At 42.0% G+C, this 144,179-nt stretch overlaps 1 protein-coding gene across 5 annotated transcripts; it reads right to left on the reverse strand.

The window, feature by feature from the left end:
- Nucleotides 1-15,959: 15,959 nt before the first annotated feature.
- On the reverse strand, nucleotides 15,960-113,870 carry TNC (tenascin C). Of its 5 annotated transcripts, XM_030919900.1 has the most exons (28): nucleotides 113,598-113,870; nucleotides 86,819-87,411; nucleotides 81,999-83,408; nucleotides 80,384-80,647; nucleotides 78,862-78,977; nucleotides 77,934-78,090; nucleotides 73,619-73,888; nucleotides 72,038-72,223; nucleotides 71,679-71,768; nucleotides 69,235-69,498; nucleotides 60,562-60,834; nucleotides 59,708-59,980; nucleotides 58,829-59,101; nucleotides 55,326-55,598; nucleotides 52,749-53,021; nucleotides 44,252-44,524; nucleotides 42,407-42,679; nucleotides 38,300-38,422; nucleotides 37,168-37,311; nucleotides 34,447-34,566; nucleotides 31,996-32,139; nucleotides 31,107-31,237; nucleotides 27,408-27,540; nucleotides 26,116-26,267; nucleotides 25,221-25,317; nucleotides 22,346-22,507; nucleotides 19,791-19,954; nucleotides 15,960-16,698 (listed from the first exon to the last, which is right to left on the reverse strand). In XM_030919900.1, the coding sequence occupies exons 2-28, from the start codon at nucleotides 87,273-87,275 to the stop codon at nucleotides 16,588-16,590; spliced, it is 6,606 nt and encodes a 2,201-aa protein (XP_030775760.1). In that variant the 5' UTR covers nucleotides 87,276-87,411; nucleotides 113,598-113,870; the 3' UTR covers nucleotides 15,960-16,587. The 5 variants fall into 5 exon arrangements, with proteins under 5 accessions (XP_030775760.1, XP_010383064.2, XP_010383065.2 ...); XM_010384762.2 differs by lacking the exon at nucleotides 44,252-44,524; XM_010384763.2 differs by lacking the exons at nucleotides 44,252-44,524; nucleotides 58,829-59,101.
- Nucleotides 113,871-144,179: the final 30,309 nt, after the last annotated feature.

The raw sequence follows: 144,179 nt of genomic DNA on the forward strand, positions 1-144,179 counted from the left end.
AGCCTAGGTGACAGAGTGAGATACGGCCAGTAAGGAGTAAGGTTGAGAACTGAACCCAGACCTGCCCAAATCCAGCACCTACGGCCTCTCCATTCTTACTTGCTACCTCTCAAACCACTGGACATGTGCTGTGGAAACATTCTGATCTTTTGCCTTCATAAACATGACATCAGCTTGAACAATTCTCTCCCCTTCGATACAATTTTTTTCCCCTCAGAGTCTGGGGAAATTACCTTCATTAATTATCTCACAGCTTTGACTAATTAACTCACATCCTTCTCTCTTGTGCTTTGAGTCTGTGTGTTAGAATCCTAAAATGTTAGCAGGATGCTTTGGTATGAGTGAGGTCAACCTCTTCATTTTAGAGATGGAGTGGATGACACATGGATAAGGAGACAAAGTGCATTAGAAGCTGAGTCAGCCCCGGGTCTCCTGGGACTGGGTCTGGTGCCCTGTGATCAGTCTTTTAGATTATCTGATGGAACTGGCTCTCCTTTGACAGGGAGGAGAGCTGGGTAATGCAGGGTTTGCCTTCTTACTGACATTCAGAGTAATAGAGAAGAGACTGAACAAGGATCAGGGTCCAGGAACCAAGGAACATTCTATCAGTGAAATCCAACTTAGAAAGCACTGGATAGAATCTCCAAAGGATGCTAAATTTGCTGGACTAAAGTCAGAGGAGAAAGCAGGCTTGACTGCAGAAGGAATATATTAGTCAGGGTAGGCTAACTGCAAACAGCTCCATAAGCTCAATGGCATAACACTATAAAAATGTATTGTTTGCTCATTGCTTCTGTTGTGTTTGATCTCTGCTCTGTGCAACCGTTCAGGAATGCTCTTTCCATTTTTGGACTCTTCCCTCTCCAACACGCAGTCCATACAGTCAGCACCAGCAAGTATAGGAAGCCCATGGTGAGTCCAGGCGAGTCTGGGGTAGAGCTTAGACTAGAGTAGGCATTCCTGGTTTCATGTCCAGTGACTGGTATTTCTACCACACCATTCTGCCTCTCAACATCTCTGCTCCTCAGGTTGCTCCTCTCTGAAGTGGGAATTATATAGCCTGCTCTGCCCACCCCTAGGGCTGTGAGTTCAGGTGCTAGAATTGTTTTTGTAAATGGGTGCATATTGTGCAAATATAAGGATGGCTGTGGTTTCTTTTTTACATGACATGTAGCCAAGCATCCTGCTCGCCCCTACCTGGTGTCTTTTCCTTTATGGCTTTGAAAGTAGAAGACAAATTTGAGAAACATTCCTTCATAAATGGGAAGATAGCTGCGTTGCGTCCTGTCAGGACTTAGTCTGTGGCAAAGGAAATATCTCCTTTCAGGCGGTGCCAGTGGACCCATGTTATGTGTGCACTTTGACACTGAGGGTCAGTTCCTACCTTTCCCAGGCCTTCCCACCTTCAGCCATCAAGCTTATATCTTGGTGGCCAGTCACTGACCTTGAACCTTGGCTGCAGCACCATCAGACCCTGGCAGGGTAGTTGGTTGTCTTGAGCATGGAATTTGGAATCCAGTAACTCTGGATTAAACCTTCATTCTAGCGTTTAGTGGCCTCAATTTCTTCATCTATAAATGGGGAGAATAACTTATAAGGTAGTTTTGAAGTCTAAGTGAGCTCATTATGAAAACTGCTTAGCAGACTGACTGTAAACAGACAGCATTCAGGAAAGTTGTGGTTATTTTCATGCCATATCCAATGTGCTAGAGATGAGTTCTGGGTTCTTGCATAATGGCTGAGTCAGACCTGCATCTTGTGGCTTCCCTGTTGGCCCTGTTTCTATGAGCAGCCTTCTGGCTCAGTGTCCCTTTCCTGCCAGTCCCAATTCCTGCCCTAAGCTTTAGTCATCTTAGTTGAGACCTAAAGACTATGTAGCCCTGGTGAGGCCAGATCCTATGCCCCCCTCCAGCACTCTCCAACCCTGTCTGCTGGATTCCCATGGTGGGCTCCATTACCTTGACCACCTGGGTACTGAAGACTGAAATGTAAAGCTTTTCCTGAGGCTGTTCACTGTTTGGCCCACATAGACCTCGCTGATTTGGTCTCCTATGGAGCTCCCGGTTCTCACTATGTAACCACAGTGAGCTTCTGCCTCAGCTTATCAGGCCTAAGGCAGAGCCTGAGACAAGGGCTTAGGAGGTGCCCCAGGATATAGGGGTGAGGGACCAGGAGTGAGGGTAAGACAGGGATGGAGGAAAAGCCAATATGTGATATGCTCAATTAGTTCCTGCTCTGTGCAACCATGGATCCCCATGAGGCCCCCTCTGAATTGTCCTGTAGAAGCCTGGGACGTTCGTCCACTGGTCTTCTTCCTCACTAGCTGATGTTCCACTTTGAAAATATTTCTGGCTCAGATCTGAGTGGGCTTCCCATACTCTTGAGAAAGCCCTAAGGCAGAGAAGTGGAGAGCCTTAGAGGCACATGCTTGAAGGAGAACCCGACCACTGCATCGGCTCTGAAACCAGAGATGATATGGACATAAAAGTGTCGGCAGAAGCCATTTTACTTAGCAAGATGCTTCCTCCCCAGGCTTTGTGCATTAACTATGCCACGGACCACATTGAAGGTCTAGGTTCATGTTACCTTTTCAGAGAGGTCTTTCTTGACCTACTATTTGTAGGTGCCAACCTGTGGTTACTCCATCCCATGCAATTTCCTTCCTGCCACCCTTTTCTAGCAGCCTAGCTAGTGATGCTTAAAATCTACCAGCCCACAAGTGTATCTAGGTCTTGGGATAGGTTTAAACAAGACATACACCAGACTTGGACTGGGGTCATTATGTAAAAAGAGGTGCCGAGTACAGTGGCTCAGGTTTGTAATCCTTGCACTTTGGGAGGCCAAGTTGAGTGGATCACCTGAGGTCAGGAGTTCAAGACTAGCCTGGCCAACATGGTGAAACCCTGTCTCTACTAAACACACACACACACACACACACAAAAAAAAATTACCCAGATGTGGTGGCAGGCACCTGTAATCCCAGCTACTCAGGAGGCTGAGGCAGGATAATCCCTTCAACCCAGGAGGCGGAGGTTGCAGTGAGCCGAGATGTCCCCATTGCATTCCAGCCTGGGTGACAGAGTGAAACTCCATCTCAAAAAAAAAAAAAAAAAAAAAGAGAAAAATAAAAATAAAAAAGAGGTGTAAGATGCCAATGCCAGTCCAGTTAGCAGGTGCAAAAGGAGTGCTAAAGCTTGGGTTGATTATCAGATATTAGAGTAGATGTCAAGAGGTGAGGGGAGCAAATCAGGAGGCGACCAGACAGCTTGGTGTTATTTGCAGACAATGTTGGGCTGATAGGGAGCTCTCTTGGGAATGGAAAAGATGCATCTTCTGGTCCTGGTTTAGGCCTATGTAATAGCAATTCTCTGTATGAGGTTTTGCTCCCTCAGTGTGGCCATGGAAGGGTGGGAGAACTGACCACTTCCTTACACAACTCAGTGAAGATATATGTTCATCTGGTTGCAGTTTGTTTCCAAACTCTGAAGGCAGCGAGACTCTCAGACCTGGAAATAGGTTCTTCTGAGTGTTGCTGCAAAGAAAAATGGCTTCAGTAGACACTTCGTATGCAGCTTTCAGTGGCCCCTGGGATTCAGGAGACTCCGAACTGGGAGAACAGAAGAGTACGCCTTCTGTGGACTACAGTTTCCAAGCTGCTGGTGAGAGCCATTTCTCCATCAGGCCAGCTCAGCAAGACCTGCTTGTCTGAATACAGTGTGAGTCACCCTCCAGACTGTGGTCAGGAGCTGAGGCTGCAGATTTCCCTTTACAGTGACCTCATAATCCCTGTCTCAATTCCCGCATACTGCAGAAAAAAAAAAAAAAAAAAAACTCCATTCTTCAGGAGGAGCCTGCAGAATGATGTGCCTGACTTGTAGGCAGAGAAGACATTTGGGTGCTTGTCCTTTCATCCTGTAGGTTTGTTTCTCCTTCAAACAGAATTGCGGCATGAAATGACCTCTCTTCTCAGCTTTTTCCCTTGCTGCGGTCAGGTTCTGCAGTTTCTGGTGGTGGAATTTCCATGGTAGAAGGAAAATGGGATTTACTCCTTATCATTACCATTGGTATCCGAACTGTGTGGGCGGACTCTTTTGCACCATTAACAGTGTGTTGATTATGTTCATAGCCATCTTCACAGCTCCCAGATGATGGGGTTCTAAATGAAAGCGCTCCATTTTAATCCTAATTGTATTAAGTGGTGCATGTCCTCAATGGTGTAGTTTTAAAATCAGCCTCTCTGTGTCACAGTTTCCTTCTTTGTATATTGGAGATTATAATACTACTTGCCTGATAGGATTTTTGTGAGGATTAAGTGAGTTTTTACATGAGAAACACTTACAAAAGTGCCGGCATATGTCAGGAACTGTGATAAGTGTTTGATGTTATTACTTTTAGCATCATCATGCATTTAAAGATGGTAAATCTTAGGAAAAGAAGTCACATATCTTTTTTAAAGTGGTAATCTGTAAGCAATTTCATGTTTTTAATATTCTTCTATAGTATGTTTTTGCAGAAGGATTTGCAATGGTTTATGGATTAAAGAGAAAGCAAGCTTCAATCATTGGGATGAAAAGAGAACAGAGACCAGTGGGAGAAACTAGAAAAAATTATGCCATAGACATAGATGTGATGATTGGAATAAGTGGCCAATGAGTTTGTCCTTACCTTCCCTGCAGCTAAGGAGCTGGTTGACACATATTTCACTTCCTGATTACAGCATCAAATATACACTCATTTGCAGAAATAAATTCTTTGGGGGCTTGGTGGGGCAGATACTGTAGGAATCTACCATGTGGTTCCCTTAAGTATAAATGACTTTGAGTACAGTTTATTGTATCTCCTTGTTTAGTTTTACTATGAATAGCTGTTAAAGATGTGAACCTCTGGAAGATCAAGGACTTTGCCTTATGGAATGCAAATAACCAAAGTAGAAATCATAGTATAAATGAAACACAAATACAAGTGTTGGCTGCAAAGTGCTATCTCATACTTAGCAGAGATGTACTTAAATCTTACATTTGCTTCCTTCCCTCTGTCCTCAAACTCCTCCATAAAGCAACTGCATGACCCAAGGCACTTGACCTAATCTGTCTGCTCTTCCTCCTAAATTAACTGAGAGCATTCATACTAGTTCCACTTATTAAGCAGCCAGTCAAATGGTTATTGATCATTTATGTTGTGTGAAGGATGTTTGTAGAGAGTCAAGGGAGATACCATTTATTGGGTACTGATTATATGCCAGACACAGACTGGGACACTTTATATACACCACTGCATTTGTTGCAATCATATGAAATAGTTATTATTTCTGATTTATATATGAAAAAAATTGTATCTCAGAGACATTGTGTAATGTGACCAAAGTCACATGGCTACTTTCATAGCAGAACCAGGACTTCAAACCACCTATCAATTAATTCATTTGTTGACTTTGCATATTGCTATCATCTTTGCCAGGTACTGCTGATACAAAGAATGTTAAGGAATGATTCCTGCCTCCAACACACCCTCAATCTGGTCAAAGAGGCAATTTCCTGACTCCATGCCCAGAAGTCTTGGGTATAGCCCAATCTCAAGCCTTAGTTTTGAAGACGTGTATTACATGATATACATCCAACCATTTAAATTTCATTTGAATGCCTTTGGGAATTATGTGGGGAAAAAGAAAAGGATTTAGTGGTGACCGAGGCTGGGTGCTGGGTGCTATCATAACATAATATCTCTTTTTACACTAAAGGTCTCCTTTACAGGGATGAAGTCTTTGAGCAAGACTCTTGTAACTCTCTAAGTAAAGTTTAGACAGGCTCATCTAAAAGTGAAGTTTTGCCTGGAGCAATCTCGTGCAGAAATTATCCTGACCGAAGAGGCAGTGAGATTCTCCTGCAGTAGAACATGGCCAAGGCTGCAGATTTCTTTTCCAGTAAGGTACTTGCTTTGGAGAAACTAATTAAACCCTGAATTTTTAGAAGGTTTAGAATTTTGTCAACTTGCAATTATGGATCCTTCCCAGCATGTTCCCCGAGGGAAGGACTCTGCCTGTGCAGAGGAACAGTCGGCACTTCTGTGTTTATTCCCCTTTCTGTCTCCCCCAGGAGTCATCTTCTTAAGAATAACATCTGTGTTTTGTGGTGTCTTGACTCTTCCATGATTGTCCTTCCTTTTGTTGCATTTGAAACTCAGGCTGGAGACTGAAAACCTGGAATAGAAACGTTTTTGACAGCTTGCATGCAACAACCATCTCAACAAGAGGTAAGCACACTTAAGGGCTGGAGGGAACATTACAATACTGCTTTATTCAATGAACTACCCCCAAGACCTAGAGTTCTTCCAATATCTTCCAGTATAACTTCTATAACAGCTTGTTTGTTCTTTGCTTGGCTTTGGTTATTCAGAGTTCTTTTCTTTTTTCATTATTATTATTATTATTATTGAGACAGAGTTTCGCTTTTTCGCCCAGGCTGGAGTGCAGTGGTGCAATCTCAGCTCACTGCAATCTCCACCTTCCAGGTTCATGCCATTCTCCTGCCTCAGCCTCCCAAGTAGCTGGGACTATAGGCACCCGCCAACATGCCCGGCTAATTTTCTGTATTTTTAGTAGAGACGGGGTTTCATCATGTTAGCCAGGATGGTCTCGATCTCCTGTCCTTGTGATCCACCCGCCTCGGCATCCCAAAGTGCTGGGATTACAGGCGTGAGCCACCGCGCCCAGCCCAAAGTTCTTTTCTTATTGGAGTGCAGTTTGTTCCCTTACAGATTTCACCATCAGATCCTAGTTCTTTTCTGTCACACAGTAGAGTATGTCTGGTCTCTCCTTTCCATGACAGATGTTCAGAGATTTTAAGACAGAGACTATGTCCCTACTTATTATTCCATTTTTCTTTCTAAAGAGGTGGAGTTTCTGGTTTCTCACTATCCTGGTGGTCTAAATATGCTCCATTCTAGGATGACGAATATAGTAGTAAGACACATCTATTAATTGAGTGGAAACTTCTTTCCTGGTAGGCCTGGTTGTAACCCCTGAATCCTTTCCAATAACTTCCAGGCAGTTACTATACATTTATTTCTTAATAAAGAGATCTTATTTGTGCAACTACTATGTTCAAGTGCTATGCACTGGGGATGCAGCATTGGAGATGGAGTGCTGAACACCACAGCCTGCTCTGGAGCTAACCAAGACTTACAAAAGAAAGGTGAGCACTGAGTTGAAGCCTCTTTGATACCTTTGAATGTGGCTTTTTGGTGGAGACACGTTTTTCACATCTGACTCTGATGCTCACCTGAAGGGTGTCCAGGTGGAGAGTGGTCCTCAGCTCCTGCTGAGCTGGGTCTACTGTGTCTCTTTCCCAAACCACTTTCATACCCAGAAGATCTGCTCTGCCTTGTTCTTTGCTGGCTGCTCAGAAGGCCCTGGTGGTAGAAAAATACATGAAAAGCTGATGCTTCTGGCGATAATCAAAGCTTCATTTTACACTGGGAAACAGAGGCCTTTATTGGAGAAGCTCTTGAGAACATAATCAAGTGAATCCAGTGTAGCTACGCTCCTACAGTATCTGGGGAATTCCCCCTTGCTCTCTCCCCCCATCATCTGAGTAATCTATTTTAGTTAAAGATGGTAAATCAAAGCCTTGAAAGGTCAATTAATTTTGCCCCGTTTCCCACTGATCCATGAGAAATGGTGATTCTCAGTGTAGCTGGCTGGTAGGGACCTCTGTCCTAAATTGGGAGAATGCTCTCCAAGAGACCACGTATGAAGTCCCTGGAGAAGTTATTCTGGTTGGAAATATAACAGGTTCTGTTTTTGAAAAGACTGATATTTATGGTATTTTTTTCTGTAAATATCCTGCTGGATCTCTCAGTTGTCAAACAATCTCTGCCCATTAACTTGTCCTTCTTTAGCAGAGGCTGCATCTGTCAGTTCTTGGTAGAACAATTCCTTTGCTGTTTCTTTAAATTACATTCTTAGGCTCCTATCTGTTGAGTTCATGGTGTGGGTGAGTGGGAACTGAATTCGAATCTACAATGATTACCTGGTGGCTTCAGGAAAATCACTTCCTTTCTGAGTTTGTTTCAGCTTTAAAATGATGATCTGGGAATATAGTTGGCACTCAACAAATTAAATAGACAATAAGTGAGGCTACAGAAGGCTGCATTCTCCTCTTAGGTCATATATTCAGTCAACATGTAATGATTGAGGAATAATAAAACAGGCTCTGTTCTGGGTGCTGGGGACACGACAGAGGCGAAACACACAAAGTGCCAGCTCTCATGGAGCTTGACTCCTAGAAAGCATGCACATAAATAGGTAAGGCAGTAGTGTGTCAGGTGGAAAATGCACTATGAATACTGGGAATGGGGATGGTTGTGTGTGTGTGCATGTGTGAGTGTGATTTTACACGTATAGGTGTGATGTGTGTGTGTTTATGTAGGATGATGAGGATGGTCTCACTGAGGAGATGACATTGGAGATGCCTGAAAGAAATGAGAGAGTGAGCCATGCATGTGTTAGAGGAAAGAGTATTTCAGGAGAAGGGTTTGCTGTGGGAGTGTGCTTGCTGGCTTTGAAACAGCAGGGAGGCAGCGTGCCTAGAGTATCAGGAGAGAGGGGTTGAGGTCAGGGAATATAGGCCTTGGAGGCTACTGTGATGTCTCAGGCCACTTTCCTCTGAGCCATAAGGCTGGCGTTGGAGGGGGTCAGCAGCGGAGTGGTAGATCACAGCTCAGCGTTCCTACAGGATCACTCTACAGCTCTTTGGGGGCAAAGGCAAAGAGACTGACTCTAGGAGGCAAGTGCTAGGGACGTAAGGCCCTTGACTTTATTCTCAATGTTGCACAAGCTGCTTAGAATAATCCAAAAGGATCACCACCTAAACCAGACTTCAGAGATGAAAAGGAAGACAGAAGCAATAGCAACAGGAACAAGTGTACATTTTTAGATGTGCCTCACCCTGTGCTAGTGAGTTAAGTGGCAGGGAGGGAGGATCAAAGTCTTCTTGCTAAGGGGCCAGAAACAAGCCAAAGGGACAAGCACAGAACAACAAAAAATGTGCATACTGGGCCTTCACAACCAACAATGAGGGGCTGGCAAATCAGGTTAATGAGTGACGGGGCATGGATACGATGGAGGCCTTAAACATGTTAGACAAAGGCTGGTAGTCCTTGAACTTTAGAACAGGCCAACATTAGAACTTTAGAACAGTGCTGGGATTACAGGCGTGAGCCACTGCGCCCAGCCAGAGTTGCTTATTTTGACTGCATGTGTGTGGTTTTATTTTCCTGTAAAATATTGAAATCTACGTTACATCCTGGTGGGACTGAAACTTTAGAAAGGCCAGATACTCCCTGTATCTCATGTTCCTGTCCCCCCACCCCAGTGTACATCTGCAAGAGGTGATCAGTGAGGCGGTGGGGTGGGGGTGCTCATTTTTGTGTAGCAGATGGGGAGTCAAGAACATAAGAGGAGGCCTGCCAAGTTCCTTCCCACTTCTGGGAAGGGTTCTAGCCTCTTATGGAGAAAATAATTAGCATGAAGGCAAAGTTGTTTACCTGAAGGTGTCTATGAGCCTAAGAAGTCCAGTAGTCATCTGCCCCAACCACTTCAACACATCTACCAGGAGTGCCCTCCCGAAGCCGGGTGGAGGCTGCCATCTGCTGGTTGACTTGAGGATTTTTTTTTTTACCCAAATGTTTAGTTTGTCTTTCAATTTTTAGGGAGAGAAATCTGTGTTGACAGCATTTTCTCAAGACAAGATGCTGTCCGTTTTCTCTTTCAAACTATCACAGATTCTTATCAGAGTGGGTGCTCTTCATGATCATTCTGACGGATGTTCAGAAGAATTAAGCAATTAGACCAAGATGATTCCGTAACTGGAAAACATGGGATTTGAACTCAGCTGTCCCTACAAAGATGGTGACTGTAAATAAATTGTTATAATCACATTGGGTTTGCAAACTGCAAAGTGTTATGAAGGAACCAGTAAATGGCAGATGCTCTGAGTGTCCTAAATGGAAGAGTGGATAAAAGAATAAATGTGCAGATGGATGTTGCTCAAGGCATTGTGACCTAAGGAGTCGGAGAACCCAACTTTGACACTTGGAGGCTGAGTGAACTTGGGGGAAGTCATTTCGCTACTCTGAGAAACAATTTCTTAACCTGTAGTTGCAAATGTGCGGGCAAATGTGGGAGCTTTTTTTTTTGACTGAGTCTCGCTCTCTTTCTCAGGTTGGAGTGCAGGGGTGCAATCTCGGCTCACTGCAACCTCTGCCTCTTGGGTTCAAGTGATTCTCCTGCCTCATCCTCCCGAGTAGCTGGGATTACAGGCATGCGCCACCACGCCCGGCTAATTTTTGTATTTTTAGTAGAGATGGGATTTCACCATGTTGGCCAGGCTGGTCTCCAACTCCTGACCTCAAATGATCCGCCCTGGCCTCCCAAAGTGTTGGGATTACAGGCGTGAGCCACCGCACCCAGCCGGAGCTGCTTATTTTGACTGCATGTGTGTGGTTTTATTTTCCTGTAAAATATTGAAATCTATGTTACATCCTGGTGGGATTGAAACAACTCTCAAGAAAACCTTTTTCTACTTGCTTTCCAGAGATTGTAATTCCTTTGGGAGCTCCCTAGGGAGGGAAGAGGATAAGGGGAGTGAGCCCTCTGCTGCCCAAACCTGGGCAGCAGGCACATGCAGGGCACCCCTGGTACCCCACTGAGGCCAGGGGGCACAGGTGGCCGGGGGTAGATGCATTTGTACTGAGGAAGCAGGCTTTCTAAGGAGCAATTTTGATGATGCCATCTGGGGCTGAAAACTCTTGGCAACTCTCAGCTGGGCTCCAGTACCCCAAGCCTTCAAGGCAAGGGTCTACTTCCACCCTCACCTCTGCTCCCCATGCCTTCATCCCTTGTGTCCAGCCACAAGCCTTCCCTTGGCCTTACCACCATTCTTCATTTCTAGCTGCAGTCACCTTGAAGGAGGCTTCCTGATTCCTTCCCCACCCTAACCTACAGCTCCAGGAGTTAATGGGCCCCTAACTCCAGTTTCCCATATCCCTAACTAGCCTGCCTCAATTAAAACTGACACCCACATCCAGGAAAAATTAACTATAGGAGTTGAGGGCTGCTCAGGAACAAGGGTGGGGACATAGAGAGCTCTCTGGGGTTGTAAGTCCCATGAGTTTTACTTTCTAAATATCTCTCAGAACCATAGCTCTGTCTACATGACACCACACTTAGCCGAGTTCCGTCACCTTTCACCTGGATTCCTATAGTAGCCTCCTCACAGGTCTCTTCCCACTTTACACCTCCCAGCCAAAATCCAAATGCAACACAAAAGGTGACTTAAAAAAACAGACGTGATCACAATGCTCTCCTCCTGATAACTTCTCGTTAGCTTTCCATTGTATTGGAGAAAAAGAGCAAAATTTTTATTCTGGACCAGGAAGATCTGCATGGCTGGGTTCCTACTGACTCCTGAAACCTCATCTTCCACGATGCATCTTTTGCACCTATGCCTCTGGCTTTCTCTGTGCACAGCATGACAGCCACAGGACTATAGAGATAACTGCCTTCTGCCTTCTGCCTCTCCTGCTTCCTTCACCTGGTTAACTCCTACTAGCTCTTTGGATCTGGGTTTAAATGCCTGTTCCTCAGAGAGCCTTCCTTATCAGATCCCCTTTAGACGTCTTCATAGCTTTTTATATTTGCTTCTAAAGCACAGCCCTCAGTTTGTAATCACACATTTGCTTGTCTGATCATGTGTTTGTCACTGACCTCTCCGGGGCACAGAGGCTGCACGGAGGCAAGTAATGTGGTTGTTTTACTCACATAGTGCTGAGCATAAGCGGGGAGGTGCTCAACACTGATTTTTAAGTGAAAAGAGAACTGAGAATCTTAGGAGAAGGGGACCGATGAGCACAGCCCACAAGGAGCTCTCGGATTTTCCAGGCTTAGGCAAGGCATGGTGGGAAGACCAGCTGGGGTGGGGCAAGATGAGAATGGGGAAGGAATGGGCTGTGTAGCCAGCTGTTTTGAGAGCATACAGGTCATAGGAGGCTCAGTGAGGAAGAATCTGCAAGATGTGTCTCCTTCTGGAGAACAGACAGTCATGCCACACTGCAGAGGAGTGTGCAACCTGGGTTTTCATCAGAATCTCCTGCCCGGTTGCTGTGGTGCTTGGGGCAATCCCCAACCTCCTCTGGACTGCTGCTTCCTCAGAAGGAAAGAAATGAGCACGAATTCAATGCAACAAATATTCATTGAGCACATCTTCTGTGCCTCCTTAGGGTTTCTCACAGGCCCACCCTGTGTGACCACCCTACTTTCATACTGCAACCCTGTCCCCTTACCCGGGTCCCCTTTGTCCTTTTTTCCCACAGTGCTTGTTACCCTTGAATATACCATTTAATTTGAGCATTTATTACATTCATCGTTAATTGTTTTTTGTTAGAATATAAATGCTGTGACCGCAGGGACCTCTTCGTCTTTTTTTCACTGACAGATCCACAAGGGAGGTGCTCCACAAGCATTTGTGAAATGAATAAAGTACTGTTTTCCATATAGTGTGGCTTGTTTGAAATGAATACGAGATCTTCACTGAAAAGGACCTGGATTTTGGAATCAGGCAGCCTGGCTGTGAATCTTGGTCTGACCCCAGTGGTGTGGCTGCGAGAAGCCATCTGACCCCTCTGAGCCCTAGTTTTCTACGTGACATGGAATAGTTTGATTTGTCTCACAGGTGACTGTGATGCTTAGAAGACTTTGGATATTTATAGTGTCAAACACAGTTCTGGGACTACAAGAGGGTCAGTAAATGTCATGGGCTCATGGTCTAGGGAGGAAAGTGTCAGCCAAGGTATCTGGCTTCAAGCACCTGAAATAATCTAGGACTACCTAAGCAGAAAAGGAATTTTCTGGAAGGATATCAGGACGCTCATAAAACTGACAGAAAGTTTGAAGAAGCAGGCACAGAAAATTATCAGGAACCAAAGGAAGCCAGGTAGCAGGAACCATCAACCAGTCTGCCTTTGTCACTGCTGGAAATAGCTGTCACCATTAGAGAGAGACATGGCTGTACCCTCCATGGTGCTGGGCCACAGATCCCACGGATAGATGGCCCCATTGCTAGATTCTATGGGGGAGCCAGTCTCCTACACTGTTTGTTTTGCATTCCTTGCCAAAGGTTAGAAGTCCCTCTGTGGGCATCCAATTGGCAAAGCCCAAGTTACGTGCCCATGCCCTGGCTATCAAGGGGAGGAGGAAAAGAGTATTTTCCTCTGTGGCTTCCTTGCTGGGAGGTAAGGTTCTCCAATTTCCTAAAACTGGAAAGGTGTTTGGATGCTGGGAAGTCATTAAATGACCAATAATTACTATAGGAAGACAGGAAGGAAGTAGAAATCATAATGGATAAGGCCAGCAGGCAGCTCTAACAGTGGCACTCAGTGCTCCCAGGGGTGGGCAAGCCTGCCGGGGTCCCTGAAGAGAGTTAAAGGAGGCGGGCTTTTCCAAAAGGTGTGGGCAGGGTGGAGTAGAGCCACAGAGGCTAGCACACGTCCGCAAGTCTAGCAGCAGCTAGGGTGCCATGACCACTCCTACGCTAGAGGGAGCAAGTGAGAGAGCAGTTTTCTAAACCTGAAGAGAGAGTTGCATGGAGACAGCCAGTTGACAGTGGCTATGGCTCTCTTATATAGATGCTGACAGCCCACTGTGATGCTGTATAGACGGAGCTGGGCAACAAGTGCCCTGAACCACCCCCACTCCTGGCCTCCTCCCTTCAATGTCCTGCTGGCTCTTCCCATTTTGACATCCACCTGGAAGCTGGGAATCATTGATGCAATCGAAATAGGGTGGTCTTGAAGTGCACAGAGCAGGGAGAAGGGGAGCAGATGAGAGAAGGAACAAAGGGAAGGTCGAACACCCCAGAAATTACTTCCTAATAGAGGTATTTTGACTGTTTCATGGGGGCAGGGGTAGGGCCCAGCTTTGAGGGTGAGGTGGAATTTTAAGAGAACTTTCAAGATGGAGGAGGTTTCCTGAACCAAGCCACAGAGCCAGAGGTTGAAGGACACGTTTGAGAAATGATTAGCTTACACTAGAGACTGTGGTCTTTGAATGCCATGGCCTCAGACCCTGTTGCCTGTCCTGTCCCCATTTGGGTTATTACTGACTCCTGTTTGATGTGGCTTCTTCACCAATCCGAATGTGATTCTTGTGTGGCTTGTGGGGAATACCTTCAAGCTTAGGTACATCCACAGTTCTGTAGAGGGGGTAGGGCTTGGTTTAGAGACTTACAAGTCAGCAGCCAGTGGAGAGGTAAGCCTCCAACTAGAGGCCTGGTTGCTACAGGGAGCCCGTTTGTTTGGATTTATACAGCCAGGAGAGCGTTGCTATGGCTGAACTGCATTCAACAGTTCTTATGATCTGGAACAGCACATTGTGTATATAACATGACAGCATTTATTAAAGCAAGATAAACTCAGCAACAAAGGATATGGCTGAAGCCATAAATTCCTCTGATCCTTGCTCCAGAGCCATCACATTCCATTTGAATGAGGCCTATCAGCCCAAACTTGACTTATTTTATTAAATAAGTCAATTTTCTGAAAATCCCTAAGAGAGTAAACTGGGAATTACTCTCCCCCCATACACCCTTGTTTCAAAAGAGAAATGCTATGCGTTGAGAAGTTCTGACTCACTATATTTGCTGAGGACTAACACACCTGCCATCCGGACAATGGGTTCCCCATCACTAGATGTGTTCAGTCTGAGGTTGGGAGAATATGGGCTTGCTCCCTTTTTGGGGACTGCAATGTAGGGAAGAAGGCAATATTCCTAACAGACATTCTTCCTAGTTCTAAGAGTTCAGGATTGTAGAAGCCTGAAGAAGCACCCAGTTGAACTTCCCCCCATATCCCATTCTGCAACCTTCACTCTCTTGCCACAGCACACATTTCCCCAAAGACGAAGAGATATAAGGACTGGGAGAGAGCAGGAACATTGGAGCCAGAAGAGCTGGGTTTAAATCCAAATTCTATTATTTATTGAGTAGTAACCACTATCAAGTCATTGAGTTTCTATGAACCCCAGTTCATCTCATGTAAAGTGGTAATGGTGATAGCTAACACGTACTAGCACTTAATATACTCCAGGCACCGTTCTAAGGGCCTCAAATGGACAACATAATTGATTCTTCACAAACATGTTCTGAAATAAGAAGTATGAGTATCCCCACTTTACAGAAGAGAAACTGAGGCATAGAGAGGTTAGGGAACTTGGGAATGGTGGAGCCAAGAATTGAACTCAGGTAGTCTGCCTCTGGGGGTCTTAGTCCATGTGTGGTAACAATCCTTACCTCAACTATATCATAGAATTTCTAGGAGGTTGCATTAGAAAATGAGTATAAAAGCATCTTTTAACATAATCTATTAGTGTTAGAAATACTGAGTAAGATGCTGAATCTCAAGTTGTAAGCTTTTTTTTTTTTTTTTTTAGAGACAGGGTTTCCCTCTGTTGCCCAGGCTAGAGTGCAGTGGTGCAATCATAGCTCACTGTAACCTCGAACTCCTGGGCTCCAGCGATTTTCCTACCTCAGCCTCCTGAGTAGCTGGGACTATAGGTGTGCACTACCACACTTGGCTAATTTAATTATTATTATTATTATTTTGTAGAGACAAGGTCTCACTATGTTGCTCAGGCTGGTCTCAAACTCCTGGGGTCAAGCTATCCTCCCATTTCGGCCTCCCAAAGTGTTGGGATTACAGGCATGAGCCACCATGCCTGGCCTGTAAGCTTTTCACAAGCGTGTTCAACTTTGCTTATAAAAGTGCTTTCCTCCCTTCCAGTCTTGAGTCTCCTTTCCAGCCCTTCTGCTTGACCACCACCTCTACTTACCTTTCCTATCCTAACATTCCCCGCTTTGTTCAAATGATTGGCTTTGCTGAAATTCAGACTCAACAAATTAAAAGCAAAATAACAAACTCAAAAGTAATTGTGCTTTTATTAAAAAAAAAAAAAATACAATCAGGTACTGTCCAGAAATGTTTTGGAAAGAAAGATCTCTTGAAAAACCCTTAGTTTTCATCACCATCATTATTATATTAATAATATTAATCATATCCTTAAAATGAAAACAGTATTGCTTTTCTGGTTTCTGTTGTATGAAATGTAAAAAAAGGGACAGCTTCCAATGACACATTTAATCTTTGCTAACAAAAATAATGACAATTAATTATATAGCTTCATGTAAAATATGGCTGGTTCTAAAACAAACTACCCCTGTATATCCTACCCCTCTCCCATTCCCAGAGCCACCCAAGAGAAGTAAAAAACTATTACGATGTTGTCACTGGAAGATTTTTGCTGAATCAAACAACAAAACAGAAATATGTTGGAGACTGATGTCTTTGGTGCAAAGAAAGAAATCACAGAGGAGGTGAGGCCCGTGCTGTCGCCGTTGGCCCCAGGGATCCATGGTCAGCTTTGACTCTCACCAAATGCCCAGGTGTGGACTGATGGTTGGGCTGGTTGTATTGATGCTTTGGTAAAATCCTTTCCTCACTCTGGGCCTTACTCCTCTCTCACCCAGTGGTCCCTGGAATTTATGCCCGTTTGCGCCTGCCTTCAAGATTTCTGAAGTTGCTTGGTCTCAGTTTCATCTCAGCAAACTGGATTGAGTGTTCATGGCCCTTCCAGTGGAACCAGTTAACGCCCTGTAAAAAATAAACAAACAAACAAACAAATAAATAAATAAATAAATAAATAAATAAATAAATAAGAAGGCCTCCATGTTGGTTACTGTTAGGCAAGGTATTCACTGATGATTGCTATTTAGTCAAACTAAATGAGTTCTGCTTCAATTTGACCATTTGGTATATCACAGCTGCCTCTTGCCTATCTCTCTGTTGGTCTGGGTTGTGAAAACTTTCAAAGGAACTGGCTGAATCTGACCCAAGTTTTCACCTGAGTCGAGTTGCCTGAGTTTGCATGGAGCTTTGGTTTTCCCTCTTGAAGCAAAATGGTAGCTGATGCAACCTGCATCCTTCAGAATAGGTTCTGAAGGAATTCAGATCATGATCAGAAGTTCTAGAATTGAATAGCTATATACAGGGTGTATGTGTGTGTCCGTAATTCACAAGATTCCTATGGAATATTTTAATAGGGGTTTGGTATGGAATAGCAGAAAGAACATTAACAAAACACAGTTTTACAACTTGACATACAGGGTTAAATGTTAGTGCTCTTACTTGAGAGATAAATAGTATTAAACAAGTTCTCAATATTTTCTGAGCCTCGGTTTTACTATGTTTTTTTTTTCTCTTTCTTTCCTAAGATCTGACAATGCTAGCCTTGAAAGATGAGACGAAGATTAAATGAGTTTGTAAAGGAGCTATCACAGAGCTGGGCACATCATAGGTGCTTGGTAAGTATTACTTCCCTAGTCTTAAGTAGGGGGAAATATCCTTGAAATTTTGGCCAAGGCTTTCTACAAGAAAAAACTGTATTTGCGTCTTGGCATCCAGGTTCCAAGTTTGACTCTTTAGCGAAGTCTGCAGATGGTAGAGTCCACCCATGAAACCCCACATGGCCCCTTGCCCCACTGTGGAGAATTTAATGGCTAGTGAGATGGGAGAAAAATAGAGACACTTTATTCGCTTCTAATTGTTTGGCATTCACTGACATGGGCAGTTTCTGAGTCTTACAGGGATGTGAGGTTTAAGAATGGCTCATTCAGTGGCTCACGCCTGTAATCCCAGCACTTTGGGAGGCCGAGGTGGTCGGATCACTGAGGTCAGGAGATAGAGACAATCCTGGCTAACACAACGCAACCCCATCTCTACTAAAAATACAAAAAATTAGCCCGGTGTGGTGGCGGGCGCCTGTAGTCCCAGCTACTTGGGAGGCTGACGTAGGAGAATGGTGTGAACCTGGGAGGCAGAGCTTGCAGTGAGCTGAGATCACGCCACTGCACTCCAGCCTGGGCAACAGAGCGAGACTCCATGTCAAAAATAAATAAATAAATAAATAAATAAATAAATAAATATAAATAAAAAATAATAAAAAAAAGAATGACTCATTCATTTCATGGGCAAATCCGCTTGTAATCACTCAGTTACAGTGAGTATGGTAGTCCAACAGCTTGGTGCACACACTGCCTGCCTTTGCCCTGGTTCTTTCCTCTGATAGTTCAGGGATGGAAGCCACACCTTCTTGTACTGTGGCAGGCACTAAAGCCAGAGAGGGAGAGTGACTTCACAGAGGCCACACAGCAGCGGGAGCAGAGTCGAAGCTGGGGCTCTGCTCCTGTGGCTCCTTTCCGTGTCATCTCTTTCTTCTTCCATAATTGAGTGGAAGGATGGAAAGAGAGGCTTGCTTTCTGACATGTAGCTTGCTTTTTTTGTTTTTGTTTTTGTTTTTTTCCTAGAAGAACTTTGCATTATACAAGTATTTTGAGACGAGGCAATAAAGATGATAAAATAGTGCTCAGAATGGAAATATTGATGAAGTAACATAATAAGATGGAAACAACACAGGACTGCTGTCAAGAAATGTCCTGTGACTCTTACCTCCTCTGTAACACAGGCATGAAAAACCACGTCCTAATTCCCATGCAGGGTAAAAGTGATAAGCACTTGAGGTACAGAAGGTAAGAGTGCTTTGAAAAGTGCCAGAAATTATGTAAGGTAAGGGCTACACTTAAGGTCGCAGGTGTCATTTGTTAGCAGTTAACTAGAGCATAAACACATGTATCAACGTTACTAATATTGAAAAGCAACATGTCCCAACATCTGCTGTATGTCAGGAATCACTTGTGGAGTATATCAACCCCCCATCCCCGCCGCAAAAGCACAACAACAAAAATGCAAATATGCAAAAAAAAAAAAGAGGATGCTATGTCTTGCCTGAGATCATTGAATCAGAATCCCCGAGGTTATCATAAAGTGGAATTTGGCCCTTTGCATTTTTACAAAGTCCCTGGGATTCCAGTGAGCAGACCTCATAAGAATCCTTGCAATCCAGGGATCAGTGTGGTGTGGCCTTGAGGGAAGACCCATCCCTCCTCCCTGGGATGGTGACTAAGTTCTGTAGAGGGACCTGGGCAGGAGTTTGGTTATGATTAAGTGGTTAGTCCCAAGCAGCTTTATACTTTTCAGGAATGTGCCAGTGTAGGCAGGGCTCAGAGTAAGGGAGATTACTGAATTTGATCCGTTCGCCTGTTTCTAAAGGGGATCAAAAAAATCTGTTTCTGTGATTGCAGAACAAGTGCTAGAGATGTGTGTGGTGCAGGGAAAATGTGACGGGCTGGAAGTGGGGAGAGCTGGCTCTGCTCTCAACTTCACCCTGTGACCTCAGAAAAATCAGCTTTTTCTGGGCCTTGGTTTCTTCACAAAAGGTGGAGATTTAAAGTCTGTGGACTTCATTTCAAGGTATTCTTGGGATTCCAAAGGTGCCCCAGGCCAGGGGTTCTGTGTCATCAACCCTGCTTCGTCTAAACAGCCTCCACTTTTATCTGCTTTACTTTTGGGGTTCAGACAGAGATTTTGTCTGAGCAAAGCGTTCTGTTTTGGAATCCATTTGACCAGTGTTTGTCGTTGGGATCATCAAGGGTTAGCCTGTGCTGTTTCTATTTTACCTGGCCTGCAGTGTCCTTGAGAGTGCTCATTGTCTTGGGAAAAACATGTTGTCATGTAAGTAGGGTTCCTGCCTACTAGTCTCTCTTAGGATAGGGGGTTAAATTGTACTTCCATCAGCCGCCTCCTGCTTCCCAAGCCTGGCCTGCTCTGGGCCCTCACCGTCCACTCACCTGACTGTGGTTATTGTCCCCATATCTCCCCATCAGGTTGACACGGTGACAGTTCCTGTACCAGAAAGCCCCCTTGTAGGACAGAGCACAGTTGGTGATGGCTGAATCCGTGTCCTTGTCGAAGGTGGAGAAGGACCTGCCGTTATGGTAGGCCATGGAGTCACCTGGGAGAGACAGAAAATAGGTACCTGAGAAATCCCAGCTGAAATTTCCCTCCTGGACTGTAAAGGGCAGAACCAGAGGTGACAATTGAAAGATTCTGGGAGTGGGACTGGCCTTGAACATTGAATGCAGAGTCAGCATTGAATGTGGAACTGAATGGGACATGAGTGTCATCTCCTGTATTCATTTCCGACAGAAGCAGCGTCATGTGGTGGGAAGAGGGCTGTAGCTGGCTTTGGAGAGTCCCATCTTTTCACTTGCACAAGTCAAGCCTTTTGTTGAACCTCAGTTTTCTCATCTATACAATGAAACTAGCACTTTGATTCTATATACTGAGCAGTGCCATTGTGACAATGGATACAAAGGTGTATGCTAAACAGGTGGCATGGCATACAAATACTTACTTTGATTGTTGTTATTTTTATGACTTTTCTGCATTCCCTTTACATAAAAGATCTCAGAGAGTAAGGTGAGAAGTATGTATTTAATAATGGTATGCTTTTCTCCCACAGACAAATATTTATTAGTCATAATTAAGCTCTGCAGACATTAGATGTCCCTAAATAGCCTCTGTATCACATAGCTACTTTTTAAAGTGTTTATCAGACCAATGTTCCATGATTCTTAGACAAGAAGCCCATTTACATGTAGTACTATTTGGAAATCTAATTTGTAATTTAATTTATTGAATTTCTGAAGCATTTCAGTGCCATTGCTTTGTGCGTTTCCTCACTTCCAACCCAGCAATCCAATTGTTTTGTTGTGCACAAACATTTCAAGACTCCGAGGCATTCTACTGTGATAATTTGGAGCAAGTTGTCGAAGGGACCCAGACACCTTTTTAAATGATGATGCTACCCAGAGCATGAGGACAACACATAGATATTAATGAAACAGGATGCTCTCCTGCAGAGGGCATGGGTGCAGCCAAATCATGCAAGAAAATGCAGCCTTACAAACGTTATCTCAGTAAAGGGAAATATTATGGCTCATTCCTCAATGGAACTACAAAGAGGAACAGAGGTCACATTCCTGCCGCTTAATGAATTTGCTTACCCTATAACATTATTCTTCTTGCCTGAAGCCATCTCAACCAAAGAGGTATTTATTTCCAGGTAATAAAATGCCAACATTCTTTGAGGGATTCAAGAACTAAAGCAGTGTTTGCCCCTGGGTGTCTCTCTTTATTACCACTAAATTGCCATCTCAAAAGAGCTTTGTGCCTCCTTAGGCTCAGCCTGGCTTTTGGCAACCTTTTATCTGGCAACCTTTTCACCTTATGGTTGTTTTCTTTCAGGGCTCAGGGAGGTTGGAAAGTTCCAAGCATCTGTCTCTTCTGCTCTCACAAACATAACAGAAAGCCACTGAAAGTGAGCACGGGTTGCATGGGGGTGGTCCACACTCTCAGTCCTGACCCTTCTTTGTCACCAAGAACACCGTCAGGATGCAGTTTTCTGCAGCTGGGCTTGCATCCACGTTCTACAAGCTGTTTTACCTTGGGCAAATCACTGAGCTCTTCTGAACTTCTTTCCTCTTCTGTATAAAAATAACATCTTCATAAAATGGTTTTATGAGGAATAAATGAGAAGAATGCAGGTGGAATATCTACAAAAGAGAATGGTACCTAGTAGGCCTTAATACATGTTGTTTCCTTATTTATTTCTCCTCTTATGTGGAGCCAGGAAACCACACAAAACCACTTCAAGTCCAAGAAATCTTCAAAATTGGAATGAAGGTTATGAGCCAGACAAGGAACGAAGGGGCCACTTGAGAGGCATGACCTTCTATTCATGAGGATGCAGGTTGAGACTAGATGATCACATGGCAGGAATGTCTCGGAAGAGATTCAAGCAGTTAGGTGATGGAGTGGGTGGTCTGCTACTCAAAGTGTGGTCCACAGGCCAGCAACACCAGCTATATCGGCATCATCAGGGAACTTGGAGAAGATGCAGAATCTCAGCCCTATCCCAGACAACCTGTGTCAGCATCTGGACATTCACAAGATCACCTGTGGGTCCATATGCCCAGAGTAAATTGAGAAGTGCTGGATTGGATGAATATTAAGGCCTTTGGGGGATTTCTTTTTTTAAATCAGTTTACAACTGATATCTAAAACTGGGTAAGGAAGACACACTTTTTTTTGAAAGATGGTCATTAGAAATCAATCCTGATTTCCCTGATTCCCAACCTACTCAATGTTTCAGGATCCAAATATCTACCCAACACTTTTGAATTGCAGTGTTTCTGGATTGACACTCAGTAGGTACTCAAATATTTGTTGATTTAATAAATGGCTGGATTAATGAGGAAGGAATGAAAGTTAGAGAAATAAGCTGTAAATGCCAAGAAGGTCTCCATGACTTTGTAGGCTCTAAGTGCAGCCACTACTGTACCTGCTGTCCCGCTGTACCCCTCCACCTTCAGCTTGTAGCGAGTCTTGGCATCTCCCACGCTGAACTTGTCATAGACAGCAAAGGCTGTCTCCCCATGGTCCCGCAGGTCCACCCGGAGCTCGTACTGCCCTTGGGCTGTGATTTTGTTCAGGTTGTCCAGCCCTGCGGATGACAGGCAAGGGTTGCTAAGAAGCACAGGTGACTGAGGCCCTCATTTCTATTTCACTCTGGAAAAGCAGCAGCTGGGTACACTTAAAAGAGGGCCAGCCAGGCCTGGTGGCTTATGCCTGTAATCTCAGCACTCCGTGAGGCAGAGGTGGGGTGGGAGGGGGTGGGAGGGGGTGGGAGGGGGTGGGAGGGGGTGGGGTGGGGGTGGTGGGAATCACTTGAGATCAGGAGTTCATTATCAGCCTGGCCAACATGGCAAAACCCTGTCTTTACTAAAAATACAAAAATTAGCTGGGTGTGGTGGTGGGTGCCTGTAGTCCTAGCTACTTGGGGGGCAGAGGCAGGAGAACCACTTGAACCTGAGAGGCAGAGGTTGCAGTGAGCCGAGATTGTGCCACTGCACTCCAGCCTGGGTGACAGAGCAAGACTTCATCTCAGAAAAAAAAAAAAGGGGGGGGGGGTGCATATTATACAGGCCTGGGCTGGAAGCTCGGTCTTATGCTTGCTGGAGTAATACTAGGCCAAATATGTGACGTTTCTAAGTCTCAGGTAAAATCGGGTTGACATTTTTGCCCCACTTCCAACCTTCCAGTGATGATCCAAGGAGATAAGGTGGTGAAAGTACTTTTTAAACTCTAAAGTGCCTTACAGGCCAGGCGCAGTGGCTCACACCTGTAATCCCCGCACTTTGGGCAGCTGAGGTGGGTGGATCACCTGAGGTCAGGAGTTCGAGACCAGCCTGTCCAACATGGTGAAACCCCGTCTCTACCGAAAATACAAAAATTAGGAGGGCATGGTGGAGGGTGCCTGTAATCTCAGCTACTTGGGAGGCTGAGGCAGGCAAATTGCTTGAACCCGGGAGGCGGAGGTTGCAGTGAGCTGAGATCACACCACTGCACTCCAGCCTCGGTGACAGAGTGAGACTCTGTCTAAAAAAACAAACAAACAAATAAAAAAAAAAAAATACAGTGCCTTACAAATGAAGGGCAATGAATAATATGGATAAATGTTTATTATAGTATGATAAACATTTTCTGACCTAGGCAGTGGTGCATAGAACAATGTTCTCTGCAGTTAGGTGGTTGGAAAGTGTGGGTTGCATGGATGAATGGATGGGAGATAGGATTATAGTGTTGACTTGGGAGATGCCAAATTTCAGCTCAACTGTTCATTGGTTAGACTCCTATGGGCAAACCACTCAGCCTTTTTGAGGCTGTGATATCATCCATGGGAGGTGGTGAGAAGAGCAAAAATCACCTGGTGACCATCAAGTAGGCTTCGGAGACAAAAACTCCTTAACTGAGGAATTTAGAGGTAATTAGGCTTCCCTGTATCTCAAGGAAGCATCTGGTTCCAGGTTTATTTCCTTAAAATGTTTAGGTAACTAGAATTTCTATACATCTCTGGAATACATGCATATCGAAACTCATTTTGCAACCCTTGCTGACATTAAGTCACCAAAATGTCCACAAATGTAATCATTTATCATGTTCTACATGGCTAATAAGGTCCAAATTACACTTAAGCTCCTGCCTTAAGGTCCACAAATACCCCTAAGGAAAAATCCAAGTCCTTTTGCAGCATTCTTTCTTTCTAATAAACTTTCCTTTTTCAAGCCTATACTGTTTGTTGGTAAATTCATCTTTCCAACCTGCTAGTCAACCACTTCTGACACCTGACACCTTGCCCACCAGGTGGCAATTGAGTACTTTGTAGGGGTGCTATGGGGGTTAAAGGTGATGGCTCTAAGAAATCCATCTTAGCACCTGGAGCACAACCTGGGGCATAGGAGGGAAGCGGTCAATGATATCAGTGAGGAGGATTCTATGACTGGTCCAGAGAATGACTTAAGGCTAACACGTAAGTTTTGGCTCTTCCTTAATCAGATTTTTATTTTTATGTGAAAGGAAAATAAAATCTTGGGACCCCAATTTAACTCTGACAAAAGGAAAAAAATAAACTGAAAGCCGAGTCATGCAAGAAACTGCCTCTCCTTTTGTCCCTAAGCAGATGCTACAGATAAAAGGCCAGATATCTCCCCAGGTCTTCACTTTATCTTATGTAAAGTGCTGATTTACTGAGTGTGAGATGAATACATAATTGACCATTCTCTTTTTTGTCATTCTGCTTTTTAAAATCATTCTGCTTTTTTTTTTTTTTTTTATCTTGCAACTTGTGGTTTCAGTAATGTGACCATACCCTCCCTCTTTCCCCTCCAACCCACTTTTCCCCTTTAAATACTAAAGCTCTCATCATCATCTTTCGAAGGAAAAAAACAGGCATGGACCACAGGTTGTGTCTGTGGCTTTTCCCCTTTAAATACTAAAGTTCTCAATACTATCTCTGAAAAAAAAACAAAAACAAAAACAAAAACAAACAAACAAACAAAAAAAAAACAAACAAGGCATGGACCACAGGTTGTTCCTGTGGCTTTGTGTTCTTCTTTTCTGGGCATGCCTTTAACGTTGGCTAAGTAAACTTCTAAACTGATTGAGATCTGTCTCAGATAATTTTTGGTTTATGTTTTAATGATTCAGAGCATTTAAATAATAGTCGTTTTCATTAAGAATTTGATATTCTGTGTCTGCCACCAGAACTAGTGCTTCTTCCTCATCTGTTTCTCTCCCATAGGTCCCTGGGGGTTAGGAAAAATGACAAGGAGGGCAGAAATGGGCATTTTAGATACAAACATGCAGAGCTGCATTACCAAGCCAGAATTCTTCTCTGCGGTCCCCAAATCCAGCAGCATAGGCCTTCCAGTTTTGGTAGAAGTTCTCATGTCCGTTTTTGCGTCTCAGGAACACCTATAAACATATCGATGAATCTGGGTGTACTTAAGCTATTGCAGGAAAGAGGGCATCATTCTAAGAGGAAGGAATGTGGCACTGTGGAGAGAGCATCAGGCTCTGCTCAGTCCATCCCTAATTTGCCATGTGACTTTGGGTGGTCACCTCCCCGTCTCTAACCCTTGGTGTTCTCACCTGAAAAACAGGGATTAAAAATACCACCCAGTTTTGGGTGATAATGATGTATCAAAGTAGGTTCATTGATTGTAAAAAATGTACCACTCTGGTGCAGGATATTAATAATGAGGAGGTTGCATGGGTGGGTGTGGGGTGTATATGAAAACTTTCTGTTCACTTAATTGTGCCATGAACCTAAAACTGTTCTAAAAAAATAAAGTTTATTAATTCAAAAATATACTACCCAGCTCCTATGGTAATGGGATTGGAATAATTCATCTAGAACTCTTAGCACAGTGCCTGGTAGATAATAAATGCTTAGTCAGTGCTAATTAATGTAAGCAATGGGTTCAATGATCAACTGTCATTTATACATCACAGAGTTATTTGATGAGGATCGGATGAGATAAACTACAAGAAACTTATCTCCCCGTTTCAAAAAGTAACCAGCGTGTTCCCCATTCTTTTGTTTAAGAGAGAATTCCTGAGTGCCTCTGTGTGACAGGCACTATCTTGCAAGGCCTCATGCATGTGGGTATCAGAGTGCACCAGGAGGAGATCACTCTCTTCTCCTCCCCTGCTTTGCCCTCTCCCTCCTCCCCTAGGCCTGAGGGCTCTGCAGTCCCTGGTGGTACTCACAATCCATCCACCCCCGTCAGAGGTCATGTCACAGAAGACTTCCAGTGCCTGGGCCTTATCACCATTCAGATAAATGGTGTAGAGGCCAGAGGTCGTGTCTCCATTCAGCATTGCTTGGGAGCAGTCCTTGGGGAAGGGGTACAGGAGTCCAACTGTGGAATAAGGAGAAATGGTGATGCTGTTAGAGCAGGACAACTGAGCTGGAGCTTAATTCTCAGCTTAACTCTATGGATTAGAATGCCTGGGGAATTTCCAAGTGCAATTATGTGATGCAAACAATTAAAAACTCGTAGAAATGGACAATTTTGGAACTATGCCTAGTAGATAAGTCTTAGATGTGATGATCATAGCAGTTCTTTTTTCTGATCCGAGGACATTCATCTGAAGTTGTATCATGAGCTGTTTTCTTATTTATTTCACAGCCCTATAAGAGCATCTTTAGGATACAATCATAGCATCTGGCATAAGATCTGGCAAAGAGGAAGCACCTTCTTTGGCAGATGTGTGCAGAATGACTGTTCCATGAATTGTAAAAGGCAGGGGTCTCCAAAGACCAGCTCCTCTGATCCTTGGGAATGGATGCTACTCTGACTTATGAAAGGAACAACTTGCAGGTTTGCTATCTGCAGAAGATATTTTGTGGCAGGTGCAGGGGGAGGCTCCCTGGGCATGGAATATCTGAGCCAAACTCTGACTGTAACTCACAAGATAGTCTTGAACAGGTCATTTTGTCTCTGAAAGCCTCCGCTTCCCTACTAGGACTTTGAGCGTAGGGCCCACTATACCAGCTTGGTGGGAAGACCATTTGTGACTTCGAATGTGGATGGGCTTTGTAAACACTGGCATGATGAAGGAGAAAGAAAGAGACTTTGAGCTCATGTTGAACTCTGACAATAAAAGGACCACACAATTATATGGGCCACATGCTGGGCTGGGAGTTCAATTCAACACCTCACGAACCCTTGCAAGGTCCTGGTGACAGAGGGATTATTATTAATCGCCCTGTATAAATGAAGAAGGTAAAGATTATAGGATGGAAGTAGTGTTCTTAAGGCACACCTAGCAAGTGATAGAAATGGAGATTGAAACCAGATGGGCTCCCTCCTTTCCTTTCACCAATATGCTCATTACCCTCCCATATTTGCTTTCATCAGGCTTCCAAGTAGTAACAGTGAATCAATTCTTTTCAGAAGTTTGTTTGAAAATTTTAAGGTAGAAGTCAAAGGGGAGGTTGAGGCTTGATTCAGTCAAAGTTAGATCTCAAGGCTGGGTTGCACCCAGGGCCTCCTTACTTGTGGTGAAGATGGTCTGGATCATATTGCTCCTTAGGGGCCCATTGAGTGCCTGGATCTTGGCGGTGTAGTGGGAGGATGGGCTTAGGTCTACCAGGCTGTAGGAGGTGGTGTCTGGACCCACAATGACTTCCTAAGAGCAGAAGAAAGAATATAATGGCTTTTGGTCACAGAAATTCTCAGGGTATAGATAACAAGTCATTCTGTTTATAAGTTCATTTACCCATCCATTCACTTATTTACTCAACAAGAATTCATTGAGTACCCACTCTGTGCCAGGCTCCATGTGCACTGCTGAGATATCAGAGATGGGGAGAGTGTAGCACAAGCAAAGGTCCTTGGGCCAGAAGGTGCAGAGCAAGTTAAAATAATATGAGGAGGGAGGGACTGCATCTGGTAAGCATGAGAGCACTGCTGTAGACTCCAGGGCTGAGGCTACCACCTGCCCAAGGCCCTACCAAACTACATTGGGAGAATGGGATTGTAATGGTTAATTTTACATGTTAAATTGGCTAGCCATGGGGCCCAGATATTTGGTCAAATATTATTCTATGTTTCTGTGAAGGTGTTTTTTTTTTTTTTTCCAGATGAGATTAATATATAAATTAGTAAACTTTGAATAAAGCAGATTTAAAACATAAAATGAAATAATATAAGGAGGCAATAAGTGACCTCAACCATACTTACTTCAGGTGTTAGAACAGTGGAAAATGTTACTAGATTGTGAAGGGCCTTTAAATGACAAGCTTTGAAACTTCAAGTTTATCATTAAAGGGAGTGAGGATCCCTGTAAGGTATAAATGCTAAGCTTTGGAACTTGAAGTTTATCATTATAAGGAATGGGAAGTCTTGAAAGATGTTTGGACATGCCAATGACATAAACCAAGCTGTGCTTTAAGAAGCTTAATCTGGTGGCAAGATGAATCACACAGGGTAAGGGACTGTGAGGTCAGTTAGGTCAGTGGTCCCTAAATATAACTCTTTATCACTGCTGAGAAGCTTTAAAACAATATGATGCCTGGGCCTCATCTCAGACTGACTGAATTGTCAGAGCCAGAAGTTGGGCCTGGCTATATTTAAGAAACTTCCCAAGTGATTCGAATGTGCAGTCAGTTTGGGGATCTCTTGTGTTAGGAGATGATTAGAATAGCCCCATAGGCGTGGTATGATGAAAACTTAAGCTGACCCCACGTGTCTCTCTTCTAGAACAGAGATATCCATGAGAGACAGATGTTGACCAACTCTAACTACACTTATAGTCTGTGGCTGGTCTCTGGGCTGCCGTACAGAGGAGGTGATTGGTTTCAGTTTACAGGAGGTCCTCTTTCCACATCCTCTTGCTAGCTTCCAATTCTTTTCAGCAAATGACCTTAGTGTCTGGGATTGCAATTCAACCTACACTCCTAGTAAACCAAACACAACGCTGTTCTCTACAATCTGCAAACAGTCAGCTGAGTTTGGGCAGTTATGAATCAGTGCAGATGCCCCGGAAGGTTCTCCTGTATCCTGGGAACTGGTAAGGTACCTTATCCTGTTTATTTTCAATGGGAGAATTGAGTTTCAGAGAAGCTAAAAGACTTGCTCTCATTCCATAAATTGTTGGAGGCAGAGGATGCTCTTCCATCCCGGTTTCCTAACACTCTGTCCAGGACTCTTTTCTCCTATACCAGGTTGTTTTTTTTTTTTTTTTTTTTTTTTTTTTTTTTTTCTAAGACATATAAAACTGGTGAATGGACCTGCAGAAAAGTAAACTGGGATGAGTGCTTGTTTAATACCCAGAGGCCTTTGTGCGGCCCCCCAGTTCTACTCCCTGGGGGAAAGATCAACTGTCAGGGATAAAGCTGGACTCATTGCATTACTTAGGAATGCAATTACCTGTCAGCTCTCTAGGCTTCTGTGCAAAGCCATTTTCTAGGCAATTAGGGTACTCTAGATCAAAACGAGATTCATGATTCAGGTAAACACAGAATCCTAGAGTGCCTGACCAGGAGAAGACCTTAAAGATGGGTGAGTTCAAGACATTCATTTTACAGATGGGAACACTGACACCCAGAGAAGATAAAGGACTTGCTTTAGCTCACACAGTGAGATAGTTCATTGTTATATCAACTCCAGAAAGGGGCATGATAGTAATTAGCAATGTGTCCAGTTCTTGTTAAATGTGACAGATTGGATATAGCCACTCATCTCTACTTGCTTCTGAAACCCACTAAAAAGAGAGCAAGAGAATGTGAGGTATAAATACACAAAGATGAGGGGAATGGGAAAGGAGACAGCACCAGGTGTGCCGTGTCAACAGAATCTTGGTAGATAGAAAACGAGTGGTAGAGAGACTGTGGAGGGGAATTAATGAAGAAGGCTGAGGTTAACTAAGGAGCATGGGCAGAGCTAGTCAGAGGCTGCTTGGTGCAAGTCACAGAGTCCAGCAAGTTTAGGAAAGGAATGTGTACAAAAGCAGAGATGTCTTTAAAGGCCAATGTGGAGTGTGGTTGAACAAAAGTTTAGTTTGTTTGCTTTTTTGTAACAAACAGACTCTGAGATCTCCCCATTCCCTCCAACAGTCTAAATGACTGCCCTTTCCCATTCAGATGGTAGGATGAGGTTTACTCCCTGGAGAGGATGAGACAGAGGGGAAGCTCCGGATTCAAATCCACCAGGCTCAGCCTTCAAGGAGGCTGAGGTGCTACACTGGAAACATAGTAAGATGAAAGTTTGTACACAGTGAAAGCCCAGGCTTTATGACACTGTTATGTGGGGGTTCCCCAAGAAAACTGTTGGGTACTTGCCCAATCATTCTGCAGGGAGCCACAAAGTTTACAAGCCCTGCCTGTGCAGGTGGAACTCCCAGTTAGCTCTTTCATTCCTAGTTCAAATACAAAAAGACCATGATCAACAGACGTTGGGTGGATGTCTCCAACATGAAAGAGACCCAAACCAAACCAAACCTAACAACAGCAGCGAAGCAAAGGAACTTGGAACAAACACTGTGCAGGATATAAAATAAAATATTTTATAACCAGCAAAATATTCTTAGAGATAAAGAGATGATGATATATGAAGCACAAACAAAATGCCAGAAAAACATCAACGTGTGGAGAATAAACAAAAGATATTGGAAATATAAAGTAAGATAACCAAAATAAAAAATTCAATAACAAGTTTGGAAGGCAAAGTTTAGGAAATCTCCTTCGCTTGTCTGAAGATCTAAAGTTATTTCAAATTAAAAGGTAAAAGACAGAAAATTCTTGGGTAGAGAATATAAATAATATAAAAACTGGATAAAAACAGTATTAATAGTTGATATAATAAGAACATGGTGAAACATATTACAATACATAATGTAAAGATACCATCTGTGAGATAATACATATGGCAAACATGCAGAAGAACCTTTTGGCCTTTGTTCAACAAAATATTAAAGGATCAAGATTTCAGCTCCTAAAATGTCCTCGAGTCTTGTAAGCAGTGGTTCTTGATCTTGGCTGGCTATCAGAACTGGAGTCTGGTTAAAATGAAAGAGGCTGGAGAGTATGATTCAGAAGGTCTGGCATGCCATCCAGTCTCTACTGATTTTTGTTGTTTTTTTTTTTTCAGCTCCCCAGATGCACTGGGGTAGAAAAACAGTATCAGGTAATTCTTCTGTAAAGATCATGCAAATGCTTCAACTAGCATTGAGAAGTTGTTGTATACTTAAAATACCTTGACTGTGCCATCCACCGATTCATAGACCAGCAGGTAACCGGTGACTGATGCCCGGGGGGGTCGCCAGGTAAGGAGGGCAGTTTCTGACTGAACCTCAGTAGCAGTCAAGTCTCTTGGAGAATCGAGGTCTGGAGAAGATAGGACAATTAATATCAGATAAGGTCAGCAAATGTAGGGCAGAAATTCGGGGTAGGTATCAAGAAGACCGGGTTTAAGTCCTTTCCCTACCACTGAACTATGTGACCTTTGGCAAGAACCTCCTCTTTGTGTAAATAAGGTGGTTGAGCCAGATGACCTCCAAAGACGAATTCTCTATGGTTTATCTCGTCCTAAGGGCTGGATGTTTCTAACTGGCCTTGGCTGGATTTAGAGAGAAATATACAGCTGTGAACATCATTATCAAGCCCCTTGTTTCTAAATAAGAGGACAGATGAATGCTAATATCAATACCCCAACAGACAGGATGGTTCCTCTGTTTCCCTGTTTGCTATAGTTTGTAAAAAGCTCTCAATGTATAGAAACCTAACAAACATCTAGGAAAAACTGCCTAAAAAAGTCTGCCTCTTCAAAAATATTTTCCTGCCTGGAACATGGATCATTAAATACTAGGTTTAGGGCCAGTGGGAACTGTTTTTCCACTTACAAAGCTCTCCTCTTAAAATCTTTTCCTTGCCCATGGGGAGACCAAGGTCATTTCAGTTCAAAAGGAAATGGTGTGTTTCTTCAGGCCTTGACTGAGTGGGCACTGGTGAATTTAAGTGATGCTGATGTAATCACATTGCAAGGCCCTGACTTAAGAAGAACTGGCTAGTAGTTCCCGTTTAAGATGCAGGCTGTGGGTGGGCATCTCAGAAGGGAGAGCTTCCAGCTCTCAGTGTCTTTGTACCTGTTGTGAACTTGGCAGTGACGGTTGAGCTCTTCTGGGGCCCTTTCTCTGCAAAGATTCTCAGTGTGTATTCCGTGGCAGGCTCGAGGTCGGTCAGAGCATACTCCACTGTGTTCCCGGACACCGTGCGTGTAATTTCTGGCACTAAACATGAAATACACATACCGAGGCAGTCACCTCTCACTGTCTGAGCCATGAGTGGGCTTGGCAAGCCACATACACACCTCCTTCGAACATCAAAACTTTCAGTGACCCTGCGGAAAAGCAGGTCTGATTTCTGAAATGACTCACACTCTCTTTCTCTCTCTTGAGCACTCACCTCATGTGTAAAGGATTTATCATATGGAGACTTAATTTTTCCAGGCCCCAAATCAGAAGGAAGGGGAACTGGGGGTCAGGAGATTTTTTTCCCACATGGTACTGGCTGGAATCACTTTGCCACTGAGACCAAGGTAGAGGACGGTCGGAGGGGACATCCCCAAGCCCAAGCTTAATTTGTTCTGGTACATGCTCTCCTCTCTTTGTCACTTTTTCACATGCCCTTTTATAATTTACTAAATGTTATCAAGTCATTAGATTGAGGGGCCACAAAAATTGGACAACAGGCCGGGCACGATGGTTCACGCCTGTAATCCCAGCACTTTGGGAGGCCGAGGCAGGCAGATCATGAGGTCAGGAGATCGAGACCATCCTGGCTAACATGGTGAAACCCTGTCTCTACTAAAAATACAAAAAATTAGCTGGGCGTGTTGGCAGGCACCTGTAGTCCCAGCTACTCGGGAGGCTGAGGCAGGAGAATGGCATGAACCCAGGAGGTGGAGGTTGCAGTGAGCCGAGATCACGCCACTGAGCTACAGCCTGGGTGACAGAGCGCGACTCCATCTTGAAAAAAAAAAAAAAAATTGGACAGCGGTAGCTGCAACAGAGCCTGACCACTATGTCTTAGGCCTGCTGGGTCATGTCCAATGGTGGAAAGCAATACCGATCACTGTGCCCAGGGGCATGTGTTTATTTCCTATTCGCAGGTGACCAACCATCCTGGTTTGCCAGGGACTGAGGGGTTTCCTAGGTGTGGAACTTCCGGTGCTAAAACTGAGACAGTACCAGGCAAGTGGGGACAAGTTGGTCACCTTACCTCATCATTTGTGAGCACCCCCCCTCTTCTGAACCAAGCCCCTTGTTTGCCCTGAATCCGCAATCTCCATGGTTCCCATGAACTATACCTGATTCATTTTAGGTGCAACATCATCTTTCCTGACTCAGAAGAGTTTGCTCACAGGGACTATTTAAGAATTAAAGAATAAAAAGAATAAACCCAGCATCCCTCCTCCCTGTCAGTTACCCACCCCCACCCGTGCTCTGTCCTCAAAAAGACCTCTCTTAGTTGGTTACCAGAACTGAATTAAAATTTTCAGAGCTCCAGGCACAGATGATGGTGGCTGCTCATATTGTCACTGAGAGCAAAACAATACCAAGCCATAAAATATGAAACTTACCTATACCTGGAAATTAAAATTACACAATTCTTTCTAAAGTAGATCATTGCAAAATGATAGAGGGGTTCATTGAAAAGGACTCTCTCTTTCTCCTGTCTCTTGCTTATATTTGATTTTACTTTCTGGCGGCTGTAGTTTGCTGGTGCTCAAAACAAGTGTTTAATCTGCCAACTGGGTAAATTAGCACTGGTGGTTGCCAAACAAGAAAACATTTCTGATTTTTTTTTTTTTTTTTTAGACAGAGCCTCCCTCTGTCGCCCAGGCTGGAGTGCAGTGGTGCAATCTCAGCTCACTGCAGCCTCTGCCTCCCAGGTTCAAGCAGCTTTCTTGCCTCAGCCTGCCGAGTAGCTGGGACTACAGGCATGCACCACCACACCCAGCTAATTTTTTTTTATTTTTAGAAGAGATGAGGTTTCACCATGGTGGCCAGGCTGGTCTCAAACTCCTGGCCTCAAGTGATCCACCTGCCTCGGGCTCCCAAAGTGCTGAATTACAGATGTAAGCCACTGTACCTGGCCTAAAATTTTGGACTTTTAAATCGAATCAGCTAAAACTAGCTTCTTTTGTGATCTCTGAAAAGTTGAGATTCCTCAGTATGGCCTGAAGTGGTCTGGTTAAGATTTTAGATTCTGGTTTTCTTCTTTGTAAAAGATGACAGCTGCTTCCTAAATGGGGTGTCTCACACTGGTGGGCAAAGAGACTAACAGGAGAGGAGGAATGGGCCAGGAAAACATGTAGAGGCTGGAGATGTATTTCTATTTTTATTTTAAATGGCCTACCAGACTCCCTTGAGGTTTCAGTTGGGAGCCACAAGAACATTACTGGACTTTTCAACCTACCCATGCATTTTTATCATCCTGTACCAAATGTGGCAGGGAGAAGAGTGAATGGGAAGAGTTTACAGCAGGAAAGACACTCCTCCTTAGAGTGAGGAGAGACTTGGACAAAACCTTACCTTTCTCCCCTGTGTAGGAGATGACATAACTGTCCACAGTGGCAATGGCCGGCTGCCACCTGGCCAAGGCTTCCGAGTCAGTGATATTGGCTGTCACCAGGCCAGATGGGCCATCCAGAGCTGCAAAGAAAGATGGTGGACAGGAGGGAAGTCATCGGGTGGGACATCAGACCCCAGCTGCTCTGCTGTCCACACTGCTTATGGAGTCCTGATGTTAGGACAGTGTCAGCTGCATGGAATGGTTCAGAGACCTGAGCCTGCAGCCAGGCTGACCTGGCTTTGAGTAATGACTCCCTCCCTTGCTGGCTCAGTTACTTTGGGCATCTATGTCCTCATGTGTAAAATAGGGATAGTAATTCTGGCTGGCTTCATCCTCTGTGTTATTTTGATTTTTCCATTATATTATTGGTGGAAAAAAGCTATGTAAACTGAACAGGGCTGAACACATGACAAGAATTGTTATAGTTTATGTTACTTTCCTCAGGGAAAGAACTTACACAAACAGAGGGGACTTGCATAGTTAAGACTGCCTGTGCCTTTTTCTTCCCTTCCTTTCCCTTCCCTCCTTCCCTTCCCTTCCTTCCTTCTTTCCTTCCTTCCTTCCTTCCTTTTTTTTTTTTTTTTTTAAACACAGTCTTACTCTGTCTCCCAGGCTGGAGTGCAGTGGTATGATCTCCGCTCACTGCAACCTCTGCCTCCCAGGTTCAAGCAGTTCTCCTGCATCAGCCTACCAAGTAGCTGAGATTACAGGTGTGCGCTACCAAGCCGAGCTAACTTTTGTATTTTCAGGAGAGATGGGGTTTCACCATGTTGGCTAGGCTGGTCTTGAACACCTGACCTCAGGTGATCCACCTGCCTTGGACTCCCAGAGTGCTGAGATGGTGTGAGCCACCACGCCTGGCCCCGAGCCTTTTCTGAACTTTGAGTGGTATTTCTCATTAGATGGCTTGCAGAGAACATAAAGCCAGGCTCTGGAGGCCAGTGGTCCCGGGTTCTACCATGGCTTCTCTGCCTGGTGCCTCTGTGCCTTGGGAAAATTCATTTCCATTCTCCAAACTTCACTTTCTTTAGTTGCCAAAGGGTGACTGTTTAGTTAATAAAGACTAGCTAAGCAATGTGTGGTGTGTAAAATGTACCAGGGAAAGCTCTTAATAATTGAGTTGTTATTAAGATCTCTATTAAAGGTATTTGAAGTCTTAAGTATGGTTTTCAAATGACTTGTGCTGAGAAGGGATGGATATTCCAAGGGTATTTATCCCTGGTCTCTTTTAACTGACCTCTCCTACTACCCAACATCACTTTCTCGGAAGCCAACCTGAATCTGACCATTTCCTCTTGCTTTTGCACTTACTACTGAATTATGCCCATGCCAGCAGCCCTGGCGGGGGTGGAGGGAAGCTATCCTCAGCTCATTTCACAGAGAGGCACCTGAGCCTCGAGGGATGAAATGACTGGCCTGAGAGCCAGGATGTGGCAGGGCAATTGGGGAGCCCACATTGTCCATTCTGAGTTCCTTCCTGCTTCACTGTGCATGGATAGAATCTCTTTTAACTGGTGATGACAATGGGGCATTGGGAGGAACTACATCCAGCTTTTGCCATCTGTTGCCGTGGAGAATCCATTGATGAAAGATTTCTTTGGGGAAATAAGGGCCTGTGAGGCAGGGTGGATGGGACTCTGGGTTCAGATGGGATGTTTTAATTGTGTGTTGTCAACTCTTTTAGGCTATGAGGATATTTTTAAAATTTCCTATGAGGCCCATTCTTTGTATCCCTTAATGAGTTGGACTGGATAATTGCTCATATATCAAAGGATAAATTGTTTAGAGACATGGCTGTCTGAAGAGAAATTTTCCACTTCATTCTCCTTCAATGCAATTCATTATTTTCCCCTCTTTACAGTGTACTGTACAAATCAGGTTATCCTAGGAAAGGAACTCTTTATTCTAGAAGGATAGAGAGTTTAGAGTCAGACCGACCTATGTTCAAATTTGGTTCCAGCATTTACTAATTATGTAGGCTTGGCCAAGGTATTTCATTTCCCCAAGTCTCAGTTGTCTCCTCTGTAAAATGGGGATGATAATAGCTGTAGGGATTAAATGTGAAGGGTTTAGTAACAGTGCCTGGAATGCAGGAGCCACCAAATAGACAGGAGCTACTTTGTGGCTGTCACCATCATGTGCTCATGTGAAGCACCTGCTTTGAAGGACCCTCACAAGGGTTCCACGCAATAGGCAGGGAGGGGAAGGAGGTGGTGGGCTAATGTGAACAATTGCATTTACAGATGCTTTACAAATACAGCTTCATGTGATCCTTACCATACCCTGTGAGGGAAGCAGAATTGTGTCTGTTTTATAGAGAAGGAAAGTGGACCCTAGTAAAATGGACTGATAGCTCATGTAGTTGGTAGAATTTGGATTTTAATTCAGGTAAGTATGACACCCAAACTTGGACTTTTTCTTTCACAACAGTCCAGGAAATGGAGGCCCAACAAGGTTAAGGTTACCCAGCTCACCAGAGGCTGGGATGGGCCAGAAGAGAGGTCTCTGGCATTCCAAATCCAGTTCACTTTCCACTAGGATCTCATAAATAAAACCCCCCTTTTTTTCCAGCTGCTGAGTCATGAGTTACAAGGTTGAAGGTGAAAAATGACATAGGATGCACAAGTGACCTCTGAAAAACAGTAACACACACACACAGACACACAACCCCACCAACTCACCTGTGGTGAACGACCCTGAGACAGGTTCACTTTCCTCAAAGCCCTTCATGGCAATGATGTTGACAAGGTACTCCACCCCAGGTATGAGTTTCACCAGCCTGGTCTGAGTCTTGGTTCCATCCACAGTTACCATGGAGGGTGTACCTGGAACACAGTAAAAGCAAGATGAGGAATAATGAACCTCATGCTTTTTCCATTGCTGCAGATGCCAAAAACAAAGCCAGGAGGGGGGAAAAAAACATGAAGTCACAACATACCAAAAATGGCAAGTTTCCATTCACTAGAGAGCTGGCACGTTGTGCAAATTTTGTTTTATTATTTTTCCCCACAAAGAATATGGGAAGCTTACTATGTAACATTTATCGGACCTATTTCACCCATTATCTTGGCTTAGGGTTAAACAGACTCCCTTAGTAGAGGAAATTCTACTTAAGAAAAGAAAGTTGATCATAGTCAAGTTTGTGCTGTAGTTTTTATTAATAAACACAGAAATTGTATTTCTTAGAATTTGGGGGCTAGTGAAGAGCTTGTACATCAGCTGGTCAGACTTCCCATAGAGACGAAACAGCATTCCTGTGAAGAGGTTATTAACCATCCTCTCTTTACATACTTCCAGCTTACTACCTGCCACAGTGTCTTTAGGTAGATTTGACTGGGCCTCCTCCCTGTGGTCTCTATTATAGCCCATGTGCTTTGAATTAGAACTCACAAATTTTCTAAGGCGCAACTTGCCATCATTTACTGAGACAGACAGATTTGGTACCCAAAGGCAAAACTTCACATACATCCAAGACTAGCTTTTCAGATGAGTGTGCTCAGGGAGAGAAATGTCAATATATTTAGAGTCTTTTGTCATTGTGTGCAAACAATACTAGAGATCTATTTCTCATGGAATTTTATAATTTCAAGACTAAAAAAGGTCTTGTTCAAATGACCCTTCACAAGATAGTTTCTTCTAAGAATCTCATAGCACTTTATAAATGAGGTCTCTTCTCTCCAGATGGTCTCACAAATAAAGAATTCATTTTCTTTGATCATGATATTGGGGTGATGAAAATTATCAGGGTCTCTTTCATGGATCCATCCAAACCCACAACAGTCCTCCTCTCTCTCCCCTTTCTGAGTCTCCTACCTCCTGTAATGGGCACATAGGTAATCCGGAAGCTCTCCACCTGGGCAGTGGGTGCCCTCCAGCTGACAGTAGCCGAATTTTCAGTGATGTCAGAGAAAATGACTTCCTTTGGAGAGCCCATGGCTGTGAAGAAGAAAACAAAAGAGAAGCCCAGAAACAGTTAACTATCTTGTTCATCAGTGGTTCTTCTTGAATTCCTTATTTAGGAAAACTCAGTATTTAGAATTCATGTCTGAGCCAAGCCTTTAGGATGGAGAATGTGGTGATCTGTGGTTAAGTTGTGACTTGCTAGGACCAATTGTTGCTTCATTTCAGGTATAGGGCCCAGGGTTGTAGAAGAGTCATTTGGTCTAATTCAAGGGGAGTGATAGCACCATAGCTGACTTCCAAGGAATTGAGGGAGAATGGTTTCCCAGATTGGAATATGTCCCCCTTTCATTTTTGATTTTTAACATTTTCTTAAATCTTTGCTTTCTAGTTCCTTTATTAAATAATACTAAGACTTGACAACTGTATGGTTCTTTGCAATTTATAAGGCTTAATCCTCACATAGAAACCCCCGAGAAGATGTGATTGTAGCCATTTTACAGAGGACCAAACCAAAGTTTCCATGAACATTCTTGTGATGCGATCTTTCTGGGTCCCAGGAGTAGGCAGCAGAGCCAAGCACAGCCTGGAATCCTGGAAATAATGTTCACACAAACACTGACCCGGACAAACCCATTCTAGAACTGGAAGGAGGTCCAAAGCCAGGAGAACAACCTCAGGCCCATGACCAAAGCAAACACCCAGTGGACACTGGGTCTACCTGTGAGGAAAGCCATGCCCAGGGGAAGTTTCTGCCTCCCCAAATACCTCCCCTCAAAACCCAGTTTCCTTTGGCTTTTCTCTGCGTATTTTTTGGCTTCGATTTTTGCCCTCTTCAGCTGACCATGCCTACCCAGAGAATTCAGGAAACAATTTTCAGGCTCTGGGGAGCTCACTTCCTCATCTTTTCCCCTCTCCAACCCACAGGGATTATTACATGCTGAAACCCACAGAAATTCAGAAAGGGTTTTTTTTTTTTTTTCCTTCCCCTTTCTGTATTTTTCTCTCATCCAAGACATCTCCTCCTACAGCTTTCTTCTGTGGCCTAGTAGCCACCCCCAGACTCTGTGGCTGCCTGGGTTTTTGCCCTGTCCATGGAAAGTTTCAGAAACCACATGGGTCTCTGGAGCCTGAAAGATCTTAATTGCCCAAATACCACTGAGAGGCTGCGTGACCTGGGGCAGGTCCCTTCACTTCTGTGAACCTCAGTTGCTCCATCTGTCCAGAGGGAAAAGTGGTACCCACCCACAGGGATGTTTTGAGGATTAGCGGAGATAACAAATGTGAAACCCCCAGCACAGTATCTGGCATGCAGTGAGAATTCAGTAAATATGATTGCCCTCTCTTTATTTTCTTTCCCATGTCCCTCTTTCCTCCATGGGCCATAATAGACTTTAAGCTGTCGGCTAGGAAAGATCGAGATGAGGCTACTGAGAAAAAACAAAAAACCAGTGAGGTGTATAAACTCAGGCACTGAGGACCTCCCTCTGCCAACCTGGCATACTCACACTTTTGCTCCGACTGAAAACCTCCTTGGTGTAGGTATATTTTAGTAAGTGTATCTTATGACCAAACACATTAATAGCTAACATGGTTACTGTGGATAAAGAAATTCTGCTAAATACTTGATATTCATGATCTTATTTAAATCTTGTGGCTGACCTTTGAGTTAAATTCTATTTTCCAGATGAGGGAATTGAGGTAGAGCCATGATTAAACTCCAAGGACACTGCCCCACGGTTGTTGGCTTAACCAACAGGTAGCACTGTCTTTCACTGCCCTTTCTACTGTCCTGGGCACCCAGGGCTGGCAGCTTGTGCTGTGGAGAGGTACCTTGTGAGTGACAGGAAGAGCTACAGCAGGGCCTTCTCAGGAGGAAGAGGGATAGGACATTACAGAGAAGAGTTTACAATGGTATGAGGGAGGAAGAAAGGATAGGAGAAAGGATAAAAAAAAAAGGGGGAAATTTATAAACTTGATGAGGTGAAGATAGAAATTAGGCATCTTCTGTGCTCAAGAGCCCCCTTTCCTGTCTTCTCCTGGTCCTGGAGCACAGGCATGTAGAGAGAGAGAGACACACACACACACACACAATTGCACACACGCGTGGGCGCCTGTCTTTGGCTGTAAACTACAAGGCTCTAGAGAAGAAAATCAAAGAGAGGGCTTTCCAAAAGAGCTGGGTCTGCCTTGCCTTTTTTGTTGTTGTTCTTAAAAAAATTTTAATTCATGATTATTCATTCTCTTTTTTGCTTTAGAACTGGAGGGCTTCTAGAAAAAAAAGATCAGCAAAACAAATCAATGATCAGAACTAAACTTTGAAGAGCACTGTTTACAAACCAAGATCAAAATTAAGGCTCTGTCTCTGATCTGGAGTCATTTTATGGGCAGCCACAGGGAGGAGGATACTGAGACCTGCATCCCAAGATAGAGTGTCCCTGTTAATAAGAAACAGGATTTTTCCCTCTTACTAGGTTGCTGCCTGGATTCTAGCATTTTCTCCAAGTCTATAAATACTGATTATTATTTTTACGTGGGTGGTTTGTTGCCACTTGTTAGGTCCTGAAAACCTGACAATATAGAATATCTATCTTTAGACAAAAAGGAGAGGTTTTGGCAAATGTCATGCCTATACCTGGCAGAGATGGCAAGCAGCTATATGCATTGGTTTTCTCTCATCCAGACTGCTCATTTTTAGTAGTATTAGAATAAACTGGTCATTGGGTTTTACTCCAAATCTAGCTCTATGACCATAGAAAAATAATCTCATCATTCTGGTCCTCAGAGTCTTCATGCACAAACAGAAGAGGTTGAGCTACATCATCTCTCAGGTCCCTTTTATCTCTCCTGGTGATTTTGTGGTTCTGTTCCCTGGTTCCCTTTGAAGCAGCTGTCTCCAGCAAATGCTATGTCTCTGCATCTCCCTCAATTTCATGAAAGAATTTACTCTACTTGTTGGAGGTCTTTCCTTTTCTCTTTAAAAAGTCATGTTCATCTTCATATTATTATTATAAAGAGTCATATTATTACTACTGTTATTATTACTATTATTTGAGACAGGGTCTTGCTCTGTCATCCAGGTGGGAGTGCAGTGGCATGAACACAGCTCACTACAGCCTTGATCTCCTGGGCTCAAGAGATCTTCTTGCCTCAGTCTCCAAAGTAGCTGGTATGAGGAACCACACCTGGCTAATTTTTTGATTTTTTTTTTTTTTTTTGTTTGGGCAGGATCTTACTATGTTGCCTAGGCTGGTCTCAAATTTCTGCACTCAAGTGATCCTCCTCCTGTTTCAGCCTCCTAAAATGCTGGGATTATAAGTGTGAGCCATCACACTGGGCCTAAGAGTCATATTATTAACCATCTTTTTTTTTTTTCTGGAAAAAGGTGATTAAACTCCAAGGACACTCTAGGTGCCTTTCAGAGTTGTTATGAGTATCAAAGTTAGCGAGCTTCATAAACAGTAGCATGTTAATCTTGCCAGCTCTCTCCTTTATCCTTGCTGATCACCGTACTGATTATTCACATGTAGCATTTTATAAATGTTAATCTTTTTAAGTAGAGGTGCCGCTTCTCCATTATCTCCCTGCTTGGTGTAGCTCAAACGTTTGGCCAAAGAACAAGGAGGTGTATCTCTGGATAAAATATGATGAGATAATAGATAGAAGGAAGAATCTTTGAAACATAAAAAAAAGACGGTAATTGTAACGATGATGATGCATTAATGACAATGTGAATAGCTCTCATTTGCTGAGCCCTTACTATGTGCCAGGCCCTCCACTATGGGCTTTACATAAATTATCTCATTTAATCCTCACAACCCTATTAAGTAAATGGTATCATACTTTTTTTTGCATAAGGACTTAGCCAAATTGTCCAAGGTAACACAGTTTATAATTGAAAGAGCCAGGATCGGAGTGCCAGCCTGCCTGCATCCAAAGCTCCTGTGATTACTGAGCCCTGTGAGAAGAAGACCCCTGAGTCATGACTTTTCTCTGTTCTCTCTTGTTTATTTACAGTACCTGTTGTTGCTATAGCACTGACTGGCTGGGATCGCCTTCCTTTGCTTATTCCATACAGTTCAATTTCGTATTCAGTAGCCTCTCTGAGACCTGTTATGTCCCTGGTACGTTCGGGGGCAAGTAGGGTTATTTCCAGTGGCTCAGACTGCTTTTTGGTATCTCTGATTTTGAGAACAAAATTGTCGAAGACCCCTTCATCAGCTGTCCAGGACAGACGGAAACCGTCTGGGGTGGCATCTGAAACCAGAAGGTTGTCAACTTCTGGTTCGGCTTCTAGAGGGAGAGAAAATGGTGGGAGAAGGAGGAAAGACAACATCATTTACCAGTCTGTACAATCTTCTCTCCAGTGGGGGTATCAATATGTAGTGATGCCCCGGCTTTCAGAGATAGAAGTGTCCTGAGATACCAAAAATAAAATCATTCAACATTAACAAGTCCAGTAGAGTCAGGAGAGGGGAAAGATGGAGTAGATACATTCAATACAAATCAAGTATGTTTGCACATGTGAGTTTTGTCTAAAAGCAATTCTGTAAATCCACATCTGGACTCAGTATCAGCCCCTCCCACATATTATTAAATAAGTTCAAAGCCAGTAACTTGTTTACATTTGCTCTCTGTCTTCCAGTGGCTGAGTGCCCATCCCCTGCAAGACCTTTTCCTTTTCTTTTTGAAAAGACAAATAAACCAGCATTAATGATCTGTAGAGCTGCTCATGATGATACTGCTGATTACATTACCCTTGAGGCTGCCCAAAATGGCTTTTAAAATGTTATGGTCTTTTTGCTTTGTTCTTAGTGCTGTTTCATTAAAGAAGGCACCTACCCTTGACTTTTTTTTTTTTTTTTTTTGGAATTCTTTCTTGCTGTTTTATTAACTATTAGATAAATGTTCAGATGGTAGAACTGAGGTTGGAAACTTTTGTGCTACATACTGTGGACCCAGTGTTTCATCTTGTATTGCCTTAACTAGACAAAACTCAATGTCAATGTAGAGCTGAGTTTCCCAAAGTGTGCTCAGAGTGAACTATTCTTGTTTGATCCTCTTCCTTAAAAAGTATCCCTTGTCAAATAGTTTGGAAAATACTGCCTGGATAAGTACTTCTTGGAGATAATGCATGTTAGGGTGTTCTGAAAAGCCTTGCAGCTAAAGATCCTCTTTAACTTGGTTTAACTCAATCTTTCCAAACTTACTTGAACGTGGAATTTCCTCACCGAGTAGGACCTTTGAACATTCTATGGAGCTAGTAATCTCTAGAAAGACTTCGGGAAACACAGATGTTTGACTGTTATAGTTGTTAATTTCTGTAGGAATCATTAGTCTTGAGAAAATTATGGATTTAGTCTGTGTTGCAGAGTCTGTCTGATATTAGTGATTACCAATAAAATAAGTTCACATTTGGCTTTCCAATGGCGAGCCCACTGGGTAAGTTTGTTAAGATCATGGTTGAGACTTTGAGATGGCAAAGGTTTTAAATACATTTTGGAAATATACTCATTGGTATATTTCTTTTGAGAAGGCTGAAATGTAGCTGGGGACCAGCCAGGTTGATCACAAGGGAAGATGATATGAGGTAAGCACACAAGAGCTATGGACAAGACAAGGTCTAAAGGATTTTGAATACAAAGCAGAAATATTTTGACCTTCTCATTTCTAGGGTGGGAGTGGGGCGTGTTCATTAGGTACATATGACAAGAGGGAGAATGGGGAGAAGGTGAAACAGTAGACCACATTTATGGATTAAGTAGGCAATGTAAACAAAGATGTTAAAGTCATGGTGATCTGGCAGACAGATTACACAGAAGGGGACCAGGAAGAGGAACGAATGGCTCACTTGATTTGAAATACCTGTAACAATCTCAGCCCTCAAGGGCTTGGTTTGGTGCCCTTGGGTGAAGCCAGAGACCATAACCTCATAGCCAATGCCAGTTATGAGGCCTCTAAGCTCCAGTTTCCTCTGGGTTCCTGAAAGTGTAAATTCCTGGGGGTCCAGCAGCTTCCCAGAATCCACCACCGTTACTAGAAAGCTGTCAAAGGCATTCTCCGATGCCATCCAGGAAACTGTGAACCCGTAGGGATTAATGTCGGAAATGGTTAGGTTTTCCAGAAGGGGCAGGGCCTCTGAAAGAAGGGAGGAGTGAAAATAACTCAGGTTAGCGGCACTGACTCTGTCAGGATAGCACACGTTTCCAAGAACATCAATAGATACCCAAGTCCATCATTCAATTTGTGTTATATGCTCAGCAAATTAAAATTCAGCAAGAACTTTTTGGGTGCCAGATAGGGTTATCTTGTGCAATTCTCTTAATAGCCTATGAAGTAGGTATTATTCTCATTTTACATGTGAGCAAACTGAGTTTCAAAGAAGTTGATTGACTTGGCTAAAGTTATAAGCTTGTAAGAAGAGATAGAGCAAAGTTTTTAGTCAGGTCTGACTCCAAAAGACATGTAGTTCTCTATGCAAATAGGATGCATTGTGTTGAGTTTGGATCCCTTTGTCTACTTCCCACTGCTTTCAGTTTTTTTTTTTTTCCAAGTATAATTTATTTCTGGTATACTTCTTGTGTTTCTATCCCACTTCTAGTGCACATTTTGAATCAAATTAATGAAGTCAATTAGTGACATATCCTCACAAGCTGAAATAAAGGGAGGAGGTAAATTCTTTTTATGTGTCAAAATTAATAGCTCATGGTTATAACCCACTAAGAAATTGTAAAATTTGCTAAATCTTTTGCTGTTTATTTTCCTGGATAAAGTTAGAAAACAAGAATACATCTGGGTCTTAGTCAGTTCTGCCATCATCTTTCCTTCCTTCATTCATTCACCAAACATGTATGTCCCAGGCATTCTGATTTCTCAGGTGCTAAATGGCCTATTCACACATTGGGATATCCAAAAGGAGTGAGTTTATGTTGGCTGAGTTTCCATTGGTACTTTCCAACTGGCAAACCTTCACATCATTATCCTAGTTAATCTTCAAAATGATACAGTAGGGTAGATATTGTTACCTGCCTTCCAACCTCTATCACATCTTAAAAAACCAGAGAGGTTAATGACTTAACCTAGGTCATACATCTACTAGGTGCCTAAGCTGAGATCCAACCAGGTCTTCTGACTCCAAGTTGTGTTCTTTCCATATCCAAAGTCAACCCCAATCAGTGATGGCAATCCTAAGGGAAAAGGAGGATTAGTGGAGAAGGTCCAGCGTCTCTTTTCTAGGTGTTTTTTTTTTTTTCCAACAGTACTGGTAAATGCATTTTTTTTTTTTTTTAATCAGAAGGAAAAAAGGAGACAGGAATTTCAAATTAGCTGCATCTAGTTTAGAGACTTCTTTTCCATTGCAGCTAAATGGAAACTTCCAAAGCTCTTGCATTAATTCACTAATGCCTAGGGTCTAATCCACGAGACATAAAGAAAAATGTTTTAAAAAGAAGTGTTTGGTGACTGAATGAATAAGGGAATTAATACCTTCATCTCGTAAATAGAGATTTAAATTTTGTCATGGCTTGAACTTCCTGTACTTATTTTGAAACACTTGGTGTTTATTCTGAGGCATTTTTTCCATGTAAAGATTTCCCAAGAATCATAATTCTATCAAAAGTGAAGATGAAATATCTTATACTGAGAAAACAATCTTGGTCTGAGAAACAAGGGTCTCAAATTCTGTTCCCAGATTTTGTTTAGATAAGTGGCGTCTTCCTTTGATAGCTGGCCTCTTTGCACCTCCACACCAACAAAGCAGTGAATTCCAGTGAAAGTGAGGGCATTCAGGATAATTAGTCAATCGAGGGCTTGTTATTTGAGAGTCCCTTCTGTTTTGTTTTTTTCTTTTTTAATATGCTTCTTTTAAAACGCAATCTTTTCACATCATGGATTAGCTGAAGCAATGCTGTAACGGGATCTAGGATTCCCAAGACTGGCTCTCTCAGCTTCTCTTTCTTCTGTTATGTGGGAGGTCCTGCAAGCAGCTACAAGCAATGGCCTGATGGGATCTGTGGCCATTTCTCCTCTCCTGAGCAGTGAGAATCTCATCTCATACCTCCTTGTCTCAGTCCCTTAAGAAATTACCATTTTCTGCATTTGAAGACTTGTCTGAATGATTTAATTCATATTAGGTAACTGGATAGGAAAAAATAATCACTTTTTAATCTTACATTAAGATGCATCCAATGTTCTCTTAAAAAGGAGAGGGAGTTCATGATTGCATAGGTCTATTGTTCTATCTAGGCTTATTGGTTATTTTTAAGAAAGTCGCTTTCCTAATTATGTTGGGAGCATCTATAAAATTCCTACTGGATGCTAGGCAGTTAAATTTCATCAACTCTATTTAACCTCTGAGACAAGGCTCCCAGAAATACCTGTGGTATCCTCTCTCCATGGATAAGGAAATTAGGGTTCAAACAAGTTAAGAACTTGCTAAAGTTATGTAGCTAAAAAACTGTGGGAGAGGTTTAGAAACCATGCAAGCTTGACCTCAAAATCCTCACTCTTCCAGGACACCATGCTGCCTATAATTATATATTTAATTGTAGTAATTAACATGTCTTAGTTATGACAATGTAGACCCTGGGAGAGACCTGGTTTAATGTGAAAATCAGATGGCAAAGTCCATCTTCTGAAAATTATCACTAATGAAAAGGAAGAGACTTCTAAATATTTTCTGAGGCTTTTTGGGCTAGAGATTTAGTAAACTGACACCATGTGCAGCCTTTGCCATTGAAGTTTGTGCTGCCACCATTTGGCAGCATTTGCCAAATTGAACAATGGCAAATGTTCAAGAAGTCAAGTTGAATGAATGGGTAGGGCTTAATTAAACTTGAAATTTATCTGTCATCTGAAGTTGAACCTTCATCAATCTATTGTATTGTCAATTTTAAGAATAATTGTTATCTAAAGAAAAAGATGATTGTACTTTTGGGGCACATATATGAACTGCCTTACCTAGCATGATTTATGAACAGAATTTCAATCTTAGGCCTTTACTAACTTAGGAGTCAGCTTTTAGGCAGAAGCTCTAAACTGTGTATAAAACAGCCAATAAAACTGGGCACAAGAAACCCTAAAAGCTTTATACAACTCTTGAGAACGTTGTCTCCACTTCCTAAGAGCAGCTGTGAAAGTCCTTTCCTTTATAATAGTGTCTGCTTTCTCTTTACTTAGAAGTTTACATATATTATCTTGGCTTTCATGAGTAATGTAACCTGTGTCTGTCAATGGATGAAAGGATAAAGAAAATGTGGCATATAGATAGACAGATCACATTTATATATAAATATATACATTCCGTGTGTGTGTGTGTATATATGTGTGTGTGTGTGTATAATGGAATACTTTATAGCCTTAAGAAAAGAGGAAAATTCTGTCATTTTCAACAACATGGATGAACCCGGAGGGCACTACACAGAGTGAAATAATCCAGGCACAGAAAGACAAATACTGCATTATCTCATATGTGTAATGTAAGAAAACTGAACATATAGAAGCACAGAGAAGAATGGTGGTTACCAGTGACTGGGGTTGGGGAGAAGAAGAAAGGGGAGATGTTGGTCAAGTAGTGCAAAGTTCAGTTAGACAGAAGGAATAAGTTTTAGTGATCTGCTGCACAGCATGGTGACTGGCCATAGTTAATAATAACACATTGAACACTTCAAAATTCCTAAGAGAGTAGATTTTAAATGTTCTCACAGCACAATAAATAAATAAATAAGTAGGTGAGGTGATTGATATGTTAATTAGGTTGATTTAATCAATCCACAATGTATATGTATATCAAAACAACACACTATTCTTCATAAATATATACAATTACTATTTGTCAATTAAAAATAGAAGAGTATACATTTGGAGTGAAGATTGTATTTTTGTTGAATTTTCCTTTAAGATGACTTATCTCCTTTTCTCTCTGTGTTAGACAAGTGAGAACCTCTGATTGAGTACCTGTAATGACAAAGGCAGTGAGGGGTCTGGTAGGATCCCCAGCCCAGGTGGTCCCTGCCACACTGACGTCATAGCCAGTGTTCTCCACCAAGCCTGTGACGTGAGCTTGCTTTGCATCTCCTGAGACTGTGAATTGCTGGGACTCATGCAGTGAGTGAACGTCACTCACATTGATAACAATCTTTGCAAAAAGCCCAGCTTCAGTGGTCCATGACATGTTGAAGCTGTTTGGAGTAATATTGCTAAGGATTAGCGTGCCCAACTGTGGCTCTGGTTCTAAAGAAGGAACACGGGCAGAGAGAAAGAGAGAGACATTATTAGAGGAAGCAGTGGATTTTTCCAGAATGTAGCCATAGAATATGAAAGCATCAATATCTCCAAATACATGCAGAAGAGACAGTATGTTAGGCTGTGTCTACACCTACATTGAATATGATGATAGAAAATACATTGCTTTCTCTGCAGTCATAGATTTGTGTTCTTTTCTTATTTTTGTTTTTATTTTATTTTTTGGATCTGTGTTCTTCTAAAGCATAGACACCACCATTTGCTAGTCATGTATGAAGAACAGTAGACAAGCCATTAGGGTGGTAGATTGGAATAATGTGAAGGGTATTAAGGCTACATTTTCTAAAGTTTGTAATGGGGACACAAGCCCTGTAAGATGTTCCAAGAAAAGACAGCTTTATGATTAAGTATGCATGGTAAACACTGAATATTATGTCTTACCATAGAGATTCACAAGGTGAGTTTGTATTTTGAAGGCTCTGATAGGCTGTTTCTGTCAATAAACTTGTTTAATTTTGTTTAGCCCATAATTTCATAAACTTATTGATCAATGCATACCCTAACTGAGGAACATTCTTTGAACATCTCAAGGAGCTGGTGTTCCATTGAACATGTTTTAGAAAATGCTTCTTTGGAGTTTCCTTATTTAGTATTCTTTTTTAGTATCTATTGGTTGCACAAATTAAAGGCTAATACACATACAAGATAAATTTTTACAGTACTTAATATGCACTGTAGGAAAATCTATATTTCACCATTTAATACTGTAAAGGTGGAGATGGCTTCCATTAAAAATTTCTGGTGAATGCAAAGATGAAAGAAAAACTTGAAGTTAGGCATTGAATTTTCTGTTTAGGGAACTCACTTATTGGATAATTTGGACAGATAGATGGTTTCCCTGAGGTTAAATATCTCTTTTCTGTTAAAGTCTAGACATTCATTTTTGAGAGCAACTCATTTAATATTAAGGGGCCTATATGGCTAGATTTCATGGGGCTGGCTTCCTAAATGTTCATTTATCAAATAAAACTAATTTTAAAGTAAGTGTGGCCCAGATTGTATTTTAGAGAGAGGCAATAATACAGGAGGATTCAGATATTAAGATCAGGATTTAGGGTTGGGAAAAGGCACAATATTTCTTCCAAGGACTTGGGACTTATTTTGCTTCAACTCCAAAATTTGGAGGAAAGAAGGGGCTCATTTGGATAAACTTTAACTGCTCAATTTTACAGCATAACTTGATGTCATAAAATCTCTAAGAACAAAAAGGATTTGGTTCAGAAACAGAATACAGCCATTAGCATTGACATGGGATTTCCTCCTTATCAATTAGTTTCAGAAGGTAACAATGCAATCATTTTCAGCTATAGCCTTGACAAATTCCCTCAACCACACAAAAGATTAACATCTTCCAAGTGGAACTCTGTTATTTCCCTACATTTTGCTATAGAATAAATCTCCCAAATTAAGGATGCATGCTGGAATTCTTCTCATGCTACCAGACAGACTGTCAATGCCAACAGATTCACCATGCAGAATAAGACTATGGTTCTTGAGGTCAGCTTTACCTCAGCTGTCTCTCAACGGGTGCAACCAAGCTGAGAAATGAGATGCAAGAAAAAACAGAGAAAGATAGTGGTAATTAGGGTATGGTCAGTGTTCCATGCAAAACAAGGGGCATTTTTCTCCCACCACTTTTAACTTTCTGAAATGATTCATTGACATGCTAGCTGCTTCCAGGAAAAAGAAACATTTTCAAAATTTAATGCTCTGAATATTCACCACATGCACCAATATTTGGACAAGATGATGGCTTGAAAGAAGAGCCTGAGACTTTGTGACAGCTATCAGTGGGTGACAAAACATGCTTGACAAAGTACATGTCAAAAAAGAGTAGTCTTCAGACAAAAATCTTGAGAACAAGATAAGACCACTGGGTCCTCTCATGCAGTTCTTGGGTTGTGATTCAGAGTCTATTCTCAGCATGCTCAAGGCACCCTTATTTTTTAAAATCCTGCTAGAGAGAAAGAGAGTGTAGATCTCTCTGACCAAGGCACCAGAAATGGCATGCACATACCTCTTTGAACATGACATAGGCAAACTTTGATTAGAAAGACCACAAGCAGATGATAATGGGTGGGATTGTCAAGATCAGATGAAAGGATGGTTTAGAAATTCAACCAAAGCAAGTCAGGTTAACTTTATACAAACAAACAGAACAACTCCAGATGTGAATGGATATTTAGGAAAAAGAGGTTTGACACTGAAATTCTTTAATTTGGGATGAGAGTTATTTTAAAGCCTTAAACCTTTGATTTGGATGGCTCTATCAAATTTGAGAAGGATTGGGAGCAACTAGGAGGATGAAAAGTGGGTAGCGGATGATTTTTGGAATGCTATTCAGAGGAAATTCAATGAAGAGTGAAGAAGCCATAATAGGAAATACCTGTGGTTGCTTGGACCATCAGGGTCTGAGCACGCTGCCCGCCAATCAGCCCATGAAGGTGGGCAGTGTAATTAGAAGAAGCTTTCAGGTTGGTGATGACAGAGCTGCGAGACACCCCAGGCACAGAGAGCACGATGGTCTCCCGGGGGTGATCGGAATTACTAACTTCTATAAGAAAGCTATCAAAGGCAGATTCCTGAGCTTCCCACGAGATGGACACACTGCCCCAGGTCATGTTTGAGACAGTGAGGTGGCTAAGAAGTGGTTCGGCTACTAAAGCAAGGAAAAAAAAAAAAGAAAGTGTGTCAATTTAAAACACCACTATAAAGTCAAAATCAAAACACATAAGACTAAATCCATAAAGTTTTAGACTTTACCTTTGTTAATGGTAAAATAATTTGTCCCTTGTTGAAAATCAATCAGTTTGAGCCATGAGAAACAAACATGTATGTTTGTCTAATTTTCTCCTCTCAGATTTTTTATACTTGAACCTGGCTGAGATAGGAACTGGATAATGTTGACTCTCTGCCTTATCTGTGGACCACCCTGATGACAATTTGTAGCATCATGTAGAATGAGGACAGACCCTCTCTCAACCATGGGTGAGACCTAAATGACAGGCAGTATTGATGCTGCAATGTCAATCCTTTTCTTGGATTTCCCAGACTATGAGTCTCCTTTTTGTAAACTATAAGGAAAAATTATCCTGTGTTTGTTCTGTAGATATCGTTTCTTCTTTTTTTTCTAGTTTGTGATTTCTTCATTTCTCCTGTGTTTGTTCTGTAGATATTGTTTCTTTTTTTCTAGTTTGTGATTTCTTCATTTACCTCCCAAGAAAGGGCACTGTCTAAATTGTGCTAAGAATGCTATTTTGAATGTATGGGGTTCCCCTTTCTAAATTCACATAGGGTTCTCTTTTACTGCATGGCAAAGAGCATCTGACTTAGTGCACATCTCACAGACACCACAAATTTAAAGTGAGAGCAGTTCATTCTTTTGTTTTTTAAACTAAGTCCCTTGTTTGAACATAACTATTCTACTTTTATTTTTGCCATTTATCATTCACTATTCTGAGGGCAAGACATCATGGTCTGGTCTTCTAGAGGTGGTATTGGAACTGGGGTGATCTGAATGGCATGGCTGCCTCCTGCACTCATCTGATAAGCAATCTTTGCTGTTTCTCTTTACTTTCCCAATTGAAAAAAAAATACTGAGCACCACCAACATGATTATTAAATCACTGGGATATTTGGGTATTGCAAGGTCCAAGAGACTAGGAAGACAAAGACACTAAGATAATACGAAAGAAAATTTATAAGACCTCTTTGACTGAGGTAGACATCTTTCAAAGTCAAGAACAGCTCTTATTATATAGCTTTTTAGTTATCAGAGGTTAGAATTCTTTTCCCTAGATTCCATATGGCAAACTAGACTGAACTACATTTTATGCTGTAAACGTCCTGGTCAGCAATAAATCAGGCACATGGCTTTATGGCAATCCATTATTTGGGCTGCTGTTGGAAAAGAGTTATGTTAAACAGCACTTCAGCCTAGCACCATGGAAGAGTTAGTGCTCCGTGGCTTGTACATCAATGGGCGAGGAGAAGGAGGGACATCACCCTGCAAAGAAGACTGTGGAAAGACTGTGTTAGAAATGGGAGAATGCACATATACCTGTTGTGGCTGTGGCACTGATGGTTTTGGTCCGGATGCTGGGAGCAAGTCCAGAGAGGTAGACAATAAAATCAGTACTAGGGGGTAGCCCTGAGATATGGGCAGTTCGTTCAGCACCAGAGATATTATATTCCACAATCTCCAGCAACCTATTGGAATCAATAATTTCAATGGTAAAGGTCTCGAAGATCCCATCGGTAGCTGTCCAGGAGAGATTGAAGCTCTCGGGAGTTATGTCAGAAACATTTAAGTTTCCAATTTCAGGTTCTTTGGCTGAAAAAGGAAAGGGTGGGGGAGAAGAAACAAATAAATTTGAGTTAATTATGTGGCTGTGTTTTAAGATTGAGGTTGTTAATGGAACCATTGCTGGGTAGAGAGATCTGATAGTTCACGGCTATGATGGAAGGAAGCAATGTTACCAATTAGTGCCAAAGAGAGAGAAAAAGCAGTTTTGTTAAAAGAAAAATTAGAGAAAGGAAGGTATGGCAATTAGATTTCTCTACATGCAGTTGTCACATATAATCAAGCCCTGGCCAAGAAGATGTGCTGAATGATCTTATCAGGAACTGTTGCATCTTAGCCACATATGCCTCTGGGGGCCCTACCTCAGGGTTATTGGCCACTGGTCAAAAGATATGAGTCCTGACAGCTTCCAGTCTCTTGAATTGCATTAAGGAAACCAAGATTACTTGGATGCCTCCCACAGACATTCTTTGCTTTGAAGGAGCTCCCATCTATTCAAATGAGGGCTAAATAATTCTGATGCCATTACCCTCCCAAGGTGGTAACTTTAGGCTTCTGATTTTGTGACTTAATGGGAATTACCAATTTCTCAGTGTAATTCTTGGTATTTTTTTCATACTTTAGACAAGGACCAGTCAGCCATTCTCATATTCTGTTAAAATAGCTTGTCCTCTCTTAACTGCTGCTATGCAGGCCAAAAAGGCTAGTATTGCATTGCGAACCAAGAGGGCTAAGCCAAGGCAAGGCAGTTTAGGCCATCCCTTTCAGCAAAGAAATAACATTTTGTTTGAAGATGGTCCTGCCAATGCTTTCCCCAACCATAAGAATAAAACATGCAGAGGGCAGGTAGGAGCAGGGTTTGAAAAGCTAGTACTGTCTCTTTAGCTAGAAAGAAGGCTCCTGGTCTCTGAGATCCTTCTAATAGATTTGTTGAGATACAGATCAGATGGGATGATGGACCTTCCTGCCCGTAGGCCAATTCATCAGTGGCAAGAATGTTGCTATTGTTAAGAAGAAAAACACACACACATAAAAATGCCGAGGACACCCAAGCCACAAGATCTGCAGAAAAGATCAGAAGTGGTGGGTGATTACTTTGCCTTCTGGGAAGGGATGGTTTATGGGTCTCAGAAAAAGGAGGTCCGGGTGCCTTCAGAGTAGCCTCAGCTGCAAATTCTAGGCATTTCAGGGTCACTGTCCTGGCAGTGGTTGCCTGTGCTTTATATTTCTTTATCTCAGTGAAAATTAGTGAAATGACTGAGGTTAAAATGCAGAGCTATGCTCTTGCTAGATTCAACTGGGATGTACAGGTATGCATTAAAGTTTAGTTGCAATAATTATTTTAAAAGGGGGGCAGTCATATGCAAAATGAAGCAATAGTCTCTACTGCGCTTCAGACCCATGGAGGCACATAATAAAGATGAGCAATGGAAAACTGTATTGGGGGAAGACTGCTGACTTTAGCAGGCTCCCGGGAAACACTGAAGCCTTGTAACAGGGGTAGAGTGACGAGTAAACTATAATGCACCCTCCTGGGTCTGGGGCTGGGAGTTTGCCATCCAAAGGCCAACACTCCAGAGAGAAACTCTTCATTAAAACAGCAAAAAGGGTATCAGTTCTTTGACATTCATAGCCCAGGACATTCCTTGTTCCAAAAGCTGCTGTGTGTACTTGTGCTAATGAATGGCTTTCTCTTTGGTACAGTCTCCAGTCATAAAAGTAATTTCTTTTTTTTTTCCTTCTGGTCTAGCTATTTGCTAATTTGATGTTCTAACAATGACTCAGTATCTGAGAGAATTGCCCGGAGGAGGGTAATTCAGTTCTCTTATTATACTGGCTACGTTTTAAAGAAACATTTCTTAAATGCAAGAACCACAGTACCCATAACCTTGAGGGATTTAGAGATAGAAAAGCACCATTTTCAACTAGTAAAAGACTCTCTAAAGTAAATAATCTGTGTTCCACCAGAACTCATATATAGGGAGGGAGGCTTTTAGTTATATCCAAGCACTGGATAAGTGAATTAAAACCATGAGGCTGATTCCTGAAACAAAAATTCATCATTCAAAAAAGATGTAGAATCAGTCAGGTAAAGTATGAAAGGCTGAGGGGCTGGAGATCAGAAAGGGCAACACCTGTATCATTCGCCATCCACATGGCAAAGGCATGAGGAGAAAGGCATAGCCCACAGGGAGGTCTCTGAGCATGCACAGCCAGCCACTGAAAGGCACATGGAAAGGATTCAGTTATGGCGAGATGCTAACTCTGCGCATGATCTCTTGGAGAGGAAGCAAAGAACCTTGGGGAGAAAGCATTGACAGGGAGAGGAAGTACCTGTGGAAGCCTCAGCAGAGAGCACTGGTGTTCTATAGCCCCGGATCACCCCATAGATGGAGACTGTGTAAGGCGTGGCGGCCTTGAGGCCTGGGATGTCCACAGCCCGGAGGCTGCCGGGCACCGTGAGGTTCTGGGCTGCCTCCACTTTGTTGACCTCCTGCACCTGAATGACAAAGTGCTCATAGGCCTGGTCAGCTGCTGTCCAGTTGAGTCTGAGGCCATCCCAGCCAACCTCAGACACGGCTACATCTCCCAGCTGTGGGAGCTCCTCTGAAGAAGGATAGAAAGGTATTTGTCAGTTCTGTAAGCCAAAAATTAGGAAACCAAACATCCCACAGCCTGACTCTAGGAAAGAGAGAAAGGGGAAAGATAATTTTTTTTTTTTAAATTCTTGGTCTCTGAGCATTCGCAATTTGAACTGTGGTTCTCTGGCCAGTTGTTTTCAGGTGTTGAAAATGGCCAGAAAGGGGAATATCTGCATGGTTTATCCTTGAGATGGCAAAGACATCTGCACCAATGCACAACCTACAGGGAGCATGCATTACCAGCAGCTTAAGTTCACATGGAAAAGTAGGATTGTGGGTTAGGGTAAGAGATATGGGAATGGCTATAAGTGCAGACTTTGGAGGCAGGTGGTCTTTGATTGGAATCCCAACACTAGCATTTGCTAGCTGCGTAATCTTGGGCATATCACTCAGCTTCTCTCTGAACCACCCTCTCTTTACCTTTAAATGGAGCTGATGGTACTGTTTCATGGGATTGTGTGATGATTAAATGGTAATATTTATCAACTTCTTAGTATCATACCTGATACATGGTGAGTGCCTGATAAGTATCAGCTTAATAAATAAATCATTGTTTGAGTGTTTTCCCTTGGCATTTCTTACTCATGTCAGGGAGGGAGAAATGTCTGTTTTATTTCATTATTTGTAATTAGAAAGATAATCTCATCACTAGCCACTGACTACCTGCCTGGGTTGATAAAGTGTATGCTATCTCAGGTATGAACAAGTATGATGTTTTTTCTTTGGTCTTTTATCAGCTTTCAGGGATCAAAAGTTGTATACTGGATTCCCAGCTTGTTTCTTCTTCCACCTTTTTCTGCTTGTACTTTATGTCTAAATGAAGAATGGCTGTATCACAGAGCAAAGCTGTTTGTGTGAAATGAGTGTGCCTACTTTTAATTAAAAGAGAGGATGTTTTTCTCAGTAAATGGTACAGAACAGAACCCACTATCAGTACTTCTACAATGTAGAAAGGAAATTTAACATAGTTATTATCGGTGATTTAGAAAGTTTGGATTTAAGATATGGAAAATTCCATTGCTTTGTGGGATGCTTCTGAGGGTTAAATGCAGTCTCTCAGCCACTGTTTTGAAGGCTGAAGTGGCCATGGGTTAGAAGTTAGGGAGGAGAATATCTGCAGGGATTTCAATCAAAAAAAGATGAAAGATATAAGTACTTGTTCTTGGGTGTCCAAGGATTCAAGGCACTGTGAGAGTCTGAGCAACCTCTTCCTTTTAAGAAGGTTTATTTTCAAACTGTGTTCCTCATAGATCTGGGGCTTTTCTAGAAGAACTGTGTTGAGAACATGGGTGGAGGTATCCTCCTCTTACTTCCAGGCTCACCAAGAACAGCTGTTCACTTATCTGTCCAATAGTAGGGTTCCTTGGAAGATTTCATTTGCAAGAGGAGTTGTACTGCTAAAAACAAAAGTTTGCGGACTACAGAGGAAGATCATGCGCATCTTGCACACAGGCCACACCTGACTCAAAGGCCCTTTTTGCTCTTCTTTGATCTGAAGATATTCCAGGAAACACAGGAATACAACCTGGCCCCCTTATTTTTGGAATTTTGTGTGGTTTCTAGCAACCACCAAGTTTATTTGTTATATAAGAGCAAGGAAAACAAGTTTTTTGAATTGGGTGATTTGGGTTGCATTATCAAAAGGCAGGATATGTAGAGTGAGGCATGGGCTTAGGGCTCAGCACAGAAACCCTATTACCAAAACGTTGGCCCTTTTTCCCATAGCCCTTTTTGAAGCTATTTCTAGATACCTCATGTACAGCACAGTTTTCTGTAACAGATGGAGCAGCACATTTTTTTTTTCCTTTTTTTTTTTTTGAGATGGAGTCTTGCTCTGTCACCCAGGCTACAGTGTGGTGGCGCAATCTCGGCTCACTGCAACCTCCGCCTCCAGGGTTCATGCCATTCTCCTGCCTCAGCCTCCCAAGTAGCTGGGACTACAGGCGCCTGCCACCATGCTCGGCTAATTTTTTATATTTTTAGTAGAGACGGGGTTTCACCATGTTAGCCAGGATGGTCTCGATCTCCTGACTTTGTGATCCGCCCACCTCGGCCTCCCAAAGTGCTGGGATTACAGGCATGAGCTACCGCACCCAGCAAGCAGCACATTTTTGGTGGAAAATTGAGAGGAATTGTTTTTCCTTCCCAAATGGAATGAAAAGCATTGAAGTCAAAGGTGGCTGTCCTTTCTTGGAAATGTCCCTGCTTTTTTATCTGTTGAGGAGAGAGTCTTAGATAGTTTTAGCTGAAGCTAACTGCATAATTTCTAAAGGTTATTATGTAGAGATCTGCCTATCAGTTGGGTGTTAGTTGGTGGCTCTGAGGCTAGTAATAAGGTTTTTCTAGAAAGTTCTGATCTTATTTTTGTGCCACAGCCCTGATGTTTGTGCTATTTTAAAAATCATGACTCTGTTGCTATATGATAAATTTAGCTATTTGATATTCAATATTTACTACATGATGGGCACTTTGCTAAGCACTGACATTCATTAGCTTATTTATTGCTCATGACAGTTTCCTGAAGTAGTGGTCATTGCTGATTTAAAGATACAAAAAGGAGGCTCAGGGGTGTAAAGAAATATACCCAAGAATAGAGGCAGGGTACGCTGGCTCATGCCTGTAATCCCAGCACTTTGGGAGGCCAAGGTGAGAAGACTGCTTGAGTCCAGGAGTTCGAGACCAGCCTGGGCAACAAGGTGAAACTCCATTTCTACAAAAAATACAAAAAACTCAGCTGAGTATGGGGACTCACACCTGTGGTCCCAGCTACTGTGGAGGCTGAGGCGGGAGAATCACTTGAGTCTAGGAGTTCGAGGCTGCAGTGAGCCATGGTCACACCACTGCATTCTAGCCTGGGCAAAAGAATGAGACCCTGACTTAAAAAAAAAATTATATATATACTAGATATATAAGTGTGTATATATATACTCACACTGTATATAAGTATATATATACACACTATATATATAAGTATATATTTGTGTGTGTGTATGTGTATCTATATAGATACATACATATATTCCCAAGAATATTTAGCCAGTGTGGTAGAATTCCAACACAGACCTTCCTGAGTTAGAGATTCATTCTGTCTGTCAACAACACTGAGGTAGGATTCTGCCTCACGGGGGAATTTCCTCTATTTCAATGACATGCTGGCTCCTATCACATCTCCAGTCTGGGAGGAGGGTCATATACCTGTGATGACCTCTAAAGCAAGGGGTCGAGTGCTGTGGCCCCTGACCTCGCCGTGCAGGGTGATTGTGTAAGAAGTGCCAGCCCTGAGGCCTGGGATTTCCACGGAGCGCAGGCTGCCAGGAACGGTGAGATTGTGAGCCTCTTCCACCTGGTCAGCCTCCTGGACCCAAATGGTAAACTGGTCATAGGTTCCATCTGGCATGGTCCAGTTCAGTCTGAGAGCATCCCAGCTAACCTCGGTCACTGTGAGGTTTCCCATATCTGGAACCTCCTCTGCATAAGGACACAGAGTTGCTGAGTTACTTAAAAAGGCAATTGCACTCTGAGATTCAGGTGAGATGGCATTTTGGCTAAGTTTGGGATGAGTTGTCTGGTTAGTGTTGATTATAGACGCATGATTTACAGCAGGTGTTGAGCACACTCAAATTGTTGGCACTAAAGCCAGGGTTTTTCTATTCAGCTTTTGGGAATGAAAAGTAGTTTTAGGAATTGTTCACAATTTCTATTCTTGACATACAAATAGGGCTATGGGGAGTCCTTTGGTGTTTTTAAAATGAGCTCATGAGCTCAGAGCTATTTTTTCTTCATTTACAGGTTGGGCTTTCCAACTCTTTAGATATTGTGACTGAAACTTACTTTGAAAGAAAAGTCACCTCTCACTTTTTTAAAAGAAGAGTAGGTGGAATTTTCCATGGAACTGGGCTACAACTAGGACTTAGCCAAATAAGGGATGTGACATTTAGGAAGAAGCAGAGATGATTCACTGGTATTTCCCCAAGGTGGTAGGAGCTGATCCCAGTTTAAAGCAAGAAAGTGCTTTGATTCCTCCTGAGTGGAGACAAAGGGGAGGAAGTAAATTAGTAAATTCATCTAGAATACCTGTCAAGACTTCAACAGAGAGGGGGGTTGTGCTGAAGTCCTGAGTGACCCCGCGGATGGTGATGGTATAATGAGTGGCTGCTTTGAGCCCAGGCAGGTCCGTGGACCTCAGTCCTCCTGGGACTGTGTGGTTCTGGGCTGCCTCTACTGTGTCAGCCTCCTGCACCTGAATGAAAAAGTACTCATAGGCCCCTTCCGGAACAGTCCAGTTGAGTTTGAGGGCATCCCAGCCCACCTCGGCCACCATGACCTCTCCCAAATTGGGAGTTTCCCCTGGAGAAGGACAAAGAACTAGTTTAGTGATCAAATCACACAACAAGATCCAGGGAATCTTTAATGCAAGAATAAGCTGAATAATAATATTACTGAAAAAATGTGACTTTCTTTAGATAAACATGCATCATGCAACTCTTTAAATTTTAGAAATGGAGCAAAGAGAGGGAAGTGTGGGAAAATATTTTGTTTGTTTGTTTGTTTTTTAAATCTTAAAGAATTGCCTTAACCCTCAGTAGATAAGAGAATTTTGTGATTTTCTTTCCCTTTCATATACAGAGCCTTAACGTCCTTTAACAGGAGGGGGGCTGTTTATGGAGCTAAAGACCCTCTCCATGGGAGCCGTGTGTTTAGTCCCACAGGCTGAGCTCTGTACAACTCCCAAGAGTGTCATTCATGTGGAGAGAAGCATTAAAAGTTGCCTTGGGGTTCTGTAGCGTGATGGCCTGGTGTCACAGTTAGACCCCATAGACATAACTAGTGGCAGAACAAGTTCATTCCAAAGCTAGTCGTGTCTGATTATTCATGAGCAGTTTCCTGCTGGGAAAAACAGAAGCTATAAATAGAAAGGAAAGAGATACCTGTGGAGGCCTCAGCAGAGAGCACTGGTGTTCTATAGCCCTGGATCACCCCATAGATGGAGACTGTATAAGGAGTGGCAGCCTTGAGGCCCGGGATGTCCACAGCCCGGAGGCTGCCAGGCACGGTGAGGTTCTGAGCTGCCTCCACCTTGTTGGCCTCCTGCACCTGAATGACAAAGTGCTCATAGGCCTGGTCAGCTGCGATCCAGTTGAGTCTGAGGCCATCCCAGCCAACCTCAGTCACGGTGAGGTTTTCCAGTTCAGGGGCTTGTTCTGAATAATGACAGAGATGGGGTCAGTTAAAGTATTCCTCAGAAAGTTTTGCTTCTGAGAACCTGGGAATGGCAAGCCCAGTGCCACATCTACAGGCCATTGCAGTCTGAGTGCCATGCTTTGTTCACTGCATCCCCTACTGGTGCTGTCACTATTAAAACACAGCAGGACAACAATGTAATATTTCTATTGTGGCCAGGCAGAGTGGCTTACGCCTGTAATCCCAGCACTTTGGGAGGCCAAGGTGGGCGGATCATGGGAGGTCAGGAGTTCGAGAGCAGCCTGGCCAACATTGTGAAACACTGTCTCTACTAAAAATACAAAAATTAGCCAGGCGTGGTGGTGGGAGCCTGTAATCCCAGCTACTCAGGAGATTGAGGCAGCAGAATCGCTTGAACCCATAAGGTGGAGTTTGCAGTGAGCCAAGATGGCACCATTGCACTCCAGTCTGGGGGATACAGTGAGACTGTCTCAAAAAAAAAAAAAAAAAAAAAAAAAAAAAAAAAAAAAAATTTATTTTGTCTTCTCGCGTATTTGGGTTTTTCTCTTGGAAATGGTACTTTCCTATTGATCAGTGTCCTGCAGATTTAGAAAACTATGTCTTTGTTAGTAATGCTCTGAGCTTCAGTTTTCATTTTGGAATATGTCTTGCATCATAAGGGGGTGGCCCTCAGTTATTCTGGGGGTCTTGATTTGAGCTATCCAACCTTCTGTATTTTCAGACAATTGGCTCCTCTTAGATTCCCTTCTTTTTTGAGAGGCCAAGGTGGGCAGATCACCTGAGGTCAGGAGTTCAAGACCAGCCTGGACAACATGGCGAAACCCCGTCTCTACTAAAAATACAAAAATTAGCCAGGTGTGGTGGCATGAGCCTGTAATCCCGGCTACTTGGGAGGCTGAGTTAGGAGAATCACTTGAGACCGGGAGGTTGAGATTGCAGTGAGCCAAGATTGAGTCACTGTACTCGAGCCTGGGTGACAGAGTGAGACTCCATCTCAAAAAAAAAAAAAAAAAAAAAAAATCCTCTTCTTTTTTGTGCTGCCTCAGTACCCTATGGGAGGTCTGCTTTATAGTTTGTATTGGGATTTCATCAGTTTCTAGGGTTCAAATCATTTACATAGATCATATTAGTAAAGATCAGAGACACACTGACATAGTATTACTAAGGCTGAGCTAAGGAAAGTGATGACGCTTTGAAAAACTGTTCCTTATTAGAAAAAAGAAAGAGGTCCTGGCAGAAGCAGATCTTATGAAGCTCAAGTAAAACTGAACACACCCTCTTCATTCATCTCCTTAATGCACAAAATTCCATAAAAACTCACTGGTCTCAACCTGACTTAAGGGAGATAATTTGCCCAAGGCTGAGCTTAAGTGGACTTTGCATAGTTTAGAAAGGAAAGTATTTCTCTGGGAATGGATCCTGTAAACTAGAGAGTAGAAATTGCCTTTAAATCATTTAAAAGAACAAATTGTTTTTTTCTATTTATACTTCACATTGCTGCTAATTTCAAATGAGTCTTATGTGTCCATTAGAGCAGGCTACTAACTTGAAAATCTTAGCTTGGAATTTGATTGAGGATATCCTTTCAGAGTAGAAAACATTTCTTTTCTAGAATTGATTTAACTCAGACGTTTCCAAGTTCTGGGGAACATTCTTTCTACTTGTTTCATATTGTCGGAGCATACACTTCTTCAAATTTTGTTTGATCGAGAACAGAGGTCCACAAACTGTTACCCAAGGCCCACATCTGGCCTGCTATTTTGGTAGTCAGCAAGCTAACAACAGTTTTTTAACTTTTTTACATGGTCGGAAAATAAATCCAAAGAATATTATTTGACAGTGCATGCAAGTCATATAAAATTCCAGTTCTGGTGCCACAGATAAAGTTTTATTGGAGCATAGCCATGATTGTTCACTTACATATTGTTGATGGCTGCTTTTGTGTTACAAAATGTGCAGTTGAATAATTGTGATGTAAACTGCCTGGCCTGTAAAGTCTAAAATATTTACCATCTGGCCCTTTACAGAAAATGTTTGTAATGGTTGATCTTGAATGACAGTTTACAGACTCCTCTTTAGCCCCGACTCATGTCCTGAAGCTTACCCCCGAGGTTCCAGAGCAGTTCTTAACCACCTAAATAAACATGGTCTTTATGAGAAAGGAAGGACCCCAAACTGCAAACGATGTATCTAGATTTAGGAAAAGAAAGGAGGTGTCAACTACCTTTAATCCTGCTGGGCCTTGTGAGGCCAGAAACAGTACCTGATATAGTGATTGTACCCTTGACCTTGGGATTTAAACATAACTACACTCAAGAGCATGTCCTTCTCAAATGCTCCGGCAGTCCTGATGCAGAAAGAGGTATAGGACAAAACACAGCTAAGTGAAAATTAAATCAGTCCTATGTCTTCTTAGCTCTCCTTCTTATCCCACTTTCCTGTTTTTGTTCCTCTGCTGTTGACTTGTCAGGAACCAATCTGTCATTGACAACGTACTCCTTTGTGTGAATTAAGTTACTTTCTTTCTTCTGCGGATGTCTGTCTTTTAATCCTTATCTCTAATTGTTACATAAAACATATTTTTTTCTACAAAAGAAATTTTAAATGCCCCCTTGCAAGAAATATTGGGAAAGTTACCTTATAGGGGGTGGGGGAATGTGATTGTGGATTGCCCATTAAGCTGTGGCAAGAGATGGATGGAGAGAAAAGATGCACGTTGGAAAATGTCTCTTCCTGATGAGAATCATCTTATCTCTTTGAATCAGATTTTTAATATGCCACTGATACTTTCATCTAATGGTCTCCACATCCTGTTTCATCTGTTCATATAGTCAATAGAGTGATTTTTTTTTTATATAACGTCATGTTGTTCAGTAAATAGTAATAGTGATGGTGTTGGTACTTCTGCTAATACTTTTGGCTATTTCTCTACCTTTCTTTTTTTTTTTTTTTGGTAGGCAAATCAAGAAAGAGCATTGGTTTATAACTCAGAGAGGCAGTATGTGGCCAAACTTCCACAAATAAAATCAGTACCTAAATTAAAGAGAGAGGGGTCAGAATTATGAAAGAAGGGGGAATATTATGAATAAAAAATACAATGGAGAATAGTTAAGGTGAGGACCAAGAAGCTTCACATAAATGCTGGCTCCACAATTCAACTACAAATGACATACTGTGGATTTACTGCCCTAGAAGACAAGTGTTTCCATTATAGATTCCACACTGAATTTCTTGGCATTTCTTTATGAAAAGGCTGTTGTCTTTTTCTTACAGCTGTGCACTGGAATGTACCCTCTAGACAATGTAAGTGGGCTTGGGAAATCAGAATTTTGAAACCCAGTGCTGTACTCCTGGTGGGTTGAGCAGCTGGTCTGGAGGAATTTCTGACAGTGCCAACTTAAAATCTGTAGATTGTTACCATCTTCTAGATAGTGATTACCAAGTGCTGGCTTGATGAGGAACCCATTTCAGCGACCACTTATGGGAGAAAGACTGATTCTCCCACAGCAGAGGCATGGTCACGTCCAAGCCTGACAAACCCAAAGGATATATTCAGTGGTTATACTCTCATCTCGCAGAGATAAGACAATTGAAATGAGGAGCCTTGGCTGCCTTAAAACATTCAGTGATTTCTTTGTAACTGCCCCTTTGCAGATGCCCCTGATGATGCCTCTAGCCTCCTACCCTACTCTTTTTCCACTCTATCATGTAGTAGGACTGTATAGCTTGCAATTCACTATGGTAAAGTTTCTCATGCCTTTCAGCTTTTCGGATGCTATTCCCCCTGCTGGAAATGTCATTCCTCTTTCTCCACTTGCCCAACCCCTTTTCTTTTTCAGAACTCAACCAAACATCACTTCTTCCAAAAAGCCTTCTCCAATGCTCTTCATTCACTTTGCTTAGGTCTGTGGTGGGTACCTGTCTCTGTGCTCCTGCAGCCTCCCACAAATCCCTCTAAAACAGATAAGCTACAGCATTATAATTTTGGTTTTGGTTCTCTCTCTTATAGCAATGTGCACCATTTCTTGAGAGGAGCTGTTTCTTTCTGTTCTATACACTGGCATCGCCTGACCCACAGTAGGTATGAAATAAATATTTGTTGGATGAATAAATATTTGAATAAATTTCAGTTTGGTCTGTGAGAAAACCAAAATAGCAAATCAGAGCAGAATGTTCTCTATTACTGGTAGCTGTGGCTAAAAACAAAATTCCACCTCTCTTCTTCCAAAATTCCTGAGAGCTACTGAGGTGTCACTGTCAAGGCTTATGTTGGTATGAAAAGATGCTTTGCTGGCTTTCTACCTATCAACCCTGCCTCCTATATCTTACAGCACGCAGCAAATTCATGGCTTTGACCTTAAGTAGGGTTTAGTTGGGTTTATGAAAGTACAAAAGCAGAGAGAAAAGGGAGAGAGAGGAGAAGAGAGAGAAGAGAGGAGAAGGGAGGAAGGAGAGGGGAGGAGAACAGAGTGGAGGAGAGGGAAAGAGAAGGGAAGGAATGGGAGAGGTGGAGAGGGAAGGATGCCTGGTACACACTAATTTTTTTTTTAAATACCAACAGACCCAGTACCTTTCTTTATTCCCTCCCTTCTTTCCTTGTTTTGACTTCCTTCCTTCCTTCCTTCCTTCCTTCCTTCCTTCCTTCCTTCCTTCCTTCCTTCCTTCCTTCCTTCCTTCCTTCCTTCCTTCCTTCCCTCCTATCCAGATTAAGCTGAATTGAAGACTTTCCAAGGGAATGATTTCCCTTTCTTTCCCCTACTCCTTAAGGAAAGAATTGGGGTGTTAATGCAGAAGTGGAAAGGAAGAATCAGAAGATTCCATGGAAATGCTGACTCCAAGGTAGCCAGGGTCCCCAAACACTCATGAAGCTCATACCACAAACTTGTTTGCCTTCAGGGCACTGGGATGGGATGCAGCAGGGGATAATGGAGTTGGTCCTTACATTCTGCTCACTGATAGGGAGGCAGGCCATAGGTATTATAGTAAACCACTACTTGTATAACATCAAGGCAGATAAGTGTCACAAGGAACTCTAGAGCAGCTTGAAGGGGCAGATCAGGATGGGAGTGTCTTTTTAGGCTGGTGGTCAGAGAAGCCCTCTGTTCTGGGTCACACCTGAGCTGCTCTGTGAAACACTGGGAGAAGAGTGATATCTAAGCAGTGGGAGCAGCACACGCTAAGGCCCGAGGAGGGGAGTAGGCTCAGCAAGCTTAAGAAACAGTGCAAAGGCCGAAGAGGCCACGGTGAAGTGAGCAAGGGCATGAGTAGCAGGACTGAGGTCAGAGGATGGGCTGGCCGTGCCAGATTCTGTAGGGCCCTGTAACCCATGGCTGGGTCTTTGGGTGAGAGGTGCAATAGGTGGCCAGGTTATGCAGACTTTTAGTATAGTGCCACATCAAGAAAAAGGCTTACATTATGGCCCAATCCATCAGTAAAACCCTGGAATTCCCTGGGAAAAATTATTCAGGGCCACTGATTCTCCATTTTTTTTTTTCCGTAAGCCCCACAGACATTGAGTGGCGCCTTGCAGGCTTCTGTTGATAAGAATCCAGTGATACAGAGCTGGAAGGTTCTTGCTTCTGAGGGTTGAACCTAAAACTCTGCAACATTTCAGGACTTACAGCCATGTGGTTCCTTCACCCAAGAGCTCTCACTTTTCCTGTTTTCTTTCTTCCTATATGCTTACCAAGGCCAAGTGCCTGGGCTTCTACTTCTTTACCTATTCAGTTTAACACATCGATGTTTGCCCTTTATGTCTCTGTCCAAAAGCATCTTCCCACTGTAAGCCTTTCCTGATTCTCTGAAGTTAGATCCAGTGTCTCCTGCGCACTGGCTGCACCCTCTGTACCCTCAATCGTAGTGAGCAGAATGTTGTCTCATTGTCTGTTTGCTACACAGTGAGTTCCTTGGAATTAGATACCCATTTTCTTTGCCCTAGTAACCCCATAACTTAGCACAGAGCATGGTGATAGTATTTTATTGACTTTAAAAGTTATAATTCAAGAGAGGGAAAGAAATGTTTGCTTCACCTTAAATGAAACATATATTTTTTTCCTGTGGAAAAAGGGATGGGGGAAATATTCTGTGGACAGCGGAGAAGAACCAATAAAAAGAACTTTGCACATTTTTCCCACACTGAAGAATGTCTTTAAATATGAAACATGATATCTTTGAAATGGCATTAAGGAGGCACGGTGGGGAAATGCAACTGCTGAGGCTTTGGAATGCCAATATTGGGCTCTCATTCAGACACAGAATAATTCTAGCTAGTAAATCTCCTGGTTATAGCCTACATTACCTCCTTTCTCTAGTGGAGAAGCCCCATACCCCAGGATCTCGCAGAGATAAACCTCTTCAGTGACTGCGGAGGTGTGGGGCTTTCTCACTGGAGGAAGGAGGCAATGTGGCCATCACCAGAAGGTGGAATGACTGAGGGGCAATAGGAATCTCTCTTAGATACAGCATTTATCAAACTCAAGGGAAAGCTCAGACAGATGGGCAGAGGAAGGAGGAGGAGGAAGAAGAGGAGGAGGGAGGGAAGAGGGAAGAAAGAGAGAGAAAGAGAGAAAGAAAAGAGAGGGATTTCGTCTTTTGTGTATTTCTGATTCATTTGTTGCCCCTTGACACTTTATAACAAGCTCATGTTTATAAAGCTGAAATTAAATCTCTACTATAGATTTATTGTTTCTTGATTCTATCCCCCCCCCCTTAGTTTTGATTAAATTACTCTTTCAGAGCATCCTTGATAATCACCTTATAGTTGGGTGGGAAGCAGTCAATGCAGAGTCAACAGAATTGACCACGTAAACTCATTTCAGACTCTGGCAGGGACTGCTCATGGTCTGCCAAATTTCTCTCTTACAAATAACCTCAATTTTATATGGAAGCAACATGTTCAGACAGAAGACTACCTTTCCCTGTCTCCCTTACAGCTAAGAGTGTCAATGAACTATGAGGAGAAGTGATTGGTGGAATTTCCAGAAAGACTCACCTAGAAGGTGCTCCTCTTTGGGAGTTTTGGTTCTCCCTCCCTTATGCTGTCTAGAACACAGATGTAATGGCTGTACTACGGCAGCCATGTTGTGACACTGAGATGACTCTGAGAATGGAAGCCAAGGACTAAAAATGGTGGAAAAGAAAGACAGAAGCAGCCTTGGTGCCTGACAATTTGAAACTACTGTTATCCCTGTACCTCCCAGCTCCAGATTCATTTTATAAGAAAGAAAACCAACTTCTATCTTGTGTAAGTGACTGTGATTTGAGACTGAAGATACTGTGAGAAAGACTCTTCAAGCCATTTCCAAATATGTCCATGCTTCTAACCCTTTTCTTGCATATTAAGCTTCAACTGGAATAACATCTCTTGCCGTAACACCTTTGTCAGCTCTCCTGATTTCCTTGGGTCACTCTTTTTCTTGAATTTGGTCTAGCATTCTGAGTATCTAGTCTTCCCCAAGCACTGTGAGCAGGCACAAATTAGTCCACATAACAATGCTGACTTTGGGAACTACTTTTCCTCAAATATCAGTACTATACAATGTATGCAGTAGGTACTCAAAACATGCTTACTAATTAAATTGGAAGTAAAGACTTACTTGCCAAACCCTGGAGAAGTAACATTTTCCACCTATACTTTTTGAATATTTGGTGGCCAAAATTGAATAGGCTTATTTTTCATAAAGGAGGAAATATTTTAAAAACCTGGTTGTCTCTTCAGTTTAGCCACCAAGTAAGCATGGCAGCAGGTTCAGCGAACAGGTTGCATGGGCCAGAATGGACACAGGTTGCATGGGCCACAATGTCAGGATTCAGCTGTCATCATAGACAAACTAGGTTAATGTCTTAATGACTAAGAGAAAAGAGGAAATGAGAGGGCACCGTGGAAGTCTCAAATGGCCATGTGCCACTCTTCAGGGGTAACCTTGGCAGAAAGCAAAAGACCTGGAATAAAAACAGTTTGTGTAAATTAACCAAAAAAAATTATTACCAACATCTTGGTCATCTTTAAATGAAGTAAAATGAAAAGTAAGTTAATTGTTAGGCTAAAAGAAGGAAATAAACAAGAAACAACTTAAAAGATTCTGTGATGCACACATAGTTAAAAAAAAGAAAACAAAAATTGTAGGTAAATTGAAACACAAACCCTGAGGTTTTAAGTTCTCCTAGGAAGAAATATTTTAAAACTCCTATTTCCCAGTGGGGGAACTTTGCTGTATCAATTGACAGGAGGCAGGAAAGACGAATAAGCAGCGCTTTCAAAGTGGTGTTCAGGGACTTCAGGGATGGACAAAGTGGCTTGCTTTTGCATTTGGCTTTCTCATGTAAGGACACCCTGACTGAGCAGACCTGCTAACCTCAGAATCAACCTAGAGTTTGGAGGAAGCTCAGGGCAGACTCACCAGTGGATGCCCTCACGCGTGCGGGCTTGCTTTTGTGCCTGCCTTTCTCGGCTGTCAGGAGGACATTGTACTCCTGTCCTGGTTCCAGGCCTCTCAGGACATAGGAAGTGGTGTTTCTTGGAAGCTGCACTCCCACCCACTGGCCTGTGGGGAGGCTGTAATTGAGGCGGTAGCGGTCAAACTTGGCCAACGGGGTCTTCCAGAGCAGGGTCAGGCTGGTCTCTGCAGTTTCAGAAACCCGAAGGTCCTTGGGTGTGTCCAACTCTGGGAGGAGAACAGAGAGATGAATGCTCTTCAGGCTGCAAGGCAGGGCTGCTTCTGGGGTTGAAAGTCAACTGCCTCTGGGCTGGAATCCTAGGTTTGCCACAGAGGAGCTGAGGGACCACAGGAGAGTCACCTCTCTGGGTCTCTCTTTTTACTTTTGTAAAATAGGTCTAATTATACATTATCCACATGACTCCACTGGAGTCTGAGAAGATTAAAAATGTCATGGAATATCCATTCTGTGAAATGCTGGTCAAATTTAAAGCGGTTAAAAGGAACCAACTATTGATAAAAGAAGCAATTTAGATGAATCTCGAGAGAATTATGCTGAAGGAAAAAAAGCCAGTTTCAAAAGGTTACATGCTGTATTGCTATGCACTTAATGTCAGTGCCTCCCTAAAGCTCTTATGTTAAAACCTAATCCCCAGAGTGAAGGTATTTGGATCTAGGAACTTTTGGGAGGCCTCATGAATGGGAGTAGTGCCCTTATAAAGGAGACCTTGCCCCTTCTGTCCTGTGAGGGAACAGTAAAAAGATGGCCTGCTGTCAGCCAGAAAGCAGGCCCTCATCAGACACCAAATCTGCTGGCATCTTGATCTTGGACTTCGCAGCCTTCAGAACTGTGAGAAATAAATTCCTTCTGTTTATAAGTTACTTGGTCTAAGATATTCTTGTTATAGTAACACAAATGGATTAATATGTGTAGGATCCCATTTATGCAGTATTCTTGAAATGGCAAAATCATAGAGATGAAGAACAGATAAATGAATGCCCAGGGTTAGGCAGAGGGGCAAAGGGAGGGAGGTTGCTGTGGCTGCAAAGGGTAGCACATGGGATTCTTGTAGTAAGACTGTATCTTGAATCTAGTTGTGCATTCACAAATCTACATGTGCGATAAAATTGCATAGAACTAAGTATATACACACACATGAATGAGTGTATGCAAAACTGGTGAAATATAAATAGAGTTGACAGATTACATGAATGTCAATTTCTCAGTTGTTATATTCGTCTACATTTATGCAAGATGCTACCCTTGGGGGAACCTGGGTGATGGGCACAGGGAATCTCTCTGTATAATTTCTCAAAATTGCATATGAATCTGCAATTATCTCAAAATCAAAAGATTAAAAGAAAAAGAATTGGCATGTAAATGCCCAGCCTTGCATCCCGCATAATGGAGAAGCTCAATGATGCTCCATCTCCTCTTTACATACCAGCCTCCCTCTTCCTCATAGTGTCTGCAGGGAGGTAAGCTGGGGGCTGGAGGCTGGGGGAGAGGCAGAGGAGGAGTTTTCTTTTCGCAGTGCACACTTCTTAGAAAAATGGAAAAAAAATCTTGAGGAAAGAATCAATGACCTCAAATCAGGTAACCCTTCAGCATCCTCACCTACAGGCTGTGGCTACAGGATACGACAGGTAAGTGCAGAGCCTGGACTTACACTACAATTCCGTTACTTATAATCTGCTTGACAGGGGTACAAAAGTTAGGTGTTTTCTCAGAGAAAACCCCACAGATGTGTTTGGACTAGACAATGTTTTATTTAAAAGATGCAACTGATTACCAACTTAAAAATGTTCGTGAATTTCTTATAAAGCCTGGTTCCAATTTTTCTTTAAAAAAAAATCCCGGCTAGGCATAGTGGCTCACGAGTCCAATCCCAGCACTTTGGGAGGCTGAAGTGGGCGGATCATGTGGTCAAGAGATCGAGACCGTCCTGGCCAACACGGTGAAACCCAGTCTCTACTAAAAATACAAAAATTAGCTGGGCGTGGTGGCACACACCTGTAGTCCCAGCTACTTGGTAGGCTGAGGCAGGAGAATCTCTTGAACCCAGGAGGTGGAGGTTGCAGTGAGCTGAGATCACGCCACTGCACTCCAGCTTGGTGACAGAGTGAGACTTCATCTCAAAAACAACAACAACAACAACAACAACAACAACAACAACAACAACAAAAATCCCCAGTCTCCCTTTCCATACAGGGGATGATGTTGGCATCACACAGATGGACCATACTTATGTTCCTTTTGAATTTTGACATTGCAGCTAGATGATACTACAGGGCCCTTTCTCCTCCGGGCTTCGACTTTTTCTCTTTGAATAGGTTTTGGCCACATGGGCCCTGTCTCATCTGCCCAGCACCTGCTCAGTGGGATGGGAATCCCAGGTGTGCCTCACCTGTGGCTGCGTTGATGGTCGCTGGATTGCTCTCCTTGTCTTCCTTCACAGCAGAAACTCCAATCCCATATTCAGTTCCTGGCCTCAGACCTAAGAAGAGAATGTGCAAGTTGAGGTTCATCCTGAAATCAGAAAGACTTTCAGAGGATGATAAAAATGGCTTTGAGTTGGTCTCTGGAGGCGACGACCAATGTTCAGAATGTTTTACAAAAGAACTCGCTGCAATCCAAGTAAGCAATATTTCTGGAAATTGGACTTATTTCTGAGGATTGCAAATGGGGACACATGGGAGCAGGTGCCCCTCCTTTAAGGGCCCTCTAGGGCTGACTGGCTCAGGCTTGCAGAGATGCAGAGCTCACCTGTGAGTGTGGTTTTGGTTGTGGCTTGTTGGCTCTTTGGAACATCAACCTCGGCGTGGTCCCCTCCAGAGATGGGAGCATACTTAATTCTGTAACTGTCAATAGCTGCCTTGCCATTCCTCCATTCCAGGGTGATGCTGTTATCTGTCTGGGAAACACGTCGAAGATTCCTGGGAGCATCGAGGCCTGTTTGAGAGAAGAAGGAACATTTGCATTGAACATATCAGTCACAAGAGAGCAAGAGTCTTTGATAGCCCAAGCTGACATATGAAATGTGCCTGGGACTGGAAATAAATTACAAAATCTCAGCACACTCATCTGTCCCCATAGTTGATGTGCAAATCTAAACAAGTGCTACAGATTTGGCACCTTTCCCTATTATGGATGATTGCAACACTTTAGTCATTTGTGTTTTTCTCAGACTTTGTGGTTAAAGAACACTGCAAAGACTTAAAAATAAGCGCATGCATGTAAAAGCTGGTCTTTTGCATTTTCTCATCATATTTCTTTCTTTCTTTATTTTTTTGAGACAGAGTCTCTCTCTGTCACCAGGCTGGAGTGTAGTGGCACGACCTCGGCTCACTGCAACCCCTGCTTCCTGGGTTCAAGTGATTCTCCTGCCTCAGCCTCCCGAGTGGCTGAGATTACAGGAGCACACCACCATGCCCAGTTATTTTTAAAAATTTATTTATTTTTATTTTTGTTTTTATTTTTGAGACGGAGTCTCTCTCTGTCACCCAGGTTGGAGTGCAGTGGCGCGATCTCGGCTCACTGCAAGCTCTGCCTCCCGGGTTCATGCCATTCTCCTCTCTCAGCCTGTAGCTGGGACTACAGGCACCCACCACCATGCCTGGCAAATTTTTTTGTATTTTTAGTAGAGATGGGATTTCACTGTGTTAGCCAGTATGGTCTCAATCTCCTGATCTCATGATCCGCCCGCCTTGGCCTCCCAGAGTGCTGGGATTACAGGTGTGAGCCACTGCACCCGACCCCAATTTTTGTATTTTTAGTAGAGACAGGGCTTTGCCATGTTGACCAGGATGGTCTCGATCTCTCCCTCGTGATCTGCCCACATCAGCCTGCCAAAGTGCTGGGATTACAGGCATGAGCTACCGCACCCAGCCTCCTCATCATATTTCTAATAATTCACGAAGTACTTACTGAGCTCTGAAAAAATATTTACTGAATGAAAAATTGACATTTTCAAACTTTTAAAATAATGCCATAGGCTAAGGCGTTAGGAGGCTTTAAAATAATGCCATAGGCTTTCCATATACTGTATTTTACTTTAAAAATACTTATTTGAACTTTGTTTAAATCAGAACTTTTGTCTGAGAATATCTGACCAGCATCTTCTATATATGCCCCCCAGCCCCAAAAGTGCTTTGGAAGGTTATTTGGAATATTTTTTTGAAAAATTAATTAATAAATTACTACTATATTTTAAAATTTACATGAGTAGAAATACTCCTTTCTTTTTTTAACTGTAAAATGAGCCTGGAAGATACTTCAACATGGAGTGGGATGGAAATCTTTCAATCTTTCCTTTACTGTATCTGTTAACAGGGGGAGGCCTTTTACCTGTTGTGAAGGTCTCTTTGGCTGGGTTGCTTGACATGTCACCTCTGCGGGAGATGAGGGACACCTCGTACTCAGTGTCAGGCTTCAGGTTCCCAATGGAGTACTGATTCTCGTCCTCTGTGAGATCGATGGTGGTACGGTCACCTGGCACGTCTTTGATGCCGTAGGTCAGCTCAATGCCGTCGATCTCAGCCAGGGGCTTGAACCAGGTGATCAAAGCAGTGGTGTCTGTGACATCTTTCACCTCCATCTGGCTGGGGGCATCCAAGCCTATGATGGGCATAGGACAGAGAGGTTTCAGAGGTTAGGGCCAGTGCCTGAGGCTGAGCAGAGAGGACTTTGTAACTCTCCAGATCTGTGGGTGAATGCTTAGATAGATACTAACCGCCTGACTTTATTTTACCTTTCTGAACCTCAGTTTTTGGTTTGATAAACTATAAGTAGGGATAATAGCAGCTACCTCTAGTGATTTTTGTTTTTGTTTTTGTTTTTTTTTTCCCAAATCTTAACAGAGATAAAGCTTGCAAAACATCTAGCACAAAGCCTGGCCCATGGAGTCACAGGAAAATGAAAAAAAGGTTGTTCTTTTGTTATTATTATTGCTATTATTACTGTTCTCATAAGTTGAGGAAACATGCTTTGGGGATACTTTATTTGAAAAAACAAACTTGGTCTCTTTAAATTTTTAATTAGGCACAACTTCCTGGATGGTTGAAAACTTTTCCAACAGAATTACAATGCAGAAAAGTGAGGCAGTAGACTGTCTTGACAGTGTATAAAAAGTTATTTTTGATGAAAAGGAATTCACGCAAGAAAGTCATTGCTATTTCAAGCCGTGCCTATCTTTGCATGCTCTTCTTGACCTTTTCTGCCCCACCCGCTATCTTTTGTACTCTGACAGATGCTCAGAGCTCTGGAAGCACATTATGCTGTTGGGCACCACCTGGTCTCTGTACATGCTGTTCTCTCATTTCTTCTTTCTAAGATCACACTTCCCTCTAAAAATCTCTTATGCATCCTTCAAAATCCCACTTAAATGTTGTCTCCTAATGAGAAGCCTTTGTTAAACCCGGCTTCAGTAAGGTAAACACGTATTCCCTCCCTGTGGCTGCTACTGTCCTTAAAGAGCATTCTAATATCACATCTGTCTCATTGTTTCATAACAGATTTCTGTACAGTTTGAGTCAATTTAGGTGGGGTTATTCATTCATTTAGAGAGTGAGTCTTTTTAAATTCCCAGTATAGAGACAGGCACATTCTGGGTATTCAGTGAATCTTCTTCTCCTTCCTCCTCTTTTTCCTCCTCCTCCTCTTCTTCTTCTTCTTCTTCTTCTTCTTCTTCTTCTTCTTCTTCTTCTTCTTCTTCTTCTTCTTCGTCGTCTATCTTCTTCTTCTTCTTCTTCTTCTTCCTCTTCTTCTTCTCCTTCTCCTCCTCCTCCCTCTTCTCCCTCTTCCTCTTCCTCTTCTTCTTCCTCTTCTTCTTCCTCTTCCTATTCCTCCTCCTTCTCCTCCTCTTCTTCCTCTTCTTCTTCCTCTTCTTCTTCTTTTTACCCTTCTTCTTCTGCTTCTTCTCCTCCTCCCCCTCCTCCTTCTCCTCCTCACCCTCCTCCCCCTCCTCTCCTCCTCCTCCTTCTCCTCCTCCTCCTCCTCCCCCTCCTCTCCTCCTCCCCCTCCTCTCCTCCTCCCTCTTCTTCTTCTTCTTCATCGTCATTGTCTTCTTCTTCTTCTTCATGTTTGTGTTTTCAGCATTTGTTCGGTAAACAATAACAAGTGACAGGAAATTGGCTTTATATGGCAAATGAAAAGGAAGAATAATTCACAGCTGATTGTGAAAAAACTGCAGTCTGTTTTTGAAGTCTAGGTGTTGATACATCAGTCTCAGCTCACAGGTGATATAAAATGCACAACGAAAATGATGCCACAAAAATGGACAGAAGCTGCCTGCTCTATGTCGTTATAGGTGCTAGCAAGCACTCAAACCGTACCTACTGCCTTCCTTAGTCCCCTTACATTAAAGAAGTGGGGATTCAGTCAAGGACACTGATATCCCCCTAGATTTGGGGCCCTTGAATAGCAGCAGAAACTAACAATGCTCTGTACTTATCAGGTGCAAACATGGTGCTTTGTTATTTATGTCTTGAGTCTTATGACAACCTCACAAGGAGGACACTGTAAACCCATTTTTCAGCTGTTGGATCTGGAGCTTAAAGAAATAGATTTTTCCAAGGTGATGGTGAATGGTAAAGGTGGAATTCAAACTCAGAACTGATTGAATCCAAAGCCCCTCCTTTTCCCCCTTTACATGACAACACCTTTCAAAAATATCGACCTCAAAAGTAAGTGTAATACCACCTTTATATAGATGCCAGACAGAAGGAGCCAAATGTGTTTTGAACTGGAAATTTAAGGCCCTTTAAATCTGGAAAAAATGTTAAAGGTTCAAAGGTTTCAGGTATATGTGGTAAATTGCGGCCAGCCACAGTGTCTCACGCCTGTAATCCCAGCATCTTAGGAGGCCGAGGTGGGTGGATCACTTGAGGTCAGGAGTTCAAAACCGGCCTGGCCAACATGGTAAAATCCTGTCTGCACTAAAAATACAAAATAAACAGGTAAATATCTGTCCCCCTATGTTGAAATTTATATGATTATACAACTTCAAATGTTGGAATGTTTGTTCTAAAATAAGAAGAAATAAAGCAGACAATTCCCAAATTTAGATTAAAAAAATCTAAAATAAGAATAAAGCAGACAATTCCCAAATTTAGATAAAAAAGAAAAGAGCAGTGAAAAAAAGGTCTTTTGTATTGTGAGTGTAGCAACTAAGCATTTGCTTTGTCTTTTCTTTGTCTTTCTGGTGATCTAATGATTTTTTTTTTTTTCCTGTTGGTACCTGCTTTTCTACCTACCACAGAGAGATGTTGTCAGGATGATGGAAAACACTTGCTTATGGAAGAGAAAATCCTTTGAATTGGCTCTGAGCTAGGCAAAATGTGCAAATATTTAAATACAAGATGTTCTTTCTTGTCATTAGCAACTGATTTAATTTTTCCAACAACCCCTGCCAAGAAGAGTCAATTACTTAAAGAGTTGGCGCATATGTTATCTTGAAGAAAATAAAGAGGTTTTCCTATATGGAAGTGCAAAATTATGTACGTTTTTCTTTTCAAAACATTACGGCCTGGCACAGTGGCTCACATCTGTAATCCTAGCACTTTAAGAGGCTGAGGTGGGTGGATCACTAGAGGTCAGGGGTTGGAAACCAGCCTGGCCAACATGCTGAAACCCCCTCTCTACTAAAATACAAAAAAATTAGCCAGGTGTGGTGGCAGGAACCTGAAATCCCAACTAATTGGGAGACTAAGGCAGGAGAACCACTTGAATCCAGGAGGCAGAGGTTGCAGTGAGCTGAGATTGCACCACTACACCCCAGCCTGGGTGACAGAAAAAAAAGAAAAAAAAAGTTGCTTCTTGTTGGAGCAACTCCAAATTCAGGTATTTTTCTCACCAAATGATCTAGTACTGCTAAATCCTATTCTACTCCCAAGAAGTTCTGACATCATTAGTATTGAATGAAATTTTATTTAGGTTCCCATTGAAGAGATGGAATCAACATTCTGCATAAACCAGAGCCTAGTCAATGTTAGTGGAAATGGGGTTAAAGTTATAAAACTTACCCTGGCTTAAAGCTATGCCCCTGATAGTGTTACCTATGTGATGTTAAAGTCATTGAGCTTCTTTAAGCCTTAACATTAATATTTTCCCTTCCTCTGTCCTAGAACTGGGTGCTAATATTAAACTAGCGATATGGTAGATTGTTAGCAATGGGCTTAATTATCTTCAGGTAGTCACGCTCCTTTGAAAGGCAATTTTGAAATTCCTTCCATCAAGAGATGGATCTGTTTCTCTATTCCTTAAATATAAACTGGCCATGGGATGTGCTTTGATAGAAGTGATATAATGCCAATTTTGAACCTGTTCAATAGCTGTGTGAACAGGACTAGCATCCTGGAGAATGAGAGATCCTATGAAACAAAAAGACACCATCTTGGCTGAGGTCATCCTAGGCCAATCCAACCCTAAAGCACACAGATCTATGAGGAGTGCAGCCAAGAACAGATAAACTGCTCAGCTGAGCCCAAACCCAAATCACCAACAGGCAAAGAATTGTTATTTTAAACCACTGTATCTGGACTTTTAAAAATGTAGCAAAAGTTAAATGATACAGATGCTATATGAGAAGGCACTTTCTCAACCAGGAGGCGCTATGAGGTACAATCAGCCTTATCATTCTCTAAGTATTAAAGGTGATACTCACGTGTGGTGGTCACCCTCTTCAGGCCAGGGCCTCGGGTATTGTTTTTCACTATGTGCAGAGATATCTCATACTCTTGCCCAGGAGCCAGACCAGTTTGCCGGTAAGAGGTCTCTGGCCTCCTCAGGCTTTTGGTGATCTCTCCCTCATCTTCTTTATTCTGAGAGATAGAGGCAGCTTAGTAAGACTTAGGGGAGGTGTCAGTCTCTTAATTTATGTGATTCATTCACTCTGCATTCATTCATTCCTCTTTTATTCTTTCATCTATTCATTAGGCACTTACTATACAGCAGATCAGTATGTGAGCTACTGAGGATACAGAGATGATAAAGACATTTCTCTAGTTTCTTTCTCCCTCTTGTAAACATTTACCCCTTTGTCAGGCAAGTCAAATGACAGAATGTGAGAGCCAAAGGAATTCTGAAGGCACAAGCCCAATCCCTCCTTTGGTAGACTGAGGCCAGCATCAGAGAAGCAGGGTGATTGTTGCAAAGTCACACAGTTAGTTGGTGGCAGAGCCTGGGCTTAAATTCAGAGAACAAGTTCCCTCCCTCACATGTACATTTGGGTCTGGAGAGAAGGGTTGCTCAAATCTGAGATGTACTGTAGTTTGAGGGAGAGACCATTTCTTTTCTTCTTTGCATCTGAGTAGAGATTTCCAAGGTGATGTGATGAGGGACAATTGGAACCTTGAGGTGACAACTTCTATTTGTCTAGGGTATCAGCCCTAAGTGCTAAACTTACTGACTTACTAAAATCAGGGGAAAACCAACATCCCTTAAAATACAGATGCAAACACAAAACATGCTAATTAGAGCCTTGTCCTCCACCAAAAACTAAGGAAAATGAGTTGATACAGAAGTCTTCAGAACCCTTTGGTCATCTTTCAAATTCTTGAGATCAAATGGATCTGCTCTTTTGTACTCCTTACCATATTCCGGAAGATGATCTCCCAGTTTTCAAAAGCGATATCTAGAGGATCCCACTCCACTTCCACAGATGTCTCCTTGATGGACTTGAATTTCAGGCCTTCAGGTGCAGGCAAGTCTGTAAGTAACAGCACAAATAGAACATAAGGATAAGGCAGGTGTGTGGCTGGGCAACACAGCCACGATTCCACTAAACCAGACTGGATGTCTGCAACAGTCAGGGGCTGACAACCAGAGCAGGTGTCCTTTTAAAGCTTCTTCTGGGATGAGGTCTACTATGAGGTTGTATAAAAATTATTATCAGGATAAACGGCATGATTAATTTTGGCAATTTCATATGGTTAAATCTAAAACGAATGCAGGCTTTGGAATCAGACAGACTTGGGGTTAGAATCTAAGCTCTACTATTAATGTGAACTTGAGCAAATTGCACACAATGCTCTAAGCCTGAGTTTCTTAACCTGGAAAAAGAAGGTAAATATGTCTACTTCTTGGGAATGCATTGAGGAGTGAGTGATACACTCCATTCCAGCGTGTAGACTGCTGGGCCTGGTTCGTGGCACACAGAGCAAGTTGAATAAATGGCAGCCAATGTTATTATCAAGCAAGAAAGGGTCAATTTCTAGCCAGAGCTTGCTTTTCAGATATGAAGATAATTATACTGATGCTAAACTCATAAACCAGAATCTTTCCACTTAAAAAAAAATAGTCAGTGAGTTCCACTGAAAAGTAATAGAGTGGTTAAGAATATAAACCTGCCAGGACTGCCAGGGTTAAAGTTTTGCCTCTACTCCTTGTTAACCGCATGATTTGGGATAAGATGCTTAACCTTGCAGTCTCAGTTTCCTCATCTGTAAAATGGAGTTAACAATAGATCCTATTTCATACATATACTAACTCATATAATGAAGACTCTTTTTTTCTTTTTTCTTGAGACAGAGTCTCATTCTGTCGACCAGGCTGGAGTGCTGTGGCATGATCTCAGCTCACCGCAACTTCTGCCTCCTGGTTTCAAGCTATTCTCCGCCTCAGTCTCCCGAGTAGCTGGTATTACAGGCATGCACCAACATGCTTGGCTAATTTTTGTATTTTTAGTAGAGATGGGGTTTCACCATGTTGGCCAGGCTGGTCTTGAACTTGTAACCTCAGGTGATCCACCTGCTTTGGCCTCCCAAAGTGCTAGGATTACAGGCATGAGCCACCACGCCTGCCCGGCCAAATGACCATTCTTATACTAGTATGTAGACTGCTTACAACAAAGTCTGATACATAGTAAACACTTGCTAAATGTTACTTGTAATGATTTTCTCTGGCAGGAAGTATACAGGAGAGCAAGGAGAAAGATTTCATGGAAAACAAGGGATTTCTTTAAGAAAATTAAGTCTATGGACTTAATTCTAGGCTCTTATTTGGTATAACTATAAAGAACAACTATAGGATTGTAGAGGGCTGTGGCAAGGGAGGGTTATATACTGGGTGGGCTGAGGTCAGGTGAGGCTACCCTAAAGAGTTATGCTCACTCACACGTGGCCACCCTGGCACTGACAGGAATGCTCTTCTTGTTCTCCAGGATGGCAAATACACGGATAAAGTACTCCACACCAGGCTCCAGCTCCCGGATGATGGTAGATGTCTGGTCCCCAGGCACACGGAACTGCATTTCCAGGCCGCCCTCGTGGGTGGGCGTGTACACGACAAGGTACTCCGTGACCCGCATCTCATTGTCCCAGGCCAGGTTGACTGTCTCTTCCGTCACTTCTGTCACGATGAGGTCTTTGGGAGGAGACACTGGCAGGAATAAGAAAGGACATCTGGTGTCAACAATATGCCCTATAAAATCTCTCTAGATTTGTTTCTCTTGACCTGTCTCTTCCACTGTCAGCCATAGAGGTGTGAAGATCTTCCACTGCCTGTAAAATGCAGACAGTATCAAGGACCCCCTGCTGTGATCCATCTTAAGACCTGTGGTGGCTGTTCCTTAGTCCATTTCCTTCAGGCTGGAGTCCCTTTGGTGTTTTGGCCTCTCCAACTTTCTCTGCTTCCTGAGTCTTAGTTCAGATGCAGCCTGTTGGCATGAGAAAGTGCAGTCTAAGCCTGCCTCCCTGCTCTGAACTTCGAGTTACATGTCCCTAGCACTGGGAGGGTATTTTGGGTTCATCTGGTCTAATTCCTTATTTTATAGAGGTGAATAAGGCAGAATGACTTGACCAAGCTTGCTCACCTCACCAAGTTTAGAATTTATATCTCCTCCCTGCCAGCCTGGTGTTCTTTCCAACCAGGCTTCCCTGCTTGGGCCGCACTGAACACAAAGCCATTTATTTATGTCTAGATACCAATGACTTTAGTAAAGGCAAAGATTCTCCATTATGACAATTATAATATGGGAGGATGAGAGAAGCCCAAAGAAGACACTCATTAAACATGAACATTATATTTCTCTCCTGTGTTTTCATTTAACCAGGGTTTCCTCAGCACTTACTATGTACCAGGACCCTTACTAACTGCCAGAAATAGTGCCCTTTTAAGGATAGGAGCTTACAGTCTTTAGGATTAAAAAAACAAAACAAAACAAAAAAACAAAACCAGGTACAAAAGACAATTAAAAGACGGGTCAATCTTGCAGATAATAGGCATTTAGTCTTTAGCCGAGTATGCATTTGGAACAGTTGTTTTTATGTAATCTCACTGCATATTCAATGTAGCTGAATTTCTACATCCATCCAAATAGGGAGACTTTTGTACTGTTGGTTTGATGTCAGTGGAGAGTAGGAAATAAAGTTGATATTTAGCAAAAGAGAGGTTATCCCTTTATCTACCTCATCTTGAACACTACATGTTCAACTCTATGTAGATGAGTTAGGTAGACTCGAATAGCAGCTCTGTGATGTGTCAGCTATGTGTCCCTGGGACAATTATATAACCTCTCTGAGCCCTTCGGCCCTTAAATAGGTCACCTTAAAACAACTGAATGACAGGGCCCCCTTAAAGAGTCATTATGGGTGTGTGTCTAAATGGATATATTAATATGTGCAAAGAATCAGTGTGTATGTATGTTTATAAATACAAACATAGTTTTCCAACCCATACGAGGAGTGCACTCCATCACAGCCATCACGCTGGTCTGCACCCTGGGACTTACCCTCTGAGCAGTCTTCTCCGGCGTAGCCCTCGTTGCAGATGCAGCGGCCTGAGACGCATTGTCCTAAGTTGCTGCAGTCACTGGGGCAGGAGCGCTGGCCACAGTCCAGGCCTGTGAAGCCCTCGTGGCAGATGCATTGGCCGTCCATGCAGCGGCCCTGGCCATGACAGTCACTGGGACATCTTTGCTCCTTGCAATCTTTGCCCATGAATCCTTCATGGCACACGCACTGCCCGTTCACACAGCGACCCTGGCCATGGCAGTCATTTGGACAGGAGAGTTCTGCGCAGTCAGGGCCGGTGAAGCCCTCCTCACAGACGCACTCTCCGTCCACACAGCGGCCCCTGTTGCTGCAGTCCCGGGGGCACTGGCGATCCCGGCAGTCTTCACCTGTGTAGCCGTCATCACAAACACACATGCCATTCACACAGCGGCCGTGCTGGTGACAGTCATTGGGGCAGCTCATGTCACTGCAGTCATAGCCCTTGAAGCCTTGCTCACATACACATTTGCCCTGGACACAGCGGCCCCGACTGTGACAGTCATTGGGGCACCGTAGCTGGCTGCAGTCTTCCCCAGTATAGCCCTCATCACACACACACTGCCCATTGACACAGCGTCCATGGTCACTGCAGCCATTGGGACACTTGAGCTCCCCACAGTCAGCTCCTGTGAAACCATCATCACACTCACACTGCCCGTCTACACAGCGGCCACGATTGTGACAGTCAGCAGGACACCTCTTCTCGCTGCAGTCCACACCGGCAAAGCCCTCATCGCATACGCACTGCCCCTCCTCGCACCGGCCCTGGCCATGGCAGGCGTGTGGGCAGGTGAGTTTCCCGCAGTCTTCACCTGTGAAGCCTTCTTCGCAGTAGCAGGTGCCATTGATGCAGCGGCCCCGGTCGAAGCAGTCATTGGGGCAGATGAGCTCACTGCAGTCTTCGCCTGTGAAACCCTCATCACACACGCACTCATTCTCCACGCATCGCCCACGGTTGTAGCAATTGTTGAGACACAGAGGCTTGCTGCAGTCAGCGCCTGCAAAGCCATCGTGGCACACACACAAGCCATCTACACACGTGCCGTGCTCCTCACTGCAGGGCACCGGGCAGATTTCCCGGCTGCAGTCAGCCCCGGCGTAGCCTTCGAAACAGATGCAGACTCCATTCACGCACTTGCCCTGGTCATTGCAGTCGCCGGGGCAAGCAAGCTGGCTGCAGTCCTCGCCCGTGAAGCCCTCGTCACAGATGCACTGCCCATCAATGCACTGGCCTCGAAGGTTACAGTTGCCTGGACATTCGGGCTCAGAGCAGTTGGGGCCTTTCCAGCCAGGTTCGCAGACACAGCCACATCCTTCAGTGCTGAAGTTGCCCCGACCGCTGCAGAAGGGCCTGGTGTCCACCCGGCCTGCAACAAAAGAAGCAGAAGTTCTCAGCCAGGCTTAAGCAGCCATATTTCTAGGCATCTACCCAGGGCACCCAGATTCAAATTCAGCTGAAGGATGGTTGCATCCTCAGGCTTCATCTGGCTTGAGAACCATTTGTTGTAGTGTGTGAAATCAGGTGAGACTCACATCCAGTTATACCAGGTAGGAATTCATAACCTGAACTCCCCAAAATTATAGGCTTGTATGCCAAAACAGTGTGTGATTATGCGTAGGGGTGTGTGTGTGTGAGTGTGTGTGTGTATTTCCACCCCGGGGAGTGGATTCATAGTTTTTGTCACATTTTCAAGAAGTCTTACTATTTCTATGATGATTATGAGTCATGCGTTAGGCTGGGCTGTGTTACTATATATATATATTTTTTTTTTTTTTTCTTTTTTTTTTTTTTTTGAGACAGAGTCTCGCCCTGTCACCCAGGCTGGAGTGCAGTGGCACCATCTCTGCTCACTGCAAGCTCTGCCTCCCCAGTTCATGCCATACGCCTGCCTCAGCCAACTTGGACTACAGGAGCCCATCAGTACGCCGGGCCAATTTTTTTGTGTTTTTAGTAGAGACGGTGTTTCACCATGTTACCCAGGCTGGTCTTGATCTCCTGACTTTGTTATCTGCCCGCCTTGGCCTCCCAAAGTGCTGGGATTACAGGCGTGAGCCACCACGCCTGACCACTATGTTACTATTTCTTTTGTGTGTGGTCAAGGCTGGGCACATAAAAGATTCCCAAGAAATAGTTGTTGAGCTGAATGTAATTCCAACTTTTTGATTCAATATCTATGCCACATTTGACAAGGGATTTAGACTATCTGCAGCTTAGTTTTCTTATAGATGAAGTTGGGCCAATAGCCCACTTCCCTGGGGAATATCCGAGTTAAGTGAACCCCTTAAGAGCTCACTCTTGTGTCCTTGTTACTTTTTTCTGTTTTCTTTTGCAAAGTTTTTGGTGGAAGGTTGGCTCAAGTTGGTATGTGGGTTTATATAACCAATACATTCTAATTTTCCACAACTAAAATGAGGTAGCTAATGGCTTTCTAATTCTATAAGGACAGCTTTCAGTTTGGCTCTGTCACCAGAAAAGTGTCGTGCCTTTATCTTTTATTTATTTCTATCCTGAAGGCTAAGTGGAGGTCAACCTGGAGAATGTGGGATCAAGGTTGACATTACTTGAGCTCCTTGAGGCCTAAATATTGCCTTAGCTCAGTTTGCAGAAGTCACTGGTCTGATCTCCATGGAGCTCAAGGAGAAGAAACAAAACCCACTTCTAAATAATCTTCACTAGAATATATTCACTCTATATTCTCTGTATCGAGAAACAGCTTGTATTAATATATTTTATCTCCTTCTTGACAGCAGGAAGAAAGAATTTTTTTAAAGCTGATTTGTAAAGTGAGAGTCTAAGTCTGTACTGTCTAGTATGGTGGCCCTTGGTTACACGTGGTTATTAGGCATTGAAACGTGGCTAGTCTAAATTGAGATGTTCTGTAAGTATAAAATACACATTAGATCCCAAATAGTATGAAATAATAGACTGAAAAATATCCATTAATAATTTTTATATTGATTTCAGGCTGAAAAACTGATATTTTGGCTACATTGAATTAAATAAGAGATGATTAAAATTATGTTTACCTGTTTCTTTCCCCTTTCACATGACTACTAGAAAATTTAAGATTACATGTATGACTCATATTTTCATTAGAGAACACTGTTCTAAACAATCGTTTTAACTGACTACTTAGCATGACTCCTGCTGTGTATTCTCATCTGCATTTTTCCAGGGAGTTGGCAGAAGTGGAAGATAAGCTAATTTATGCCTAAAGAAAACGTTTTCAAATGGGTTCAAGCGATTCTCCTGCTGCAGCCTCCCGAGTAGCTGGGATTACAGGCGTGCACCACCATGCCTGGCTAATTTTTTGTACTTTTAGTAGAGACAGGGTTTCACCGTGGCCAGGCTGGTCTTGAACTCCTGACCTCAGGTGATCCGCCACCCCCGCCCCCGGCCTCCCAAAGTGCTGGGATTACAGGCGTGAGCCACTGTGGCCAGCCAGGTTTACTCTTGAAATAATTGTTGAAGAACATTTTGTTAAATTTTTTCTGAGTGGCAGACACAGATTTTCAGTTCTGATTTGAAGTTGTTGAAACTCCTGTAGCTTTATCAACTTTAGTTATTGGAGATAAAGACATAATTTCAAAGCAGCAAAATTCCTTGAAATAAGATGCATGTGGAAACAGGTCATCCATGGGAGAGTATGAGCTCTGGAGACACACAGGCACATGCAAAGTCCCTATCTCTCTCTCTGTCTCTCTCCCTCTCTCTCTCTCTCTTTTTTTTTTTTTGGATGGTGTTTCGCTCTTGTCCCCTAGGCTGGAGTGCAATGGCACCATCTCAGCTCACTGCAACTTCTGCCTCTTGATTTTAAATGATTCTTGCCTCAGCCTCCTGAGTAGCTGGAATTACAGGCATGTACCACCATAGCTGACTAATTTTGTATTTTTAGTAGAGATGAGTTTTCACTATGTTGGCCAGGCTGGTCTTGAACTCCTGACCTCGGGTGATCCTCCCACCTCAGCCTCCCAAAGTGCTGGGATTACAGGTGTGAGCCACTGCGGTTGGTCAAAGCCCCTATCTCTTATTGCTCTTTGTGTCATCTTGTGCCAGTGGGTTAATCCCTTTGAGTCCTATTTCTTTGATCTGCAGAAGAGGACTTATCTTCCCCTTATCTAACTTTTACCTTAAAGGGCTGTTGGGAGGATTAAATGAGATAATACAACAGTGCCTGTTACACAGAGGTAGCTTATATGATTGTAATCATTATAATTGCTATTAAATTGGAACTTTTTTTCTAATTCTTATAGACTCAGCACTATCACAGGCAGAACTGTGCATTTGTAAGAATACTGAAATGTGAGGAACTTAACTCCTTATTGGAGGACCTTCAGGAATCCCATCCTCCTTCCAGGCCTCAGTTTCTCTATTTGTACAATGAGATGATGGGGCCACACCAATACCTATCAGAGAGTGCTCTCTGGGGAGAAATTTCATGGTGTACTCATAGGTTTTGGGGTAGAAAGTGGGTAGAGTTCATGGTCAAATACGTTTTAGAAACTTATAATTAAGGTGAAATAGGGTTTTTCAAAGCAGGGTTTATCAGAAGCCTGAAAATTCCTCTGAGAAGCAGTTGTCGCCATGACTCCTCCAAGCAGGAGAGAGATGGTTGCAGTCTCCACATTTATTTGAATATAAAATCTCTTTGTAATGAACACTCTGGGAAGCTAGTTTTCTAGTGAGTCCACTTTGGAAGCAAGTGATGGATTCCGCTATGCTCTTCATTTCTCTGTATTTGCACAGTGTGGGACTGGGCGGGTTGCCAGCTCATACCTATGGCAGACTGGAGACAGCAGCCTGCTCCTGCAGCACATTGCTCCCTCAGGGAAGACACCAGGTTCTCCAGCTCCTCCAGTCTGCTCAGCAGCTCCTTAACATCAGGGGCTGCGGCACAGCCACAGGCCCGGCGGGGGATGTTGATGCGATGTGTGAACACAATCTGGTTTTCCCCATCCACTGTATGCTCCTGGAAGCTTTCGCTGGGCTCTGAAGGTGGGGCCAGGTCTTTCTCCCCACTGGCTGACTCCAGATCCACCGAACACTGGGATCCCACTGGCAGCTTGATGTTGTAGACGTGGTTAAACACCACTGGCTGGTTCTCCTCTGGCAGGGTGATGTTCACCCCACTCTGTCGCTTGTGCCGGATGACTTTCTTGAGGACCCCACCTTCGGTAAGGAGGGCAAGCAAAGCAAGAAGGACACCTGCCGACAACTGAGTCATGGCCCCCATGGTGGAGGTGGGTTTGGCTGGGTGCTGCTGGGGTTCTACGGTTCTGGGGTGTCTCACTCTCAGCAGAATTGGGGATTTAGAAGCACAAAGTAGACTTCAAATCAGTTGTCCCTGATCTTCTCGAAAGAATTATTTTCTACAAGCAAAGATGAAGAAAAAAAAATTATGAGTATCTACTATTGAATATATTGAATATCTATAATTCCAAGTGAATTTTGATTTTATATCCCTGTATTTGAAGCTCTCCTGATAATCTTTCATTACATACCCTTGTAAAAACATAAAATGGTCTCTAAAAGAACTTTGTCACTTGAAGAAATGATTTCACTCACTATTCAACTTCTGGAAATTTAAGGAGACAGAAAAATAGAGAGAAAAAAGGTAAAATATTGAAATAAAATAGACATAGGTTAGTATCTTGGCTGTAGCTCTGGTCCCTTGGGTAAGTTATGTAATTTTTCTCTGCCTTATTTCACTTTCTGTATAGTGAAGATCATAATTGCTAATGACAGGGTTAAAAGAATGATGTAGAAGTTAATTGTGTATTCAGTAATTCCTTCAGTATTTACAAAGTCCTCTGAATGAATTATTACAGTGTTATAAAGGCCCTAGTCCCGGTAGATGTTCAGTAACTCTTGCCTCTTATTATTGATCTTCAAAACTGATTTTCACACCATCTGCTGGTTCTGTTCTGTCATGAGAGGCAGAGGTTAATATAAAGGACGACTCTAGGAGGCAAACTGAGTTTTAATTCCAGTCGAGTTTCTTACTAGTTATGTGACTGTCAGCATAGCATTCAGTCTACTCCTCTGCACCTCAGTTTCCCCGCTCCTTGATTTATTTCCAAAACCTTCAGAAGTCCAGTTTTTAGAAGAGCCTGACAGAATATTCCTGAACCAGTTGTCTAAACTGAAATTCATGGCTCAGAAAGGATGTCCAAGAGCCTCTGATGTCTTCTCCAATCAACAAGTACTTAGAGCATTTTTACAGAGGTCTGAGGGTGGGAGAAACAAATATAAGACCAAGTGTATATATACCATCAAGGCAGTTAATAATAGAATTAAGAAGAAAATGGAATAATCCATTCAGTACTTAAGGAGCAAAGCAAGAAAGAATGTATAGGATTTGCTTTGTGGTATAGTGTATAACTGCCTATGGGGTTTGAAAATAAAAATGGTCAAGAGAAAGGTGGGGCATAGCTTATGGGAAAGGGAGAGTAAAATTGAAACTGAGACTTAAATAGTGAGAAGAATTAGATGGGAACAGAATATGGAGGAGAATATGCTACCATGAAGCAGTTCTCACTTTGCCAAGTTATCTTATTCATCTGTCTTAGAGCTATTAACTGGTAGGGGCAATCAGGCAGCGGAGAAAAGGGGACTTGTCAGAGGCAGTTGAGAAACTAAATAAAGACAGGAAGAAATGGCAGTTATAATATTCACTAAAACAATGCCATGGAGGCCTGTGAAAGTGATCTACACATGATATGAAGTCATTCATGGTTTTCTTTAATTAGGGAATGCACCTGAGTAAAGTTCAAATGATAATTGAAGAGCTATTTATTTATTTATTTAGTTATTTATTTTCTGACAAGGAATCTTGCTCTGTTGTCCAGGCTGGGGTGCAATGACTTGATCTCGGCTCACTGCAACCTCCACCCCCCAGGTTCAAGCGATCCTCCTGCCTTAGCCTCCCAAGTAGCTGGGATTACAGGTGCATGCTGCCATGCCCAGCTAATTTTTTGTATTTTTTTTTTTTAGTAGAGATAGTGTTTCTCCGTGTTCCCCAGGCTCATCCCAAACTCCTGAGTTCAGGCAATCCACCTGCCTCGACCTCCCACATTGCTAGGATTACAGTCATGAGCCACTGTGCCCGGCTGATATTTGTTTTTTAACATGTCATTTACAAATTGACGCTTCCCTATGCCCATGATGTTCTTATATTTGCACATTGTAAGTTAGTTGTTTATGTCAATTAGTGGTGGTGCTTGGATTGCTCAGCCTATAAGTTTTCTAACTTTTTTCTGAAAGATTTTATCCTAATGATAGAATGCATCAACATGATCCCAACTGACCATCCTTCTTCATGACAGAAAGCCTTTGCAAAACTTAGAGAGGAATTGCGGCAAGGAAAATTGAACTGGGAAACATTTCTATATGACTGATCAGGAGCCTAAAGACTGAGAAAGCATAGTGCATTTAACCAAGAAGTTCCTATCCACATACCCACCACATTCTAATTATATTCTTATTGATACTTTACCAACTATTCCTGTAATATATATTTAGGGCATCTTCTCCTAGTTAGACCAAAAACAAACAAACAACCAAAAAAAAAAAAAACAAAAAAAAAACCCCCCAAAAAAACAAACAAAAAAAAACCAAAAAAAAAAAAAAAAAAAAAAAACCAAAAAACAAAGAAACAAAAAACACCTAACCTTCTTTTGAGCATGCTTTCTCATTGAAATTAGCTCCTTAACTAACAATGTGTGGCTCTGTAATGTAGGTAAGGCCACTGAATGAAGATTATTACAAAAAAGGAGACTTGGCAAGTTCTCTCCTTTCAAACCAATTTGGCCATCTTATGTGTTTACTGGACAAATATTTATTGGTTGCACAGTCTACTAGAATAGCTGCTCTAACTCTCTTCACCTTCACAAAGTTCTACTTTCCTACCCCTTTCCCATCAATTCTTAGCTTTTTTTTTTTTTTTTTAGAAAGGGCCATGGGCCAAGCTTGAAATGTTTTTGGACTTCTCACTGACACTTTTGTGTGTGTTGCTAAATGACTTAAATTTCCATTTAAAAAGCCATTATAGTTGCTGATTGAGACTCCAAGGCAATGAGTTTAGAGTAATAATGACCAGAGTGTGAGTAGAGTGAGGATTTCTCACTGTGCGTTTAAGAGATGTGCACCAGTACCACCAAATGTTGCATCTTTGGGGGAAAGAGTATGTTATTCTTGAGCATTGTGTATTTCCTATTGGCTCATGGTGGTCTGAGGGAAGGCAGGTGTTTTTGTACTTTGGGAAAAATCCATTATATTTTCAGTGTTGTAGAAAATGATTAGGCTTTGGAATTAGACATACCTGGGTTCAAATGTCACTCATCAGCCCTGTAACTTTGGCAAGCTACTTATCCTCTCTAAACCATGACCTCATTTATAACACAGGAGTCAAAACCTTTCCAGAGAAAATTAAGGATTAGAGACCTGTACATAAAGTACACAGCATGGTGTCAAGCCCGTAGTAGGCACTCATTAAACAGTAGTTCCAATTTTGTTGCACCCCTGGGAACAAAACCTAACAAGAGTCCATGCCAATAGCCTCCTTTTACTTAAGCCTGAGCTTGACCTCCTAGTTGAATACAGTCCTAAACTCAGCAGCAACTTGGATGTAGATCAAAGAAGAGCTGCAGAAATCACTGGTGGGCGAGAAGATAAATTTACTAGAACTAGAAATATTTATATGAGAGAGGGGAAAAAATAGGGAGCAAATAATGACCTTTAAGAATGTGAAATATTCTCATGCAGACAACTGGCTGTTTTAGGTCTCCTTTGTGGATGAACCCAGGGAAAATTACTTGAGATTGCAGTTGGAGGTATTTAGGTTAGACATGAAGAATCATGTTCTGATAGTAGGACTTTTGTAACTTCAGAATGAGCAACTTATTCTACAGAGACTCTTTAGAAAACACAAACAGATTCTAATCTTTATAGAAAATTGATCAGCAGTAAAAGGTCTGGAAAATATCTTGTAGGAGGAAGGACTACAGACCTGGGCATGTGTATTTTGTGGTTGAGAGAACCAAGGTTGAGTGAGTCAGGGTTACTATGTATAAATCCTGGCAAAGCAGGCACTGGCTTGCCTCTTGTAGCCCCTAAGGACAGAACAAGTGCCTGTGTGTGTATGTGTGTGTTTACGTGCTGGGGATGGGGCAGGGAGGGACGGTTGGTTATGAGAAGACAGATTTCAGCACAACAGGAGAAAGGCTTTTCTAGTTGGAATTGGCACCCAATAGAAAGGGCTTCTTTGGGAATGTAGCAGGTTCCAAAGCACCAGAATGTAAATAGAATGGTGTTGAAGGGCACAAGTTTTATAGGCAAATTGTCTTAGGTTTGAATTACTGTTTGATCACTTCCTGTTCCTTATGCAAGATATCATCTGTGACCATAAGCTAGAGTCTTGTCATCAATAAATGTGTTAAGGGAGTTCTCATAGGATCATTGTGAAAAGTGCATGAGATAATGTGTGTAAAAGAAATGGCCCTGGTGTGTGATGTTCCCCTTCCCGAGTCCAAGTGATCTTATTGTTCAGTTCCCACCTATGAGTGAGAACATGCGGTGTTTGCTTTTCTGTTCTTGTGATAGTTTGCTAAGAATGATGGTTTCCAGCTGCATCCATGTCCCTACAAAGGACACAAACTCATCCTTTTTTATGGCTGCATAGTATTCTATGGTGTATATGTGCCACATTTTCTTAATCCAGTCTGTCACAGATGGACATTTGGGTTGATTCCAAGTCTTTGCTATTGTGAATAGTGCCGCAATAAACATACGTGTGCATGTGTCTTTATAGCAGCATGATTTCCGGGGCCTATCATGGGGAGGGGGGAGGGGGGAGGGGGGAGGGATTGCACTGGGGAGTTATACCTGATATAAATGATGAATTGATGGGTGCTGACGAGTTGATGGGTGCAGCACACCAACATGGCACAAGTATACATATGTAACAAACCTGCATGTTATGCACATGTACCCTAGAACTTAAAGTATAATAAAAAATATCTTTCATGGTGATATTTAAGGATCTGGCAAGTCAATGATTGCAAAGAAGGGCATCAGGAAGAGACATAGCCTTTGTATTGGCACAAAATAGAGATTTTTGGGGTCACATACCCAGGACAAAGCTATTTCCAAGCTAAGCGTGTTGTGCTGCCTTTTGCTCTGCCTCAGCTTATGTATCTAATGCAAAAGAAGACACACGTGTCTTTCTTTCTTTACCAAAACTAATTTTTAGAGTCAAATAAATACCCGTGAATTATGAAATTGTTTTTGTGAGATTTTCTATGTATCTCCATCCCTGTCAATGTCTCAAAAACTAATTAATCTGGTGAAAAAAATCCACAATAAAAACTCCCCCATGAGATAGAAAATTTAAAAAGAGGCAAAACACTTCGAATTCATTGGTCTTGAGCTGCTCTGTCCAATATGCCACCTGTGATTATGAAAATTAATTAAAATTAAATGCAATTAAAAATCTCATTCCTCAGGTGATCACTCACATTTCAAGCACCTAAGAGCCCGTGGGGCTTGTGGTCACTATAGGAGACAGTGCAGATGAAGAACATCTCTGTCATCCAAAGAAGTTTTATTGAGCAGTACTGGTTTAGAGGATTGCTTGTTTTTACTAAGCCCATGGTACAAAATGAGGAGACTAAGACTTAAAGAGGTCAAGAAGAGTCTACAAGAAAGTTTCAATGTTGTTAAGTTTCTTGACTAATGAAAATGGGTGAGTACCTCAGACACAAGTGCCTGGGGATTAGGGAGAAAAAATGGCTTCCTTCTAGCAACTAACTCAATTAACTATAGCAAACATGTATGTGCATTGTAGTTTCCATACCTTACATGTTTGAACATATCCAGGTACAAGTGAGAAACAATCCTCAAGGCTATTGTTCTTTGCAGATCTGAAGAGATAACTACCCTGTGTCAGATCAGCATCCTTTCCCCCAATCTTGTCCTTGGGTTAAGAAATATATTTTTCTGCCTCCCTCTGCACACCTTAGAGTCTCGTAAGAATCTTCTCCCCACGTCAAACTAAAACCAAATTGCTCCAGGAACCACTCTGGCCAAGTCTGATGTCTCTTTCTGTCTGCTTCAGCCTCTCCTTAGAAGCTGGAGGAACTTGTCAAAGACAACTCATGACTCCCGTTCCTCTGCTGTCCCTGCACTGCTGTGCTCCAGAGTTTTGAGAGCACTCAGTCCATATCCTTCAGCCATCTAAACATTTCTGTTAATGAAGCAGCTAGGTATGGGGGAAAGAGTCTGGTCTTTGGAGTAAAATAAACCCGTGTTCAGATACAGTTCTATCACTTTAGCAGCTGCTCCCTATGGCCAATCCCTTTCCTCTCTGAACCTCACTGTCCCTGCCTCCTCTCCCTGGGGATACATATGCCTATCTCATGGTGTTGCGGGAGAGTGGGATGAAATGAGAAGACACATGTTAAGCTACTGGCACAGTGTCTGGCACACATTAAGGTGTGCTTAATATGTGACAGCTAATGATAACAGTAATGACAACACTGATCAAATACAGAATAGATCAGAAAGAAAATCTTATCTCCAGAAGGGATGGGGGAATCAGGGAGATACATTCATGACTACAACAAGTAACAAAAGAGACTGGCCAACTCATATCCATTGAGGGTCCCAAGAAAGATGTCTCAAAAAAGTGGCATTTGAGATGTACTTGAAAGATGGGCAAGACTCTGAAAAATGGTTGGATACAACTCCGGTAGGTGGGTTCAAATGGAAGCCTACAGCATCCTAGAAAAAAGAAACACCATGAGAAAAGGCAAAGAAGTTGGAATGCGTGGGTGGTGAGGAGAATTAAGAAGATGGCTGTAATAATAGTGGCATATCCTTGTGGGTGCCAGACACATGCTAAGGTGGTGTAGTATGCAGGGAATATGGAAAGGTCTCATTCTACCAGGGTATGAAATGATGCATAGGAAAGTGGAAAGGCAGAGACTACATGGTGTTGGTAGAAGCCATATTGGGAAGGATATAAAAGATCATCATGAATAGCTGGTACTTAACTCAGTAAGCAATGTGGCACCTCTGTAAGGCTAGGTGCCTAACTGCTCACAGTTAGTCATCTGTTGAGAAGGCTGGGTAGAATATAGGCTTTAATATTTAGTCCCCCATTCTCCAAATACCTGGCCCAAGCCCCCTATAAAAAATAAGAAGATGAAAACAATGGTCCTGAAAGCTTTTGGGGGGAGTGTGGGGTGTGAGAGGGGTTAAATGTTAAGCTTTAATCTTATTTCAATTGCCTTGGTATTAAATGTTATCAGTGTTTAATCATTTCTTCAGATTTTGGCATTATAGACTTTTATTTAGAGCATTACTGTGAGATAACAATTTATTTATAAGGTTGGGAAACCAAGGCCAGTGTCATGCCAGTCTTAATGGCTTTTTAGCACATAATTTTACACATTAAGATGCCTATTGGCTTGCTGTCAAATCCTTCTTTTTTTCTCTTTTACTAGTAGAGCTGTTTGCTAGCTAACCTTTTGGAAGCAGCAGGGAATAGATTAACAGTTATTTTTGGGCACCTCACTGCAAGACAAAGACCATTGCTAGACGAAGAAATCAACAATTTGAATTTTTCCCTGGTCACAGCTGGAGAATAAACAATTTCATTTTTAGATAAAGATAAAACTTCCAACTGGCTAGAATCATGTTTCAGAAGTAGTTGCTTATGGCTTCATTTTTAGTACCTCATGGAATATATTTATCTTGTTGACTTAAGCACGTACATGAAATATTCTAGGTTTGGGAGGACAAGGAGAATTCCTGTCATTTAGAAATGCAGATGAATTTGTTTCCACATCATTTTGGCAACCCATGAGGCAGGTTATACCAAATTTTTCTTCTCACTTACAGGCAAAAGAGTTTTATTGTGCATGGCCTGTCAAGCGTAGAGTTGCTTACATGGGCGTTTTTAAATGTCCTAGAAATTCCTCACCCTTTGTCCTTCCCAACATCCATAAATTCCTTTTTGGAATGTGTCAGGAAGAGAGAGGAGCCAGGAAACAGCCTTAAGTGTGGATTTTTTTTTTTCCCCAAGGACATCTGATCTCCATAGTTGAGTAAGTCCAGCACAACCTGTGTCATAAGAGAACTGAGAAAACTCTAACTGCCAAAGTAAAGACCCTCCTAACCCTAGGTGTTTGAGGAATTCCAGAACTGAGAAGTGGTTATCCATTTAGGCAGAACAGTGGCTTAACTGGTTAAGATGTTGGGGGAGCCAGCGATTATCCGAGAGGACTGAGAATTATTTTTTAAATGATTTATTATTGCATTCAACAGAGATGTGTTGAACAAATGTAAGAACAGGCTATGGGATAGCCTAGTGGTGGGGGGCTGTTTCAGAAGCCAGTGATGGTCTTGCCCTTAATGAGCTCACAGTTTGGTATAGAAAGCAGACATGTAAACAGATACCTGTTGCGAAGAATGATAAATACTAACATTGACAAATATCAAAGAAACATCTGCACAATGTTTGAGGATATCTGCTCTCGCATCAAACACTGCTAGATCCTTACTCTGCCACTTGCTATTAATTTGAACCACATGGAATCACCACTCTTTTTTTTTTTTTATTATACTTTAAGTTCTAGGGTACATGTGCACAACATGCAGGCTTGTTACATATGTATACATGTGCCATGCTGGTGTGCTGCACCCATCAACTCACCAACTACATTAGGTATATCTCCCAATGCTATCCCTCCCCCTCCCCCCTCCCCACAACACGCCCCGGTATGTGATGTTCCCTCTCCTGTGTCCAAGTGGGAATCACCACTCTTTTAGGTCAGAAATGGTTGGGTAGTAGCAAATCCACAGGGTTCCATCCAGTAGCTGTCTTGGTTGTGTAACATTGCCTGTCTGGGCCTTAATTTTCACATCTGTAAAATGGTAACACTAATGTCAACTGCACAATAAAGTTCTTTCAACTGAAAGTGAGAAAAATGAGATAATACAGGCAAAACACTCAGTAGCTAACACTTAAAAGGAGGGAGACCTTAGCAACTAGTGTGTTTTGGTATTATATGATTATTCTGTCTTTTGCTTGGAGACGGCATTTCTAACAGAAGGCTAGTGTCTGAAGGATAAGATCTATAAGACAAATCTGGGAAGCCCTCTCTTTCCTACTGTTGCTTTTTCCATGGAAATGTATAAATCTTAGTGTTTCAATTTGTCAAGTAGCAGGGACACTCTAAAATTTTTAGGAAAGTGAGGAGGCTGTGGCTACAACCCTGGGTTTCCTCCTATCCTACCTCTTTTAACTCAGTAGCAAGAAAAGCAAACGAATTAGCCTGGGGTGGGGCTCTTTTCTGGGAGGTCAGGACCCTGGCCAAGGTTTCTCAGGGGCAGTGCTGCCGTTGGGATGGCTGTCCATGCTGCTGAGCCAGGGCTTTCTACAGAATAGACTGCCTGTGGTTTAGTCTTTCAAGACTATGTTCCTAACGGGAAATATTTGGCCCAGCTTCTCAGTACTTTCCAAAGACACAGACAGACATCAAATTATAGAATCAAAATCATGCTTGAGCAGGACTTAGAAGCAACTGTAGAAGATCACTGGGTACAGGCATGGCAAGTCTATGGCACAAAACACTTCATTCTAGTGCATGGGGCAGACACAGCTAATCAATAACAACACACTTCTGAGGAAACCTACTTAAGAATCATTCTGAATCATCACTTCAGGCAGCCAGTTAAGTAGTATATAAATAGAGGTAGGTATATCACATGAAACTTATTTGCCATACTACCTAGTTATTTAAGAGAATAACTGAATTGAAACACCCACAGAGTCACTAGGTAATCAGTGGTGACTTTTACTAATTAACTATAAAAGCTGATATTAAAATCCAGAGATTTTGTCTTTGGGTCAAGGAGTTCAATTGAGACTGATCTTTTCCTCTAGACCACCGGGAGGCCTTCAAAAAGGAGTGCACATGTATGGCATGGTGACTACAGTTAATAATAACATATTGTATACTTCAAATTTGCTAAGATAGTAGTAGATCTTAAGTGTCTTTATCATTGACACACAGAGGTAACTATGTGAAGTGATGGATGTGTTAATTAGCTTGAATCTGATAATCATATCACAATGTATACATATATTAAATCACCACGTTGTATACCTTAAATGTATAAAATTTTAATTTGTCAATTATACCTCAATAAAGCTGGGGGAAAAAAACTTAAAAAAAGTGCATATGAAAGTCTTTCAGTAATTCTTAGTCTGAGGTTATTGTAATGATCTCCAGAGAGAAATATAGGTGGTGGGATCCTGGAGAGCATTTGTGTTAAAGTATTTCTAGACTTGACCCTGTTGAGGTTTTTGCTTTTTTGTCTCTCTATCCATCCATTCATCCAACTATCTACTTTTTCAGTACATACGTGCCAAGCCCTGAGTTAAGTATGAACAATACAACACTGAAGAAGATAAATGTGTTCTGTATAATCACAAAGCTCATAATTTCCTCCCAAAGAGTCACAAAATGCTATTTATTTAGTTATTTATTTTTTGAGATGAAGTCTCACTCTGTTGCCCGGGCTGGAGTACAGTGGTACGATCTCGGCTCATTGCAACTTCCACCTCCCAGGTTCAAGTGATTCTCTTGTCTCAGGCTCCTGAGTAGCTGGGATTACAGGTGCCCACCACCACGCCCAGCTAACTTTTTGTATTTTTAGTAGAGACGGAGTTTCGTCATGTTTACCAGAGTGGTCTCGAACTCCTGACCTCAGGTGATCTGCCCGCCTCTGCCTCCCCAAATGCTAGGGTTACAGGCATGAGCCACTGCACCCAGCCACAATTGATTTTAACTCCATGTATAGTTGATTTAGTATTTGTGATATTCTTAAGTGCCACTGCAGGTTGAGAACATGGTGAGCACTCCCAAGCCAATAGCAAGAGTATAAATGTTAACATTCTTTCAAGAGCGAATTGCTATTTACTTACTATGGACCTCCCAATGTGCTGGGTACTTCGGAAAATAGGCCAAGTAAGCAGTTATTTTTTGTTTCTAGAGATCTCAGAAACTAGAAGATCATACACAAGCAAGGTCTGGTATTAATGCCAGCCTGAATGAGATAATTGTGTGTCACTTTGCACTGGGAAGTTCATGGAGGGCTTCCTAGAAAAGCAAAGACTTACAATCACCAAATATTGGTTGAAGAGGCCTTGGAAGATCATTAAGAAGTTGACATAATAATAGTAATAATCAGGAAGTTGACATCGTTATCATCACCATCATAAGTAATACAGATATCATTAACTATAATTTATTAAGTGTTGATTTTGCCAGAGCCTGTGCTTAGTTAGTATTTTAAATTTCCAATTTCAAATTCACATACAATTATGAGATAGTATTTGCACCCTCATTTTGCAGCTGAAAAAACTGAGGCATAGAGTCTTCACATGGCTTGTGCAGGTTCAGACATTATTAAGTTATGTAGTCAGGATTTGAACCAAAGCCCATCTGAGTCCAAAGTCAGGGCTCTGAACCATGATTTTATACAGCCTTTTGTGCTGGAGGGCCAAGCAAAGGAGCTGTGAGTCAAGACCAGCCCCAGCCTCTGACTATATAGCTTCCCAACACCTGGCTCAAAGCAGTATACTATCAATCCCCGAGAAGTAGACCATTAAGATGCTAGACAGCCTGTGACTGCTGTGGAGATGAAGCAAGCTAACAGATACCTTTGGGATGCTGCCATTTCTCAGTGATCATTGAGCGAGGGTCCAGATGCCTTGCAGGCTTCTAGAAGCCTTTTTGCCATCTCTGCAAGAATAAATCTATCAGTCCTTCAAGGTGCTGCTTAAGAAAATCTACTATTGAAAGTTTTATCAGGTAAATTTGGCCTAAATTTATCTTTCTCTCTTCCGAATTGTCTGGGGAATTGATATGATATTATTTCATTTATCATTTAAAAAAAGATTTGGAATGACTTTATTACATGTGCATAATTCCATCTCTTAGGAAATTAGCTAATTCTAGCTTATATTTGTATTAGTCTATAAACAGTTATTCTGCATACAGTTAGATTGTATGTAGACTATAAGCTCTATGAGGGCAGGGGTATATCTGAGACATTCATCTCTGAATGCCCAACACAAAACACTTTATTTAGAACATAGTGAATGCACAATATATTTATTTAAATAAAATGAAGCTGAATGTATTTCTTGGTAAGATGTATCAAGGAATTTATCACAGTCTCAGTTCTGAATTAGTTTATTTTTGTTCATTCAGTTATTCAGTGAGTACTTACTATGTTCCAGACACCACACTAAGTGCAGAGGGTACAAAAGTGACAAAGACAGACCTAGCTCCTTCCCATGAGATTCTAGACATCAACCCAAGGGCTTTTAAGAGCTCAGTGCTTTCTACTTTGAAACAAGATTTCTTTATGACCAAATAAACTTAGTCATAAAGTTTGGCCAGGCCTAAGATGCACTTAGCATGAAAATTTGGTTTTGGTGTGAAGAAAGCATCCTGGGTTATTAGTTAGTAGCACTTTCAATTTCATTGCAGTATTTGTCATTTTGTTGTACTGTTGTTAAATCTAGGTCTCCCTTCCTCATTTAAAATTTTTACCTTCATTGCTTTTTTTTAAGTTCCCAGATACTTGGCCTTTTATGAGGCTATATAACAGGAAGTGCAATAAATTGAAGATCTGGAGGAGAAGCTCTGAGCTCCACTTCTGCCAAGCAGGTCTGACCAACAGGGTCATTGTGTGACCTTGGGCAAGTCACATCCACTCTTGAGGCCTCAGTTTCTCATGTAAAACTGTGTATGTTTCCCAATTCTAAGATCCCTTTGGTTCTAGTGATCTATGGTCCATTGCTAATTTCACAATATTTTTGTTGAACTTTATTTTGAATTTCACTTTAGACCCAAGTCAAATGGCCAACATTAAGTACAAAACCCTCTAAATACTGCTTCTTTCCATAGTTTGGCTTAAGCATTGGTGGTGCCTCACGACTTCCTCCATCCTGCCCCTTGAACAGAAGTTCCATTACCAACCAAATTAAATCCACAAATCTTAATCCATAAAATATTTCCATCCAGACACAATAATGAGATTCATATTTGTGGTTTAGTATACCTAAGAAATGCTCAGATGAAATATGACTAGATCCATTGATACATTCAGACCACAAACTGCCCTGGTGTGGTCTGGTTTCAATTTTTGAAATAAAACTGCAGAGCACTTGCTTTCTCTCTTCTATTTCTTGCCTAGACAGAAAAGAAAATAAAAAGTGATTCTGACCAAGTGGCAACAATATAGATTCCTGTAAAATTCTGGAAAATTGTTTCAAAAATAGATTTGAATTCATTTCCCAATGGAACAATGACCTCTTCTATTTTTGTCTTCATCCAGAATTTTTAAAAATCTGGTTGACTCTTTCACAAGCATTGGAAAGCAGTTCTCAAAGTCTTGAGCCAAGGTTAAGAAATGGAAGAGATTTATCTAGGAAGAACTGATTACAGACAAAGTACAGACAGACTAACACAACCCTAAGTAAGAGAACTTCTGAATAGGGCTCTGTGATATGGTGGCCTTTGTGAAACTGCTATCAGCCACCCAATGTCAGAAATACAGTCCTGAAAGGCCCTGAAAAATTTTAAGAAGGCATTGTAATGGGAGAGACAGGAGCATTGCCTTTAGAGTCAGGAAGACCTGAGATCAAATTCTACTTATCTGCTGGGGAGCCTTGGACAACGTCCTATACCTTCTGAATTGTGGCTTATTCAACTATAAAATCCCTCCAGGGATGTTTGAGACAGTGAATGGGACAACAAAGCTGTAAGTGCCTGACATATTAATAATAAACGTTACCCAAATGTTAGTATATCTTCTCCTTTTCTTTCCTTTTCCTTCGTGTCTCCCTTTATGAAGGAGCTCCATGACATTGGGCATATTAAAAAATAAAAGAGTAATAGCATAGAGGTGGTTCAAGCACTGGTTAAGAAGTGGAATTGGTTTGGGATCAATTACGTTTCAACTCAAAGAGCTGACATAGCTACCTGGAACTGCTTTGAGAAAGATTCTGTGGCTATGACTCGGCTTTCGGGAAAAGGTGCTGTGATGGATTAGCAATATCCACCATGGGGACAGGAGTGGAGAGTGTTGATGCGTACACCAAATATTTGGCATAGCAAAACAGACAGCTTTGGAAATATTTTCTGATCCAATCTGCTAATATTCAAATGAATGGAATCTTGCTTGAGTGGGGTTTGCATCAGAAGGAGCCAGATGGAGCCATTGACAATGACAAAATCCTGTTTAAATCAAGTTCAATAAAGTCTGATACATTTTGATAGAATATGACTCGTGAAACAAAAATACGTCTCTAGGACTGGAAGCAGGAAACCAGACTCTCAGGGAAAACGAAGACTACTCCAGTAATAAATTTGTGTGACCCCAGGCAAAGCAAACATACTTTCATTGTCTATTTTCACTTTCCCAAAATGGGACCATCTAAATGCTACAATAATAACGAACATTGATTGCATATGTCATCTGTGCCAGACACTGCTTTTTTTGTCTTCTGTGTATTATCTCATTGAATCCTCCCCAAGACCTCTGAGGTAGTTGTCTTTATTTTTCAGTTTATAGATGAGAAAACTGAGGCTCACACAGCTCAAGATCACATAGCTCGAAAGGGAGAACAGAAATTTAAATCAGGTGAACTGATTCACTTGTTTTAATTATGTTAAAGGATGGTTTGCATAACTGAGGTCGGGGTCCAGAGAAACTACTGGCAATGAAACATCTTTATGATCTACAGGCAGGACAGGAAAAACTGCAGAAGAATCTGAAAAATAGAGATATGTCTAACCCCCTTAACTTGGCTTTAACTTAGCTGTGAAACTCTAAACAGCATTTTCTAAAGTGTAATCTACATGTTGATAGGTACTAATGTGAGGGAAAAAGATTTCCTAATTAAACATGTTTGGAAAATGTTATTTTAAACCATATATGATTTTAAGCCAAACAATTACACAACTTTCTTTACTTCAGGATTTTCCAGGGTGTTTAATAGGTTCATGCTCGTTGGAAATCTCCAAGAAGGGGACAGTTTATAGAGTGTTTCCCAAATCTACTTGATTACTCTGTCTGAAGTGAGTCACAGGATTAGGATTATGTTTGATGGCACACGATAGGGGAAGAACTGATAGAGAACAAATCCTAGGCCCTTTCTCCTTTCATTTCCTCCTGTATTAGAAGGAAGCAGCGATATACCTAACTATGACCTGTCTGGAATAAAATGTGAAGCCCTGTGTTAGAGGATCTTGAGCAATTTAAACTATGAGGCAAGTAAGTCAATATTTATACTGTGCCTGGCACTTTACAAATGCTGTTTAATCATGTTACCAACTGTGGGAATTAGGGAGCATTGTTTGTATTTTACTGGTAAGAGAACCGACGGCTTAAGGAGGTTATGTAAGTGGCCCAGTCAGCATTTATTTGAATCAGAATAAAGAACAGTCTTATAATTCCAAAGTCTATGCTCTTTCTGCTATATCAAGTTACCTTTGAAGTAAGATTCATTGTTCAAGTTAAAGAATTAATATTTATCTACTAACTATCAGAGAGAAACCCAACATAATGAATATGAATAGAGTTGTTGGATTTGCAAAATGGAACAAGGTAGGATGGTGTTTGGGAATTGGGATTCACATAATTATTTTATTTATATTCGTGAACTTGAGGGGAGGGCATAGGCCAGGTGGACTATAACATCTATGTCTTAGGCAAATCTTTAAAGCCCCTGTAGAAAAGCCTGCTCTCCTTGAGTCTGACCTGGAAAGAAGGTTAATAAGTGAGAGGAAGATACAGTGAGAAGTAGCAGACGGGGCAGCTAAAAATCTATCATTTCTGGAAAATTGGGCTTCACACTATGTACTATCTAAAAAAAGTGTGGTTTCCAAGAAATCAGTCAAGGCAGGAGAGCATTTCAGAGGGGCTGGATTACCACTTTCAGTTTTGAAAGCATGGACTTCTATGAACAAACAACCTATTTGTATAAGTAAGGAAAGGAGGGAAAATTCCTTCTAAATAGGATCATTTAATTCAGCATATGGCAGGAAATTCAAGAAATTTAGTCAAAAAGAAATACAAGTCAGAGGAAGGCAGAGGCAAATGAAGATGAATTATACAAACGAATAACTTTTAATCATTATTCTGAACTTCTTTTAGGTATAGAGTTTAACAATATGTTTTTGGAGGGGAACTTACTAGTTGATTTTTTTTTTCTACTTCAATCTCTTTATATGCATAGGTATGATAATATCCACCTTGTTAGGTTAAGGTGACTGGAAAGTACGTATAAAAACTTAGTAGGTTGACTGGAAGGGGTCAGTAAACTTTTCCTTAAGTGAAAAGATAGAAAATACGTTGAGCTTTGCAGTTAGATGATTTCAGTCACAACTATTCGACTCTGCTATTGTAGAGGCAGCAGCTATAGATAATACACAAACAAATGAGCATAGCAGTGTTCCAATAAAACTTTATTTACAAAAATAGGCTGCCACCCTGTGGTTTGCTAACCTCTGCTGGAATATAGTAGTTATTCAATAAATGACAGCTTCTATTATGAAACTAAATACAGATTGAATTAAACAGTAAGGAAACTAACATTTTTTTGAGTGGCTATTATATACATTTTTATGACAAATCTTACATTAAATGCTTTTTATTCATGCTATCATTTATCTTGACATTTGTCATGACAGCCTGGTGAGTTAGGTGTTATTATGCTTATTTGAAAATTAATTTGAGACTCAGGGAGTTTCCATGACTGGCTTAAAAGGCAGAGCCAGCTTTTGAATCCTGATTTATTTGTGGCTCTAAAATGTGTGCTTTCAACTACATTGAGCTACACTGGGCTGACTCCTAAAGGAATTTTCTTCAGTTCAGATAAGGTAAAAACTTAAATTTTTACTGCTCCATAAAGAAAGAGATCAGCATTCAAATGCATACCTTGACTTTCCATTTCCTAGACCTTCAGCAGCTCTTTGGTGGCTGTACACATGTAAGCACCAAAATATTTGACCTTTGTTTTTCTCCCAGAACCTCTGCTGGATCTCAAGTTTTATGCACTTCCTTTTTGGAGAATACTTAAGCCAAGGTGTACTGTTTGCAAACACTTATTAGCCTTGGGTAGATACTGGTGAGTTTCCTTTGGCATCAAATGGGCTTCCAGAATCTGCTGAGGCCTGGCTGTGCTCATTGATTGTCTTGGCCAGAAAGAGCTGCTAATTGGGATGACATCCTGCTTGTCTTTACCTCTAGAGCTAGGTTTTCCTTCCTGGGCATACCTATTATGTCCCAAGCAGTATGTTTGGATTTTTACTGCTGACCTAGATGAAAAAGAGCAAATTTGCAGTCCCTTTAAAATCTACGAAGCCCTGTACTCCAGTGAAGAATTTCCCAGACTATGTTGCAAGATGTTTTTAGGTACACGTCCTATGGTCAGGTATGTTTGGAGATACTGGGCTAATGAGAGTTGAACAGATTAATTACAGCAAGATTTCTCAGATGATGCACTCTACTTCCCTGAACCATCCATTGGCTTCTAACCACACTCAGAATAAAATTCAAACTCCTAGCATTGCCTACAGAGCCTCCAGAACTGTGAGAAAGTAATTTCTGTTGTTTGTAAGTCACTCAGTTTATGGTATTTTGTTGTAACAACTTGTACAAACTAAGATACCCCACCATAATGTAAACACGATGAATAAAGGGATCTTGACTGTATTGCTTTCTATTTTATCACCAGTCCTAAAATTATGCATTGAATGGACATATGAGCTGTGCATTTCCAAGAACAGAAGAGTATCAAGTGTTCCCCAAACTCATTTGGTCACAAAATCCTTTTTTGGGTGATTTCCATGAGAATGCTTTTCCACATGACACACTTTTGGGAACTGCTTCTCTAGTGGGATCTTATCATCAAGAACTATTTGATCAACAGCTAACAAAACAATGACAACAACAAAACATTTATATTGAATGCCAGTTTCCATGTTAAGCAATGCTCATGAACTACATCATTTAATCATCACAATAAACTTTTAAACTAGGTGCTACTACTTTGCTTTTAATATGGACAAGAAAAAATTAGCTTAAAGAAGCTAAGTAACTTGGCCAAGATCACATAGCAAGCAAATACCTCTTGGACCCAGAGGATTCTGATGCCAAAGTCATACTCTTAACCATTATTCATTTCTTCTCATGGGATGTGAGCTTCTCCATGTCCAAGATAGACAGCTCTTTGTCTCCATCCCTCCCTTGAGCCTTTTCTTTCCTCCTATTAGTTGTTGACTGATCTTTGTTTTAACCTCCAGATTTTCAGCTATCTCTTGTGACTCAGCCTAAAATCCCCAGACAGGACTCCTCTGTCCTTGGTACTGGTTTTTCCAAAATTCAAAGCAATTTGTGTTTTATCCTGAAGGCCACCTCTGAAAGCAAACACATTCCTTGAGGTCTGTGTTCTGAGACAGTTTCCTGTCCTAGGGCTGGGATGGTTTCCTCCTGTCACATGTTGTGTCACCACACTGCACATTTGTAAGCCAGTGGGTGAAGCGTGAAAACAACTTCAAGTTCTGGGCTTTCTGAGCAAACTGCTAAGGAAGAGGATGTCCAAATCTGGGACACAGCAAAGACTCCTGTTAATTGCTAAAGATTAACTTTATTCTGGTTGTGCTAGGTTTCAGATAAACCAGATACAATTTTTTCTTTTAAGAACCATATTGTCAAGAGGAGCAGACAGTCCATTCCAGGATGACAAAGGAGATGACAGATTTAAAAAAAGAAACATAGGTAGAATGAGATGACAGTAAAAGGGCATCTAATTTACCTGGAGGAAGTGGTGCCTGAAGTGAATTTTGAGAGAAAAATATGAATAGGTGAAAAACATAAAAAAGGATATTCTAGGCATGAGGGAATGGCATTTACAAGGACATAAAAGGAATAAAAGGGTTGATGTGAAGAGTATGAATTACAGCTGAAGTACAGGATCTGTTTAGAGACCAGAAGCAAGATCATGGAGAATCTTGAATGTCAGAATATCTGGGGTTTTTTTTGCAGGCAGAGGAGAAGCATTTGGAATGTTGAGGCCTGGGAATGTTAACTCTATGACTCAGGTTGAAGAAAGGGAGGGCTGGGTTGCTGGGGGCCAGTGGGAAAGCTGTTGCAGCGGCCCATCTGTGAGGTACCAAGACCTGAACTACAGGGGTAATGGAGGTGGGGCAGGGGATGATGATGGAGCAAGTGGGGAGGCAGTGAACAGATTTGCTTGTCAAGGCAGTAGAGACTACAATATTTTGTATGTGGGGATAGTAAGGAAAAAAGAATTAATCAAAGATGTTACTATTTATTATTATATCTACTGAGAGGAATAGATTGAGAAGGGGGACAATGGATGAGTTTTGGTTTTGGTCACATTGACTAGTAAATAAAATTATTAGAATAAAATAAACTTGGAATCATTGCCTTGAAAGGCCCCTCCCTGGGGTGAAATTCAGGAGAAATTATGGCTACCCAATGAGTTAAAACAACTAATCAAAACACCTGACTCCACTATATACATGGGAAGATGCTAAATAAAAACTAGTCCACTTTAGTGGCTGCCATAATTTTTTATTACTCATCAGGGAGACTACAGATGGGTTGAGTGAACTTGTCATTGATAAGAAGAAATTGGTGACACTGGAGTGTTGGAGGCTGTGGCAGGCAGACTCTAAGGTGACCCCATTGATACTGCCTCATGGCATTCTCATACTTGTGCAATTACCTCCCCTTGAGTGTGGGATGGCCCAGCGACTTTCCTCTAACACACAGAATATGACTAGGTGATGGAATATCCCTAACATGATTAGATTACACAGGATTGTGATGTGCCTCTTGCTTATAGACTCTTTCTCTCTCTCCTTTTTTTTTTTTTTTTTTTTTTTTTGAGATGGAATCTTGCTCTTGTTATCCAGGCTGGAGTGCAATGGCTCGATCTCGGCTTACTGCAACCTACGACTCCCAAGTTCAAGTGATTCTCCTGCTTCAGCCTCCTGAGTAGCTGGGACTACAGGTGCCCACCACTATGCCAGGCTAATTTTTTTGTATTTTTAATAGAGACAGGGTTTCACCTTATTGGCCAGGCTGGTCTCGAACTCCTGACCTCAAGTGATCCACCTGCCTTGGCCTCCCAAAGTGCTAGGATTAACAACAGGTGTGAGCCACCATGCCCGGCAACTCTTTCTCATTGGCTTTGTTAATGTAAATGGCCTTGTTGGAGAAGCCCATGTGGCAAGGAACTGAGGGTGGTCTTGGACCAACAGCCATCAAGGAACTAAGGCCCTCAGTTCAATATCTCTCAAGAAATAGAGTCCAGCGAACAACCACATCAGCAAGCTTGGAAGCCAGTCATCCCCCAGTTCAGCCTTTAGATGGGACATCAACCCTGTCCAACACAGACAATAACCTCATAAGAGATCATGAGGCAGAAAATCCAGCTAAGCTGTGCTTAGACCTCTAGAAACCATGAGATAATAAATGAGTGTTGATTTAAAGTAATTTGGTATGCATTAATAGATAATGAATACAGAGATACTAGTCATCCTTGGCTCAGTCCATATGAGTTAAGGCTGTTGAGAGAATAAGACTCTCTTCATTTTTCTTTTCTAAAAGAATGTCTTAATTCTGAAACTTTTAGTATTGTCCCTGGCTTCCAAGATCAAGAGTCGGAAGACCTGGGATTCCACACGGACCCTGTTGCCAACTGGCGGAAGATCTTAGAAAGATCTTTCCCTTCTCTATGTCTCAGTTTCACCCTCTTTAAAATGAGGTATGCTAACCTAGGCCAGCAATTTACAAAAACATTCTGTTTTTTCCCCACAGAACCCTTTCATCAAATGAAATTTCATGAGGAGGCTCAGTGTACAAAACAGATAAGTGGAGGGGCTTTCATTGATATAAGTTGAGGAGAATCCCCTGCTTGACTTCCCTGTCTCTCCACAGCAGCCCCCAAATCTCCTCTGAGGTTCTTTTTAAAATCCAGTCTGAAAGATTCTGGCTTAGAGGCTGCCCGTGAGCCCTTACAGTTTGAAAATTCTATGTTCCCTAAGGAGATTTAAGAAAATAGTAACCTACCTAGAAGTTAAAGCACTCCTCTGCAATATCTGTGCATCGACCTTCACAAGACCATTCCACAATCCTGGGTATCTCCTTTGGGGACTGTGCTAATGGTGTGTCTGCCCATGGTTGACCTTTTTTGGGGAAAACAAACTCCAGTAGACAAAGCTCCTGCCTCCCTAACGTTCTTGACCTCAGTGGTGTATAGTCCAGTGTGGCAGGGAAGGCAATCATAGGGGTAATTATGACACACACAGTGGGGGACGGGTAGAGCTCAGGCAGTCTGCAGGGCATTCATGGCTTCCCTTGGGCAGCACTTGCTTATGTGTGTCTGTGCTTCAGGTCTCGGGCTGGTTGCGGGGATGTGATGTGGATCGGGCTTTGCTCTCATGCAGCATAAAGTCTAGTAGAGAAAATATATTACATTATGGGTCACATGCTGATCATTTAATTACAGTTTTTTCAAGAGGTGAAGCCTGAAGGAGCAAGCTGGAGATAGCAAAATTAACCAGTCTGTCAAAGAACACAAGGACCCAAAAGACAAGCTTTTGTCTCTTTCTTAGCTTTGCTGTGTCTAGCCCTCTCTCATCAGAAGATGAATAGAATTAGGGTGCTGAGCGTGACTTCCTTACTGAAATGGTTATGAACACCCTCTCAGGACTGGGAACCGGGTTTGATTTTTGACTCCACCAAGTACTTTCTGCATGGTATTGGGTAAGCTACTTAAACGTTTTTAGCCTCACATTGTGCATACTTGAATGGGGTGGGTGTTAAGACTTACTAGAAGCTATGGTTGACTAAATGGCATGATGCCTGTAGAGTCCTCAGTAAATATTAGCTATTATGATTATCCCCTAGGATTCTCCTAGGAGAACATTTCAGACACATTCTTGTCGAAGTTAGCAGTAGCCAGCTTTAGGGTTAGAGGTGAGCAATGGTTAATTCTGAAACAAAGCTATCTATGTTCAGAGCTCATGATATATCTCTGGCTCTTGGTGTAGGGTATTTGGGGAAGGTTAAAGGACCAAACAAAGCTATTTGAGTTACCATGGCTATATCATGAAGGACCTATGAACTTCAGGAAATTTCAAAATTCTGAGACAACATGGCATGAAATACATATTGTTAAAATCTCCATTCACAGATAGACTGAAAATGCACATGGAAGGGATTTTCCATTCACAATCTGCTTTTGACTTGGACATTTTGCTTTTATTCCACGGTGAAGGGTCAAAGAGAGTAACGATGGTGATAGAGTTGTTTCTAAAGTGGAGGAGAAGCTGGAAATGAGAGACAAGGTGGAGGGAATGGAGTTTAGGCTTAGGGGCATAACTGAAAAAAGTCTGGCCACTAGGATTAGAATCAGGTTGGTATGCAGACTTTTCTCCTTTACAGAGAAGTCACAAAGCATGTATAGCCCCCGAAGGTAGGTAAGTTCACCATCTCTGTCTTTTACATTGAATAGAATTATGGCCTGGGGTTTGCAGGCGGCTGGTTACATCACACTTTGAGGGGGGTTTTCCTTCTTGGAAGGGAGCCTTCATCTAATATTTCCCACATGTTGAAGGTGTTCAAACTGGACCGGGATAAGATTCAAGGGGATTCCCTACAATCTTCTCAGAGTGAGAAGTATTTGAATCATAATCTTCCTCTCCCAGGCTTCCCCTGAATTTGTGGCTCAAATTGTGGCTTGGAGCCTACAACCATTTCCAAATTGTCCTGGGATTCATGGCCCCAAGGCCGATTTCACTTTACCTACCAATCAGCCCTTTTAAAACCAGATGTTTGGCTCACCTGTGTGCCCACTTTTCTGAGATGAAAAATTAGCAGGAGTGACCTGACTGCTACCTCTAGTTTCATTCTTCTCTCTTCCAGGGGCTGAAATTTGAACTTTCCTGTTTCCAGGCAGAGAGTTGCACCACTGAGACCTGACCTTTGCTGAGAACCATGAAAAATGATACATGCAGGGCTATTCTGTAAAATCAATAGGCACCAATGACAACTGGGGCCTTCTCCACCATCTTGATCATTCACTGAAAGACACCATTAAAGGTTCTAAACTTGGTCAGCACAGCCTGACTTCAGAAGGCAATGTAGCACAGCAGAAAGAAGAGTAGGGTATTAGTTAGAAAGCTTGGGTCAAAGCCAGCTCTGCCCCTCAATTACAGAAAGACCTCAGATGAGTCACCTAACTTCCTTGAGTGTTGATTTCTTTAGCCACAAAATTGAGCTAGTAGTTAATAATTTGTAGTGTTAGAGTGAGAATTAAATGAGAAACTGTTGGCAAACCCTCCTATTACATATGTCACACATAGTCCTCACTATCAACTTTTTGTTTGCATGTTTTACCATCACAAAAGGACGTCTATTTTGAACTAACTAAATGTTTGCAAACTAGACATTTTACATTTCAAACTGAAGTGGCTTCAGCATGAAGAGGGTTGCGCTTTGGTCCAGTGGATGTTTTTTCTTGTAAGAAAGCACAGCTAGGTGTCTATAGAAATCTACAGAGAGAGAAAAGAATATGTGCTCTTAATTTATTGTAAGCATTAGAAAGGGTAGGATTAAGGGGGATATGTTTTTCATTCTGTCATCTTGAATTCTCTTTCCAAATTCCATTCTGGTTATATGATCACGCTACTGCTGTATTTATGGGTGGCCACAGGAATAAAAGCAAAATGTCCAAGGCATATTTAGTCAGGAAGGAAGTGTTTTCCTTCTAAAGGCAGGCAAGAAGCAGAGAAGCATTCAGAAGGAACATGGCAGAATGTACCTATGACTTGGTGATCACGGGGTCCTGGGTGTGAAACCTGGCTCTGTCACTCCAAGTTCTAGGACCTTAGTAAATTTATTCAGTCTGCCTGTTCTTGAAGCCATCTCTTTGTCCAACAGATATAGTCCACACCTCAGAGACATGCTGTGCATGATCCCACAAAGGGCTACAGTTTAGAAAGTAGGCTCATCATATATTTTGGCTATCATTGTCATTAGAATTAATTAAAATAGACGTTGTTAAACCTTTTAAATTTCTCATATATATTCCTGTCTATTGCACTATTTGTGGACTTGCTTTTACTTCTGTTACAGATGGTGACTCAGAGGCGCAAAAATCCTTGTTGAAGGGTAGAAGGGCAACCAGAATGCACGCAGCCTGGTTTCATGATTTGTAACTGTATTTTTTGTCATTGGACATTCTGTGGCAATGTCACAGAGGCTAAGAGCAAAGGTATAAGTTTTAGACCCTGTGACCTCACTTCAACTAAAGCAGCCCTGCATTTACCTGTCATATACTGGGGTTTTGCCGTAAATTCATGTAGTGAATATTTCCATCATTAAAAATAAGTTTAAAAATCATGATATTAGAACATTAATCTTGGACAAGTCCTTGTAAAATGATAAACAGAGAAAAGTTTCCATTTATTGAACACTTAATATGTGGCAGGTACTATGCCAAGAGTTTGCCATGTATTATGTCATTTGAATGTTGCAAGAGCCCTGTGAGACATAGTTTGTCATCTCCATTATATGAATGACAAAGCTGACAGCTGAAAGGTTAGTAACTTATTAGAGCGAGGAAGGAGGAGGTTGGTGGGAGATAAAATAGAGAAGCTAGGTTTTTAAAACAAAGCATAGAGGAAAAAATATTTAATGACTGTAGAGCTTGGCAACATCCCTTTCAATCCTTGTCCAATTTACTCTGTTTGAGCAAACCAGAGAATACTCATATTGTGCACCTTTTTCTTCCCCCCAAAGCAGTCACCTTCCTGAAATGCAAGGGCCAAAGCACGCTAACTTACATATCCTGCAAATGGCTTGTATGTGTACAATGCCAGAAACTCTTCACTGGGTTATCTAGGACTGAATAAATCTTCAGTCCTGAATCGAGCTTGCCTGGCTGGGGTGGGTAGTATTTTTCCTTTCTAAAGCACATATGGGAAAGCTCTGTAAAAATGGGGGAAAAAGTCTACAAAAACATGAAAAAGAGGCATTCATTCTTCAAGTGGGGCTCCCTGTCCTGCTCTCCCTCCAGACAGAAAGCTTTCCAAAGAGTTTCCAACAGCATCGTACTTCATAGCTGTCAGCTTTAGAATCTGCAGATGCCTAAACTCAAAACCTCCTGACGTTCTAGAATCAGTATTTGACATTAACATCCAGCCCCGGGCTGCTACCTTTTCTCCAACCTGTGCCAACACAACCTCCTGCTTGTAAAATATAGCCAAGTCTCAGACCTGCCAGCCTGGTGAGACACTCTCAGATTGGGTGAGATAAAAAGTGGGGGTTGGGGCTGGGCTGAGGAACAAAACACAAGAAACGATCCAACACTGGCTAAGTGCCTCTTTTAACTTCCAGAGTGATGGCAGTTTTTGGCAATGACAATGATTATCCAAACTTCCAGTTATTGAGCAGTCACTGCTGATCTTTCTATACCTCATTTTCTCCTCAAAACGACAGCAGACGCTATTGTCCCCATTTTAGAGATGGGAAAACTGAGGATTAAGGAGGCGATGTATCTTTCTCAGGGTCGTATGTATGGTGGTGGGGAGAATACAAAACACCTCTGGCTTCAAACGTAAGCTCTTATTCCTCTTACAACACTGATGGGTGAGAAGAAACCCTGCATTCTTTCCAAAGTACACCAGGGGCAGTAGGGTTCCCATACCTGGGGGAAGTAGTTGCTCAGATCTTTCTGTGATGAGAGGTGAGGAGGAGGAGGTGATTCTAGAGACATGTGGGATGCTGCTGGCCCTAGGCACCCCAATAAAGCTGTTCTCCACCACTTTCTAGCTGTCTGGCAGTTACTCATCTGGCCCAGGAGCCACCTCCTCTCTTCTGTCCCCCAACTTTCATCTCCAGGGTGAATATTTTGAGGAGCAAATGAGGGAATGGGTACAAAACTGTTTGTAAACTTTATGTAAGGTCTGTTTAGATGTAAACTTTTGTATTCTCCCTGCACTCCTCTATCAAAGTCCCTCTAACCCATCCCAGGGGCAGGCTATGAGCAAACTCTACCTTAAAACTCTACTTCCCTAACCCTCAAAATGAAATATATATACAGGTGAATCAGCCAGGCTAGAAGTAGGGGGGAAGTTTAAGAGAAAATTCTTACTTTTCCTCTGCAGAACAGCTGAAAATAACAACTTTACGAAAAGTTCCTTCCAAGTCTGACTATTCATAAAGTTAAAACAAACAAAATTACAAAACCAGAACAGTCAAGGTGCATCTGATCACAACCAATACACACTCATTTTTTTTCCAGCAGCGGAAAAACAAACAAAAAAACCCACCCAAACGTTTTATAATTATAATATAAAACCACAACTTATTTGGTACGAGGAATGCAATCCGTACATCATAAGGATCTCTAGTGATGAGGGAAAAACAGACTTACCTTTCTGATGGGGAGAGACCTAGATCCTTGGAAGAAGTACCTGGAGTGGGAAGCAGCGGAGGTTCCCACGTGCGCGGTCCCGAGTCCCCCAACCGCGCTGCCTTTGTGCCCACGGAGGCAGGGGCGTGTGTCTGCGCGCGGGAGAGGCGGGTGACAGTAGGCAGGCTGTGGCCGGTGCAGCCAACTTTGGCTGGCTTATATAGCGAGCTCCTTCCTCTGTAATGGGACGCCTCGCCTCCAGACATCCTTTCCCACTTTTTCAGTTGGCGAATTAAAGGAACAGCCCTCCCAGCGGAACAAGGTTAGCTCATGAAAGACGCACTCACTCCTGGCTCTCGGCCAGGGAAGGAACCCATTTGCATACAATTTATGGAGAAAGTAGGAATTCCCGCTTCCCCTCCCGCCTCCCCGCCCCCGACCCGAGTAGTTGTTAGTGAAATGTGATTTTTGCTTTGCTCCCCACACGGGTTTTCTAATTGTGAGACGGATGCCCGGGGAGCAAGAGGGAGCAGGATCCGCAGCCCTGGCTCCCCTCCTGTACTTGGTCAAGCTGGAAATGGGACCAGGGCTCGCCTAGGCTCTGGGCAGCAGCTGCTCAGTGGCACCTCGGAGTGAGTACAGGGACTGAGCCCAGTTCCTGGAAAGAGGAGATAAAGCCCTTCAAAAGCCTGGGGCGTTTCAGGTTTCTCTGGGCCAGCGGAGAGATAACCCAGGATTAGGTCTCAGCAGGTGGGGACCGTGCGGGAGGCTCATATCAGCCCTGCTTTTCTTATGTGGCAGCCAGCCTTGCCCAGCTGCTGAGAGGCATCTTTGTTCTAGCCCCAGTGTCCTACAGAGCAGTGGCTTTTTGACATTGTTCATGCCCTGTGCCTGGTGTGGTCTTCTCAGCTGGGTCTCCAGGGGGAACGGTTTCTGAGGTTTTTCTCTTAGTGCTGAAAGGCGTCCCCCACAGCCTTTTCTTTAAAGAAAAGCAATAATTTAAAAAGGTAACAACCTAATCCTTGAGCCATAAGCTGCGCCTTTGCTTTCCAGCCTGCCGTGGATTTCCTCCAAGCTCTGAGTCATTCGTTCATTTGGTGATTAGCATGCACTGAGCATCCGCAGGGCATACAGGGGCATTTAAGGGAGTGGAGAAGTAGCGCTTCATCCGCGCCTAGAGACTTCTGAGCCTGTCACAGAGCATAGTAGTTTGTGACAGTGGAGGAAAATGAAACATCAAATGTAATTCAAAATGCAACTACCATTGAGCCCTCCCTTATTAAGTCTTTAATAAGGTGCTGTGCAGGGTACTTTATGAACAGTATTTTTGTTCACTATTTTTATTATATCTTGCAACCAGTAAGTAGGATAGGCACAAGTGTCTCTTTTTCACAGAAGAAAACTGAGGTTTAGAGAAGCAATGAAACTTCACCAAGGGAATACACCTGGGAAGTGTTTATATTACAACACCGGGCTCCAGAGTTCTATTACACGTTACTATTTAGGAATAGGGTATGAGGATATTTAAACATCCTTTGATTTTTTAAAAAATAGCTACTAATAACGGAGGTCTCAATTATTCACTTATTTTCAATATTAAGTGATATCATCCCCACAGTTATTATTGTGGCTGTGGGCCTCAGTTTCTCTGAAAAAAAAAAAAAAGACATGATTAGGTCATCCTACGGTGCTTTGGCTGTAGTATTTTAGGATTCTCTGCTAAAGTGACCCCTCCCGGAGAGCAAGAAAGCCCATAAATAGTCATGTCATAAAACTGCTCATTTGAACTTTTGATCCATTTTGGCTGATTCAAATGTTAGTTGTTTGGGAAGTTTTACATTCTGTGCTTTAGCCAAAGGATATTTCAGTAGCATGAAGCTGTGTCTCAACCAGCAGTGAGTGGTTCCATGCCTCCTGGCTTTCCTAAGGCTACTGAGTTAATCTCTTGGGTTAGGGAGTAAAATATTAGAATAGTGTACAATATATTTCCTATGGTATATAAACTATATTTGTATATAACATATAATCAATATATTTATAATTCTATGTGAGTTTTTAAGTAAGACAAGAGTGCATGCTAGAAAACTAGATGATAGATATGGCTTTTTTCGGGAATGTCTCAAACTCGAACTCCTCTCCCCAGTTCTCTTAGGATTCTACAATTATTAATTTGTGTCTACCACAAGTGGCATGGCCAATCACAGGGAAACTAAAGCCAAATATGACCAGGCTGGCCCTCAAAGCAGGAAAAGGCTACTGGAGGTGACAAACAGGAATACCATTGTGGATTAAGTTAACAACTATCATATAAGTATATTCTGATAACATGGAGAAGAGATTATTTATGCATTTTTAGGAGAGGCTACTTGTAAAAGGTATTTTCTCCAAAAAGCTATGTGGCATCTTAAGCTATATAGCTTTTTGGCATTTGAGTAAGGAGGGCCCAGACAAGGATGTGTTTTCCATCCCTGTACTGTTCACAGCCTCTGTTTCTGGTAGATGGGTCCATATGCACCATGTACTCTATAATATCCCCAACCTTTGTTCATGCTAGGATGATGCCCTAGGCTCCTCACCTCCATGTCCTCACATCTATTTATCATCCATTTCTGATCTGACTTCACTATGGAGCTTCCTAAGTGGAAGAAATCCATCTAGGAAGAAATGCTTCTATGCACTATGGCATTTGTAACTCTATTAGGATATCCATTGCATCAACGTGGTATAATTAAACAGGTGCATGTCTAGATTTTCCTTCTAGACTCTAGGCTTCCTGAGATTGGTGATCACACTTGCTTTTTCTGTACCTGGCATAGAGCCTTGGGTATCATAGAAGCTCAGTAAATGTTTATAGAATGAATGAAGTAATGGAGGAACAAATAAATGTTTGACATGTTGTGCTTTATAATTAAATTCTTCCTTTTACAACCATAGAACCTGGAAAGGAAACTGGATTATTGTGTACAATGCTTCCGTCGCACAGATCAGAAAGTGGGGCACTGAGAGGAAGAATGACTTGTCTGAAGCCACTATGCCTGCTTTCCAGGAAGAAAACTGTCACAGTTAGAACTGAGTAACCAAGCCACACTAGACATTACAGCAGAGGAAGTTTATGGAAGTGAAGAACCATTTATCCTCCTGTTTGGCAGAGGCCATACCTCTTGGCATCTGATCCCTCATGGTTGCATCCTTCTCAGAAGCATAAGCACTTTCTTTTTCCACTTGAGAGGGTAGAATGAATGTGTGTAAACACCACCTCTGCACAGAGCTTCCTGCCAAAGACTGATTTCATTGTTGCTTGTTTGCAATTTTCATTCAGGACTTGTTGGTGGAGGCTGTGGTTTGGAGGCCAGAGTAATGTCGGGGTTTGCCTCAGGTGAGATCATTCTCATTTCCTTAAAGGTCTGTTAAATGTAATACTTTTTCTTCCAGACAGAACAGCCAATGAGTGGAATTTTGGCCAGGACTAGTGCTGAGGAAGCTGAGTGTCCACTTCCCCATGGAATCCCCTGCTTCCTACTCTGATTACGTACTCCTTCACTGTTCCCAACCTCCTCCTCCTCTTCTCGGGATTCATCTCATATGGTGTGCTAACTCCGGTCCAAAAGTCTCATGTAACTCCATAATTACCAGAAATCTTTTCCAAAGCCAGGATGGATCTCTGATCCCACACAGTGGGCCAGTCATTTAATTAAATGCATTTCGTTAGAGTCAAGGTTTCCCAACTTGCTTGCAGATCATTGTTGAGTGGTCTTCTTTTCCATCTGTTCTCACTTTTCTTTAGAAAACAAAGGAGAAAATCAAGGTCAAAGACCATATGGAGTGTGTGGCAAGACATATGAGAGCGTCCCTGATGGATGGACTATGGCAATTTAGCTGCACCATCAACCAAGAAGCCATGCATGGTCAGCAGAGCAGAGGGGAGAGCGTTGGTTGAGTGTCCAAGTCTTGATGCTGCATCAATTTGCTGTGTGACTTTGGGAAAATCCCTTTCCCCGCTGACCCCAAGGGTCCTGGTTACCAAGTGGGGAATTCCCAGGGATTATAGAAACTCAAAACTCTCAAGTAAAATCTAAAGAAATAGTTTAGAAGTCTCCAAGCCTTTGCACATTCACTTCCCTAGGAAGAACCCTGCCTTATTGCCATGACAAATTCCTTATTATTTTTTTTCAAGAGTTCCTTCATACTCTTCTAACAAAGTTTTTAATGACCTTCACATCCAGAGAGAAGGGCCTCTCCTTCATGCTCATTCACACCACCATTTTTTAACTTTTAGCATATTACACATTTTATTTCCATTGCCTGTTTACCCTGCTAGATCATGGACACCTGAGGATAGGCACTGTGCCTTTCTGTCTGTTTGTCAGCAGTTCTGTTTGTTGCCAGCATCTGTTGATGGCTGCTGCCTATGCCATATTATTTGTTAATTATTTTGAATATTGTTCCTACATATCATAGTTTTTAAAACAGCATATGACCTGTCACAGATTTTGGAGGTAAGCAACAAAAACATTCTTGAAGTGACTTTTATGAAATGATTAGAAACCTTAACTGTGATCATCGATTTACTCATTCATTTGCCCAGCTGGTCTGTGAGGACTCCTTGAGGGCAAGGACTGTACTTTTCGCCTGTACAGACCCCAAACACTTGGAGGTCGATTAAAGTTCCCGTGAAATGATTGACTGATCAACTAATTGGCTGCATAGTGGAAAATATATGATATTATCACACAGTTTTGTGTTCCATTTGGCCCAACTGCTTTCACTGTGAATTACCTTGAGAAAAGCACTTCCCCTCTCTTAAGCTCCTCCTCTTGTTCTTGGGATCCATCTGGTTTCCTGTTTTATAAAACTGAGATAAAAATCTGTACCTTGAGTACCTTTCAAAATTGGTATGAAGACCAAGAAAGAGGATATAAGCAAAGTGCTTAGCAAACTGGGATGCCCTATGTAGAGTTTTTTGATGCTAAATGATGTGGTTCCCTTCCCCGCCCTCCAACCCCCAAATCCCAATAGATAGCTCAATCTCTCCATGGCTCTATTGTGCTTATGAAAGCATGGAACCCCCACTTCTATCTGAAATGCTTCTGGGCTTTACAGGGACTAGCAGCAGGGAGAGGGGAGTTGAAGCCACCTAGTGCTGTCTTGTTAAAACATTCTAAAGACTGCCTCTTTGGAGGTTGAAGGGAAAGAGGGAGAGTTTAAAAAACTAGCATTGCCCAAGCTAAATTAGAAGATCTGGAGTTGTATATTTCCAACAGAGGGATGAGGAGGCAGTTTTGATCATGTTTACCGGTCTGAGCTCAGGCTGTGGTGATGAATACAAGTGGGTCAAACCATCTTGGGCTTAATACAGGTCACAGAGGGAATATATAGCTTTGAAATCAATGCAAATTGAATTTCTTTCTTTGATTTTCCACAGCTGGGTTGGATACTTGTGAGGAAGTATAATTTGCTTCTTCTCCTTCTCTCTTAGGTTTCTTAAGATTTCTTTTGTGGACCACAAAGAATAACAGTGGCTAACGCTGATTGAGTATTTCCTATGATCTAGGCACTGTTGAAGCAGTTTGGATGTATTAAATTATTTAATCTTTACAATGAGCCTATTGGGTTAGTCCTATCATTGTTCCCATTTTGCAGATGGGGTGTGTGAGATGTGGAGAGGTTAGAGAAACGACCAAGGTGCATGGGTAATAAATAGTAGCAAGAGGATTCAAACCCACCAAGAGGACTCCAGCTCCCAATTTTCTATTATTGTCAGTGCTTTCTTATGTATTTAATGTAACAATTGCCCAAAGGCAAAGATGACATTCTTCGATTCGTGAACCAGATTGAGTGATTAGGAGCTTGTGCATAAAGATCTGATGAGGCAAGATTTTGGTTATTTTGCTTTGACCCTATTTGTGCTAATCTTGGAGTTTTGGGATTACCTAGCATGGACTTGGTTTCAAACCTTAATTGAACCAATAGTAGCTTCAAAAAGGAGTAGAGCCTTGGGTAAATTACTTAACACCTTTCTTATAGGTTCTCCATCTGTAAAACGGGTACAATGATAACTGATACTCCTTGGAGCTAGCATCAGGATTAAAAGAACAATACTTAGTCAAAAGTTTATGCTGTTGCTTGCCACATTGTAAGTAATCTCAAAATGGGGGCCTTTGGCTATTGTAGATAAGTCACTTATTCTACTCTGAGCCTTTACTTTCTCATCTGTAAAATGATGGAAAAGATAATGTCAGAGGTATGCTTCACAAATGTGCTCACTAAAATAAGAAGTGTTTATAAAACAAAGGTACATGCAAATAAAAATATACAGCTCTTTTCATCATGGGACATAAGATTTTCAGGTTGACTGAACTGTACTAGTCACCCTGTGTGCTCTAATGTTCTTCATAAATTTCCCCTCCATCCACACATGCAACACACACACACACACACACACACACACACACACACACACACACAGAGAGAGAGAGAGAGAGAGAGAAAGAGAGAGAGAGAGAGAGAGAGAGAGAGAGAGAGAGAGAGAGAGATCATTGAAATGAGTATTTTCCTGAAAGGATGTTTAGTATTGCTCTGAGAGAGAGAAATAGTTTGAACTTCCTTTGAAAAGTAGAACGACATTTGCCCATCCAGTCAATAGAAGGTATTATTATTTTTAATCGTCTCTCAAGCCTTGTACATTCTGTTTCTCAGGTGGAAAAATTTCCCTGATTCAGAGTCAGCTGGGTGGTTTCACTTGCCTCAGAGCCAGAAGCTCCCTCGGCAGGGCCTAGAGGTTGATGGACTGGTATCACATAGGTATTTGTGTCCCTCTCCTCCTTGGAAAGTACTCTGGGCTGGCCCTTTGTCCCTTGCCCTTCCTAAGGCGGAGAGTAAATTGACCCTCCTTATTTTAGTGAGCACATACTGGGCAGTCCTAACCTTGACTACTTCCTTGCCCCATAGCCTTCCAATGGTAGGGGTGGTGACAAATACACCCACTTGTATTTGCTAATAACATGACAAGGCGTTGGCATTATCTCAGTCCTCACACCAGACTATTCCCCTATTACAAGTGAGAAAACTGAGGTGAGGAGAGATCAAGAGACTTGCTGAAAGTCACACAGCTGGTATGTGGTCTCACAGAAGGTCCGCACATAAAAATTACTGGGCTACTGGGCTCTTCAGGTTTCCATTGCAGAATCATCTATAAAGAGTATTATTTTATCAGTTTTATGGGGTATAGTGGTATAAAGAAGAAACTCATGATCTGACACTAGACAGATGGGATCAATCTTAGCTCTGCCATTTATTGGTGTTTGACCTTTTTCAATTTCCTTCACTTACGTGACCCCATCTTGTATCTGAGTCTGTAAAGGAGGAGAATACTTACTTCACAGGGATAAAGGAAGGGCCATGGGAAACTGAATAAGGATTCCCAAGATGTGTGTTCGAATCCATGGAATCTGTGAATATTATCATGTATGGCAAAAGGGACTTTGGAGCTGTGACTAAGTTAAGGATCTTGAGGCGGGGAGATTGTTTTGCATATACTTAAAAGTGTCCTTATAAGAGGAAGGCAGAGAGAGATTTGACTACAGAGGAGGAGAAGGCAGTGTGACCAAGGAACAGAGATTGGAGTGGTGTGGCCATAAGCCAAGGAATGCCAGCAGACACCAGAAATTGAAAGAGGCAAAGTATGGATTATCCCCTGGAGCCCCCAGAAAGACCAGGTCTGTTGACAACTGGATTTTAGCTTACTAAAACTCACTTCAGGCCTCTGGTCTCCATAATTTTAAGAGAATACATTTCTGTTTTATTAAGTCATTAAGTTTGTGGTAATTTGTTAGAGTAGCAATATAAAACTAATACAAGAAATAAATGGGAAAGTATCTTTGCCTTGTGCATAATAGGGCCTTAAAAACAGTAATGTTTAACTTGAACTCATGGAGATAGATAGCATAAGGATGGTTACCAGAGTCTGGGAAGGGTAGTGGGAGGGGGAATGGGGGTGGGCATGGTTAATAGGTAGAAAAAATAATTAAAAAGAGTGAATAAGACCTAGTATTTGATAGCACAACAGGGTGACTATAGTCAATAATAATTTAAATGTACACTTAAAAATAACTAAAAGAGTATAATTGGATTATTTGTAACACAAAGGATAAATGCTTGAGGTGATGGATACCACATTTTACATGACATGATTATTAAACAAAAGCTCTCATGTACCCTGTAAATATATACACCTACTATGTACCAACAAAAATTAATGAATTTTTAAAAATGGTAACGGTTAGTATTTGTCCAAGAGATTATTTTTCTGGGAGAAATGGCATTAACTTACCTTGAAACTGGAATACTTTTCCTTAGAGATGTAGTTCTGTGATGTAAATGCACATCGCTAGATTTTCAAGCAGCTTTTTTTTTTTTTTTTTTGGTCACAGTTCCTTTAGCATGGTATTTTAGCTGTAGGCTGAAAGACAGAGAAGGAAAGGGAAGTTGGAGGGAGTTGCAACCTCCATCATTAGCCTGATAGTTTTGAAGTGGCCTGTTGACATGGGAACTTTGCAGTGTCGAGTGGTTTAGCCCACAGTGAGGAGTAAATCTGGACTTACACATGACATTCCTATCATTCCCAGGTCAGTCTGAACCCAGCAAGTGGCAGGCTTATCTGGGTCACTGCTCATCCATAATTCAGAGGATTCACCCAGAGCATGCTTTGACAAGTGTGAAAAGAGCTATGAGACAATCCTGCTCAACTTAGAGATAAGAAAATGGGGCCCAAAGCAGTTGCCTGTCTTGCCCACTCTGAGCTAAAATCCAGGTCTGCTCATCTGTGAAACTATGTTCCACGTGGAGGAAAATGCTTGCCTAGATTAGTGTAAGACCAGCCAAAACCAAATGAATTTATTGCTTAAAAATTCTTTACATGGATTGGACTTCTTCGCTTAGAAAGGACATATAAAGGGGACTGAGAGGAGTAGGTGAACACACACCAGGCTCTCTACTCCCTCTGAGCTTCTGTCAGCAGTACGATGTCCCTTCTTTCTCTCCTGCTTTTCTCCAGTTTTGGATGCACGCGGTGCTCTCATCGATGTGGCTGTGGCATCAGGGGGCCAAAAGAGCCCCTTAGTGAGATGCCAGGCAAGTTTTTCAGACACTGTATCAGAAAGCAGCCTCTGTAGGGGAACTTCAAAGACTTTCTAAATTCTTTGGAACACCTGCTCAGGCCCACACTGGACTCAACTTGCAGATGAATGGTATATGAGGAGTGCTCTTGAGTGAATATAGATAGATGACTCATCGTTTGAGGCAGATGATAGATTTCTCTCGTGGAAATACTTTATAAGGAAATTATGGTGAAGCCTTGATAATCCCCATGGACAGTAGTGGGCAGGGGCCAGGATGAATCAGTGAGACAGCTGCATTGTGGAAGACCAATCCAGGGAAGCTGACTTTGAAGTATATTCTGCCAGTAGCTCCTTTAAACTAGTCAATTATGCCAAGGAGAGATCTTCTGAGAGTCTGGCTTAATGAGCGAAAATCAGTCACAAGTGGTTGCTTTTGAAGGAAGTGGAAGTACTTTGGCTTTTAGCAAGTTGCAATCTTGTTTGCTCAGTTAATCTAAGAAGTAATTCATATGAAATTGCTCGTGTTCAACCATATTTGACCTATAAAAATGATACTTCAATATGATTAAACTTAATGCAGTATAAGCCCTATCACCAAATCTGTGACAAAGATAAATTCCAGACCAGACCTTGGCTAAATTTAAAAAGGTTTTGCCCACTGTCACTCTTGCAATGGAAAGACAGGCCAAGTTGGTGTGGGGCCGGGTATTTGTAAAGGACAGTGAGGTAGACCCGTACTTGCAGTTCTGACAGCCATGGTTGGCAGATGAATTTTTTTCTCCCATTTGTGGATACTGTACTGTGTGGATATCAACACCATGTTAGAACCTGAGTAGAGCAGGAAGACACCCAATAGAAGAGATGTCACAAGCTGATATTGCATATCAGAGTTCAGGTTTAGGCCCTTAGAGAGCCAATGGAGACAACCAGATAGCAGGGGTAAAAGGCATGGTGTTCTTGAGACTACACCTGGGCAAACATGTGAATGGATAGTTGCTTTCTAATGAGCCCCTTGGAAGGGAATGGAGTTTTACTCTATCGCTTCTATGACACAGGGGATCTTCTGTAAATAGTGATTGTTAATTTGTATTGAGCATTTATTATGTGCTGGATACCATTTTTAGAACTTTGCACACATTAATTTCATTCAATCTTCATAACATTTATATGCATAGATACTATTATTAGTCCCAAATGAAGGCATGGGCAAGAGGAAGTTACTTGATCAATAATAAATAGCTGGTGTCGGATATGGGAGTAGGACCCAAAAATCTTTTCATCTTGCACAGGATTCTCTTCACTATGTTTTCCTGCAGAGGATGTTTGTATTAATCCATTCTCATGCTGCTAATAAAGACACACCAGAGACTGGATCATTTATAAAGGAAAGAGGTTTAATTGACTCACAGTTTCACACTGGGGAGGCCTCACAATCATGGTGGGAGGCAAAGGAGGAGCAAAGTAGTCTCATCTTACATGGTGGCAGACAAGAGAGAGCATGTGCAGGAGAACTCCCCCACCACTTTTTTTGTTTGTTTGTTTTGTTTTGAGACAGAGTTTTGCTCTGTCGCCCAGGTTGGAGTGCAGTGGTGTGATCTCGGCTCACTGTAACCTCCGCCTCCCAGGTTCAAGTGATTCTCCTGCCTCAACCTCCCAAGTAGCTGGGACTACAGGCACATGCCACCACGACCGGCTAATTTTTTTGTGTTTTTAGTAGAGACAGTATTTCACCATGTTAGGCAGGATGGTCTCCATCACCTGACCTTGTGATCTGTCTGCCTCGGCCTCCCAAAGTGCTGAGATTACAGGCATGAACCACCATGCCTGGCCTGGGAACTCCTCTTTTTAAAACCATCAGATCTCATGAGACTTATTCACTATCACGAGAACAGCATGGGGCAGACCCACCCCCATGGTTCAATTACCTCCCACCAGTCTCTCCCATGACACATGGGAATTATGGGAGCTACAATTTGAGATGAGATTTGGGTGGGGACACAGTCAAACCATATCAATGTTTTACTGCTTTACTTTCCTTGTTGAAATAAAGGAAAAGAGGAGGAAGCAAGGAAAGGGCATGGTAATATTTATTTCTATTTATTTTGTTGACTAATTCTTCCAACTATTTCTTCATTGCACTTAGATTGATGGGATACACAGGTCCTGTGCTAATAACTGTTGGCAATATAGCTACAAACACAACAGATGCAGTCACTTTCCTCTTGGGCTTACCTTCTAGGGCAATGTTTCTCAACCAGGGATGGTTTGCTCTCTAGGGGATATTTGGTAATATCTGCAGGCATTTTGGCTGTCAGAATTTGGAGGTTTGCTACTGGCATCAAGTGGGCAGAGGCCGGAGATTCTGCTAAAAGTCCGCAATGAAGAGGATGGTCTCCCACAACAAATAATTCTTTGTCCCAAAATGTCAATAGTGCTGTTTGAATAATGCTGCTGTGGCAGTTCCCTCCACACTTCTCAAGTGAGGATGTAGGATGTAGAATAGTGACAAATATCCAACATAGTGATTGAAAAGACCTGAACTTGGACCCTAGAATCACTCTAACATTTATGACCTTGGGCAGAACTAACCCAATAGGCATGCAGTGGGATAGTGTGTGAGAGACATAGGTTTCATGAGATGGGATAAACACTCTCTTCTAATGCAGTGTCTTAGGAAGTGAGGAGACTTGAACTGATCATGCCACAGAGTGCATTCAGAGAGGCTGTGTCCCGAGTGAGTCTCCAGGATCCCAATATCATAGTAGGAGATGGAAGAAGCAGAACTACTCACTTCTAGGGATACAGACCCCAAAACTGAGGATATCTACTATGGCCAGAGAGGAAAGGGGCATGCAACTGGTTCCTAAATGTTCTAGGCCATGTAAGACCTCTAGATTTTTGAATAAACCAGTGGACAAGAGAAGCAACACTTAACACAGCTGACACTGAATTTTCTAACAGTCACTTGTGTGAGAACTCAGAGGAGTATGGCATGGTTGAAAGAAATAAAGAAATGAGATATATCTTACCCTCAAGTATTGTAATGTACCCACTATGGGGAGATATATATATATATATCTCCCAGCTTCTGGCCAGTCACAGAAAATGGTTTTTTTTTTCTTTCTTTCAAAAGAAAACAATTGTAGTTGAAGTAATAGCTTTCCCTGTTTTTTACGAAAGTTGCATGATGGGGAGATGAGACCCATGTGTATGATAAACTTTCCAATGCCTAAGCATTCTGTTTTGGATGCTAACCTCTAGTTAGGAAGTATATATGGCTGGCTTATTAACTGTTTCCTTTGTGTATTAGATGTTCCCCTTCTCCAAGGACCAGGATACTGAGACCAGAGGCTTAAGAATTTGTATCCAAGACCTCTGAGCCCCTTATTGCTGTCTGTCTCAAGCAATCCAATAGAAACAGCTGGTTTCCTTTGGGTAACTGAGAAGAATGCTCAATGTCAAAATCATTCTCCAAGCCTTAAAATATCCAAGATTTAACTGGTACCTTGAACAGTGGCTGGCTCATAGTAAGCACTCTATAAATATTTGTTATAAGAATTAATCACTGAATCTAATCACCGTTGAGGTGCTAGTTTGGATATGGAAAATCTGGCTCACAATTTTCCTTGCAAAAGAAGCCAATTAAATTCAATACAGAGTTATTAATTATCTACATTTTCCTGGAACAATAAAAATAACAGCCCCAACCTTTTGTTCTTGGTCATTAGATGTTGTATGAGCAGGATTGGCAGTAGTTAGAGTTGCCAAAGCCTGGAACCTCAATTTTGTTGGAGCTCCCATTCAGTGGACTGATGCCCCCTAAGGCATCAATATCTTTATTTTATGAATACTTATTAGATTCAAACATGTATTACACCTTGGGTGCAAGTAATGGGACCATGTCATAAGAATTGAAAGTTGATCCATCCAGCCCTGAAGGAGTTTATAACCAAAGAAACAGTCATTGCAAAACAATGTCATAAGTGCTGTGGTACAAGTCACCATAAGAGGCTAAGATAGGGACACAAAGGGATATAGAGAATCTTATATTTCCATTGCTTGAGTATTTTTAATGTCTGAAAACTCATTGTCATGGAAGGAACTAAAGAGAAATAAAGTGCACTAATGTTTCCTATGCATTGAGCATATTTTAAGTAAGTACTTACTATATGCCAAGCACTATGGGAGGTTCTGGAGAGGCAGAGAATAAAGGAGACAACCATTAAACACACAAATACACAAACAAACATGTAATTCCAAAGAGTGATGAAAGAAAAGTCAATTGCCTGTGAGACACTCTACATTAGTTTCCACTTCCTGGATTTAGTTAATCCCATCAATCCTGAAAAGTAAGTATTTTTATCTGTATTTTGCTAAGGAGTTTACTGAGGTTTCCAGTTGTAAAGTGTTTTGCCAAGAGCCACCCAGCTGGTAAGTTTTGGAGCAGGGATTAGAAGCCAGAATTGTCCAATGCCAAGCCCATGTACTTCACTCCAAGTCCTCATAAGGGAGCCTCATGAGATATAAGCCACCCCATTCAGTGACAGTTTCACTAATTTATTAGAAGCATGCTTGTTAAAACACATTCTTTCTATTCAGCCTGTTATTTACTTTATGCTCCTTTAACATCTACCACCCATATAGGGGTTAATTATATACTATCTCATGTTGATTTATAAATGCGGATTAGTCTTGTTTAAGTAAGGACATGGAAAGTCTGATTCTCCCACTCAAATCCACCCACCTTCTGTCTAGGCTGAAGTTCCTATTAAATAGTCTCTGGTTTAAAGTATAGACTTTGAAATTTTTATGGTGTTGGATACAAACTCCAAAGTAATGGACTAAGAGAACCAATTGGCTCTGAGTTTCTTTAAAATCATGCAGAGCTGTGTTCAAATCCCAGCTCAGTCCTTACTAGCTATATGCTTCTAGGCAAGACTTTCATACCCCTGGGCCTCAGAGTCCTTACCTATGAAAGGGAGATCACACACCTCCCTTCAGTGCTCTTTTGAGGGGTCAGTGAGTTAAAGTGCTTAGCACCATGCCTAGGACACAGAAAGCACTAAGTCGATGGTACTTATTATTACTTCTAGGTTTTCCTCTTTATTCGAAGGCTCTCACCTGAACCATCAAAGCTGGTTGCTCAACCTCTAGTTCATTTCTAAAACTACATAAGGAGTTGGAAACTTACTGTATTCTATTTTTTCTGGATTTTTTTCCCCTTGCTTTTAATAGAAAGGGAGTCTGATTTGTTCCACTTTTTCTGTGCCAGTGGTTCTCAACTGGGGGCAGTTTTGTTCCCCATTGTTTGGAAATGACTGGAGACATTTTGGGGTGTCACAACTAGGCTGGGTGGAGATGCTATTGACAACTAGTGAATGGAGGTCAGGGATGCTGTGTACCTCCTACAATGCACATGGCAGTTCCCGCCACACTTCTCAACAAAGAATTATCCAGCTGAAAATTATCAATAGTGCTGAGATTGAGAAACCCTGGTTTATAGCGGCCAGCAGACCGGAGCCCCGGTGAGCTCCAAGATGATGTCATGCTGGGGGAGACCCACGCTGGCCTGCGGTGAGACATATTACATGTGGGGGATCGCACCATTTCCTTGCAGACCCCTCACCTCACCACCACCGCCGCCTCATATCCTGCTCAGGTCCCTCTTGGGAACCCAGGGAAACCTCGCAGCAGATGGGGTTTCGTTTAGTCACATTCTCTGCAGCCAGATTGGATTACATCGTCAGCAGCTCTGGCTCTGAGAGACCAAAGTTGCTTGATGAGCTCTGGGCTGGCCTTTCGCCTTTCAGGACCCAAGCTCACCCCAACACACAGGAGGAGAGGTGCTTGTTTGTAGTTCTGTCTCTCAAAAGGATAAAAGCTGAGAAACAGAAAAAGCCAAAAGGATATTCGTATCTTCTGTTAAGAATGGTGCCTGGATAATTCTGTCTGTATTTCTTGTGTTTATTATGACAGGTGATAAATATTCAGTAATCTTTTTGAAGAAATATATAATTTTAGAGATCTCCAGGGAGTCTGTATTTCATATGTGTTTTTGTTATAGGCTGTTATAACAGAATGCCACAGACTGGGTGGCTTATAAACAATAGAAATGTTATTTCTTATCGTTCTGGAGGCTGGGAAGTTCAGGATCAAGGTACCAGCAAATTCAGTGTTTGGTGAGGGCCTGCTTCCTGGTTCATAGATGGCCATATTCTTTCTGTGTCCTCACTTGGCAGAAGGCACAGAAAGCTCTCTGAGCCCTCTTTCATGAGGGCATTAATTCCTTAATGAGGGCACCGCCCTCAACACCTAACTTTCTGCCAGTGGTTCCACCTCTAACTACCATCACATTGGGATTAGATTTCAAATAATTTTAGGGGGATACAAATATTTAGCCTATAGCAATGTCAAAAAGTTAAAATGGCTACTAATTTTTGAGCAGTTATAACAATATAAGCACTGTGTTGTGTGTTTAACAAGTGTACAACCTCGTGTAATTCTAAAACGATGTGTAGATTAGCTTCTCCACTTGAAAGCAGATGTAATGGAAGATCAGCAAAGCTGGCTCACTTGAGGGCCACAGCTACTAAATGGAAAGCCAGGATTCCAACTCCTCTCTCACTTCCTGCAAAACCTAAGTCTTAACCAGTAAGCCAGATGCTTCTCACTAAATGGTTTAGTTTGGTTCCAGTGAGAAGATAGCTAATCTTTTGCAGAAAGCGTGACTAATCCAAGATCTTCCAGCAACTGAGGAGTGCTGGAAGCATTTCTGATTCCTCTTTTTTTTTTTTTTTTTTGAGACGGAGTCTCGCTCTGTCGCCCGGGCTGGAGTGCAGTGGCCGGATCTCAGCTCACTGCAAGCTCCGCCTCCCGGGTTTACGCCATTCTCCTGCCTCAGCCTCCCGAGTAGCTGGGACTACAGGCGCCCACCACCTCGCCCGGCTAGTTTTTTGTTTTTTTGTTTCTTTTTTTTGTATTTTTTTTAATAGAGACGGGGTTTCACCATGTTAGCCAGGATGGTCTCCATCTCCTGACCTCGTGATCCGCCCGTCTCGGCCTCCCAAAGTGCTGGGATCTTGATGTTGCTCTTTAGCAAATGGGTGAAACAGGTAAAATCAGTTACCAAAACCTCTCATCTTTCACCTGGGCATGAATTCTATGCCTTTCCAATATACACATGCTACTGCTGCCTCCTGGCTCAAATTCCAGGTGATCCCTTATACTAGATACTATGCTAGGAACCAGGCACCTAAACATTCAGTACCTGCTCTTCCAGAAGCTTACAGTCAAGGGTGAAAACAAGACAAGGAACGGTATTATTACAATCCAGCAGAGTAAGTCCTGTGACTGAGGTAGGTACATGCTAGATGAAGGTTGTCTAACCCAGGCTACAGGGAGGATTAGCTGATTTATCTCTGAGTTTTGAAATATCCTCAAAGCAGTTTGAAAAGGGTAATCTGGTAGAATATATAGCACATGCAAAAGCAGGGAGGCATAGACAAGACTTCAGGAGCAGTGAGTAGTTCGGGAGAGATGGGCACATGATCCATAGGGGAGAGATCATGATGAGTACTGTGTGCTAAGGAGTGTGCATTTATTCAGCTTTTCTGATCTCCCCAAAATAACAATGTCCACTTAGGAATAGAGATTTTCACAATATACAATGGAACTGCCCACAGCTAACCCTTATGAGAACTTGCTGGTCTTCCATAGGGCACCTATGGCACCACCAGCCACCCCAGTGTGCTTGCCACTAGGTTAGGGACTTCTAGTCATGTGATCCTTGAGGCTGTAGTCCACATACAACATCTGCTACACATTCTAGTCTCTCACGGCTATGATGCATGCTAGAGTGGGCACTGATTCTCTACCTACTTAGGTACGATTCTGTTTTGCCAAGGATTCTCCTATACAATGATGTCCTTCCTCCCTCCATGCCCAGGGAACTGGATAGCTGTTTCCATTCTTCAGAGAAGAAGATAGACTCACTGTATAGTTACTATGAAGAGATTTAGCACCTTCCCGTCACCAGCATCTGTGGAAGATACAGGGGATGAGGATGCTTTGGGAACTAGAATCTAAACTTCTCGTTTGTAAGCTATTTTTGGATAGGAAGCAGAACCACATGGAAAAGATTTGATAATGTTAACAAATGACACAATAATGACTAGTGAAGCCAGGAAATGTTTCTTTTTATGCTCAAATGATGCACTTCAGTTACATAGACTTCTGAGAAGATAGCCTTCCCATTCTATCTAAAATACCATTTCATCTTCTAATGTGCAACCAAATGCCACCTGCTCCATAAATCATTCCTCCATATTTAGCCCAGAATGCCTCTTTATATTTCACTTTTATCTCTATTCCTTGATTACCCCACTTTGCCAGGATCCTAAGTAATTGTTTTCTTATGTGCCCCTCTCATGAGATTATAAAATAAGGGGAGTAACATTTATTATGAGCCTCTATGTGGCAGGCACTGGGATAATTGTTTTATAAATTCTTGTTCATGGAATCTTCCCAAATTGACTATGGGCAGATGTTACCAGCCCCATATTAAAAATAAAGGTGGGTGTGATGGCATGTTCCTGTACTCCTGTGACTCAGAAGGCTGAGGTGGGAGGATTGCATGAGCCCAGGGGTTCGAGTCTAGCCTGGGCAACATAGCAAGACCTTGTCTCTGGAAAAAAAAAGTAGCAAAAATGAGTAAAATGGAGGTTCTGAGATTTTAAACTCCTGGAGGGCTTAAAATTTATGCCTTTATCTAGCTCTGTATGTTCCACCAGCATGACATAACAGTTCTCTGAATATGGCAAGAACAAAGTGAGTTTTATTGAAATTCTTGGACTATTTATTTTCCCTACTGAAGTAAGGCAATCTTCATCCAAGGTTCATCTTATATTAAAAAAAATATGCTAGGAAATCTCAACAGTGTTGTATCCAAGGAGTCAGAGCATTAAATATCTTGGGCTCCTGCCACAGGCATTTACTGTGAAGGAAAGGACATGTATTGTTCTGTGCTTCATCACGATAGAAAGCACACCAGTGACGTCATGAAATATTTTAGGATCAGATTTGCAACACTGTGCTTCCAAACAGCTGTGTGTCACGATGCGGGGCAGGGCCTGGGCATCTGGGCCACCCATGTTTAGCTCCTTCTCCTCTTCTCTCTTGACCTTTAGTAGGCTCCGTGTCTCTTTCCCTTGATGAAACAGCTAATGAAACACAACCCTTCCTTGAGTCAATCCCTGATTTCAGAAAAATCTTCAGACATCTGTGTGTGTGTGCGTGTGTCTGTATATGTTGGGGGGATGGAGGGAAGAGTGAGGAAATAGTTTCCATTCAGTAGTCTGGAGCCTGATCTATTGGAAAATTCCTCCCCCCACCCCCCCACAAAAGGAAATGCTACAAGAGCTCTTCTTTTACAGAGTTTGGAGTGGATTCTTTTCTGTTTTGAAGTGCAGATGTGAAAAATTCATCATGTTCTCACCTGTGGTCACACAGACTGTTCAGACTTTTAAAACTGTGGCAGGAGCATTTGCTAGCCCTAGTTGCCGATGTGCTGGATATGTGGGTTTCCCCCACCAAACAGAACTTGGTCATTTGACAATGATGAAGCCATATTGACCACACCTGAAAGAGGGAGGCTGGGGGTGGTCCTAATGAGTTAATGGCAATGTTCAAGTTCACTTAACTTTTGTGATCATCCAGTTTGCAAATGCATAGCATCTACTAGGGGAATGTATAATACTCATTAGGAATTAAAGATGATGAGAATATTTATTCATTTATTTAACACGTATTTGCCTGTCTCTTGCTATGCGTTGAGCATTGTGCTGGGAAGTGAGGAATTTAGATGAACCAGGGGATTTGTCCTTAAGGGGCTCATAGCTTAGAAAAGGAGACAGACAAGCAAAATTACTATTATAACCCATGAACGTCATTAAAGGGAAAGTACAGGATCTAGGAACCAATAGTGGCTCAGGGTGTGGGGAGGAAGGCTTGCTAGAGAGGATTACACTTGAACAGAATCTTGAATACAATTTAGAACTTGGGAAGAAAAGGGAAGAAATGAGGCAGTGGGAGAGAGGCAGAGAGGTCTATCCATATCAGAGTGTGAAGATGAGTGTGAAGCAGCATGCTGCATTTTGGGAATGTCCGTGGAGTGAGGGTCAGGAATGGGGGGAGGGTTTGGGTGAGACAGACGAAATTGGCAGAATCTCATGTAGGACCTTGAGAGCCCTGGGAAGGATTTTGAACTCTTCTTCTCTAGAAAAGTTATAGGAGGCCGTTTTTGGATGTCAACAAGGGGGGATAAAGTTAGATTTGTGCTTTAAAAATATCATCTTGGCTATAATTGTGAAGCAGAATTGCAAGCAGATTGGAGTTAGAGAGACCAGTGAGGGCCTGCTGTAGTCATTTAAGCAAGAGAGGATGGTGGCTCAAACCAGGGTGGGAGTTGTGGGGATGGAGGGAATTGGGCAGGGTATAGTGATGTTAAAGACAAACTTGCAAGGGTTTGGTGATTGATGGGATATGGGTAAAGATTAGAGAGAAGTAATATCCTGAAACGGAATTGGCAGGTAGGGAGAAGAGGGAAAAGTGACCGTTGTTTGGACCTGGTAGTCCCAGCTTAGGAATAGAGGCAATAGAAACAAAAAAATTCCTTTGTAGACCTGGCCTCAGCAGGCAACCACGCCTGTGCTTTCTTAATCTCCAGACTTGGCCTGCCAGCACATACATATAGCACCCTGTCACTTAAGATGGAGCTAAGAACAGGAAAAGTTCATCCCTTAGAGGCCCTTACCCTATTGGTTTGGCATGTCTTTATTCTCACAGTCCACAGCAGTAAAATAATCATATTGCTTACAGAGAGATGGCTCCATGGTTAAGTACATGTAAGTCAGACTGCTGGATTTGTAAATAGTCTAATTCTTAATTAGGTATGTGAGCTTGGGCAAGTTACTGAAGCCATCTGTGATTCAGTGTCCACTTTGATAAAGTACGGGCCTTAGCTCTTATTTGACAAATTTGTTTAAGAGGAAAAAAAAGCAGAATTATATGTAAATGAGTAGGCACCTGATAAATACTGATAAAACAAATGAATAGTTCTTATCTTATTCTTGGTTCATTTTCTCTTCTCAGCATATAATACTGGATGCACTGTATCTTGGGGATTCAGAGCCCTGCTTTCTTTAAGGGAGAAAGGGAAGTTGAAAGGTCAATTAAAGTTTTTTGGAGAATCTATATCCTGTGCTGGGTTAGGATTTTTCTCATGTCCTCTAACCTCGGATTATCATTCTAAAGTCTTTATCTCATCATGTTCCTTCCTGTTGCCCAAAGGATCAAGTTCAATTTTCAAATGTTGAGCAAGGCTTTCTAGAGTCTGAATGTTTGTCTTCTCTCCAAGTTCATGTTGAACCAAATCCTCAATGTGGTGGTATTTGGAGGCGGGGCCTTTGAAAGGTGATTAGGTCATGAGGTGGAGCCCTCATGAATGGGACTAATGCCTTCATAAAAGAGACCCCAGAGAGCTGCCTTTCTTCTTCCACTGTATAAGGGCGCAGCAAGAAGACATCAGGAAGGGGCCCTCACTAGACACTGAATCTACTGCTGCCTTGATCTTGGAATTCCAAGCCTCTAGAAATGTGAGCATACATTTCTGTTGCTTATAAGCCACCCACTCCATGGTATTCTGCTACAGCCACCTGAAAAGACTAAGACAACTTTCATGGCCCTTTGTGACCTATCCCCAACTTGCTTCTTTAGCCTTATCTCCTGCCTCCACCTGCTAGGTGCTGACTCTAACCTCTGCTTTAGATATGATATACTTTCTATTTATCGAAATGTCATGACCACATATGGCCCCATGCTAAAATGTGTGCTGTACCTTCTGCTGGGACTATCCTCAGTTCTTATTCCTTAATTAAGGCTTTGCTCAAATATTACCACTTCTTATAGAATTGATCATACTCATACTATCCTCTCTGATCCCTGGCACCTTGAGTTTCTTCTAACATAGAGCTTATTGCAGAGCATCTCAATTACTTGTTGAGTTTGACTTTCCCTTAGTAAACTGTGACTCTTCAAGGGAAAAACCTGTATCTTCTTGACCTTGGTAGCCCCCAGTCCTAACCCAGAACATGGTGCAGAGTACGTGTTTAGGAAAACTTTACTGAATGAATCAATGGATAAGCCAATTCAAGATAAAATTGAAGCAACAGTATGTAGATGACATACCTTTTTTCCTCCTACCATCTTCTTGCTTTGCCTTGCCTTCACCCCAGCTCAGCAATCTGCTCAGAAAAGAGAGCATCAGAACTGACCAAAAAAGGAATGAATATCCTAAGAAATGATGCAATTACATATTGCTTTGCTTATGTTTCCCAGATATGGCATTGATTCCTAGGCACTAGAATTATATACTATAATTAAAGAGATTAAAAAAAAATCTATCAACAAAGACCTAGAATTTGAAAATCTTTCAATTTTCTAATCCAAGTTAGGGAAGAGTTACACAGGGTAGCATAGATCAAAGGGTAGGGTCATAAGACCTGGATTGGCTGGCTGAGGATAAATAAGGAAGTGAAGACTTAGTCCAATTGTAGCCCAAACTTGACGTGTAACATTTATACTTAGAAAATGTGTCATTCTCACTTCCTTTATACAGATTTGTCCATCAGTACATTGGATTTTCTTAAACAACTACCATTTGATTCCGCTATTATAATTATTGAAGAGAATTCACTCTGATAAAATACAGTCCTTAGTAGTTTGCTTTAATGCTCTCTAAAATATTCTTGGAAAAATATGAACCTTTTTAAGTTGACAAGTGCTTTTATTATAAGTTTAAATAGTTGAGAAGGATATAAAAATAAAACTGTCTAACTATTATAAATAGATTTAATGGATCAAAATTCCACTTTAATTTGATACCACCATTCATCCATTTAAAAATACACAAATAGAATCTTCCCTAACAGTTGAAAACTTACATAGTTTTTTTGTTTTCCTTAAATCTTTATTTCCATTTTATTTGCTCTATAGAAATGTTTCCTAATGTAGTATATTTTTTATATTGGAATTTCTTTCACTGATCATATTATTACATTATTCTGCAACAAAACCTGTATATAAATTCATATTAAAATTTCTTTAATGTTCTGTAAATATAAGATGCTAACAAAGCCCAATTTCTTCTGCATTAAATTATCATAGCAATTATTAGAAGTATACAACTGATCAATCTACCATACACTTATTAAAATTTTGCTAAATGTGATGTGAAACATAAGGTTTTGTTAGAAATGTTTCTCTGAATGAGGTGAACTTTTTAAAAAATTAAGCCATATGTCTGCTGAGGAATATTCATTATTGCTAACATGAGATGGTATTTCATAAATTATATTTACTTTTCATTTTTTGGTTGTAAGCACTGAGAAACCTATTCACAGAAATAAGTAGATGGGAAAATAAAAACTTTCGTTATAGCAGTGTTATCACTTCTTATCAGGTTGTATGCCGAAAACCACATAAAGATCAATCATCAAACAGCATTTTTAATACTTTCTTAGCTGACATTTTAATTAGGTTCTCCTTCAGTTTTGTTGTAACCAAAGCGTTAAAAGTCATCTGACTTGCAGAATGATTTGCTACGAGGTCATTAGTCATTCACTTTCTCAACACTTTTTCTCAAAAGAATTTTGAATTGTACCTTTGTTTGGTCCCCCAGAAATTTTTATACCCTAAGGCAACTCGAGATGAGTGAGAGGCATGAATTCCCTTTGTAAAGTGAAAGAAAAGCATTTAAGAAAAAGGGACTCTCTTCAGATTCCTGAGAAAGAGTGCAAATGAAAGCTGAGAATCTGAAAATTTCCTTATGTCTGCCAACTAGAGCCCGTGGAAAATCTTTGAGTAACTCTGGGGGTACTATACACCACAGTCTGAAAATTATTATATGGGATATCCTTTCTATATTTAAATTAAATTTCCCCATGGAGGCAGCATTGTTATACAGGTGACAATGGTATAACAATGCAAAGAAACCAGAAGTCAAGTTCATATCGACTTATATAGCTCTGTCTCCATAAGTCAGAAACAGGAAAACCTAACTTGTTCTTCAGCAATCTAGGCTGACTTCATGAACGAGCTGGCATTCAAATGAATCCTTGAATTATGGAAACAGAATGTTACATCTGGAACTTCAGATATCATCTAGTATGGAGAGAACAATTAAATGTTGACTTTTATGTCAACTTGGATTAAATATTTGTGATTGCTTACAATTCTGTGTCAAGAAGGAGTCAGAGGAATCATTTGAGATCTGTAGGAAAGCATGCTGTAAATGGTTAGTTATGCCTGTCAGAGGATGCAGGGAGAGAGGGGCACAGGTGATCTGCTCTTGCCACCCCAGGTACATAGTCCTTATCACATGAGCCACAGGGAAAACTAAGGCCGAGTGAGAGCAGGAAGCTTGACCAAAAGCCCACAGTGAATTATTGCCAGGATGGGTAGAATTACATATGTTTTATTCAGCATTTGGTGGTCATTGTAAACTTGGTAACATTTGCAACTGGAAAATATGGGGATGTTTTAGAGCTGGAAGGGAGCAAATTCTTAACTGAGCAATGTAACCTGTCCTTTCTTTCAGGCTCCTTCACATTTGATCTCTGTGCAATTTGATAAGAGGAGGAAACGGGCCGTCAATTATGAAGAGACTGAAAACCTGAAAATACTGAGTATGGTCTTAGTTCCCTCTCCAAATGGACCTCAGGAAAAAATGCTAAGCCATACAAGCCACTGATCACTCATCTAGCTATTGTTTCTACCTCACCCTGGCCCAGGAAGACAGATCTACTGAGGAAAGGTAATAGAGACTGGCAAGGTTCCTACTTTTACATCTATTTACAATATCCACTCATTCTTAGCATCTTGCACATCCACAGGGCCCTACAGGAGTCCTCTTGCCTTGTGTTATTCAATTTTGGGATTGGGGTAGGAACAGACAGAGGTATTAGCAGAGGTCCAACAGGATGTAAAACATACATGTTGATGGAGGGGTTAACTCTATGTATAATAAATAGATTTTTACCATGCATACCAAACTGAATATTCCTTCCTCCCTTTTCTCTCAGACCTCTTTCTATGTGTGGCTCATTCTTTTACTCTACAACATAACGTTCAGTTGATTCTGGACTTTTTCTGTGGCAAACAATGCTGTAATAAACATCCTCCTTATGCATTCATCTGGGTGCACTTCTGAGAATTTATCCTTCAGATAAATTCCTATGCACTTTCAATTTCCATGGATTCTGCTGTTATACCAATTTACACTCTCAGCTATGGCATATGGGAACCCCTGCTTTCCCACAACCTGCCAACACTGGGTATTTACAAACAAAAATAAATGGAGGGTTTGAATAGTTGTAGTTTTGAATTAGACTTGAGGCATCCCTCTCATCTGCCCCAACTTATGTCTCCCCAAAGCAACCTAACTGGGGGATGGCTAATGCAACAGACTCTGAGGCTTACTCAGAGCAGAGGCTGAATGCTCCTGCTTCAGTGGGAGCAGGGGGTGTTTCTTCAGTCTGTGCCCTACTTGGCATCTGTCCCTGACAGACCCAGCCAGTGTGGGGAGCCAGCCTCTCTAACCATAAGAAAGAATGGATTGGAAACAAATTGATCTTTTCACAGCTGGCTGTTCCCCTCTTTCCCCTCAACTTGGACCCAGCTCAGGACAAGGTTGCCGATGTTCTGCCGCAACAAAGATGGCATTATTGAGGACTGCCTTTTTTAGGGGGAAATGTCGTTCTCCAAGAATCGCCTCTGTAGTTTCAACTATGACAAAGCTGGAGACCGAGCATAGCTGTGCATCTCCAAGGGTCTCCAAAGCGACACCCAACTCTATCCGTCCTGTTGATGACCGTGTACTCTTCTATTGGTGTCCACAACTTTATTTAAATGATGTCAGATGGCTCAATTCAACAGAATCTAACCCTTTATTCATCCTCCCTGGAGACCTGTGGTCAGTGGGTAGGAGAGTGTGGGATTCAAAAAGAGGAGAACTGTGTGAACACAGGGAAAAAGGATCTAGTGTTTATTTCTAGCACCACTATTACTATTGCTGTCCATCTATTATTCTGCATTCTTTTGCTTCATAGCATTTTTTTTAACTGAAAGAAATGGCCCCATGAAAGCAGAAATATTGTTTAGTTTATAACTGCATCATCAGTTCCTAGAATACCTCCTTGTACATTGGAGGTGCTTGATACACATTTATTGAATGGATGAATGAATTTAATGAGCACCTGTGTTGGACAATTTAATGTACATGATGACATTTAATATTTTAACTCTGTGGGGTATAGATATTATCTTTATTTATAGCTAAGGAAACTGGGTCTCGGAGATTAAGTAACGCTTTCAGAATCACACAACTGGTAATTGGTAAAACTGAGATTTCATTTAGACCTGACTGATCCCAAACCTATCTTTTAGAACACTGGGATTACAGTTTATCTAAGTTTAAGCTCAAAAATATTAAAATATTTTGCAATCAATGAGGGAAGTGGCTATCAAGGACATTTCTGGGTGAGCATGGTGTGTTCAACAGGAAGAGAAACTCCTCTGTACTCCCACCAAAGTGAGCAAGTACCAAAATGTTAAGTGTTAATTAAATCTTTTTCATCTGGGGACAAGCAGTAGGGTGAATTTATATGTATGTGCACCAGTTTTGAACTAAGTAACAAGGGGATTCTAAAAGGCCCTTATGCTGACAATGAGTCAATGTAGGCAAGGGCACTAATATTTAACAAAGTTATGTTGTGTGCTGGGAACCATGCTTTAAATTTATGATTCCACTTAGTCATTATAATAATTTATTTTCTTTCCTCTTTTATTGTCTTGCCCTTCCCTTCCCTCGTCTCTCCCCTTCCCTTCCTCCTTCCCTCCCCTTTCATTCCCTTTGTCCTTCCCTTCCCCCTTCTCTTCTCTTCCCTTCCCTTCCCCCTTTCCTTTCCTTCCCCCTTCCCTTCTCTTCCCTTCCTGTCCCCTTTCTCTTCTCCTCCCTCTTTCTTCTTCTCTTCCTCCCATCCCCTCCCTTTCCCTCCCCTTTCCTCCCTTTTCCTCCCTTTCCCTTCCCTCCCCTTCCCTTCCCTTCCCTTCCCCTCTCTTCTCTACCCTTCCCTTCCCTTCCTCCTCTTTCCCCTTCCCTTCCCCTTTCCCTTCCCTTCCCCCTTCTCTCTTCTCTTCCCCTCCCTTCACCTCCCCTTCTCTTCTCCCCTTCCCTTCCCTTCTCCCCTCCACTCCCCTACCCTTCTCTTTTCCTTCCCTTTTCCCCTTCCTTCTCCCCTCCCCTCCCCTCCTCTCTCCTCCACTTCCCTTCCCTTCCCTCTTCTCCCTTGTCCCTTTCCTTTCACTTCCCTTTTTTCTTTTCTTTCCTCCCTCTCTCTCTCCTTTCTTTCTTTTCTTCTTTCTTTCCTTCACTTCTCCTTTTTTTCCCCTTGTTTCTTTTTAAATTCCCAGACAAGAATTTTGAAGTTCAGCTTGGGTAAGCCACGCATAGTGATGGAACCAGCATTCAGATTTACATCTCTTGCTACTCATCATGTCACATAATGTTAGGCAGAGACTGGGGTCTCAGTTGCCTAAGTAAAGTCACAGGCATGAAGGGTGCTGCAGGAATGACTGAGTGGCAGGCTCCTGACAGCCTGGTTGATAGACAGTGACCCCAAGGGATAGATACTTGGGTTTTGGCGCCATGCCTAGTATGACTTTATCCTTTTACTGTTTCTTTCTTTTGTCAGCCAACCCCCTGAGAGAGCCCTGTCTCCTCCTTGAAACTCTACTGGAATGAGAGGTCTCCACAAGCATTCCAGAAAGCCACACAATGTGTTGTGGTTTTCCTGAGAACTGGCTCCAAGGTAATGCTCTGAGATCAGTCCTTCCAGCTCCCATCTCAAAGATCTTCAAACTCCAGGCTCTCACGGGTTTTGAGCTGCCAGTTATGATGAAATATTAGCACATGAGAAAATAATTTTTTTCTATTCTGTGTTTCTTACCAGGACACCATGGTTTCAGAATGATTTATATACTTTGAATATATTCAAAAAATTTCTTTCAATGTTGTTCCTTCTTTAGGCATTTCTCTTATCACTTGGGCTCAGCTTGATGCTTCTCTGGAATTTTTCTTTTTATTTTTTCTCCACCCATTTATAAAATATTACACATGTGTCCCTGGTCTGGATCCATGGAACTGAAAATCATGGGGAAATTCTTTATGTAAAAAGCCCTATAGATTGTGTTTTCAGACAAAATCAACCCCAGAGAGTTTGTCCCCACAATATTTGTGAATAAAATAGTCCCTCTGAAATAAAAACACCATCTTAAATAAAGGAGTTCCTCCCAAGCATTTTGCTCTTTATTTATTGTTTGTTCATTCATGCCATCATTTGAAAAATGCTTATTAAGTATTTACCCTGTGTTGTTAATTGTGCTGGGCGCAAAAAACATAATAGTAAATCACATAAAATTCTTTCATCAAGGATCTCATGTTGTATCATACTAGACAACTGAGTACAGCTGCTCCTTGACTTACGGTGGGATTACATCCCAATAAACCCATCATAAGTTAAACCTATCATAAGTCAAAAATGGATTTAATATACCTAATCCACTGAACATCATAGCATAGACAATGTCAGGGACTTTATTACATGTAGTAAAGTTGACATGACTCTTAATCTTACTAACAACCCTAGATAGATTCTGTTATTATCACCATTTCATGATTTAGGCAACTGAGAATCAGAGAGGTTAGTTGACTTTTTAAAGTGGCTGGGTTGAAATTCAAGTAGTACAGTGTAAGAGCCTTTGCTTCTCCTAGAGCCTCTGTAAAAGTCTATTGAATACCTGAGTAGACCATAGATTGATTGCAATGTAGTTCCCCTGTTGCTTTTTCGGAAGTGTTATTTTAGTAAGCAACCGTAGAGAAATTATTATCTACTGGACATGGGAATAGGAACGGTTTCCTAAATAAGGTTTGCAAATAGTCTTTAGTTCAAACTAAAAGCCATCACTTCTGCAAACATTATGTGTCAAGCATAAGCTACGAAAGATAGAGTGATGTAGCAAATTTATTCATAATTCAGCAATATGAGATTATGAGAAGGAGCATATTCCTGTGTGCCCACTCTGAGATCACAGGAGACATCCATTGTCCTCTTGAGGGAAATAGTGAGAGGTATTTACCCGAAGGCTCCTGGTTTGTGCTCCCTCATAGCTGGGGAGAGGGAACTGCTGCGGCCCTTTCCAGTAGAAATTATATACTCTATAGTGTCCTTATCTCAATTCCTTTAAGTGCCTCCAGCATTTTGGAAGCATAGAAAAAGAAACAACATTCCTGGCATCATGAGGCCATTGATGAATAAGAATGTCTATAAGAAGGCAAGCATCTTTGCACTGTATACATTTCTAAACCTTTTAGAAATGTATCTAAGAACTTCTTAGTTCCCCTCCATGGTTACTGGATCTACAAACTTGGAATTTCCCCATTGGCCCTCTGATTGTATTTGGAGTCTGTTCTTCATCTTGTGGATCCTCTGGGATCTGTCTTGAACTACTGGAACATTTTGCTCCCACAGCTGTTGGAAGTGACCCATTAAGGTAGCCAGAGTCAGTCACTCCACATCGTAAGGGGAAGACCAAAAGGGGTGAAAGAAATGGAAGTCATGGTTAGTAAGCGACTGACCTCATTCTGCAGGAATTCTTTCTGGAAAGAGCAGTAGAATGTTGTGACAGGCGGTAAGTCATCTGTAAGAATGTTTACCGTGCAATTCTAGCAAAAGAAATGGCTCAAGAAACTTCCTGGGTAACACAAATAGAGTATGCTCAGAGGCCCCAAAAGAGAGTGACTGGAAAACTTTAGCCTTGTGAGGGAGGCTGTCTACTACTATGTTGGAGTCAGCTGGAGCTGCAGCAGCACTTGAGCTATCCAAACTGCTAGGATGGTGTTTATAAAAGAATCTTTTCGTTCTTGAGTCAACGTTGCTAAAACAGCCAGCCATGGGATGTACGGGAAAGAAGTGAAGAGCAAGCTGTTATTTATTGAATGTGTAGTTAGGAATTACTATTTCCATTTTATGGAGGCTTAAATCGATTGAGGAATTTGCCTGAGTTCACAAAGATTGTTAAGCTCCAGACTCTGGGTTTAGACCCATGTGTGTCTGACTCCAAATCCTTCATGGTTGGCTTTTGTGAGAGCAGGGTTATGCATTGTACACATTTTTCTTCCTCCATTGCACCATTCACTGTCCTAGGTATATAGAATCCTGGAACATAGGATTGGAAGGACTTTTAGGCATCCCATGGTCTAATCTTCTCATGGTACAGATGAGAATGGGCTCAGAGAAGGGAAGGGCCTTGCTCATACTCACACAAAGGCTAGGGCCAGAATAGATGCTGCCTGACCCTCAGTTCAGGATGCTCACTCTGACGAGGCCTGTCACTTCACATGGATAGTTAATATATTTTGCTGGTTGGTGAAAAATAATTTAACGTATGGCAGAACCACCTCTCCTTCTAGGCAAGCCGTTGCTAAATTTCAAGTCCTTTTTTGTCCCACAGCTCCTTTTCTGGTTAATTATTATCATCATTTGGTCTATAAAATCTTTCACCTTCATTTCAGTGAATAACACTGTTGCAGGAGACATTGGAGATGCAAAGATAAATCAGTCCTGGTTCATGAGCTTCAGGAACTTAGGAGCAAGTTGGAGAGTCAGATATGAGAACAGCTTGGTTTCATACATTATTATACAATCATATGTAATATATAGCTGGGGGGTTATAGAAGTGAATATGAGGAGACCTACCCCAATCTGGGAAATTAGAGGGGTCTTCCTGTCTTCCTGGAGGATTAATTGATTAAAGTGACTCATTATTTCATTCCTACAACAAATATTTAACAGATACCTCTTCTGTGTCAGATACTCTTCCAGATATTGAGGGGTGCAACACTAAGAAAGCAAAACTATTCCTCACCTTCATGGGAGAAACGCAACAAGTGTAATTAAACAAAACATTATTCAAATTTGCAGCAGTGACAGGCCTATAACAAGACAAAGGTCTACAGACTAATCAATATTAGGGTTGAAGATTTATTTTTACAAGGGTGGCCAGGGAAGCCCTCTTCAAAGGGAAGTCTTTTGATCAGAGAACTAAAGAAAGTGACAGTGAAGAACCTTGCAAATATCTGTTTCCCAGGCAGAGTAAAAAACAGGACCAATGTCTTGAGTCAGGAACCAGCTTGATGTATTTGAAAAAGAGCAAAAGCTGGGTGCCTGTAGTCCCAGCTACTTGGGAGGCTGAGGCAGGAGAATAGCATGAACCCGGGAGATGGAGCTCCAGTGAGCCAAGAGAGCGCCACTGCACTCCAGCCTGAATGACAGAGCAAGACTCCATCTCAAAAAAAGAAAGAAAGAAAGAAAGA

This window comes from Rhinopithecus roxellana, chromosome 16 (assembly GCF_007565055.1).
Source record: "Rhinopithecus roxellana isolate Shanxi Qingling chromosome 16, ASM756505v1, whole genome shotgun sequence".
NCBI lineage: Eukaryota > Metazoa > Chordata > Mammalia > Primates > Cercopithecidae > Rhinopithecus > Rhinopithecus roxellana.

Coding starts and splice junctions, on each gene's coding strand:
- TNC (XM_030919900.1), bottom strand. CDS start 87,275: ATGGGGGCCATGACTCAGTTGTCGGCAGGTGTCCTTCTTGCTTTGCTT. Junction 83,409..86,818: donor CTGTCTCCAGTCTGCCATAG/GTATGAGCTGGC, acceptor CTTTTGTTGCAG/GCCGGGTGGACACCAGGCCC. Junction 38,423..42,406: donor CAGTGCTATAGCAACAACAG/GTACTGTAAATA, acceptor TCTTCTTCACAG/CCATGGGCTCTCCAAAGGAA.